Raw genomic sequence first — 144,179 nt, forward strand, 5'->3', positions numbered from 1 at the left:
GTTAGAGACCTTGTGCTCCTCCATCTTCCATTTGAGGATGCCCCACAGATGCTCAATAGGATTTAGATCGGGAGACATGCTTCACCTTTACCCTCAGCTTCTTTAGCAAGACAGTGGTCGTCTTGGAGGTGTGTTTGGGGTTGTTATCATGTTGGAATACTGCCCTGCGGCCCAGTCTCCGAAGGGAGGGGACCATGCTCTGCTTCAGTATGTCACAGTACGTTGGCATTCATGGTTCCCTCAATGAACTGCACCTCCCCAGTGTCGGCAGCACTCATGTAGCCCCAGACCATGACACTCCCACCACCATGCTTGACTGTAGGTAAGACACACTTGTCTTTGTACTCCTCACCTGGTTGTCGCCACATACGCTTGACACCATATGAACCAAATGAGTTTATCTTGGTCTCATCAGACTAGGGGACATGGTCCGCTTGTCTTCAGCAAACTGTTTGCAGGTTTTCTTGTGCATCATCTTTAGAAGAGGCTTCCTACTGGGACGACAGCCATGCAGACCAATTTGATGCAGTGTGCGGCATATGGTCTGAGCCTTGACAGGCTGACCCTCCCAACCCTTCAACCTCTGCAGCAATGCTGGCAGCACTCATACATCTATTTCCCAAAGACAACCTCCGGATATGACGCTGAGCATGTGCACTCAACTTCTTTGATCGACCATGGCGAGGCCTGTTCTGAGTAGAACCTGTCCTGTTAACCGCTGTATGGTCTTGGCCACCGTGCTGCAGCTCAGTTTCAGGGTCTTGGCAATCTTCATATAGCCTAGGCCATCTTTATGTAGAGCAACAATTCTTTCTTTTCAGATCCTCGGATTGTTCTTTGGCATGAGGTGCCATGTTGAACTTCCAGTGACCAGTATGAGAGAGTAGGAGCAATAACACCAAATTTAACACACCTGCTCCCCATTAACACCTGAGACCTTGTAACACTAACAAATCACATGACACCGGGGAGGGAAAATGGCTAATTGGACCCAATTTGGACATTTTCACTTAGGGGTGTACTCACTTTTGTTGCCAGCGGTTTAGACATTAATAGCTGTGTGTTGAGTTTTTTTGAAGGGACAGCAAATTTACACTGTTATACAAGCTGTACACTCACTACTTTACATTGTAGCAAAGTGTAATTTCTTTAGTGTTGTCACATATAAAGATAATAAAATATTTACAAAAATGTGAGGGGTGTATGACTTTTGTGAGATGCTGTATATATAATTATACACATACACACACAGTTAGGTCCATATATATTTGGACACAGGCACAATTTTCTTTTTTTATTCAGGTATTTACCAAAACATATTCAAGCTATAGTTATTATTATTAAAGTTATCATTGTAAGCCTTCAAAAATTAAACAAATCCATCAGAGAAATAGCAGCAACATTTGGAGTGGCCAAATCAACAGTTTGGTAGATTATGAGGAAAGAAGAACGCACTGGTGAGCTCAGCAACATAAAAAGGCATGGACATCTATGGAAGGCAACAGTGGTGGATGATCACAGGATCCTCTCTATGGCAAAGAAAAACCCATTTACAACATCCAGACAAGTAAAGGACACTCTCCAGGAGGTGGGCGGATTTTTGTCAAAGTCTTCACCACAAGGTGCAAACCATTCATAGGCCTGAAGAATAGAAAAGCCAGATTAGACTTTGCTAAAAAAACATCTAAAAAAAGTCAGACCAGTTCTGGAAAAACATTCTTTGGAAGGATGAAACTAAGATTATTCTGTACCAGAATGACAGGAAGAAAAAGGTGTGGAGAAGGCTTAAAACAGCTCATGATCCAAAGCATACCATGTCATCTGTTAAACATGACATGGGCATGCATGGTGTCCAGTAGTACTGGGTCATTGGTGTTTATTGATGATGTGACAGAAGAGAGAAGCACCCGGATGAATACTGCAATGTTTAGAGATATACTGTCATCCCAGATTCAGCCAAATGTAGCAAAGTTGATTGGACGGCGCTTCACAGTACAGATGGACAAAGATCCAAAAACACACTGCAAAATCAACCCAGGAGCTTCTGAAGAAGTGTAATATTCCACAATGGCCGAGTCAGTCACCTGATCACAACCCAATTGAGAATGCATTTCACTTGCTGAGGGCAAAACTAAAGGCAGAAAGACCCACAAAAAAAGAACACCTGAAGACAACTGCAGTTAGAGCCTGGCAAAGCATCAGAAAGGAGGAAACTTTGGTAACGTCCATGGGTTCCAGACTTCAGGCAGTCATTGCCAGTAAAGGATTCTCAGCAAAATATTAAAAATGACATTTTAATGATTATATTTATTTGTCCAATTACATTTGATCCCTTTGAAAATGGGGGGGGGGGGGGGGGCTGTGTATAAAAATGGTTGCAGTTCCTTAAATTTATGCTTGATTTTTATGTTCAACTCTTGAATTAAAGCAGAAAGTCTGCACTTCAAATACATTTGGATGGTTTCATTTTAATTTTATTCTGTTGGCATACAGAGCCAAAAGTATGAAATTTGTGCCTGTCTCCAAATAGATATGGACCTAAGTGTGTGTGTGTATGTATATATATATATATATATATATATATATATATATATATATATATATATATATATATATAGACACACATACATATTTTTTTTTTTTAAGGCTAACACCATGTCTGACTTAAAAACAGCTTTTGTTGACAGCAGTTTAAAAGAAGTGACTACAGTTCCAGGAAAGAGAAACGAAAGTAACTGCCCTTCGGGAGCGTGTTCCAGGGGAATTCCAAATACCAGCCTCAGCTGTTTTATCTTTAACTCCAAATGTAATTAACTGCCTGTGAAACAAAACTCCCATAGATTTGCATGTACAGATAAAGAAATCACCACTATACACATTAAAAAGCTCACTTAAGGGATGTCTCGTCCCTCCTGCTGCATTATGCCATGTTAAACATGCATGTAAAATTAATACAAATTCTGGCCACTAGAGTAGGAATCCCTTTTAAATGCAGTTTGATTAATTTAAAGCACTGGCGTTGCCCAAAATGCTCACACATCAGTAAGGCCCCTTAAAGCACTGCCTTTACCCAAAATGCTCGCACATCCGTAAGGCCCCTTAACCCCTTGCCGACCGCCACACGACTATATACTGCGGCGGTTAGCCCCTCCTGGGCAAAATGACATATTGGTACGTAACTCGCCAGCGAGCCTCTAGGGGAAGAGCGCGTGCCGCCGGGGGCGCGCTCCCGCCCCCGCTCGTTCCCTGACGTCCCCGCGCGAGTGACCGGCGGCTCCTATGTCCCCCTGTCACTCGCGATCTCCCGCTGGAGAGGGAGAAAGGCAGACGGCTGATGTAAACTGCTCTGTAGGATCGTATGTCTCTGTGGTTACATCACAAGCTACGCCCCCCACAGTAGGAATCACGCCCCTAGGGATACATTTAACCCACTGATCACCAAGTTAACCCTTTCCCTGCCAGTGTTATTTTTACAGTAACAGTGCATATATATATAGCACTGATTACTGTAGTAATGTCACTGGTACCCCCAAAAGTGTCACAAATGTCAGTCAAGGGTCCGATCTGTCTGCCGCAATGTCGCAGTCCCTCAAAAAAAAAATCACAGATCGCCGCCATTACTAGTTTAAAAAAAAAAACAATAAGGCTCTGGCAACCTTGGGTTGACCATTTCCTCCCATCTGATTTTGACTCCTCTCTTTTAATGCCATGATATTCCTCCTTATACTTTGCTAAGCTACTTATGTAGCGCCAGCTGTCTACCCCCCGGCAACACCCCTCTCCCCATTCCCCCCCCCACCCCCTCTCTTCCTCCCTCCCTCTCTCTTGGAGCTCTCCTTCTCCCACTTCCCTTTCCTCTTCTGTATGTGTTCTAATGTGTTTACTAATACGTCCTAGACGTGATGACTCTCAACAGCACGGTTAAGCCTTAAGAGCCGGTTCACACTGGGGCGACCTGTCAGGCGACCTGGTCGCCGTAGGTCGCCTGCCATAGAGAAGCTGTGGACCCGTTCTAATAGGAGCGACACAAGTCACTTCGACTTAGAAAAAGGGTCCGGAGCTTCTTTGGGGCGACCCGGAGCGACCTGCATAGACTTCAATGTTATGAAGTCCGTGCCGGCCGCTCCGAGGTCGCCCCGGCAAGTCGGATCGCTGTAATGTGAACCGGCTCTTAAACTCACCGCAAATCCTGTCTCCTCTTCTTTTCAATCCGTATGCGTTAACCCTGTTTATACCAGCATGGTTGTTGGCTTCACTTCTGTTGCTCTGTTTTCTCTATGTTTTTTAAATATATGATTCTCTGAGTCAATTATCTCTACATAATAGCGAGTGGGAGGTCGCACCGCCCCACGCAGGCACAGCATGTTCCCTTTCAGCCGCACCTCCTCTCATCATTAATTGTGGCTTACCTCTGAAGCCACCTACATGCACTGTTTGGTTTTACCTCTATGGCACTTTGTAACACTACGTTATTGTACACTTTGCTGTATTTATTCTTTTGTTCATTGTTCTTTGGAAGCTTTTTCTCTTCACCTGTAAACCATAATAAAATATTTGAACAAGAAAAAAAAAAACAATAAAAATTACATAAATCTTTCCCGTAGTTAGTAAACGCAATTACTTTTGCGCAAACCAATCAAAATACGCTTTCTGCGATTTTTTTTTACCAAAAATATGTACCAGAAAACTAATTGGCCTAAAATGTTAAAAATTTTGATTTTTACATTTTTTTGGGGGGGAATTTCATATAAAAAAAAATGTGAAAAATATTATTTTTTCAAAATTGTCGTTCTTTTTTTGTTTATAGCGCAAAAAGTAAAAATCACACAGATGATCAAATACCTGGTCCTGGTCTTTGAGCAGCCAAATCCTCCGGGGCTCAAGCGGTTAAAGCACTGCCTTTACCCAAAATACTTGCACATCCATAAGGCCCCTTCAACCATAACTTTACAAGTTTGCATAAATATATTTCAATCTGCCACATTTTAATTGTTCAGAAAAGCTCCACCTGTTATCATAAAATGTAGCCCCTGGGCTCCAGTCTATAGCCTGGGGGGAGATGATGTCATTTGTCTACTGCAGGCAAGAAGCATTTCCTTAGTCTCCTTCCCCCAGTGATCAGACTGCAACATTGTAACTTTTAAGCAAGTCACAAGGTTAGAAGCTGCAGCAGAAGCTGATCTGTGCCAAACATTAGGGCTCCATTCACACCTGAGCGATCCAAATTGCGGGCGGAATCGGGGGGGGGGGGGAGGGGGGGCTGAACCCTGAGCAGTCTCATATACAGGTCCCTCTCAAAAAATTAGCACATTGTGATAAAGTTCATTATTTTCTGTAATGTACTGATAAACATTAGACTTTCATATATTTTAGATTCATGAAGTAGTGCAAGCCTTTTATTGTTTTAATATTGATGATTTTGGCATACAGCTCATGAAAAACCAAAATTCCTATCTCAAAAAATTAGCATATCATGAAAAGGTTCTCTAAACGAGCTATTAACCTAATCATCTGAATCAACGAATTAACTCTAAACACCTGCAAAAGATTCCTGAGGCTTTTAAAAACTCCCAGCCTGGTTCATTACTCAAAACCGCAATTATGGGTAAGACTGCCGACCTGACTGCTGTCCAGAAGGCCATCATTGACACCCTCAAGCAAGATGGTAAGACACAGAAAGAAATTTCTGAACGAATAGGCTGTTCCCAGAGTGCTGTATCAAGGCACCTCAGTGGGAGGTCTGTGGGAAGGAAAAAGTGTGGCAGAAAACGCTGCACAACAAGAAGAGGTGATTGGACCCTGAGGAAGATTGTGGAGAAGGACCGATTCCAGACCTTGGGGGACCTGCGGAAGCAGTGGACTGAGTCTGGAGTAGAAACATCTAGAGCCACTGTGTACAGGCGTGTGTAGGAAATGGGCTACAGGTGCCGCATTCCCCAGGTCAAGCCACTTTTGAACCAGAAACAGCGGCAGAAGCGCCTGACCTGGGCTACAGAGAAGCAGCACTGGACTGTTGCTAAGTGGTCCAAAGTACTTTTTTCAGATGAAAGCAAATTTTGCATGTCATTCGGAAATCAAGGTGCCAGAGTCTGGAGGAAGACTGGGGAGAGGGAAATGCCAAAATGCCTGAAGTCCAGTGTCAAGTACCCACAGTCAGTGATGGTCTGGGGTGCCATGTCAGCTGCTGGTGTTGGTCCACTGTGTTTTATCAAGGGCAGGGTTAATGCAGCTAGCTATCAGGAGATTTTGGAGCACTTCATGCTTCCATCTGCTGAAAAGCTTTATGGAGATGAAGATTTCATTTTTCAGCACGACCTGGCACCTGCTCACAGTGCCAAAACCAAATGGTTTACTGACCATGGTATTACTGTGCTCAATTGGCCTGCCAACTCTCCTGACCTGAACCCCATAGAGAATCTGTGGGATGTTGTGAAGAGAAAGTTGAGAGACGCAAGACCCAACACTCTGGATGAGCTCAAGGCCGCTATCGAAGCATCCTGGGCCTCCATAACACCTCAGCAGTGCCACAGGCTGATTGCCTCCATGCCACGCCGCATTGAAGCAGTCATTTCTGCAAAAGGATTCCCGACCAAGTGTTGAGTGCATAACTGAACATAATTATTTGAAGGTTGACTTTTTTTGTATTAAAACACTTTTTTTTTATTGGTCGGATGAAATATGCTACTTTTTGAGATTGGAATTTTGGTTTTTCATGAGCTGTATGCCAAAATCATCAATATTAAAACAGTAAAAGGCTTGCACTACTTCAGTTGTGTGTAATGAATCTAAAATATATGAAAGTCTAGTGTTTATCAGTACATTACAGAAAATAATGAACTTTATCACAATATGCTAATTTTTTTAAGAGGGACCTGTATATATATATATATATATATATATATATATATATATATATGTGAACAGTTTACTGTGCCAAGAGTGCGTTCCCAGCACAGTAACTGAAGTGTTATGGAAGGCTCCCAAATTCATACTTGTGATTGGAAGCTTTTCATCGTGTAACCGCTGTGGCAGCCAATCAGAGCGGTCACATGATCAGAATGCTCACTTCCACCTCCTGGCATTTCGGTCCACTTAAACGGCCAGGGGGCGGTGGTGGGAAGGTGTTAAAGCTGAATTCCAGATTTAAAAAAAATACCTTTGTAGTGGGACCCCTGGAACTGCAAGGGTTCTTTTTATTTGAAACCTGAAGTACAGCTTTAAACTTTTTTTGTCAGGTAAATAGAAGATATTGCATATGAATATTATGAAATCTTTTATCCAGCCAGCAGGTGAAGCTCTCAGCTCCTTTCACGTCACTTTATGTTTTCAAATAAAAAGCTTGTCATTCAGGGCTTGTGTCTGTCAGTAAAGCTTGCCATACACTAGCCGAAAAATCGTTCAAACTCATTTTCAAAAAACTAAAAATCGGCTGTGAAAACAGACGATCCTGCCAACATGTAATGACCGAATTTCGAAGGATAAATCGTTCAATGGACGTTTTTCGTTCAGTTTGTCACATATGCCTAGAGCAAACAGTTTGGCAGAGAAACACATTAACCTTTCAATTTATCGTTAGTTCGGCAGAATTTTCAAAATTGTTCATTCGATTATTCAGTTCTGAAAAGTTAAAAACGATTTTCTAATTGTGCCCATTAACTGGACGAAAAACGAACGATCGGACCAAATGACAGATTTCCGAACAATTTTTCGGCTAGCATTTGGCCAGCATAAGGCTCTGTTCACATCTAGGCGTTTTTGGGTGATTTTCTGCTCTAAGCTTTAGATCTAAAAACGTCCAACAAGACAAATCCCATTCATTTCAATGGCCCCTGTTCACATCTGAGCGTTCTGTCACCTTAATCAAAACGTTTGTCATTCAAAAAAGTGCATGAGTTTCTTTTTTGGCAAATTACAGACACTCCCACCATCATGCTTGACTGTAGGCAAGACACACTTGTCTTTGTACTCCTCATCTGGTTGCCGCCACACACTTGACAACCAATAAGTCTACTTTGGTCTCACCAGACCACAGGACATGGTTCCAGTAATCCATGTCCTTAGTCTGCTTGACTTCAGCAAACTTTGGGATTTCTTCTGCATCATCTTTAGAAGAGGCTTGCTTCCTACTGGGACGACAGCCATGCAGTGTGCGGCATATGGGCCGAGCACTGAAAGGCTGACCCCCCACCCCTTCAACCTCTGCAGCAACGCTGGCAACCCTCATACGCAGTGGCGGCTGGTGCTCAAAATTTTTGGGGGGATGCAAAAAGAAAAATGTAATAGGCATTGCTTTGCGGCAAAAAATTGCATGACTTTGAGGTCACAAAAGTGTGAAAGGGGCCTTCAGAAATCAAAGTACAGTGTGCCCCCTTCAATGCAGTGACCACAGCGTGCCCCCTTCAATGCAGAGTGACCACAGCGTGCCCCCTTCAATGCAGAGTGACCACAGCGTGCCCCCTTCAATGTAGAGTGACCACAGCGTGCCCCCTTCAATGTCGAGTGACCACAGAGTGCCCCCTTCAATGTAGAGTGACCACAGCGTGCCCCCTTCAATGTAGAGTGACCACAGCGTGCACCCTTCAATGTAGAGTGACCACAGCGTGCCCCCTTCAATGTAGTGACCACAGCATGCCCCCTTCAATGTAGAGTGACCACAGCGTGCCCCCTTCAATGTAGTGACCACAGCGTGTCCCCCTTCAATGTAGAGTGACCACAGCGTGCCCCTTTCAATGTAGAGTGACCACAGCGTGCCCCCTTCAATGTAGAGTGACCACAGCGTGCCCCCTTCAATGTAGTGACCACAGCATGCCCCCTTCAATGTAGAGTGACCACAGCGTGCCCCCTTCAATGTAGTGACCACAGCATGCCCCCTTCAATGTAGAGTGACCACAGCGTGCCCCCTTCAATGTAGAGTGACCACAGTATGCCCCCTTCAATGTAGAGTGACCACAGCGTGCCATCAATGCAGAGTGACCACAGCGTGCCCCATCAATGCAGAGTGACCACAGAGTGCCCCCTTCAATGTAGAGTGACCACAGAATGCCCCCTTCAATGTAGAGTGACCACAGCGTGCCCCCTTCAATGTAGAGTGACCACAGCATGCACCCTTCAATGTAGAGTGACCACAGCGTGCCCCCTTCAATGTAGTGACCACAGCATGCCCTCTTCAATGTAGAGTGTCCACAGCGTGCCCCCTTCAATGTAGTAACCACAGCATGCCCCTTCAATGTAGAGTGACCACAGCATGCCCCCTTCAATGTAGTGACCACAGCATGCCCTCTTCAATGTAGAGTGTCCACAGCGTGCCCCCTTCAATGTAGTAACCACAGCATGCCCCCTTCAATGTAGTAACCACAGCATGCCCCCTTCAATGTAGAGTGACCACAGCGTGCCATCAATGCAGAGTGACCACAGCGTGCCCCATCAATGCAGAGTGACCACAGCGTGCCCCCATCAATGCAGAGTGAACAGCGTGCAGAGAGACAAGTGCACTTACCTGATGCAGCGGCGGCTTCTCCTCAGTCCTCCGTGTCTCCCGAGTCCTCCTTTCGGCCAATCAGGAAACGAGTCTCGGACACGCTTTCTGATTGGCCAGGAGGAGGATCCGTGTGACAATAGCGAATATTAATTCGCTATTGTCACACAATTGGTGGGCTCAGGGCGCACTGCTCTGCACCCCCGGTCCACCCTTTTCTGAAGCCTATTAGAGCCTCTGGCTCTAATCACGTGATTCAGAAGAAAAAAAAAACCCATTGAACTCCATGCGTCCGGCGCCCCACATGTAGATTAGGGAGCCGGACGCATGGATAGGTGGGGCGGCGCCCCTGCGCCCCCAACACACCGGCCGCCACTGCTCATACGTTTATTTCCCAAAGGCAACCTCTAGATATGACGCTGAGCACATGCACTTAACTGGTTTGGTTGACCATGGTGAGGCCTGTTAAACTGCTGAATGGTCCTGGCCACCGTGCTGCAGCTCAGTTTCAGGGTCTTGGCAATCTTCTTATAGCCTAGACCATCTTTATGCAGAGCAACAATTCTTTTTTTCAGATCCTCAGAGAGCTCTTTGCCATGAGGTGCCATGTTGAACTTCCAGTGACCAGTATGAGAGAGCGATGACACCAAATTTACCACACCTGCTCCCCATTCACATCTGAGACCTTGTAACACTAACAAGTCACATGACACCAGGGAGGGAAAATGGCTAAATGAGCCTAATTAGGACATATTCACTTAGGGGTGTACTCACTTTCTTTGCCCACGGTTTAGACATTAATGGCTGTGTTGAGTTATTTTGAGGGGACAGCAAATTTACACTGTTATACAAGCTGTACACTCACTACTTTACATTGTAGCAAAATGTAATTTCTTCAGTGTTGTCACATGAAAAGATATAATAAAATATTTACAAAAATGTGAGGGGTGTACCGTATTTATTCGAGTATAACGCGCACACGTGTATAACGTGCACCCCTAATTTTTGAATAAAAATCTGTATAAAATTTTGTTTCACACCAAGCATTGTAATTGACAAAAAAACGTTGTTGAACACGTGTGGCCATGATAAAAATCATTTATTGACAACGTAAACACTGAATTACGGTACACAAAACACTGAATCGTACAAAAGCAATGCTTACCGTAACGTGTGGGCGAGGCGAGGAAATGAATCGGCGACCATACAGCGGATAATAAGAATTCTCACCCCCAGTTCGGGCCGCCCACTGTACGCGACGAGGGGACGGTTTTTTTTTCTTCGCCCTCGCATACAGTGAGCGGCTGCAGCCCGGAAAAGGCGCAGTGCGAACTCACAATTCGCCTGCGCCCTCAATGGACCGGCCGCCACTGCCACCCCACCCCAACCCTTGTTTATAATGCGCACCCAAACTTTGATTTCTTTTTTTGGTAGAAAATTTTGCGCGTTATACTCGAATAAATACGGTACTCACTTTTGTAAGATACTGGTAAGGGAATCACTATACAAGGTTAGTGCAGTGTGCTTTAAAAAAAAAAAAAAATTGCAGCTCTTAACCTCCCTGGGTGGTATGATTATGTCAGGAATTTTGTACCAAAAGCGGTACAATTTTTTGCATGGAAATTTGGTGTATGATGTATTGTAGGCCTACAATTCTTAGTAATTACTTACTTAAACCTGACCAAATAAGACTCTAGTAGACATCCTAGATGTGGTAAAGTTTGAAACACAAAATCATGAATTATAATCTAATAAATAATATAATTTTTTCAATAATGTAATAAAAGATAATGAATTTTGTCAAACAAAGAAAATTCAATAAAATGCTGAATGTGATATATTTTGAAACATGGGACAAAGTCCGACGTCACAATCAGGACAATGGAACCTGGTTTCTTTTCGGTCTTTCTTTACATTGCCATCTCTCTTTGAGCAGCAAACTATGTACATTCTGGTAGGTGCTGCCTTTTTTGCGGTTGGCGGGATGTAGTCTACAAAGTGACGACCAGTCAGGCGTTCTGGGTTGCCAACGTCAACAGCACGACGTCCAGGTCTGTTTACAACTACTGATGGCATCTGGTGGTTGACAAAAATCCGATCAGCCATCTTCCAGATAAACTCAGAATGAATAAGAGGCTTGTCACTCTTTGCAGGATATTTGCATTCCAAAGGCATTGTTCCAGAAGATGTCTGAATATTTTCTTATAATATTTTTTTGCTGTTTGCACATAGCCGGATAAAAGGTCATTGCCTATGTTTACAACAGCCGACCGTCCTCCTCTCTCAGCGGGGAACGAAGGCGGGTGTCAGGCGGCAATCGGAGCTAACAAGCCAAGAGCGCACCGGCGACGGTGTGCGCTCACCCCCCAGCCTCCTGTCCTGAGAGCGAGTGACATACACCTACGTCACTTTGCCCAGGAGCGGCTGGGTGCCACAGTATATCTGGGGTGGGTGGTCGTAAAGTGGTTAAAGGGATTGTAAAGGTCAGGTTTTTTTTTTTAAATATTAATGTATTTTATGCATTAAGATAAAAAAAACTTCTGTGTGCAGCAGCCCCCCTAATATTTACCGGAGCCCATCTTTATCCAGCGATGGTGCTGGAGTGTCTAAGCGGCCAGGGAGTCCCGTCCTCATTGGCTGAGACAGCAGTGTGGCGTGATGTCAATCAAAATCATTCAGCCAATCAGGAGTGATAGGGGGCGGGGCCGTGTCACGGCTCTGTGTCTGAATGGGCACAGGGAGCTGCGACTCGGCTCTGGTGGCCCCATAGCAAGCTGCTTGCTGTGGGGGCACTCAACAGGAGGGAGGGGCCAGGAGAGCCAACGAGGGACCTGAGAAGAGGAAGATTCAGGCCACTCTGTGAAAAACCAACTGCAAAAAGCAGGCAAGTATATATAGAAACATAGAAACATAGAATGTGTCGGCAGATAAGAACCATTTGGCCCATCTAGTCTGCCCAATATATAAAAAAAAAACAAAAAAACAAAACATGAGACTTTACAATCACTTTACCAAGCAAAACTTCACTTTAAACCCAAGAACAAAAATGTAAAATATTGCAGCTTATCTGATCCAGTTTTTAGATGTAATAGCTATACTAGTTTTGTTTTTATTAGGGTTTTTCTATTTTCTTCACCGGATGATTCTGCCAGTAACACACCTCCTGTCCTAAGGCCACAATGCTCACTAACAGTACTGCAATCCACAGAAAGAGCTGGGAGCACTTTAACTTATAGCTGTGCAGCACAGGAAGTTCCATCTCACTAAGGTATAGAACACAGGAAGTTACAGCTTGCAGAATTTCTGGCAGGATCAATAAAAATGCTTTATACTAATAAAATATAACAAAACAATGAATAGTATATTTAACAGACCAAAGAAGAAGAAAATTACAGAAGATCATTGTTAGGCTTTACAGTATAGAAAAAACACTAAGGGCTCATACGCTGGCTTTCAGCAGCAAGAATCAGTGGATTCTTGCGATTGGAATGACAGGTACATATAAATTGATGTGGCTGCTCAGCCTATATAAGCTAATGACAGGCTGAATTCCCATATAGCTGCACACCACATGGATTAACTTAGGTTAGGGATAGATGTCTGTGACTAGACACAGTCCTTAACCACAGGTAACCGCTTGGTGTACGGCTAAAAGTGCGAACAGCGGTGGCCGCTGTCAGCTTGTTAAACGTTTATATAGGCTGAGTAGCCTCCACTATTTGCATTCACCTGTCATTCTAGTTGAAAGTGTCTAATGATTCTTGCCACTGGAATCCAGTGTATGCAGCTAAATGGCTGTGCGTAGGCGGCTTTAAAAAACAGTGTAGTCCAAAACTGCCAAACTGAGGAATGAAAATTATGAGTTTAACATTGAAGCAAGGTGTGATAAATTGATTGAACAATGACAAATAAAAATATAGCAATATTATCTTATAAACAGGAATCCTTCAGGATAAATGCACTCAGCTACCACATAGAACAAGAGCTTACAACTTCTCTTTTTGGTTGGTCTTGTATTTGTATACAACTCCTCTCCACATATAGTACAGCGTGAAGGGGCTCTGTGAAAGTGGCAGTGAAGGTATAGAGGTGTCTGATCGGGTCACACAGCTCATAAAAGGACAGCTCTCCAGCTTCATAATCCAGGTACACCCTGAACCTCTTAATGGAAATTCCAGATAGAGGTTCCAGACAAAGGTCATGAGATACGATATAATCACTATAAAACCTCATCAAACACCAGGACTTGTTATTAAATCCAATCAGCGAAAAAAGTCCTGACCTGTCCATGCTGGGATAGCACATTCCTATTCCCCACTCATGTTCTTTTTGGATCTCCACCTCCCAGTAATGTCGCCCTGAGGAAAATGTCCTAGTGCTGAACACCTGAGGAAGAAGCTGGAATCTGTTTGGGAATTCTGGGCCAAACCGCTTTTTACGGGTCCAGGATACAGTTTTCATGTCATCTGATATGCACAGATATTTACATGCTGTGTTTACATCAAGTAATAGGTTGGCACGTTCCGGTGTACAAAAGCAAAGATCTACAACTTTCTTTAGATCAGTCCAATCTTTGTGTAAAAGTCTTTCGATCAGAGCCTGATCTATATAGCTTCGATCAGGGTGATGATAACCGACTTTCTGCAACATCTCTCTGTCCTTTTCCCACTCCAAAGCAACTGTGTCTGATTTTTTGACTGACGTTTGTGCGTGAGTTGGCGGATCGGTCATGTCACACTGCTTTTCGAACTGTTGCCCCTTCCTGTACAGTTTGTCATGCTTTATCTCCAGGTATTGGATCACCTCAATGAATGGGCGTACAGCCTGCTCTTCTTGTCTGGCGATTTCCCTCTGGATTTTATTCTCCAGATCTCCCAATTGTCTCCTGATGTCTTTAAACACAGTAGTCAATCTCTCCGTTTTAGTAGCTACGCTTTTCCTTAATCTTCCAAGGTCATCTTGAAGAACCTTTATTAACTCTTCATTTGCCGTGCTAAACTCCAGTAGGGCATTATACATTTTTTTTCTTTCTGAGGCTATAGCCAATGGGTTCATGTGATATATTCCGTGTTTCTTATTCAACATACATGGACAATCCTTATCAAAATAAAAGAGCTTCTCCTCATAGACGGCGCATTTGTTGCTCTCCATGGAAAGGGTTGAGCTGCTTATATGTTCTGGCAACTTGCGTCGAACGCTCAAGTGTTTATCAGCTTCCCGGGGCAGACAAGACTCAGCAGCAGGTCTGGGGGACTGGATACAAACAGCGGGGCTGATAGCCATTTCGGATGGTGCTGGGGAAGAGCACAAACAATCCACTATTTTACGCAGGTTTATGTTCCTCTGTAGAGCAGGACGGGGCTGAAATTCCTGTCTGCACTCAGGGCAGAAACAAACTCCTTGTCTCTCTTGTGTATCCAGCACACAAGCTATACAGACTCGGCAGAAACTGTGTCCACATTTCAGCATAACGGGATCTGAAAATATCTCCAGACATATAGAACATTTAAGCTCAGAGATCAGATCAACAGAGGCCATTGCTGCCTGGAAGTTAAACTCCATTCGAAGACACACCCAGGTAGCAATTTGTATGCTGAAGCAAATATACCTAATATGGTAATGTAGTCACACCATTTAAGATGTAGCCTACTGTAAAAAATATTTATATTTATTACAACACCGTGTCCACACATATATACAAACTGTAAACTATTCTTTTTTTGGATGGAATTTTGATTCAGTTGGATTTTTGTTGCTGTATGATATCCAATCACTTTCTTTTCAGTTAACCTTGTGCCTTTACAGTTATGTAACACTGGGACTTTGATAACGTAATAAGAATCAGGAATTAAAGGTCCACCATATGTGCAACACTACTCAGCTGAAAAAGATCTCTCTGACATATTTTAAGGGGTCATCCTCTTCATCAGATAGAGTCTCGGCCAGGTTGGTGTTTAACAACTTTTTAGGAGGCGATGGTGTCAATTTTGGGCTGCAGGTTCCTTCTGAAGAAGTCTGAGGTTTCTGGTCTTCGTCTTTGCAGGACTCCGCCTTATCCCCTTCTAAAGCAGTTTCCGCTTCACTGCCCTGCTCCTTTTTACTCTAAAGTAGAAACAAAATTACAGTTGGCATAAGAGCAGTCTGGAATTTAATTCCTACCTTTCTATCAAAGTTAGATGAATTAATCAAAAATGGAGCTGTCAGAATCTGAAGCAGCAGTGTACAGCAACCCATCAGCAAGTGGAAGTAAAAGCTACATACTACTCTGCTTCTCCCTCCTCCTATCTATGATGTATACTGCTGGCAAAAAAAAAAGGTGTGTAAATACCTTTTTTTTTTTTTCAATCCGCTCCAGTCCGATCACATGATGCAGAAGCTCTGGCTACCCTGTCATGGAGAGGCTGCTGTAGGGGAGAGGAGGGATTGTTGACATTGGAGGAGCAATGGAAACTGGTTTGTGATATCTGGCTCTCTAAGACAGGAGAGTTGGAACTTCTGCACCACATGACTCCGGACCAGATTAAAACAAGGTATTTACACACATCTTTTTTTTTTTACCAACAGTATACAGAAAAGGTATTAGGAGAGGGGGGAGCAGCATTTTTAACCACTTAAGGACTGGAAGGTTTTACCCCTCTAATGACCAGGCCATTTTTTGCGATACGGCACTGTGTAAGTTTAACTAACAATCGTGCGGTCGTGCAACACTATACTCAAGTAAAATTTATGTCCTTTTTTTCCCCACAAGTGGTATTTGATTTTAGTGGTATTTGATCACCTCTGCTTTTTTTAAAATTTTTGCACCATAAACAAAAAAAAAAAAAAAAAAAAAAAAAGCGACTTTTTGCTATAAAACAATAAAAAAAAAAAACAAATGTTTTCATCATTTTAGGCCCATATGTAATGTATTCGGATACATATTTTTGGTAACAAAAAATCCCAATAAGTGTATATTGATTGGTTTGCGCAAAAGTTATCTTGTCTGCAAACTAGGGGAAAGATTTATGTCCTTTTAATTTTTTTTTTTTTTACTAGTAATGACGGCGATCAGTGATTTTTAGCAGGACTGCGACATTGCGGCGGACAGATTGGACACTTAACTGACATTTTTTAAACTTTTGGGGGGACCAGTGACATTACAGTAATCAGTGCCAAAAATTTGCACTGTTACGGTACTGACACTGGCAGGGGTTAACACCAGGGGTGATCGAAGGGTAAAATGTGTGCCTAGAGGGTGCTTTCTAAAAGTGTGCGAGATGGGCTCACTGGATGAACACAGAGACCTGTGTTCCTAAATAGGAGGAACACAGGATCCCTGTATTCATCACTCACAGACAGCGGTTTGCCGTGTTTTCATCGGCAGACCGCCGTTATGTCTCCACGGGGAGCGATCAGGGTGCCCGACGGACATGGCGGCTGCCGGACCCACTGATTGGCTCCTCCTCTAGACAATCGACGGTGGCACAGGCGCACCCACACTAAGTGCCGGGTCACACTAGTGCAATGCCAGACATCGCATGTGATTTGCACCGCATTGCTGTGTAGATCACATGCGATGTCTGTGCAATGCGATTTTAACAAAATGTATGGCGCATTGCATTTGGACCAAAATGTTGCCGGACCTTTTTTGGTTCGCACTGGAATTCCTGCACCATTTCACAGTTCACACTGCGATCTGCGAACCCATTTTGGGGTGTCATTAACTTTACATTGACAGCCCAGCAATTTTCAGATCTCAGTGTGAACCACTGTGCGATTCTGGTGTGATGCGGGAACCTGCAATGATTCGCAGGGATTCCCGCACTGCACCGGGACTAACTGCTACACGAAGCGAAGTACATGCGATGATTTTACGGTAAGTCAAAAATCCCATTTTCTCTTTCATTCATTGACGGACACAGCTCCTGTCATTCTTGACCATTGGGACGTCCAAAAGCAGTGGGGTGGGAACATGAGGGGTGGGAAACAGCAAAAAAATTCCCAAGCATAAACATTAGCCAACCAAGCAACAGGGGCTCAACCAAAACAACTGGAGCCCACCTGAAAAAACAATACACCCTCAAAAAGGATCAGGTCCTCTTAAACAGCAGCTTGCAAAACCTTGCAGGCAAAGGAAGCATCCTAGATGCCAACACATCCACTTTATAAAACTTTGTAAAAGTGTGCACCGACAACCAGGTAGCTGCCTTGCAAACCTGCGTCACCGACGCTTGATGACGGAAGTAGAGTGCGCCGTGATGGGAAAAGGAAAAACCTGACCCCTGATGGAATAGGCCTGAACCGCCGTCTGTCTAATTCATCTGCAAATGAACGCAGAGGAAGCGGACAACTCTTTACGAGGTCCATCCGTGAGCACAAATAGAGTTTGACTTCCTGAAAGACTCGGTAGCTGCCAAGTACATCCTATCTGCCCAGACCATATCCAAGGCATGTAAGGCAACTTCCTTAGGATGTTTAGGCCTGGGACACAGGGAAGGCAAAACAATGTCTTCATTCAAATGAAAGTCAGAGATCACCTTAGGAAGGAATGACGGACAGGGGCGAAGCACCACCTTATCCTTGTGAATCACCAGATAAGGTGAACAACAGGATAACGCCGCCAGTTCCGACACCAAAAAGGCCACCTTCTGGGACAGCGTAAGCAGGGGAATCTCCTGAATATTTTTAAAGGGAGGCCTCTAGAGCTGAAAGCACCAAATTGAGATCCCAAGGCGGCAACGGAGTCAGCACTGGAAGGACCAAATGTCAGACACCCTGAAGAAAGGTACGCACCACGGTGTGTGTGGCCAAAGATCATTGGAAAAAGACCGCTAAAGCCGACACCTGGCTCTTGATGGTACTCCAGGTCAACTTCTGTTCAACCTCCCGTTGAAAGAAGGTTAAGATCCGGGCCACCGGGAAGGAGTGAGGATGCACCCCAAAAGACTCACAATACGCAATGTACGTCTTCGAGGAAGATCTATCATCGTACGTGGAAGTAGATTTCCTAGGTTTTAACAACAAAGGAATCACAGACTCAGACAAACCTCTATCCTTTAGCTGTCAAAGCCAGCGACTGTAAAGCAGGATGGAAGATTGGTCCTTGGGATAGCAGATCCTCCCTGAGAGGAAGCTTCCAAGGAACATCGGCGACCAGCCACACCAGATCGGCGTACCAAGCCCGGTGAGGACAGTCAGGGGCCACTAAGATGACCGGAATCTCTTCTGCCTGCCTAGGAGTCTGGGCAGAAGCTTGGGAGGAGGGAAGGCGTAAATCAGTATATCAGCGCGTCTGTGGCGTCTGCCAGTGGATCTCTTGACCAAGCCACAAATCTCTGCACCTTTCTATTACGCCGAGACAGCAACAGATCCACCTTGGGAGTGCCCCACCGGAGACACAGCTGATGAAACATCTTGGATGAAGGGACCACTCCCCGTGGCCCAACGCCTGTCGACTGAGATAGTCCGCCTGCCAATTTTCCACCTCAGGGATGTCTACGGCAGAGAGGGCAGGAATGAACCATTCTGCCCACCTTAGAATACCGGCTACCTCCAGAGCCACCAGGGCACTTCTTGTGCCCACTTGGTGATTGACATAAGCCACAGCCGTGGCATTGTCCGATTGAATGCGCACTGGGCATCCCTGAAGACGATCCATCTAATGTTCCAGGCACAGTCTGGTCGCTCAGAGTTCCAGGACATTGATCAGCAGTCTGGACTCTTCCAGCGCCCAGATCCCTTGAGCAGAATGCTTGCCGAGGACACCTCCCCAGCCGGACAGGCTGGTATCCGTGGTGACTACTGTCCAATACAAGGGGAGGAAGGATTTTCTCAGCCGAAGTGCCGGAGAGTGAAGCCACCATATCAGGGACTCTTTTGTTCCCCGACTCAACCGGATCTGATTGTCCAGAGACTGCGGAATCTTGTCAGAATCTCCCTTTGCAGGGAACACATATGAAACTATGCAAACGGAACCGCCTCGAAAGGTAGATACCATCAGGCCCAGCACCCGCATGCAAGTCCAGAGGGATGACCATCTGTTGGACAGCAGGAGACGAATTGCAGCCTGTAATTTCTGGGGTTTTTGTCTGGCTACAGCCGAGTCCAGAGTCAGGCCTAAATAGTCCAGCTTTGTGGACGGACCAGGGCAGACCTCTGAAAATCCAGAATCCAGCCCAACTCCTGCAGATTTCTGATTGTGATCTCCAGGTTCTCCATCAGAGCAGAAGGAGACTCCGCTCGCAGAAGGAGATTGTCCCAGTAGCCCAGTACTGCGATTCCTTGTTGACGTAGCAAGGCTAGCAGCGGAGCCAAAAATTATATGAAGACCCGAGGAGCAGAGGCGAGACCAAAGGGTAACGCCACAAACTGATAATGCTCCTCTCCCACAGCAAAGCGGAGAAACCGCTGGTGTGACTGGCACATATTGGAATGTGAAGATAGGCATCCTTGATATCTATAGAGACGAGGAAATCCTCCCGTACGCAGGGATGCCACCACCGTTCGAATGGACTCCATTCTGAATTTCTGTACCTGCACAAAGCAGTTTAGCACCTTGAGGTGCAGGATTGGATGCACTTTGCCTTCCTTCCTGGGGACTGTGAACAGGTTTGAGTAAAAACCCTCAAAACGTTCCGAATTCAGAACTGGAACAATCACCCCTTGAAGTGGAGGAATCATTCTCACTATCAGAGGATTCTAGGCGCGTGGTCGCAGGCCCAGAAGGGTGACCCATGTACGCGATGGCCAAACCAGATTCAGGATCTGATGAGACAGATGAGGCAGGGGAAGGCGGGGGGCGTTTTTGCTAGCCCGTCTCACGCAAGCTGTCTCCATCCAGTACACAAGGGACTCCAGGACCGCCGTCAGTGCATAGATGATTGGTTGGGACCCTGATGAGATCAGGTAGGGAAATGTGCTCCAAAGACTCCATAAGTCACTAGGGGGACCTTACAAAAAAGTGTAACGCACTGCTAAGGGAAGACCCCCACCGCACTGGCAGCACCACCCGGTCACCAAGCACAAGGCACATAGCGATCCTCGGCAGAGAGGGAGAGAACCCCACCAGACTCACTACCCACTGACACAGGCACCTGCAACCACCAGGAGAATCTGCACTACACGTGCGGCGATCAGAAAGATAAAATGATCCAAAATTAGGAAGATGAAATAATGATAGAATGAGACAACACCAGGGGATAAGGAGGGGCTCCCACCGCCGAAAATCGCAGCCCACAGGGCTCCGCTGTCATGGCTGCCATTTTCAAAGCAAACCTCAAGAAAATGGCCGCCGGACTATACAAACATGGCCGCCCTGTAAAGGAATACACAGGCTACAACAAAATGAGGACGCACGAGGTATACAGGGACCCAGGCCTTAGGAGCCCCCACCAAGCACAACCCAACCCCCCCCGCACAGTCGATCGCCCCGGCGGCGCAAACCCCCCCCCCCATCGCCAGTTAGTGCCCTGCCCCCATCCCAGGCCAATGACTAGACCACCCAAACAGCCCCGGTGTAAGTGTGGGGGGGGGGGACGCAGGCTGAGGGACCCGAAAAAACAGGGGGGGGGGGGGGGGAACACGGGGGTTCGACCATCCCAAGGAGGGTTCCACGTCCACCCCAAAACCCTCCACGGGCAGAGGGGGGGGGGGGGCAGCTACTCACCATAGCAGGAACCAGCTGGGCACTGCTCCAGACAGATCCTCCTCTCCATTGAAATGGGGGGCTGTTGGCCAGGAGGAACCACAGCCATGGCCTCGTATGCGACCTCACGAGACGTTTAACTCGCAGGGCCACCCCCCGTCCAATGGGGCTATGTTGCGGCCGACCTAGCGCAGAGCTGAGGCCTGTGCACGCTCGCTGGCCAGACTGGGGTAACCACTAGATCTAGATTATCCAGCCCTTCGCCCAGGCACTTGATAGTAGATCTCACTGGAAAAATGCAGGAGGAAGACATTTTCTAACTAAAAAACTATTGCCAGGACCAAAGATCACAGCAAGGAACTAGGTACTTACTCCTGACTAGGCAGGAAAAATAAAACTGAGTGAATGGAGAGGGAGAATATCCCCTGGGACTGCCCATGGGTGTAGCCAGAAGTTTTTTTCTGCCTAGTGTCCTACTCCTGTAGGGGGCAGTATAACCCAATGGTCAAGAATGACAGGCGCTGTGTCTGTCAGTGAAAGAAAGAGAAACTCAATTTTTTTTAAAGAATGGGGAAATATGCAAGTGCCTTTTGTCCTGTGCTGCTGCAATGCTTTCATTTCAAAAGAGAGGTCTGGCATCTGCTTCTTTATTCAATTTTCTACAGGGGCAATTTGTTAATTTCCAGCATAAAATTCATATTGTGAAAAATGTGCAAACAATTTAACTTAAATTATATATTTTCTGAAAGCAGGGGCAGTCGCAATTTCTTTATTTCGTACAATAATTGCGCCAACTTTTAATCAAATGCATTTTATTTTTATTTTTTAGGAAAAAAATAAACTAAAATGAATTTGAGTGCAAACACAATTTAATACCCAATTTTTATACAAATATAAAAAGGTAGGGGGTTACTTTAAAAGTAGAACTATAGGCAAATCTTTTTTTTTATTATTTTGGATGGAGTAAGGGAGGCTTATAACCCCAGTCATTTTTTTTTCAGCATCTGTGTCCCATTGAAGAGATTTCAGTAGTTATAATTTAAGTTAATAGATAAACAAGTCAAAACTTAAAATTGCATGCACCCATAAAATGGCGAAAACCTATGGCACCCAAAGTTGTCCATAGGCAACAATAAAGCTTTCGTTTTTTAAATTAAAATGATAAAAATGCTATACTTACCTGCTCTGTGTAATGGTTCTGAACAGAGAAGCCCTGATCAAGCCCTGATCCTCTTCTGGGGTCCCCCGCCGGCGCTCCAGACACCTCCCCCCCCCCACCCCCACCCAGTGCCCCCATGGAAAGCTGCATTTCATGGGGGCACCTGTGCATACTCGCTCCCAAGCTACCCTGTCTGTGTGTATTGACACAGAGCAGGTGGCTCGAGACAGCATTTGATTGACAGTCAGCAGCAGGAGAAATGGATCCCAATGCTATCAATCTACAGCTAGAGCCACTGCTCTTATGCACAACTAAAGAGGAAGAGGGATTGCAAGGATTTTAAACTTTGTAGCAGATTCCTACATTTTTTTATCTAAAGAAATTAATCTAATGGGTGGGGATTTATTAATAATAATCAGCTGCTGTACCTGCAGGGTTCTAATGAGGAAAGTGGGAGGTTCTTCATCCCTTTGGATGTGATTTTCCTTTGGTAGTATCCCACCAAAAATTACATTTTTGCTGCAGAGAATCCTAAAAATCTGATTTGTATCTTAGTGCAGACTTAAGGGAAAATAAGTCAGCCAGTCACACAAGCAGGAAATTACATCTTCAGGGGATGTACTGCACACCATATATGTACAGAACGCCTCCAAGTAGTCATATTGAATTTTGCAGAAAATGACAGCGCTGCAGATTGAAAAGGAAATGTAAAACACATTCAATCACAATATGATTTGATTTGCAATTGTATAATGTTTTTTTTAATTTGCTATTTTTTTTAGTTTGTCTCTCTGGAAACAGGTAAAACATCACTGGTCACAGAGCCTTTGATAAACCCTGCATTAGCTGTAGGTACATTCAGCCACACAGTAAGACGACCAGGTAAATGGTTCTGTATAAGTCTTTAGATCTGCAACAGAAGAGTCTTTTAGACCCCGTTCACACTGGGGCGACTTGTCAGGCCGTGGGTCGCCTGCCATAGATTAGCACAGGACACGTTCCAATAGGAGCGACACAAGTCTCTTCGACTTAGAAAAAGGGTCCTGTACTACTTTGGGGCGACCTGGAGCGACCTGCATTAACTTCAATGATATGAAGTCCATGCATGCCGCTCCGAGGTCGCGGGGCGTGCTGTGCACCACGACTTCACAGGGCGCCCCGGCAAATCGGGTCGCGCCTATGTGAACCGACTCTCAGGCTATTTGCTTCATTCGTATGTTACTTTTTTTTTTACAAATAGTTACCTTGTTTATGATCTCAAGTGCGTAGTCAACCAATTCTTTTTCATTCATACAGTAAACTGTTGACTTCCTGGGAGATCTGAACATGTAAAACAAAAAGAAAATGTACCTATACAAGAACACATCCTTGAGTGACCCTGTCACCAAACTCATTTCAACAATTTTCCCATAAGATTATATGTGCATTAAACAGATTTTATGCATGTTATCTAGATGTACAAATCTCCCTTGTGTTGACATCCAAATGTTTTGAGACTGCAGCTGGGCGCTGCCATCTTGGATGTTACGCAGCAGCCCCAGCTATGGCTTACCACTTAAGAACCGGTCTTTTTCTGGCACTTTGTTTGCATGTAACAATTTTTTTTTCTAGAAAACTACTTAGAAGAACCTCCAAATATTATATACACTGCTCAAAAAAAATGTAAGGAACACTTTTTAATCAGAGTATAGCATCAAGTCAATTAAACTCCAGGGATATTGATCTGGTCAGTTAAGTAGCAGAGGGGGTTGTTATCAGTTTCAGCTGCTTTGGTGTTAATAAAGTTACCAGCAGGTGCACTAGATGGACAACAATGAGAAATCATACAAAACAGAAATGGTTTTACAGGTGGAGGCCACTGACATTTTTTTCCTGCTTTTCACTAGTTTTGCATTTGGCTAGGATCAGTGTCACTACTGGAGCGATACCTGGACCCTATAAAGGTTGCACAGGCAGGCCAACTCCTCCACGATGGCACATCAATACGTGCCATCGCCAGAAGGATTGCTGTGTCTCCCACTACAGTCTCAAGAGCATGGAGGAGATTCCAGGAGACAGGCAGTTACTCTAGAAGAGCTGGACAGTGCCAAAGAAGGTCCTTAACTCATTAGCAGGACAGGTATCTGCTCCTTTGTGCAAGGAGGAGCACTGCCAGAGCCCTACAAAATTACCTCCAGTAGGCCACTCGTGTCTGACCAAACAATCAGAAATAGACTTCATGTTGGTGGCCTGAGGGCCCAAGGTCCTCTAGTGGGCCCTGTGCTCACTGCCCAGGACCATGGAGCTCAATTGGCATTTGCTATTGAACACCAGAATTGGCAGGTCTGCCACTGGCACCCTTTGCTTTTCACAGATGAGAGCAGGCTCACCCTGAGCACATGTGACAGACATGAAAGGGTCTGGAGAAGCCGTAGAGAACGTTATGCTGCCTGTAACATTGTTCAGCATGAATGGTTGGGTGGTGGGTCAGTGACGGTCTGGGGAGGCTTTACTGTCATTAGATATGAAAATAGGGTTAATACCAGCGCTATGGAGTTTCAGTACCTTAATTGTACTAGGATAAATATTGTGATGTAAGCTGCCACCAACCTACCTCTGAGGTAGTAAAAATGAAAAAGTGCAAAATTGTTGGGATCAGCGCTATCACTTTGAATATTTCAGTGGTAAAGTGTATACTGTGCGCATTAATAAAAGATAAGCTGCATAAAATCATACGTTTTTATGAAGTGCATATGGTGCATATAGTGCGTTTGCCCTTTTAAATACAAAGTGCTGCGTGCTGGTTAAAAACTTCAGTAAAAGTGCATGGGCTGTGTTTAGTGTACCATGTCATATATCACATATAGTACAAAAAATTTGTGCCGTACTATGTTAATATAATTACCAAAAAGTGCTGCTGTGCATAAATCAAAATGATTCAAAGAAATAATGTGCCAAGTGTAAACAGCGCAAAAAATTGGTATAACCAACCTACTGGGGTGGTCAGTGCAATAAAAATAGAAATAAATATTCAAAAGTATATATAAATCTCCAATGGTGGTTACAACCCAGTGACATAAAATAATAATGTTAAATAAGGTACATAAATAGTGCTAGTTAATAGTCCAAAATCTTGTATAATACATGGAATAAATGAAATAAATAAATAAATATCAATAGTCCCAATTGGCTCAGCAAGTGGCCAGTGAAAATATCTAACATCAATCAAATAAAGTGCTCAGGTGCTGGAAAGGCAAACACACGCTGCAGTGGTGTGATGCTAAAGTGACTCCTCTCCCCAAGAGTGATTCCACTTACCAGACGGTGTGGACCCCTAGACCTTACGGCGTGAGGGTCACACAAGCAGAGTCCGGTATAAGATCCGGGCACCACAGGGAGGACCTGGGCCTCCAGAGAACCTAGGAGATTCAAATTGGTTGCCAACTTGGTTCCAGGGATAGCTGCCCGGATCTTATACCGGACTCTGCTTGTGTGACCCTCACACCGTACGGTCTAGGGGTCCACACCGTACGGTAAGTGGAATCACTCTTGGGGAGAGGAGTCACTTTAGCATCACACCACTGCAGCATGTGTTTGCCTTTCCAGCACCTGAGCACTTTATTTGATTGATGTTAGATATTTTCACTGGCCACTTGCTGAGCCAATTGGGACTATTGATATGTATTTATTTATTTCATTTATTCCATGTATTATACAAGATTTTGGACTATTAACTAGCACTATTTATGTACCTTATTTAACATTATTATTTTATGTCACTGGGTTGTAACCACCATTGGAGATTTATATATACTTTTGAATATTTATTTCTATTTTTATTGCACTGACCACCCCATTAGGTTGGTTATACCAATTTTTTGCGCTGTTTACACTTGGCACAATATATCACATATACATATAAAGTGCTGAGTGCTGATATTTGCAATAAACCACGTGATTGATTATGTGCCTTTAAATAATGAATATGGCGCCTGTGGATCACCACAAATTGCACCGCTGCTTACCGCACATGTAAGGCAGATGACTCAGCCACTCTTCGGTCACTGAAACACAAGAGAAGCCTCCATTGCGTAGTATATGTTGGTTATATTAGAGCAAGTTAGCATCCACTCACATTTAGGGAGTTCACTTTCAGCATAAGGTGTTCGCCGAGTTGCTTCCGCGTTACCGGATGTGACGTACTGACGTAACAAACCACGCCCTACGCGTTTCATCATACGTCATCTGGAGCGTTTTTAACCAGCACGCAGCACTTTGTATTTAAAAGGGCAAACGCCCTATATACACTTTATAAAAACGTATGATTTTATGCAGCTTATCTTTTATTAATGCGCACAGTATAGAATCTCAACTTCCCCTTTAAAGTGGCTGTTAAGCCCCTTTATACCATCCTGTCTGGTCTGTTTAATAATCAATAATTGGAGGGAGCAAGCCGCGTTGCTATTGGTCCTGGATCACACTGCAGGCGACCGCGACTCTTTTTGGGCATATCGCTGTAAACATACAGGTTGCTTGTAAGTGTTTTCTTGTCATTCTATTAATAAATATCGTGGGTAATGCACCATCAGTCCCTTCCTTTTGTCTACTGTGGTCCTCCTGCTGGCACCTCTACCCGTGGAAGCCCATAAAGATCTTGGGAAGCTGCATCCGTCCATCCCTCTGGATTTTTCATCTAGTGTGGCCGTTTGTTTGGATTCCCTGGTTCCACAGCATATGCTGCGTTTTCTCTCCTATGTGGTAAGGGTCCATTCATTTCACTGGGTGTCACTTCCATACAGTTATTGCACTATATCATGCTCCATTGGTTTTTTGTTTGGTAAGAGGTTAATTCACCTATCACTTCACAAGAGTTCGTTCAGCACTTATTTGTTTGGGAACACCCTTTTTTCCAGATGGAATAGACTCTTCTTCAATCAATTTTGTTATTCACTGACAATTTTGTTTGTTTGATTATTTAGTAATTAGCGCACTATTGTAATTTTCAGTTACATATTTTCACATTAATAATCATGTGTGCCCCTGTGTTCGTGTTTTAAAAAAATAAGCCATTCTTTACCAACTTTTATAGCGCCGTCACGTGACCTGTCGGTTCTATTCTTTCCCCATCTGACATCTACCTGCCGCGGGCCAAGTATTCCTTGCTGATGTCAGTCGGGAGGGGAGGGGGAGAGGAGGAGGGTCACGTGAGCGGCGATTGGCGCTCTGAAAACTTTTTAGAAAACACAGACACAGGGGCACACAGGATTATTAAACAGACTGTAGACTTTAAATGAAACTACAGCAGCAGGAGAGGAGGGGGGCACTGACACAGGAGCAGACAGGCAGGGAGGGAGGGGGGAGGTAGGAAAGAGGAGGACAGGAGAGCTGCGGATGATGGAGACATGTAAACTGACCACGGTGCCAGGGCTCAGCAGCCATGGTATACCGTGGTCAGTTTACAGAGGGGAGGACATAGCCAGGCAGGATCAGCCAGATATTTTAGGTGACAGAAGGGGCCAAATTACACAGCACAAGCACTGTGCTGTATAACATGCTTTAAGGGAACAGGATCAGTTTTTTTTTTTTTTGGGTTAACAAATGCTTTAAAAATAAATGCTGCCGTTTGCCCTTTAAAAAACAATACTCAAAATAAGTATAATGACTAAGCCCCTCCCCTTCATGACATTGTTGAAAAGGGGCAGAGCATGGGGGACCTTAAAATGATGCCCCCCCCCCCCCCCGAAAAAAGTTCTGCGGACGCCCATGATCAGGACAAAATCCTTGGATCCAATGTAAGACCCTACGCTGGTGCTGTGGGTCCTGGGTTCATCCCGGTGCATATCAATGGCCAGCTTCATGTGGAGAGCGTATGCAACCAATTCCTAGAGGATTAAGGAATTGATACCACTGAACGGCCCCCATGCTCGCCTGACCTAATTCCAAAAGAACACCTCTGGGACATTATGTTTCGGTCCATCCAACGCCACAAGGTTGCACCTCAGTCTGTTCAGGAGCTCAGTGATGCCCTGGTCAAGATCTGGGAGGAAATTCCCCAGGACACCAGCCGTCATCTCCTTAGGAGCATACTCCGACGTTGTCAGGCATGCATGCAAGCATGTGGGGGCCATACAAACTACTGAGTACCATTTTGAGTTGCTGCAATGAAATTTCAGTAAAATGGACTAGCATGCTGCCTCATTTTTTCACTTTAGTTTTCAGGGTATCAGCCCTCTGTAGGTTGATAATTTTCATTTCCATCAAAGGATGTGGGATCCTTTAGTTCCTGACACATTACCCAGTCCATATCAGTATAGATATCCAACATGAGATTTTTCCCCATTGAGATCTGATGTGTTTTCAAAGAGTTCCTTTATTTTTTTTTTGAGAAGTGTATACAGTATATTTTTAAAGCAGAGGCCTTAGAGAATAAATTGGTGAGTCTTGCAAATTTTTATGTCACACAGTATTTGCCAAAAAGAACTAAAAAAATCTGCCAAAGACCACTCTTAGTATGAACTAAATGGTTGAACTAAAATAGTCCAACCAGCCAAATATCTACTGCTGACTCAGCTTCTTATATATAAAAGATAGTGATGTCCCCACTGCTACCTGAAGAGCTGGCTATACTAGTTTCACAACGGCACTTCAGGTGCAATCAGAAGCTTTGATATTACAGCAGCAGTCTGTCAACTCGCAGCAAAATGCCAGAACAGTATGCCCCAAAATTGCTTAGGACATAGTGTATACAGTGCAACAGAGTGCAGGGGACAGGACTATGTAATGCATAGAACAGCTTGCAGATTTCAGTGGGCAGAGGTCAGTGTCCCCTTATGGTGGTGGCTGGCAGTGAGTGCCTCTTTAAATGCTGGTGGTCAATAATACAAGCCTCCCTAAATGGCGGTGATTAGTGGTGAGTGACCTATAACTGTTAATGGTCAGTGGTGTTTTTGCCTCTATAACACTGATCACCAGTGTGCCCCTATATGCTCAATCTGCTCCCCTGCTGTCTGTCCTCTTAAAGGTCTGTTTGCCGCCTTTGTATTTAGTAAACCCTCCTTTCATTGGTGGTCAGTGAGAGAAGATACTTACAAAGTAAGAGGCAATAAGCGGCAGAGGCAGAAGGGGAGGGCTGTGTTTACTTTTTTTGTTTACACCTGTAAACGCAGTGATTGGTTTACATCAATGACAAGGCACAAAGCTACTCTGCCAGGCTCTGTGCATTTTGCTTGTTATCTATGTCTAATGACAGCTTGATCACTGGAATTCAAAGAGTCCATTGGCTGTCCATATTTTCTACTAAGTCTGATAACCTACCATTTATTTATTTTTTCTTTAACAATGCCGTGATTATAAGGTGGTGAAACTACGTGGTGATTGGTCAAGAAAGTAACCAGTTAAGTCTTACCTGTACTTCTTTCTCTTCAAATTTCTTGAAAATGGTTTCTTTGTATCTACTTTGTCCTCCGTCATCCACTGTGGTAGGACCCTCTTTTTTGCCTTGGGCTCATCACATTCCATTACACTAGGTCATTCACAAACAACGATATTCAATTATTTGAATTAATAAAGATGTAAACCCTAACTGGATGACATTTTGTTTGTTAAAGCAGTGTATATCATATACCATACATACAGTTTTCACCTTTTTTAAAAAAAAAAAAAAGAAAAGTTTTATTTATATTATCTCCTTCATGTTTCAAACTTTCCCTAATGCCAATCCCTTAAAAATGTTTCTTTTTACCAATTTAACAGTCGCACTCTGACATAATCGCCGTACAATGCAGGACCAGTAGTGCTGCATTGTAAGATCACCAAAAGCTTACCCTCAACCCAGGCATTGGAGAGAACAGGAGAGCACTAGCTGCCAGGGGGACAAGGGGGTGAAGTATTACAGCTTATTCATCATCCCCTACGCTTAAAAGTACAATTAACTCAAAATTTTTAAAAACCGCTGACAGGTAGGGTTTTTATGACAAGAGACCCTACTGGTCTCTTCTGTCCTAAATGCTTCTCCCAGCCTGTCTACAGTAATGTACACTAAGTTGGGCATGCACAGCTTAGAGTACATTTGCGGCATCGCTCTGTGCCGCGATGAAGCGATTCCTGCGCGCATGTGTGGGAGTGATGTCATTGTGGCTCAGCCGTTCAATCAGCTGGAGTGAACCTGGAAGGAAGACCAGGAGAAGATGGAAGCACCCGGGACCAGATGGAGCGCTTCATTTGACAGGTACCGTATATACTCGAGTATAAGCCGACCCGAATATAAATAAAACATTTGTGCCGCCTCACTGCTGGATAGGGATAAATTCAGGCGTGTTCGGGATCATAGTCCCAACCCACCTGAGTAATCCTGCCAGGAAGCCGACACTGCTCACCCCCAACAGACAGTGAGGCATTTTCCGGCTCGCAGCTGCCTATGATTGGCGGTGCAAAGTGAGGGCTTCCTGGCAGGATTGCTCATGTGGGTTGGGACTACGATCCTAACACGCCTGAGCCCATCACTATTGCTGGATTCCCTAGGAAGATAGAGATAGCCAGCTAGGCAGATTCCACATAAGGCCCCTTTCACACATGAGAGTCCATCGGCGGACTCCGTTTTTCTCAGCGGGGATCAATCCGCCAATCCCCCACTGAGCAGGCGGATGGCAGCTCTGTCTCCGCGCTGTGTGCGGAGACAGAGCTGTCAGGTCCCCGCTGTTCTCTATGGAGAAATCGGATGAGAATGGACCGCCTGTCTGTTCTCATCCGATCGACGGATTGGAAAATAGGGTTTCCATCCATCCAGATTTGACAGGCCGGATCGGATGTCAGCGGACATGTCTCCGCTGACATCCGATGCTCCATAGAGATGCATGGGGCATCCGTTCAGAAGATCCACCTGAAAAACGGACAGGCGGATCTGAACGGTCCGCTAGTGTGAAAGGGGCCTTAAAGTGAAAAATCAATGCAAGCTAGGTTCACACCTGTGACGGTCGGGAATGAATCGCGTGCGTTCTCTACACAAAAGGTGCTGCTCTTTAGCACCCCTACACATCGGCAAACGCAGCATGCTTTCGCACACACCAAAGTTCACAAGCCTCCAATTTAATAAAAAAAAAAAAAAGTCTGGGACTTCTTTCACTACATTTCTTGCGGGTACAGCAGCACATTTAAATGTGTTCAACCCTATGCCTCGTACACACGATCAGATAATCAGATGACTTATCGTTCACATTTTGTTGCATGATATTCATTGAATTCAACAATGCGTACTAAATTTATGATTTTTTTTTTCCGTACGATTCTGGAAAAGCTTTCTGGTTGCGTAGCTACGTATCGGATAGTGAAAACCAAAAACAAATGGCAGCCAGGCTTTTTCTAGGTTATTTTCGTGTTTCTGATCATGTGTGGTCTTTGTCTATCAATTTTTAGTGAAAGCATACTGTACTGATTAACTACTTGCCGACCGCGTGCAGGCAAAGTGACGTATGGGTACGTCACTCGCCTGCGAGCCAATAGGGGGCGAGCGTGCGCCGCCGGAGGCGCCCTCCCGCCCCGCTCGTTCACTGTTATCCCCGCGCGTGTGACCGGTGGACCCGATGTCCGCCGGTCACTCGCGATCGTCCGTTACAGAGATAGAAAGGCAGGCGGCTAATGTAAACAAAGCCGCCTGTCATTCTCCCTTGTGTAAGTGCAGAGATCATACGGTCCTGCTATGTAGGATCGTATATCTCTGTAGTTACACAACAAGCCACATCCCTTCACAGTTAGAAGCACGCCCCTAGGGACACACTTAACCCCTCCTTCTCCAATAAAGTTAACCCCTTCCCTGCCAGTGTCATTTTTACAGTAACAGTGCATATGTATAGCACTGATTACTGTAGTAATGTCACTGGTACCCCCAAAAGTGTCAAAAATGTCAGTCAAGGGTCCGATCTGACCGCTGCAATGTTGCAATCCCGCAAAAAAAAAAAAAAAATATAGCAGATCACCGCCATTACTCGTTAAAAAAAACAAAACAATAAAAATGACACCAAATCTTTCCCATAGTTAGGAAACGCAATAACTTTTGCGCAAACCAATCAAAATACGCTTATTGCAATTTTTTTTACCAAACATATGTCGCAGAAAACAAAATTGGCCTAAAATGTTAAAAATTGTGATTTTTACATTTTTTTATGGGGAATTTCATATAAAAAAAAATGTGAAAAATATTGGTATTTTTGCAAAATTGACGCTCTTTTTTTGTTTATAGCGCATGATCAAAAAAAAATAAAAAATCGCACAGGTGATCAAATACCACCAAAAGAAAACTCTGTTTATGGGAAAAAAAAGGACGTCAAATTCGTTTAGGTACAGTGTCGCACGACCACGCAATTGTCCGTTAAAGTCACGCAGTGCCGAATCGCAAAATAGGGCCTGGTCAGGAAGGGGGTAAAATCTTTCAGGGCTTAAGTGGTTAAACGACTGTCGTTCGCTAGGCTATCGTGCTAGAAAAGTTTTCGTCCCTTTTGATTTTGTTGGAGGAAATATCGTGCTGTGGAAAGCTGTGTTCTAATGATCAGATTATCGTGCGCTCAATTCAAAAGTGTTTATTTTTCCTATGATTATCTTATCGTGTGTACGAGGCATTAGGGTGGTCAGAACATTAGCAGCACCCTGGAAAAGGTGACAGTGAGATAATTGCTAGCAGGCAGCTCAGCAATAGAATTGCCCTTGCAGCCCTGGGGTAAAGTCACAGCAACATCGGCCATAGGGTGTTCCAATCTTAAAGATCTCTTGGTAAGCAATAAGTCCACCTCATACAAAGCATTAACCCCTTCGTTGTTTTATCAATTCACCACCCACTGATCGGCTTCCCAACCAGCTCAGCCCATGTGCCTCCCTCACCTGCACACAGCCACTTCCGCGTTCCAACCATTCTGCACTGCCACGCCCATTTCCTGCCCTGGGAGTGGATTCTGGGAAGGCAATCTGTAAAGCTAAAGTAAAGGTCAACGTGCAACTAACCAATTTGACAGCAGGTGGCGCTGTTTGCTGAACGGTAATAGATAGAATTGCAGATTGCAGGAAACTGAAGAATCTTTGCACTGACTCAGAAATGCTCTGTGTCTTTTTCACTTATGGCAAATGTTCCCAATTTTATTTCTCCATCTATACAACTCTCCCAGTGAATAATGAAAAAGATAGGCGTTCTGCACTATTCATATTTTCCATTCTACTATGGGTACACCTGAGTTTCTGTCCATTGGATATCATTGCTGCATGTTGGTGGGAAGGCAGCCCAGAATTCAAAGGAAACATTTTAGAGCTCATTCACGAAATATATTCAGCACAGAATGCAGTTTCTTGCTTGCTGGCAGAACTAGAAGAAGTACGTGCCTAAAGTACTCATGTTTAGGGTACAATTCTAATTTCATTTCAGTGACAGATTACAAATGTACGCGTTTATGTGCTTATATGCATGCAGCTGTGAGTATGGGCTCATCTATTACTATAGCACTGTGTTCAGATGCCCACAAAACCATACGCTGTACACATCTAAACGCAGAAGTTTTTCTGCCCATGTGACTGAGCCCTTAACCACCTCAATACAGGGCCCTTTTACCCCCTTCCTGCCCAGGCAAATTTTCAGCATTCAGCGCTGTCACACTTTGAATGACAATTGCACAGTCATACAACATTGTACCTAAACTACATTTTTATCATTTTTTTTTAGACAGATAGAGCTTTCTTTTGGTGGTATTTAATCATAACTGAGTTTTTTATTTTTTTTTTTCTAAACAAATGAAAAAAGACTGAAAAGTTTGAAAAAAAAGTTTTGTTACGATTATAAAATGTTGTAAATGAGTATTCTTTCTCCTTCACTGATATATGCACTGATGAGGAGACACTAATATGAAGCACTGATGGGCAGCAAGGATGAGGAGGCTCTGACAGGCAACAGTGATGGGCATTACTGCTGGGACTGCACTGATTATCATTGCACTGATAATAACTGATCAGTGCAGAATTCCCCCGTCAGGAAAGGCGTTTATCAGGTCTCCTCTACTTATACGCTGTCAATGTGAGTAGAGGAATGACGATAACCGACACTTCCTAGTTACACTGTGATCAGCTGTGATTGGACACAGCTGATCACATGGTAAAGAGCCTAGGACTAGGTCCTAGGCCAGGGGTCAGGAACCTTTTTGGCTGAGAGAGCCACGAACACCACATATTTTCAAATGTAATTCCGGGAGAGTCATACACTATATTTCAGGGGTCAGGAACCTTTATTTAAGTAAGTAATGCAGTGACAAATTGCAAAAAATGGCCTGGTCATTAAGGGGGTAAAACCTTCCAGGGCTGAAGTGGTTAAAGGAGCTGAAATATTAAAATTCACTTCCCCTCTTCACACCAGTGCGAATTTGCAGGGCACGACAATGGAAAGGAGAAATAACCTTAGTGCAAACAGAAAGTTGACATTTTGGCACATAGTGGCTTCACATCCATGTCTGGGGAAATGTTATTAAAAAATTCCACTGTATATATGGCTGCAGGCTTCAGTGAGGGTATTGGAAGCCTCTGTAAACTGTGAATACAAGATAAAAAAAAGAAGGTGCAGGCTAGCCTATAATTTTTTGCTTTCTCTGCTTCCCTGTCTCAACTTAGTGATTAAAAAGACTATTTCTGAAAGAGTATTTGCAATTACTTGAGAAAGGGGAAGCGCAGAACGCAAAATATTTACACAGACGAGTCTGACTGACCTGTCGCTTCAGGACCTCCCTCGGCTCTACGCTGAGCCCTGGCTGCGGCCTGGAGAAGAGGGAGGTGACCGGTGGTGGGTGGAGTACATTTAGGAGCGGAGGAGGAATTTGACCATTGCCCTTGCTCTCCCACGATGACATCACTGGTTGATAGACGCCAAGCGGCATACTAGCAACCAGTGTGGCCACAGCGCGCAGGCATGGACTCGACTCGGGGCTAATAATGATATACTCATAGCAGGAGACCCTATTTGTCTGCGAGCCAGATGCAGCCATCAAGCGAGCCATAGGTTCCCGACCCCTGTCCTAGGCTCTTTACTGTGATCAGATATGCGGTGTGTCGCTCCAGCGTTCACCATGCTGCACACCATGTGCTGAAGGACGTCATATGACATCTAGTCAGAATGGGAAAGCCACCACCCTGCCATAATTTTGCTATAGGGTGGGCAGAATGTGGCTAAACTGAATTCCAGTTGTGTAATTTTTTTTTTTTTTTTTTTTTTTAAGCATAGTTACCTATGGGATCCACGGGGTAGACATGTATACCGAAAAAAATTGGATTTTTGTCTTGCCCTAAAATCCTTTTCTCTTTCGTTCATTGACGGACACAACTCCAGTATCTTAACCTTTGGCTTATGCTGCACTCTACAGCAGTGGTCCTCAACCCTGGTCCGCGGGGCCCACTAACAGGCCAGGTTTGCAAGATAACTAAATTACATCACAGGTGATCTCATTTGCTGCTCAGTGATTGCAGTATTCTAGTCTGCATCTCCCCAAGGTAATACTTAAAATCTGGCCTGTTAGTGGGCCCCGAGGACCGGAGTTGAGGACCACTGCTCTACAGGATCAGGGCACTAGGCAAGAAAAAGCTTTACCACGCCTATGCTGCAGTTCCAGGGGATATACTCCCGACACTCTGCTATAGGTATTCAGTTTTGTTGCAAGCAATGTCAGAAGAAAAATAACCCAACTCAATAGAGGGGTGGGTGCTGTATCTGTCAAAGAACATCAGAGAAAAGTTTTTTACGGTAAGACAAAAATCCAATGTTCTCTTTTTCATTCATTGGCAGACACAGCTCCAAAATGGTCTTAACCATCGGGACATCCCAAAGCAGTGTTAAATATGAGGGGTGGGAAATAAAACAGCAGAAAAAAATTCCCAAAAGGCTAAAACCTAGCCAACCAGGTAACATGGAGCTCAACCAGGAACAACTGGAGCTCACCTGAAAACAATACACCCTCAAAGTGGACCAGGTCCTCTCAAGCAGGGGCCTGCAAAACCTTGCAGCCAAAAGCAGCATCCACAGATGCCAGTACATCCACTTTAAAAAAATTAGTGAAAGTGTGCACAGATGACCAGATGGCCACCTTGCACACCTGTATCACTGACGATTAATGGTGAAAAGCCCAAGAGTCACTAAGCGCCCGCGTAGAAAGCACCTTAACAGGGAACAGAGTAACCAGACCCTTGCTGGAATAGGCCTGCACCACCATCTGTCTTGTCCATCTGGAAATGGTCATGGCAGACACGACCAACCCTTTGCGAGGTCCATCCGTAAGGACAAACAGTAAGGCTGATTTTCTAAACCACTCAGTGGCCTTAAGGTACACCCTGAGCGCCCACCCCACATCCAGCAGAGAGTGCAAGGCATTCCCCCTAGGATGTTTAGATTTAGGACACAGGGAAGGCAACACAATTTCTTCATTCAGATGCAAACCAGAAACAACCTTAGGAAGGAAAGACCGACAAGGGCAAAGCACCACTTTATCTTTGTGAGCCACCAGGTAAGGTGAATGACAAGACAACGCCGCCAGCTCCGACACCTTGCGTGCAGAAAGTAATAGCCACCAAGAAGGCTACCTTCCAGGACAATGTAAGCAATGTAAGCAGAGGAAGCTCACAAATATTTTTTTAAGGCGGTTACAGGAGAAATGACAGCACCAAATTGAGATCCCACGGAGGCAACGGAGACTGTACTGGAGGGAGCCAAGTGGCAAAGCCCCTGAATAAAAGGTGCTAACCAAAGAATGCATAGCCAAAAGGACAGTAAAAGAAGACCGCCAAGGCTAAAACCGGTTCCCAAGGCCAGGCGCTGCTCAACACCTCGTTGGAAGAATGTCAAAATCCGAGCCATTGAAAGGGAACGGGGATGACCCCAAAAAGACTCACACCACGCAATGTACGTCTTCCAGGTGCAATGGTAAATCTTCCTAGAGGTAGATTTTCTAGCCTTTAACAGCATGGGTATCACCAATTCAGACAACCCCCTCTCCTTCAGCACCTGGCTTTCAATAGCCAGACCATTAAAGCCTGCGACTCTAAAGGGCCAAAAGATCTTCTCTGAGAGGAAGTCTCCAAGCGGCATCGGCTAGGCCAGTCTGGAGCCACTTGGATGACCGGATCCCTTCTGCCTTGATCCTTCGCTGAAGACTCGGCAGAAATTTTTAGCAGGGGAATGATGTATATCAGATGATACTGGTCCCAAGGAGCCACCAGTGCATCTGTGGTACTGGCCAGAGGATCCAGAGATCTTGCCTCAATTCTATGTACCTTCCTGTTGAGACGAGAGGCCAACAGGTCCACCTCAGCAGTTCCCCACCAGGGACCCCGCTAAACCTTAGAATGCCGGCTACCTCCCGAGCCGCCAGGACACTTCTTGTGCCCTCTTGGTGATTGACATATGCCACAGCTGTAGCATTGTCCCATTAAATCCTTACTGGGCACCCCTAAAGGCGATTTGTCCAGTACAGGGATAGTCTTGACTCCTTCAGAGTCCAGACCCCTTGAGCACATCCGTGCCCAAAATGCCCCCCCGGACAGGCTGGCAACTGTGAAGACCACTGTCCAGTACAGGGTAAGGGTGGAATTGCCCTGTCGAAGTGTCAGAGAGCGAAGCAACCATATCAGGGACCTTCTCGTATCCCAGCTAAACAGGATCAGATTGTCTAGAGACTGGATTCTTGTTCCACTTGGCAAGAATCTCTCTTTGCAGAGGTCTTGAATGGAACTGTGCACACGGAACCACCTAAAAAAAGGTAGACACCATCAGGCACAGCACCTGCATGCAAGTCCTGAAAGATGACCGACTGCTGGTCAACAGGAGCCAAATCACATCATGCAGCTTTTGGAGTTTTTTCCCCTAGAAGAAACACCCTGGCTGAAGCAGAGTCCAGAGTCAGACCCAGATCGTTCAACTTGGTGGACAAGATCAGATCAGATTGCAGGAGTTCGGTTGGAAATTGAACTTCCAAAAAAGAGTCCATACAGGTATTTCCAGGTTGTCCTTTAGAGCAGTCAGAGACTCTGCTCGCAGAAGAGCGTCCAGGTACCCAGTACCGCAATCCCCCGCTCCCGCTACAATGCCCACACTTTTGTGAATACCTGAGGAGCTAAGGCAAGACCAAAGGTACTGCCATGAATTAAAAATGCTGCTCGCCCACAGCAAAGCCGAGGAAATGCTGATGACCGACATATCGGAATTTGAAGGTAAGCGTCCTTTCATGTGGGGTGCCACTACCACACAAATGAACTCTATTCGGAACTTCTGTACCCGCACAAAAGCGGGTACAGAAGCGGCTTCAGTCAGGGTGTTTCTTCTAGGGGAAAAACCGCCACAGCGGTTCAAAGCCCTGAGGTCCAGGATTGGACATACCTTGCCTTCCTTCCTGGGAACTGTAAACATGTTTGACTAGAAACCTTGAAAACGTTCCAATTTTTAAACTGGAACAATCACCGCTTGTAGTAGAAAGTCTTGCACCGCCTTGAAGAGACCCCCACATGCGATCCGGGGACAAACGTAGGTTGGAAGGAAAGAACCGCACTGGAGGATAAGACCAAAACTCGATCTTGTAGCCAGACCGAATCAGCTCGTGGACCCCCCTGTCTCCAATCAGGGAGGTCCATGGGTCCGGAAAGAAGCGAAGACGTCCCCCCAACCTCAGACACGGGGAAGGGCGCCCCTTCAGGCAGAAGAGGTCTTATCTGCAGGTCTGAAAGAACCTGCTTTTGGCTTATCAGATCAGGTATAAAGTCTTGACAGACTTGGATCCTTTGTCTTGAGATCCTGAGAGAAGAAAAGGCCACATAAGAGCCGAGAAAAAATGGCCCACATCTGCGACAAGACTCCTTGCCCCTGGCAGCCCGTGGAAGAAGAGTACTCTCCCGCCCCCCCCCCCCCCCGTAAGATCCTTAATGATGTCATCCATATCATGTGTCGAAGGATCACTGCTGTCATGGACAGCCTAGAAACTAAGGGAGCCGCATCCAAAGAGGCATCACAGACAAGCTGCAACCCCTGGACCAACTGATCTGCACGCTCCGCAAGGGCCGGGGGAAGCTGTTCCCCCTCCAGGTCCTGTCGCAAAAGCTTTGCCCACTCCATTAAAGTTTGGGACACCAATGCTATGGTGAACACCGGCCTAAGGACCAAACCAGCCACAGTACATGTGGCTGACCAAAGTCTCGGTTCTCCTGTCAAAGGGTTCTTTAAAAGCTGGAGACTCCACCGGATTAGAGTGGATTGATTCAGCCTGGAACCTGAGAATCCACCACAGGTGGGACTATCTACTTTTTTTTTATTTTTATAACACGGACTCTTCAAAAGGGATACTGTCTAGAAAAATGCTTAAGCACCGACCTATTGCGTTTAGGTCACAGACTTGTGACAATTTTGTCAAAATAAGCGGGAAAAGGGAATACCTTTGCTGCTTTTGGGGAGCTGTGGGCACCAAAGGGGACCGGCGTCTCAGACGCAGCAGCAGCTGCATCCTCACATAGGTTCCGTTGAGTAGACCACAAAGCCACGGCCTGAATTTTAGGCCGGATCCAGCCGCGTGAGGCACGTACCCGCGGCTGCTAAACTATCCCTGCTCAACCCTCCGTTGCGCCCGATCAGCATCAGCTGCTCGGCCAGCAGCAACCACAGCCAACCCCCCATAGGAGCATGTGGCAAAGGCAGCTCACAATCGCACCCGGGAAAGGGGGGGGGGGGGGGGGGGAGGAAGGAATACTACTTTCCACACACCAAAGAACCTGGCAGACCACCGCACCATTCCACACCTTTGGAATGGGGGTGCTGTGGGCCTGAGGCACACTGCAACTAAGGCCAGGACAAGGTTGTATGCTCCCTTGTGAGACGTTTAACTCACAGGCCGGCCCCCGTCCAGAGGGCTATGTTAGGGTCGACCAATCGCGGAGCTGAGGCCTGCGCGCCCTCGCTGGCTGGACTGGGGAGACCTTAAGGATCTAGAAAATCCAGTCGGTCGCCCCAGCCAGCAGTTAATTGTAGTTCTCACAGAAACAGAAAATAATAAAGGAGGAACAAATTTCATTTAGTAAAGAAAGAATGCTAGGACCAGAGATCCCAGCAAGGAACTAGGTCCTTACTCCCGACTAGGGAGAAAAAAATGTAATGCCTATAGTAGAGTGTGGGAGTATATTCCCTGGGACTGCCCCATAGACATTGTAAAGCTTTTTCCTGCCTTGTGTCCTACTCCTGTAGGGGGCAGCATAACCCAATGGTTAAGAAAACTCTGGAGTGGTGTCCATCAATGAACAAAAGAGAAAATTTGTTTTGTTTAGTTTATTTTTTTCATTTATTGGATCATTCATTCGTAACTTCAGCTGCATTCGTATTCATTCTGTTCCATTTGTTTAGATGCAGAATTCGTAACTTCGGATGCATTTATATTTGTAATGTTTCATTAGTTTAGATACAGTATTCATTACTTCGGGTTCAGAAATAGAGTAAGATGAATTAGAAGAGATTAAATAATTTATCTCGCACGCTGTGTCACAAGAGATTCACAAATCCAACAGTGCCACTGCCCACCACACTCTGTCTGGACTCAGGATGGAATGCAGTCTGACACAAAAAAACACACAAGGGAATAAGGGACAAACTCATTGGCCAGAGATAACACACTAACACTGCCAATCCATAAATCGAATGAATCCGAATACATCCAAAAGAAATACAGATGCATTAATCAATTATGCTTTATATTCAGTGATAACAAACAGTCAGAAAGTCAAAAGTAGGAAAAATGAAATTATCTGAATGCAATTGATTTGTTAAACTGGTAGGTTGAATAGTTTTTCGTTCCTTCAGATTTTCGTTCTAACAATTCATTTTTGTACGCATTCATCAACAGTCTTTCGTTCATTCCGATTCTCCCGATTAAACAAATATGGCTAATTTCGACCCAAAACAAATTAGTAACAAAACAAAATTGCACATGTCTACCACATGGAAACTGGAAATCACTGTAGTGGTCTCTGCTACAGGTATTATGGCTTAGAGGGTTATCTACCATTGGCACAACATTTGTGATACACAAGGGCCCACTGTGCCCCCACACATTACACACCAATGGAGAAATGCCATTCTGTCCTCTGTTGCAGCTGCGAGTGACAATCTCTGCTAAAGCAAAGACAACGATCCCACTAGTGCTTGTGATGGAAGAAGAGATCTAGAGCCAGTCTAATGCTGGGAGGTGGGGGACTGTGACTAACCACTGCTAAGGCCAGTTACAATCCTACTGGCTCTTCCTAGCAGACCCAAGGAAAGGAGAAAGAGCCCAGAATAGATAGAAGGAACCAACACATGGTGGCAAGCTGTTCAGGGGAGGGCTGTGTGGGTTAGTGTGTCAATTCTCAACTGACCCCTGAGCTCTACATCATCTACTGCCGATCTCTGAACTCAGCATCACTTACTCCTGACCCCTAAACTTTGCCTCACTTACTACTGATCTCTGAATCGCTTACTACTGATCCGATTCACTTACTAATGACCCCTGAGTCACTAACTCCTGAACTCTGCATCAGCTACTGAAGATCTCAGAGCCACTTACTACTGGCCCCTGAACTCCGAGTCACTTACTCCTGACTCCTTAACTCTGTGTCATCTACTACTGATCTCTGAATTCTGCATCACTTACTACTGACCCCTGTGTCATCTACTCCAGATCTCTGCACCACTTACTACTGAACCTAGGCTTCACTTTTTACTGAACCCCTACATTCTGTGTCTCTTTAAGCCACAGCGCAATTAAAATTGTACCCAAATTCTGCCGCAGCATACTGTGCACGCCACACTTTCTCAAACTGGATTGTCCAACATATTATCTCGCACACAGGCCCACTGCTGTCTGCCGGTGTTCCGTGAGAATTACCTACCCCGTGAGAATTACCTACCCCTCGTCACTTCCGGCCAGGAATAGCTGAGCAGCGCAGCAGTGCGCATGCTCACAGGGCCGGATACCTAAAGGGACAACAGAGGAGCAGACTAGTGCGCATGCGCACTAGTATGGAAATAGCACAGAGTACCGTTGAAAAAACCTACCCACGCGGCGGTTAAATAAAACAGCGGGGCTGCAATACGAGTCATCTCCGCTCGTGTGCCTGTCACTTCCCTGATCTCGGCAAGTAAATATAAAAGCGGCTGGCGTCTCCGTGATTTATGTTTACATACACCCGCCGCCGCTTTTATATTTAGTTGCCGAGATCAGGGAAGTGACAGGCACACGAGCGGAGATGATTCGTATTGCAGCCCCGCTGTTTTAATGTAAGCGCTGCATTACATACAGTGCCGTGAACCGGAAGTGACGAGGGGTAGGTTTTTCTCACGGGTAGGTAATTCTCACGGAACACCGGGTCCCATGCCCTGCTGCATATTGAACACTGGGGTCACATGGGAGATACCGAGCATTGGAGGCCTATTTTAAGGCAACACAAAAGTGTGACAAGTTGACCACTTCATGTACTCCCTTTAAGTGCCGGTTCACACTAGTGCGGCTGCGGCGATCGCATGTAATGTCGGAGCGCACTGCTCCTTCATTACATGCGATCGGCTGTGCGGTGCGAGTTTAGCCATACACTTTGTATGGCTAAATTCGCACCGCACCCGCAGCAAAGACGCACAGGACCCTTTTTTGCAGCCGCATCAGCTTGCACAGTGGTTCACACTTGTGCAATCCGATCCTGTGCGAACTGTAAGATCGCACTGCGATATGCGATCAAACTGGGGGTGTCGTTAAGATTACATTGACACCCCCAGCGTATCGTATATGGCAGTGTGAACTGCCAGTGGTGCGTTTGCGATGCGGGAACAGGCTGCGAATTCGCAGCCTTCCCGCATCGCATAAGTGTGAACCGGGGCTTACTGTCACTTTTGCTGGACAGTTTGACCTGTTAAAAAAACAGTGGAAAATTCATCTACTGGCAGGATCAACAGATAATGAAATTGAATAATGACGGTGAAAGGAAAAAACAAAGACTGCAGTGTTATTGCTAGTGATCGCATAATATATGTAATTTTTTTTTTAAAGTTTTCCCCTTGTTCCTCCCTCTTAAACTTACATGTATGCTTTTGACGTGATGCAAAGAAAAGAGGGGATTGAACACAGGACCCCAGCGCTGCAGCATAACAATGCTAAAAACTAAGCCACTTTGCTGCCCCAAGAAAGGATCAGACACATATGTACTGGCTAGGAATCTGCCAAGTTTAATGTTAGAACATGTTACAATTAGATGATGTAAATGCTGAAAAATTCCAGCTCATGGTGTGGAAAAAAATAAAAGGAAAATGTTAAATAAAACACTTTTGTAGAGTATCTTTAAAAAAACAAAGTAGCAAATAAAACTCTATAAATATATTGCAGATCATGAAGGTGGAAGAAAGTAGCTTCAGCAAAAGCTGTGGAACTAAAAGGCCCAGCACGCTAGGCATTTTTTGAAGAATCAGACCAAAATACATGATGGCTCCATCCATGTATAATGGTCACCGTCCAAAAAGCAGAACACCACTGCCTGGATAGTATGAACACTAGCTAACACTCCTTTATATCTTCTGTGCAGCAAATCTGGCATTTCTTTTCTATATTGTCAGAGGAAGAAAAGCACCATTTCAGTTACTTGATTGTACTTAGAGGGGCTCTCCACTTTAAATAATGGAGGGAAAGAGATGGAAGAGACACCCCTTCTTTCTGCTCCACACAATAGCAACAGTTGAATCCTTGTGTAGGCTGGAATATATATCTACTCAAGACTGACAGTGACAATATATGGGCCCAGACTGTATCCACCAGATCCCATGCGTCTTGTTGGACATAGAGGAAGGGTATTTCTCCATAGAAGCTAGTGTGCCGTTAAAGTGCATACAAAGTTAAATCTTTGTTCATTATTAAATTGTGGAAGCACCCATCAGATTAGTATTCTCTCTATGTCCACTATGGAGAGATTCACCCTCTTTGTCCAGGTAACCACTCATTACAGACACCAAAAGTTCTAAATATTTACAGTTGTCACCATAACAGAGATGCAGAGGAAATCTTCCAATGGGGACTCCTGTTCCTTTGACATAAGAAGAAATAATAATTATATGCAATAGTAATGGTTAAATTATAATATTAAGTGCTTTTATGCTAATGTTAGGTTTTTTAAAAAACAGGGTTACTTGCTAGAAGTTAATTTGAGATGATTTAGTTGATCGTCCCTGGCAAATGTACAAGATTTGAGCCTAAAAAGGGCATCCCTTGCCTAACACTTGCCCCGTACACACGATCAGATTATCGAACGAACGATCTGTCGTCCGTTTTTTGTTGCATGCTAGTCTCATGTGGAAAGCGAAGAGGTTATTTTCATACGAAATTTCCCCTACGACAGAATTATACTTCAGAAGTGATGTCATGTGTTAAATTGTTTTGTATGTGTTCTTTCGTTTCTGAGCATGCCTAGTCTTGCTCTTAAGATTTTTTGCAGACGAAAACTGTACTAATTAAGCGAAAATCGGACGTTGTGTTGATGTACGATAAAAAATTCATAGCCTGCACATCCAGTTTTGTCGTCCGAAAATCCGTAATCGGCTGTCGAAAGCACTATACTAACGATCCGAAAATCGGCAGATCGTTCGTCGGATGAAATTTCCCTTCCGATTTTCTTATCGTGTGTACGAGCCTTTACTCCAGGCTTTACTTAACCTCAAATAGTTGGTTTGGTCCAAACTGCTCCAAACAATCTATTTCTTCACCAATATATGTGCCCAATGTCAGCACCGTATACACAGTTTGTAGCATCACCTACATACAGTATTACAGGATTGTGTTCCAGCAGTACTGGGACTTCCGGTTTCTGGAACTATTTAAAGATAAATGAAGCCCATCATTAGGTTTACATTTTTTTTCAACTTTTCTAATCTTTGCTTTGTAACTTTCCTAAAGAAACGTTTCAAACATTTCACCGTGAGCAAAGGATTGTTATTTACCATGTCAGTTATGTGTCCCAGTAAGCAGGTTTCATTTTCTGTTCTGTAAACCCAACAGGAAGTTAGAGCAAATCAAAGGCTAAGATGGAGATTTACAATCACTTCATGTTGGGACTTAAGGGCAGGAAGTAAAAGTTCCTTAACAGAAAACGACCAGCAAAAAAAAAAAAAAAAACAAAACATCTGATAGGACTTTTCACCATTTTTTCCATGTTAAAAACGTTAAAAAAAAAAAACAAAAAAACTTGGGATTTTAGTTCTACTTGAGTTTTTTTTACGGTCAAGAATGCTTATTATCACCCCCGGGGAGGTTTTATGTAGGTGGAATCTTGCCCCAGTGCTGTAGGTGATACTTCTAGAAAATAGCTACAATGATGAACCCTTTAACTAGAGGAGTCACAATGATTTTTGTAGAAGAGGATTTGTTAAAGCGGTAGTATCCCGCTTTTTGACACTTTTACCTACAGGTAAGCCTATAATAAGGCTTACCTGTAGGTACAAATAATATCTCCTAAACCGGCACGGTTTAGGAGATATTTACAGTGCATGCAGCCGCTCGCGCGAGCGGCGCATGCGCTCTGAAGGTCCGCGGGGACCTTCAATTAAGTTGCCGGGAGCTTGCCGGAAAAATCACTCCCGCGCGCATGCGCGGGAGTGACGTCATCGTGGCTCCGGCCAATCATCGCGTCGGAGCCGTCTCTTCCGGCCAATCAGCGCGCCGGAGCCGCCGAACCCGGAAGAGACGACGAGGAATCATGGCAGCGCCCGCAGCGATGTCCGGGGGTCCGTGTCGGGCTTCGTTTTAAGGTAAGTTACACATAATGGGCTAGTATGCGATGCATACTAGCTCATTATGCCTTTGTCTTGCAGGTTTTTTTTTTTTTTATATGGTTTACAACCGCTTTAATGGCTCATGCTTGTTGCAAAATTTGCATATCATGGCTCTATACACTCCTTCATTCAGTAAGGCTCATGGAATGTCTTTAGGCAGCGATATTAGTTCTTTTATTTAGTAGATGGTGCAGAGACAGTAGCCTGTGTTGCTGTATGGAGAGGTCAATGTCTAGCTTAAAATGAAACTCCTTATAAAAAATCCTCCATCATTTGTATTACTTACCTAAAACATACAAAACGGTTACATAACAGTCAGTAAAGGAGTAAAGGCAAAACGCACCTAGGAAAAACAGCTTTTACAAGCACTTTACTTAAAGCCTAAGACCAGGTTTTATTTTCAGGTTAAAAAATTAATTTGGGCCAATCTGGCCCAAATGAATTATTTCCACATCGAAGTGATGCAGTCACTGTCAGCACTGTATCCTAGTACTGTAGCATCAGCTGTGTTCTGGCAGCAGTACAGGGACTTCCCATCTGCTGCCAGAATATAATTCAGCTGGGCTACTTCACAACCATTCACAGAAAACCTTTTTTTTTTTTTTTTTTTTTTTTTTAATGAACGAATACAAGGCTTCTTATAAATGGTTGAGATGAAAATCATGTCATCCACGTATCACTCCACCTCAGCCAATCAGAGAAAGCCTTGCATTCATTGATAAAGATTCAAAGCTTGTGAATTGTTAAAAAGCACTAGATTTTGTTCCAGCAGCAGACAGGAAGTCCTTGTACTGCTGCCAGGACAAAGCATTGCATGCTGTATGTAAATTGATGCTAAAACAGTATGATATAGCATCAGAATTTAGTTATGGAAAAAGTTTGCTTGGCCCAAATATCCTCTCGGTGAAAAAAAATCTGCTTTCCCCCTCCAGTGCTCTGTATCAGCAGAATTGAGTAATGGCCACACCCCTCAGCAAAAGTGTCCTCATACTGAGGAAGCGAGGAGGCACATCAGACCAGGACTGCTACTGACTGCTTACACTGGATCTTCACTGCATCTGAGCACCACAATCAAAAAAACTATATTAAATTCATTTTTAGTATTCAAAGCAAACTCCCCCATCCATCCATGTCTCTATGCTTCATTTTGTTGAAAAATCACATTGAAAAACACCCCATTAGTGTTTCTGACCGTGGCCGTCTAGAGTAAGGGCAGATGATTCATGTACCATATAACTGCCCTTAGCTCCAATATGCATGCAGGAGAGTGTGCTTTGCTGAGAAAAGCCCTCCTCCTCTCTTCCCCTCCTGATGATTTCTGGGATGTACGACATTTGCCTAGGCAAGAAACCAGGAAGTACTCGAAGAAATGTAAAAAAAAAAAAAGTTTAAAACAAGTAAATACGATACACTTTCCTATCTATTTACTAATGCTAGCACCATAAGGATAGGATTAAAAATAGCCAATGTTGATTGGGAGAGTGAAGCTCCACTTTAATACTGAGGGCACTGGGTCTATGTGTGGTGCTCAATGGACTGCCAGTCATAATTTATATACCTACACAACTGGGGTAACAAAGAACTGAAAGGTCGGACTAAGAAAATAATGGCTGCGAGTACAATGTGACATATGGAAAGCTTGCAAGGAAAAAAAAAAAAAAAAACAAGTCCGCTACAGCATGTTTAATAATTTTTACCCTCCAGGTCCCTCCTTTTAAAGCAAGACCATCATTTGCATGTGTACCATAAAATGCTAAAATTAAGCAAGATTGTCTTCATTTATGTGCTGGTCGCTGTATACAACTTTCCATCCTCCAGAGCTCAAGTACCCTCCCACATCCACTGACCAATGTGTCCCTCATGAGGTCATTGAGGTGCCCACTTTAAAGGACATGGGCACAAGATGCCAATGCCTCTAGCACCCGAACACATATTTTAAAGTACAAGTTCAAACACTACATCAAAGGAAACCCATATGGAAAGAAATACAGATCAGCTATCCTTGATGTCACCTGAAACGTGCTGGATGCCTGCTTGTCAAACTGACTTTTGTACAAGTATGCAGATCAGTTGTTGTGACCTCACTCTGATTTTGATCATACTTGCTTTGAACCCGTGACCTAGTACTGTAACCAAAGAAAGTTAGGTAAGTAGCATTTTCTTAAACACAGCAATGGTAGTCTACATAGATCTTGCAGTAGGGGCTTTTTTACAAGCACTTCTCTTCCAAACACAGGAGTGCAAGAAACTTCAGGATCGCAATTGATGTCAGAGAAGCAAAAGGGTGATCCTGGTTGGCCACCACTGATTATTTCACATTGGTCTTAGTCTTGCTCAAAAGAGGACTATCTATCCCCTGCAAAGTCATAATATTAAAGTGCCTTTAGAGGCTGTAGCAGAACTGGTGGAGCCCCTGCTGATTACTGAAAGCACTGGGGCAGAACGGGGCAGGAATTAGAAGTCCTGTTTTTATGTGAAGCAGACTATTACATTTGTCAGATTTGTTGGCTCTTCATTAATCATACCCCAATAAAGGATGTTTCTTCATATACACCTCCACTTTAAAAAAAAAAAAAAAAAAATACAGGTCACCTTTTTATAGGTTAACTATCTCCAACAGTCATTTCAGTACTAGGTACACAACGCTGACCTGAATAATCGACAAGTTGTCTTACATAGCGCATTGCTGTGGAGACCTTTTACTGAAAGATTCCTGGCTCTGCCCTCCTCCTGCAGCAGAAGTCACATGCCTACCACTGCATCTTCCATAGTGGAAATAAATTCAGAAAGCTGGGGGATGAGGAACTCTTTTCATAATGCTGCGTAGGGGCAGAGCTAGGAGCCCACTGCAGAGCTAAAAGAAACTAGTTCAGCCTTCTTCCAAGACTGAAATACTATATTCACAAAGGTGGTTTTATCCAAGAAACTATCCACTAACCAACGAGCCACCGATTTGGGGAGCTTTATCATGTCAATAGGTTCCTAAATAAGACACTGTGTGAACTGGTAGTCTGAAACCTGCTGAGGTTAGCTAAAATGCGAGTTGTGTTAGACCTGAACATAGAAAAACGTAAAAAAAAAAAAAAAAAAAAAAAACAGTTTTTTTGCACCGACAGCAACCATCATTTTGTCCCTTCCATATTACTATTGCAAAAGGGAAGAATTAAAGAGTTGCTACAGGGAACAAGTACAGTTCTTCTTTCAGAAGCTTTGAATCACAAAGTCCAATAATACTGGTGAATTTCTACCCATGCTGGAATGTACGATGGCCAGATCTGTGCTGCTACATTTATTGTGACAAGAGATTTCCACACATCTGAAGTTCCTGCTCCATAAGCTAGGATGGCGGCTAAGATTAAACAATCCACCCCGGTATAAAATACAAAAGAGATCTTAGATGGTGAGTTAGGATTTTTGGGCCAGTAAAGTGGTCAGTCTGATTTTCCCATCCATTGAGGCTGTTAGGCAAGTGCCACATTCAACCGCTGTACTCCAGTCCACCGTGACGACAGGAGCCCTGTGTCCACCCAGAGACAAGCAGTTCTCTAATGTACTACCATCACTGTTAAGCTGCAAAGGAAGGAAAATAAATTACAAGAATTAGTTTCCGATTTACCTGCTCAGATTTCATTTTCATTATAGTGGACAATTTAACGTTACAAATTGCCAGCATGAAAACAAATTCGGACATTTTACAATATACTGTAACAATATACATTTTCAGAAAAGCTCCTTTTTATCATCTTTTATCACTAAAAAATTCATCATTCACCTCCAGTAGAGTAACTTTGCCTAGGCTGCAATTATGTCCTCAGTGTGTCCCAGGCAGGCAAGAAGGATTTCCTCATACTCCTTTTCCCCAATAATCAGAATGCAACATTGTAACTTTGTAGCAAGACACAAGGACAGAGACTGTAGCAGGAGCGAATGCTCCAAGGGCCAATTATCTGCGTGCTCCAGTTGTCTATTAGGACACGCAGCTGCATAGACAGAGCTGCTTTAGGACACAGGCATTCAGGCACCTGAACACAGATATTATTGGTGCTCTGTCTGTGCAGCTGCATATCCCAATAGACAACAATTGGACACTGGAATGAGGATGCACACAACACCTATGCAGGTCCTACACATGGAGCCCAATAAGTGTTAGATAACTGGATTTTTTACTTACCGTAAAATCTTAAGTTCATTGACGGACGCATATCAGTAGGGTAATACTGCCCCACACAGGAGTAGGACACTAGGCAGAACAAAAGTTTTGGCTACGCCTATGGGCAGTCCCGGAGGGTACACCCTCTCTCTTCCTGAATAGGATGCCAGTTTTGTATCAAAGCAATGTCAGAAAAGTAACAACCTAACTCAAAATAGAGGGGTGGGTACTGCGTCCGTCAATGAACTTAAGCGAAAAGGATTTTACGGTAAGTCAGAAATCCAGTTTTCTCTATCGTTCATTGACGGACGCAGTTCTCTTTGATTCATATCAGTCCCAAAGCAGTGTCTTAAAATGAGGGGTGGGAACAGCAGAAAAGAACAAGTCCCCAAGGCCAAACATAGCCGACCAGGCAACATAGGACTCATCAGCACAAAATATGAGGCCCACCTGAAAACAACAGTAAATACCCTCAAGGAAGGTCAAAAGCCCTCCAAACAGAGGCCAGCAAAAAAATTTGCGGCCGAAAAGAGGCATCTGCAGATGCCAGCATATCCACCTTATAAAACGTGGTAAAGGTGTGAACAGACCACCAGGTAGCAGACTTGCAACCTGGAGCACAGATGCCCACAAGGCAAGAAAGCACTAGGCGCCCGAGTAAAACACTTTCTAAGTGTTCAGGAAAAAGGGGAGGGAGGATTCCAGCTCAAGACTCCCTGGTCAGCTAGCTCAGCCGGATCCGAAAGTCCAGAGAGTTTGGATTCTAGTCCCATTCTAGAAGGATTGCCTTCCGGGGTATCCCCGAGAGGGATTGAGCGAAAGGGACCGTCTCGAAAGATGGCACCATCAGTCCCAGAACTCGCATACAGGTCCGAAGTGACAACCATGTGTGGGAAAAGAACCGCAGTCTGAAGTTCCAAGTGACTTTTCCCCAGAGGGAGAAAACACCCTGACTGAGGGCGAGTCCAAAGTCAGGCCCAGATAGTCCAATCTCATGGAAGGGACCATGGATGACTTCTGAACGTTCAGAACCCAGCTGAACGCCTCCAGAGTACTCGTGGTAACTTCCAAATCCGTTTGTCAGCACCGTAGGAGACTCCACACGGAGAAGCAGATCGCCCAGGAACCCCGGACAGATACGCCTTGCTGCCGCAACAGCGCCAGGACCGAAGACCCTAGTAGCATAAGCGAGACCCAAGGGCAACACCACAAACTGATAAGAGATCCTTCCCCATGGCAAAAAAAAAAAAAAAATGGAAAACCCGTGTGTTTCCCCGAACATAACAGGATGTGAAGGTAGGCAGCTTGATGGCTATGGAGGCCAGGAATCCCCCTGATGCAGGGAAGCCACCGACGTGCGAACCAGTACCAACTTGAATTTTTGATTTGCACGGAACCATCAAGGGACCAGTTGGTCCAGCTTGTTGAACCAGAGCGCCAGTAAGCGATCCGGGGACAGGCGTACATTGGAAGGGGAAAAAACCTTACCGGAAATAAACGGATCGGGACTCGATATTGCAACTGGACCACATGACCTCCTGAACCCAGCAGCCTGGGATCCGGGCCAGCCGCAGGTCCTCGACCGGCAAGGACCTCCCCCCCACCACCTAGATGGGCGAGGAAGCATCTTCAGGCCAAGTAGGCCTAGTCCGCAGGTCTGGAAAAAAAAAAAAAAAAATATCATGTTCTCCAGACCAGGGTTGTTGGAACCACACGCGAAAGTCTGGAAGGAATTCGCCACATCGACCGCCCCAGAGGGATGAAGAAACTGTTTGCGAGCCGAAAGGGAAGAACCCCCGACTGCGAAATCCAGGGCAGCACCAAACAGGCGATCCCCCTAAACAGGGAGATCCATTAAGACCGTCGTAGAAGTTTGATCTGAAGACTAACACTACGGTCAATTAGACGCTAGATAACCACCGCCGAAAAGGACAAGGTGACCCATACAAGGGAGCCTCGACCAGCGCGGCATCGCAAACAAATTGCAGCCCCTGCGCCAGCTGGTCCAACAGCTCCCCCAGGGCAAAAGGGACATGCCCCACACCAAGTCACGGCGGTGGAACTCCACCCATCAGGCAGAATCTGCGTGGCAAGGGAAAACAAATGCTGTTCACAGTGCAGAATACACCAGGGTATACAGATCGCAGGCCAGAGCCCACGCCATCCTATCCCCCCCAAGTCCTTACAGGATTCCTCCACTGGAACAACGGTAGTCCCATTCAGCTAGAGACCGTATGTCAACCAAAGGCGGAACAGTCCTCTGTACCAGAGACTCCCCAAAAGGGCAACGTCTAACGGCCGATTAGACACCCCAGGGGAACATCTCAGGACAGCCCCCGCCTACATGAGCAGCCAGAAAAAAAGAGCAGCTCCAGATGGCACGTGAGCCACCTGCCCCCCAGGCGCAGCCGCCGCTGTGACCCCCAAATCGCAGGGTGTCACGCACCAAAACAGCCAGTGCATCCACCAGTGCCTGTCGTGGCAGGGGAGGTAGAAAGGTCATCTTCATCATCCGAGGAGACAGGGTGCCAGGTAACAGACCCGGCAGGGAGGCCCCACGTCTGCGGCGGCTGAGCCAGACTCAGACATCAGATGAGGGAGGGGTAGGCGGAGAAACGTCTCAACGCACCTACCACCTTCACCTGGGCCCCAATGCTTCCCGAACTGCCAAAAAGGCATCAACGGACAGTGGAGATCCGGAGCCCTGCGGCCTTCGTGAGGGGGTCAGGTGGGAACAAATGGCCTGCAGGGTCCATACTGAACCTGAGGAACCCGCCAGCCAAAAAAAAAAAAAAAGACAAAATGAAATTTTTTTTTAAAGTGGCCCCACAGCGCCCCCGGAGGTCAGACGCGCACTAACCGACCCCCACAGAGAGGGAGAAATCAACTACCCTCATGAAACACCGTCATCCAGGCACTCCCACCAGCCTCCACAGCAAAAAAATCTACCGCAAAATGGCCGAAAACGGGTGTACCAAGATGGCTGCTCCCATAGAAGCAGACAGAGGCTACAACAAAATGGTGGCCCCGCAAATTGCGGTAATCGGGGCCCACAGTGGGACCCCCAAATGCCCATCCAAAGCAGAAAACCCCACCAAGGGCCCCCCTTCAGGATCGGTCGAGCGCAGCGGACAGCGCACTCCCCCAACCCCCCATGCGACCTGCACACTAGGCCCCTGCCTCAGGTAGCCCCAAACAGTCCCCCACGTGGGGGGGGGGGGGTAAGGGGGGGTGGAGAGGAGGGGGGGTCACAACAGGACAGAGGGAGCCCAGGAGTGTGAGGGTCTGACCATCCCAGAGAGAGGGTCCGTGTCCACCCCAAAGTCCGCTGGGGGGGTTTACTCACCATACCGGGAACACAGGCGGGCGCCATCTTATGACTGGACCCCACGCCACAGAAGGGGGGCTGTCAGCCAAATAGGAACGCTGCGAAATCAACATAGACCCTGTCGTGTGCGTCCTGGCGAGACGTTTAACTTGCGGGGCCAGTCCCCATCCAGTGGGACCATGTGGCGGCTGATCCAGCGTGGAGCTAAGGCCTGCACATGCTCGATGGCCAGACTGGGGTGACCACTGGATATGGGGGTCCAGTCTGTCGCCCAGCATAATTGCTAGAAGATCCAACAGGAAAAACGATCCGGAGAAAAAAAAACTAGCCAAAAACAATCTACATAAAAAAAAATTACTTCTATGTGAGGACCAAATATCCCAGCAAGGAACTAGGTCCTTACTCCTGACTAGGTAGATTAAAAACTGGCATCTTATGCAGGAAGAGAGAGTGTGTACCCTCCGGAACTGCCCATAGGCGTAGCCAGAACTTTTTTCTGCCTAGTGTACTACTCCTGTAGGGGGCAGTATTACCCTACTGATCTGAATCAGAGAGAACTGCGTCCGTCAATGAACGATAGAGAAATAGTATTTATCAGAACTGCACAGGAACCAGGCTGTACACATTTGCATAGTGTATCTAAAGCCAAGTATAAAAGTTTGGCTTCAGCCATAATTTAATTCCTTCCTTTGAATTCATGTTCATGCATCTAATACTGTCTGAAGGGCAAAAAAACTTTGTTCTTTTCAGTGTTTTAAAGCTGAACTCCAATTGCTCACCCTGATTCACTGCACACTGTAAACTTTTCACAATGTGCACTAGAAGCTGCAGCAAGACAGACAGTCCACCGCATTTCCGTATTTCCTGGATGGAGAATATCCAGCATCATCTAGCTCTCTTTCAGCTTGACTGTACCTGGCAAGTCCTTTTTTAATTGGATTTCAATTCTTTCAATCATGAGGGCTCAGCGTCACTTGTACATGCAAATAGTTCCTCCAGGAATGCCCATTTCTCCAGACTGACAATCACCACTCAATGCATTTTGATAATTCAGCATACGGAGACAGGGTGCTGTGATGTTTTTAGAGGTACAGCACCCATGTAGCCCCTCCCACTAGGTATGATCAGCACACAATCCATAGAAAAACAGTTGTGCATCACCGAGACTAAAAAAGTCAAGTAATGCCCTCTGCACATCCATTAAAATGCATGTGCTTCTACCTTGGAGGCTCTCAAAATTTAGAGTTAGGACTGCAGATAATACTGGGGTAGCATAAAGGGGCTCTGTAGCTAACGCATGCATTTGCAAATGTGTGCAAACTAAACCCCTGTTTTTAAACGCATACTGTTAGACCGCATAATTCGGTTGGTCCGGAATTTACTTTGGTGTGCAGAGGCTAGTTTATAGGTGTGGGCTTTGGCCATTTGTTTGTACTGATTGCAAAATGGGGTAAAGGAAAAAGTTTTATTAAAAAAATATCACTCGTATGTTTATGGGGAAGGAGGTGGGAGAACTAGAGAAAACAAAATATAGGCAGAATAAAACTTCAGCTTTAAACATTGTAGGATGAATACATTTTGAGCCAATACTGACAAATAAAGCACCAGAAAGTCACAAAAGAAATAACGTAAAAAAGGGAACCACCTTATAGATAACTCCTCCATTGCTAGAGCAGGTGAGCATGTAATTGCCTTCGGAGTCAAAAGCGAAAAGCCTGCCCCTGGGAAACTGGACTTGCTTGTAGCCACTATAACCGGAGAGCATAAAGGGGCCGGTGGCATCCGACGGCAGTGAATATTCTGAAACTTTCTGACCACTCTTGTGAATATTCCACTGGATGAACTGAAAGGCAAAGGGGGATTGGGGAAAATATAAAACAGAGGCACAGGCAGTATGGCCACACATTATGTATTATCATGTACCATACAGCTCACAGTCTCCACTCCAATTGCTCACCTTCCCGTCTTCTCCGATGCTGTATACGGCATTCTCATCATAGCTGAAGTCAACGGAATAAACTTCCCCATGATGGGCCTTCCAGCTCATGGCGCACTGATGCTGCTGCATGTCTATGGGAAGAAAGATAATTACAGTAACTTTGCAAAACAAAGTCCACCAGAACTATTAAGGCTCAATCAGATATATTCAATGCATTGCAATGCGTTGACGAGCGCAGGTTAACAAATGCTATTTTGTGTGTTACAAGAGTTGCAGTATATCTGTATTCCAGACTGCACCTGCCATCACACCCACCGATTGCAAGCATAAAAAAAAACTATAAAAAACCCTACCTAAATGCCCCTATTGCTCACCTATGTCCACGGTCACGTGACATTTTGCTCCCAAGTCTATACTTTTCTTCCGCATACAGAAGGAGTGGACACCCCCTATTATCTGCTCAGCAGCAGGGATCTCTCAGGATCCAAAATAGAGGCTGCAGGCAATGAGGTGATTGGTCGATGCTGGCACCCACAGAAGAAGCCGTTAAGGAACTTGGACTGCAGACTTCACAAAGTAGGCTTTAAGGCAGCACACTCAATGATTTCAACACACCAGAATTCAGTGAAAATTGTATCTGCACAATTTTTTTTGATGCAGTGCATTCCAGCACATTGTAGGGAGTTACCACCTATTGTGGATTACTGCAGCACAGCTGCGTTGGATTTGTGCTTTGTGGTGTCATTCATTCAAACTGTGGAACATATGTTGCTGTACAATATAGTAATATGCTTAAAATGTATGTTTTACTGCTAAGCAACAGTGTTAATAGGTCCTTACAGTAATGGGCATGGTCTTTGAAAGCTGAGATACTTTTGTCATCACCCCATGTTTGCATATACATTTTTATTGAGAATCCACCAGAGGGCAGCAATGATAAATATTACAGTAGAGTGTACTGCTCATGGAAAACTCACAGGCCAGCGACATACGTAACTCATAAGTAAAAAAAACTCCCACAATGCAATGAGGATGCAGAAAAATTAAACCCACCTCCTCTCCAAGAGGATATAAGTTGCGGGTGCAATTACATATTCACGCATCTTTTTCTTTGTTGTAGATAAAAGAAATCTCCCATCCTGTCCCAACACGATGTGAACTTGCTCCAACAGGGTGAAATCTTCCCCTACTCTGCCCAACATTTAAGAAAATGTCTGGGCTTGAGTTATGCTTTAAGGGTATGTGCTTTATTTTTGGGATAGAGAAAGGGAGGTTAGATCCTCTGTCAGGTTTCACTGTTGTCTGTGTCCCCCCAATTGGGAAAAAGAGCAAACAGCAGCCAGATCACCAAAACACAAAGTAGCCTACAAACCAGGACATTTATTTCACCAGTGCATCCGCAGCAAACTCGCACATGAGGCACTTTTGAGCCACCTCAGAATCGGATCGCACAGTGGTTCACACTTGTGCGATCCGATTCTGTGCGAACTTGCAGATCGCACTGCGATATGCGATCAAACGGGGGGGGGGGGTGTCGTTAACATTTAATTGACACCCCCTGCGTATCGCATATGGCAGTGTGAACTGCCAGATGTGCGGATGCGATATCCCGCTGCATATTCGCAGCGTTCCCGCATCGCACAAATGTGAACCGAGCCTAAAAGGCGAAGAAGGCTAAGCTCACGGTTAAAAAAAATAAAAAATAAAAATAAATAAATGCACATGTTTTTTCCAGGAAATAACATGTGCATTTATTTATTTTTAGAAGAGCCTGCAAAACCCTGCACTGGTGATCATGTTGGCCCTAGGGATCCTGCAATTGCACCAAGTTACATCCTAGATACATGGTTCAAAAGGTGAACTCAGCCTTTACACATAATTATAAAGGGTTTAGGATAAATAATTAAAAATCACTGAAAAAATCCACAAAAAGCTGCTGCCTGAGGAAGGAGGCCTCTTTGTTCCTCCCCTCACCAACCTGCCCCCTGGTAGGCCTTTGAACTACATAGATGCTGGTAAGTCTAAATGAGATTGTACAATTAGACTAGACTAACGTATGTGGACAGCTTTAGGCTTAGAAATTCTTTACAACATACCAAACAATCTGATAACGCCATCTGCAGCCCCAGTCACAAGTAAGTTGCCATTGTGATTGAATGATGTGCAGTTCACAGCGATGGGTGCAGGATCCAAGGAGAACTGAAGCTGGAGAGATAATGGAATACATATACTTAGTGTCTGGACTTTTCTGAGATTTGCATTTGCACCTAGTAAAATTTGGCACTGCGGCACAAACTAAAGCCAGATTCTCACTAACCTGTGAATTGCACGTCAAATTAGGTCTACTCTGCTGTGTATTCTGGTGAGGCCTGAGATGTTGCCAATCATAGCTAGGTCTTGGAAAAACTTTAATCCTTTATATCTTAGTGACTATAAACAGAATCACGCAGGCAATGGTTCATGCCAAGTTTCAGGCAACCCTACATGATAGAATCCACAAACCTCAGAAAGTTTGGCAGCTGTGGATTGATAACGTCTTGCCTTCTGATTTTGATACAACCTTACTGGAGCCTTGAGTTACAAGGACCTCTCGTTTTTCGTCCTAATAACTATTGTGGACATTACAAAACCCTAAGGAACACAACCTACCCGACCCCTTCCCTTTGATTCCCCTTCCTGGTACTTCTGATTCCTCTAGGGAACTATCTAGGGAACTATCTGCCCCTCCATAATCCTGAGCTATGGCTGGGAAGGAGCATCTAGCACTCCCCTCTTGGACAGTTGTCAGCTTGTATTGATGCTTTTTCTTCTATTTTAACCAATAAATGCTTGCTTGCACTATGACCCTTCTTTATGCTACAACTTTTGTACGCAATATTTTTTATCACATGATCATTGGGTGATCTCTCTTTGAGAGGAGACAGTTTAAGAGCCGGTTCACACTACCACGACCAGAAAGTCGCCCCGTGACTTGAAGAGACTTGTTAAAGAGACTTGTTAAAGAGACTTGGAAAAGAGACTTGGAAAAGAGACTTGGAAAAGAGACTTGGAAAAGAGACTTGGAAAAGAGACTTGGAAAAGAGACTTGGAAAAGAGACTTGGAAAAGAGACTTGGAAAAGAGACTTGGAAAAGAGACTTGGAAAAGAGACTTGGAAAAGAGACTTGGAAAAGAGACTTGGAAGAGAGACTTGGAAAAGAGACTTATGCACTACTTTGAAGAGACAGGCGACTTTGTCTTTGGGGAATGCCTGGCTAATCTCTTTCTTCTTCCTGGAAAGTCTAACAAGTCGTGTCAATTAAGATAAGGAGGCAACTCCCATTGAAGTATATGGGACAGTCGGATCACAGGTCGCCTCAAAGTAGTACAGGACCCTTTTCTGAAGTCGGAGCAACTTCAGTAGTGCCAATTAAGACGGCACTGATTGATTAACATTGCTTTTGTTATGTCAAGCTACCTGGGGCAACACAAGTTGCCTCACAAGTCGCGCTAGTGTGAATGGGCTCTTAACCTACAATTGTTTATTCTATTTATGCGTTATTTCCAAGTTACAAATAAAATATCTAAACAAGAAGAGGGGCCCAAAATCAAAGGCCCTATGAGTAATGTATACTTGTGTGAGTCTATCGGAAGGCTTTCGGGAAACCAGAGTACAGGTTTCCAGAGCGTCACTCCATTCGTCGTCATCCATGTCACCAGTGTCTCCAACCCAAGTTTCCCTAATGCTGTAAGCCAGTCGAGAAGTGGCTCCGGCAATAAGGAAATCGTACAGGATAGAGATATGTTTGCGTGACTCCTGGCCCCTAAGGACTTCGATGTCTATGGAGGGTAGTGGGCAAATACGGTTGTGAAATTGTGAGCGGAGGGCGTGTCTAAGTTTGTAAATATCTAAACAGCATGTGTTGGGGCAACTTTTCCAGAATTTATTAATATTTGCACACATGATTTTTTTTTTTAATTAATTCTTCACTTGACTGAGTGTTTTGTTATGAATTCATGCACTTTATATGGATAGAGCAACATTGAGATTGAATACTTAGAATTACAACCCCAAAACACATTCTGCTTCTCCTTCAGAGTATGGCGATACCACATGTAAGACTTTTTCAATGTCTACCCACTTAGAGAGGACTAATATCCAAGGAAGCGCATTCAAGAGTTCCAGGGGCATACAATTATGCTTTTAATTTCTTGACTACCCATCATATTTTTGGAGGCCATGGAGCAACAGAACAGTGGAAACACCCATAAAATTACCTAATTTTGGAAAGCAAATACCCCAAGATATTTTTAGGAGGCATGATAAGTCTTGAATTTTTTTTGCCACAAGTTTTTGAAAAATGCAGAAAGAAAATGACTTTTCTTTTTTTTTTGGCAATTTCTCACACACAAAGACTGGCATACTTTGAACTACACCCCAAAATACATTCTAATACCCCATATACCACATATTTACTGGTACTTGGGTGCCCACAAAAATGCCATGTTCACTGGCCTGGTGTCTCGCAGGAATGCAGTCAGTGGAATTGGCAGATGGGTCTGTTCAGGCAGCAGGCAGACATGGCCAGGGTTAGTACAGGCAGAGGCAACACTGCACTGGTGTGGGGGTGATCAGGGACAATATGACTACTGTAATGGTGTTCAGGGACACTGCGAGGGGTCTGCAGTGGTCAAGAACACCGATTGGTGCAGTGTTGATTAGGGATACTGACTGGCACCACGTGTCTGGTAACATCAGAATAATTTATAATATAAATCATAAAATAAAATGCAGATGCAGCCTCCTTACATAAAGAGCCATCACATACCTCACATGGACATTGTCTTCATAAAAACACATACATCACATAAAAAATACATACTGCATATTTAATTTTAAAGTGTTTATTACCCCAATATTTTATATTCCAGATAGGCGTTTGCTGTCCCATTTACTTGTATGAGAAATTATCCAGTTCTCTTTGTATTGCTTCCTTTGTGTGAAATCCCTAGTGCTCCTGCCAGACCCCTCTGCTTTCCTATTAAAAATTGACCAAACTAAGCAGAAGAACTGTGGTCAGTTCTCTAGCTGTGCTGGGAGCCCAGTGTACTCTCCTCCAATGATCAGATTTGCCCTGACAGCCCCCCCCCTGCACAGCTATTAACTGGGAAGCTCAGTGTACTGCTGCTTCTCCTCTCACCAGCTCCTATTCAGCTGAGAACAGAGGGAATGTGATCACTTATAAAAACAAAATTATAAATACCTTTTATATATCTATACACAAACCTTTTGCCTTTTGATTTTTTAAACTAAATGGGTTGCTGTAAAAAGGTAATCGTTTACAATCACTTTAACCCTAAAAAGCCTCTAGCATTCAAAAAACGCACAGACTGCCGAAGGAAACTGTTTTGCAGCCTGGTAGTATGAGAGGAAATACTTCAAAATCGCAAATCCAGAGGGCAACAACTTAAACAAGGCATTCACAGGATGGGAGCTGTCCTTCAGGATAATAGCAGCTTTCCCCTAGTTCGTCGATGCTCGGTAAATACGGCCCTTTAATAATCTACTGCACTGTTTATCACCCTCTGTATGGCATTTCTGTCATAGAACGTGCACATCCCTTGCCACAGCAGCCTTATAAAAGCTGAGGAGGACCCACTTTGAAAAGCCTGCCTTTCATAGCTTCCTCAAGAAGTACAATCTCTAATGCGCTTTGCCCACCAGACACCAGTGCCCTGCTAATGACAAATCCTCCCTAATTATTGCTCAAGAAACAGAACTCCTGTAACCTCCGAACCTCCATCCCATCATTTACATCTGGTTCATTGCTGGTCTCTCTCGGTCTCCTAAAGTCTACAATTTCCTTTGACATATTCCCATTTAGCTCTAAATTATTATCTCTGCACCAACCCACTAGGTTTCCTATTCCCTGCTAATATGCAGCCTCGTCCCCATCCCTTACTGTCCCAACTAACGAGGTGTATCTGCAAATGTTAGATAAATGTTCACCTCCAAGCGGGAGGCACAATCATAAGTATATATAGTAAACAAAAAGGGGTTTAGCACACATCCCTGTGACACCCCTGTACTGCCGAGATAGAATGGCTGACAGCACTGACATACAGTGATATCAGGGCAGCTAGCCTATGTACATGATCACCACCACAGTGGTACGATGTCACCATGGTGATACTGCATTTGCTCTGGCGACCGTGTAAAAAAATAAACAAAAAAATAAATCAATGTTTTTTATTTTTACAATATTTTTTTTTTTTACATAGTGTCAGAGCAGAGTCACCATAGTGACACTGTTCTATGAGGGGTGATGTACATATATACGTGATTTTGTATTTCCAGGTAGGGGGCATGCGAGCGTGCCCGTCAATCCAGGTGTGCTGCTATTCGCTACAGCACAAGCCGATCAGCGGGTCCCTAGCAATGATTTATGGCCGGAACCAGCTGATCAGCTGAAAGAATGACAGAAAAGAGCCCTGTGTAGGTAAACCACACATGGTTCGGTTCTTTACTGACAGCAGCGATGTGCAGTTTTTTTTTTACTCCCAGACATTATATTAAGTGACACAGGATGGCAAATAGCACTTTAGGACAGAAGATTCAGACTCTTCAAAAGAGCTTACAACACACATGTGGCCCAGTCCAAAAAGGAATGACAAAATGCCTTCCATCAGAATCCTGCAAAGCAGGCAATGAAGTTTCAGGGAGGAAAGGCCTAGATCAGGAAGTACGGATCCCAAAGAGACATCATAGCATCCACTACCTCCAATTCAAGGATTCCTGCTTGTACTTGCAGAGAAACCTGCACATTTTGTTGTTGAATGTGGAGGCCAGAAGTCCACATCCAACAACCCCCGCCCACCTGCGACACAGGTGCTGGAACACCTCCAGGTGTAGGGACAACTCCTGAGTCCAGGCGCTGCCTGCCAACTGTATACAGTAAAACCTTGGATTGCGAGCATAATTCGTTCCGGAAACATGCTTGTAATCCGAAGCACTCTTATATCAAAGCGAATTTCCCCATAAGATATAATGGAAACTCAGATGATTCGTTCCACAACCATTTATTCATAAATCCTTCAATTTATAGTTCATATAAAAAGATTATAGCATTGCGAGAGGTTGTGTAACCATAAAATGTCCATCCACAAATTGCTGCTTCCACAAGGGGATTGGAATCAAAATCCAGCAGAAGCTACAGGGTATCAAAGAGAAGAGAGGCGCCTCTAAGTGTAGCAATATGGTTCCATTTAATGAAGGTACAGCATTTAGCAACTCACATGGTTGATGAATAAAACAGGCACATCTAAGTATGCAGGCATCTGGGGTAAAGCTGTCCACATAGACCATCTTCTGCACCGCCGGCTGCTAGTCTGTAATCCTGACCCGGAAGACCACCCTGCAGTAAAGCGATCTGAAAGCGAGGGGCAGCATGGAAAGGATGACGTAGATGATGGTGCGGAAGATGGTCCTATGTGGACAGCTTTACCCCTGATCCCTGCATCCTTAGATGTGCCTGTTCCAATCATCAACCACGTGAGTTGCTAAATGTTGTACCTTCATTAAATGGAACCATATTGCTACACTTAGAGGCGCCTCTCTTCTCTTTTATACTCAGCTGTGACTTGAGGCTACTTGTATATCAAGACATTGCTTGTATATCAAGTCAAAATGTATTTGAAAATGTTGCTTGTCTAGCAAAGTGCTCTTAAACCAAGTTACTCTCAAACCAAGGTTTTACTGTACCTGGAATGTACACGGCTGACAAAGATAAACATGAAGCTCTATGCAGGACAGGGTCTACTCTACTTCTCTTCCTGCAGCAACATTTCTAGTTCCTCTAAGATTGTTGCTATATGCCTCTGGTCCATAGCCGCAGAAACAGAACCTTAAGATTGAGAGACTTCTCAGACAACCAAGTCCTTCAACGGGGCTGCAAAAGAAACATTCATTCCTCCTCCTAGAACACTAGCAGTTTTTGCCAGTGTCCAATTTTGCTGTAGGCAGCGTTCTAACCCCAATAGGAGCTACCTCCTGCGTCTCTTAATGAACGAGAAATATCTATCTCTGCAAATTCAATTGGGCTTTCACCTTTCTGAACAGGTCTAAGTGATAGCCTTACCTGTTGTTTCATGGTTTTTGTGTCCCACAGTAGTAACCTCCCTGGCACTTGGTTGGTCCCATTCTCCCCTAAACCAGGGACTGATGGTTCTATTTGAGTGGGTGAACATGCTGCTGCTGCTGAACATACAAAGGAAGTCCCGCTGGGGTTGCATGCCAGAGATAGTATCCTGAGAAGGCAAATATTAAACATTTCTGTTTGAGAATGATTCCAATAAAACCACATCAACCTTTACATACACAAATATTCGGCGCTCTACAAATCTGTGTACGGATGGTGCGAAGGTACTCACCGTCACTGGGAGAGAAAGACAGGTACTTAATGGACACTGAGAATATGATAATGTGTATTGTATTTCAGCAGCTCGAGGACGGCCGTCTGCTAGTTATTTGGCTAAGGTTGATTGAATCATTGTCATCTGTTAGTTGCTGAGTGGAAATAGTATACTGTTTGTGTTGGTTGTTATTTAGATATGTTAATATTTCTGTATACAATTTCATCTGCATATGATAATGTAATTAGGCAACCCCTGACCTGATGGGGTAATTTGATCAGGAGGGGAGGTCCATGCTGTACATAAATTCTGTGTGACTGTTCAATAAAGGAGAAGATTCCAAAACTTGTACAACCTAAGTTGTCGGCTAGCTTTGTATGGGGGCGGCTGGAAAATCTGATATCTATGTTCATGACTGGGAGGAAGCCATATACTGACGGAAGTCTACAAGTAGTGTGGGTCGCGGTTCCATTACAGATGGTAACACGGTAACACTGCAACACCATGTACATCAGTGATGTCATTCCCTCCGTCAATGGGCTGCTAGAACCCAGCACTGTAACAAGGCAGAAGATCATTTGTTCCATTATACCTTGAAGCACTTAGTGTCTTTCATGGCTAGGGCAGTGGAAAAAGTGTCAGGGAAAAGCTGGTAAGGGGAGTATAAGTGGGTCAGGAAAGAAGGGGTGGGCTTATGCAAAGAGATCACAATTTTGTCCCCCATTATCAAATAAACCAAAAGTATAGAGCAAAGAATGTTCTGTTACAAAAGAGAATACAAATAGCACTAACCTCGGCATATCATCAACAATACTGATCTCACACAAGTTTTTCTTTGCTTCCGTATCATACAGGCGGACAGTACCAACCTCACTGCCCAGTAAAAGCTGCATCGGAGGAAGACCAGAAGAAAAAAAAAAAAAGAAGAAGAAAAAAGAAAAGAGGAACACATGAAATTCATATTCAAGTAACGTGACCCAACACTACAGCATTGGTACAATTTTACATAAATATAGGCACCACATTGGCCCTACGCCAATCCAGTGACGTGAATACAGTAAGGCACTTTTTTTAAATAAAAATAAACATGCCCCCCAATCCTTACCCGAGCCCCATCTGATCCAGCGATGTTCACTATAGCCTCAGCTGTATGGGGAGAGAGCAGGGGGAGGGCCAAGCCATGACGGTGTCTTATGGTAGCATAGAGCAGCAGCTTAGGAGCAAGAACGCAGCTGGGCCCCCAGGGCAAGGGACTTTTTCTGGGGGCGCTGCTTGAGGGAGAGGAGCCAGGAGTGCAAGAAGGGAACCACAAAAAAAAAAAAAAAAGGGATCGGAGCTGACCACTGCACAGAGCCGATAAGTATAACATGTTTGTTATTTGAAAAAAAAAAAAAACACAAGCTTTAATGTCACTTTAAACTCTTGTGCACCTACCAGTCTGTCTCTCTTTGTCGCCCACTCCAGAGACAGCAGAGCAGATTTGGAGATGGCAGATGCCTTGGTCTGCATGATGCCATCAATGGACCACACTTTAATCACGCCATCAACATCCAAACTGGCTACCCTCCTTCCCGAGCAATCCACCCTGTGAGAAAAAAAGTACAGGAACGGTTTGTTTTAGTGAAAACCTCATGCTGCTAAATACAAGTTAATCCAAGTAATTTATGACCAACCATCCATCACAAACCAATAAGTGTATGTAGACTAAGAATGTAAGTGTCTCAAAAACTGCTACAGTCAAGCAGCCACAGTTAAAAGGCTTATTCTCATTGGATGCATAGTCACATACCTTCCTTCATTTTCCAATGTAAACCAAATGAATGGCCATGAGAAAAGGGGTCAATTACATTAGGATATATTATCACTAATGTACTATACACTAATGTACTATACTATATTTAAGTAATCTGAGTGTCGTAAAGCAATTATGCAACCCAATGCACAAAGATGCAATACTCACCTCCTCTCAGGCACTGTCCCCCTGCAGTAATTCCTGCAGTTTTTTGGTTTGAATGATACTAAGTGCATAGGGACAAAACGGTGCATGCAATGATGAATGGATATCTTGTGGGTGCAAGGTGTCATGAGCTTGTCTCCTGAACGGGGGACATCACAGCACCTTGCAATCACACACAATGTTGAGGAAAGCATCTGCATCAAGACCACTCACTGCTAGATGAGACAAAGAGAACCCTGTGCGTTGCATGACTGACCTGAAGACATCTCAAAAAGGTAATATAAAAGCAAACAAACCATAGATGCTGGGTGATGGGGGCGAGGGCTAGGGGGGGGGGGGGGAGGAGCACAGAATTGGGCTTTAGATCAAGATTGTGGGATCCTATAAATGGTGTAAATCTCTGCTGATTTTCCCTGACAACGTCAAAAGGGACGTACATAATATTTAGCATACATAATGCTACAAAAACCTGCCAGGAGCTTCAAAAATACAATAGGAGTGGTCATAAATGGCAAACATGCTAGAACTATCAAAAGACTGGAGACATGTTTCAGGGGACAGTCAAAGCTGGGAAACATAAAAAAGACTGCTAGAGATTTCTGCTATTCTAGTGCTTGCACATTTGTGCTCCCTATAGCCCCCCATGAAACTACTTGGACACATTTTATTTCTCTAAGCAAAATCCATCAAAAAAGTAGAACTCACAAAAAAGGAAATGAGAATAGACAGCGCAGAAAAAAATAAGATTGTGTCAAATAAGCCAAACCATTTAACTATTAGAACCCAATCTAAAAATTTCCCTTCACCGGTAAGGGAAACCCAAACTGATGACTTCAGGGGCCCAGGGGTCGCAAAAATAGGTGCCAAAAGGCCTCAGGTTAGGCACAGGGGTCTAGCCCATTAATATCTAGTCCACATAATTGTAGGTGACACTACTACTTTCTTTAAAAAGAAAACATGTTGTCAACTATTCACATCAAATGCTGTATTTCAGCAGTGTATTGAACTCTTTGGCCAGCATTCAGCTCTTGACACACTCTTGTGCTGTAGTATGACATGTCGGGGACTTAGTGGGTACCTGCAATGCATGATGGACGAGTGGTGTTCTCCATATTCATCCTGGCTCAGCACAATGAAGGGTTGCTCAGATTTCTCTCCTCTTGCACCGTTTCCTCCGACACCCCTCAACAATGCCTCTACCTGGTCTTGCTGGGTTTCAGGGCGAAGCTCCGGTTCTGGCTCTGAAATTTCAGGCTTCTTCTCTGTGCTTTGCTGTAAGAATTACAGATACAATTTAACTCCCCTATGCAGTGATGTATGGACAACCAGTGCTTATACAAACTTTCCTGTTATGATGGGGAGGGTAGTGGCAACAACCATTGAGCGCAACGGGGACAAAGGACACACACTCCTGAAGTGTTGGATACCGAAGAGCCTTTGGGCAGTGGTTTTAGTTCAGTATACCAGCAATTGTAGGTATTTTTTTTTTTTTTTTACTTCCTCAGGCACAGCTTTTATTGTGACTTTTAAGGCCTGTGTGGGTTTGCTTTTGCTTGCTTTAAGCAGGTTTTGTATCCCAAACCTTTAAAGCGGTTGTAAAAAAAACCTGCAAGACAAAGGCATAATGAGCTAGTATGCATCGCATACTAGCTCATTATGTATTACTTACCTTAGAACGAAGCCCCGAAACGGACACCCGGACACCGCTGTGGGAGCTGACATGATCCCTCTGCGTCTCTTCCGGGTTCGGCGGCTCCGGCGCTGTGATTGGCCGGAGCCGCGATGACGTCACTCCCGCGCATGCGCGCGGGAGTCATTTTCTGGCAAGGGAAGCTGAAGGTTCGCCAGGCCTTCAGAGCGCATGCGCGCTCGAGTGAGCGGCTGCATGCAGTGCAAATATCTCCTAAACCGTGCCGGTATAGGAGATATTAATTGTACCTACAGGTAACTACAAGTAAGCCTTATTATAGGCTTACCTGTAGTTAAAAGTGTCAAAAAGCGGTATACTACCGCTTTAAGAATGTAAAACCCACTTGAAAACGGTCCAATACAGGCCAGAGGGCGGTCAAATGTACCTGTCAATTAATTTCGAATGAGCTCAGAAGTGTCTCAAATTGATGTTAAATCGACAAAACCAAAAAATCCATTGGCCCAAATTTTGGCTACAGGGACAATTTAAAGTGGAGTTCCACCCTAAAATACAACTTTGCGCCATCTTCTTCCTCTGTCACCTGTAAAACAATTGGATAATCGAACATTTTTTTTTCTTTACTTACCTTGTTTTAGAAGAAAATATACTCACCTTACTTCCTGTTCCTCTCTCTTCGGCCGTGGCCTGCGCCATCACTTCCTGCTTGCATTGATTCCCGGGAGCTGAGCGTCATCGCTCCCAGGGATCAATGCGCCTGCAACGGCCCCACGTGCACTGGCATGCCCAGAAGCTGTGCAGGAATGACGTGCCTGCACCGGACATGACGAGCGGGGCCGGTGCAGGGCATTCTGGGACGAAGAGGACACAGAAGAGGATGCCATAGAGGACGCGCTGGCTTCAGCTGCCCACACCTGAGATGGCAGCGCTGGAGAAGAACTTTTCAAGGTAAGTATTTCTTCTTAAAAGGTAAGTGCGACCTGGGACAGTTCAGAGGCTATCCATTGTGGAATGCACTAGCCCTGACTGTCCCAGGGGTATTTTTATATTAAAAAAAAAAAAAAAAAAAAAAAAAAAAAAAAAAACTTTGAGGGTGGAACTCCGCTTTAAAATAGTCTTATGTGTAAAGCTCAGAGTGCACCTGCAATAAAGACGAGGTGCTTTATTTATACATTTTCAGATAAATATGGAAGATGTGCAACACAGAAAAGTGTCCCCGAAAGTTTGGCTACAATCCAATTTCCAGCAAGCTTACCTGAAGACACCCTTATAACTCTTTACTCCCGCCCGCCGTCATTTTACTATATGCCGGGCGGGATCCCATCTCGTTCTGGGATGACGTCATAAAAGAAGAAAGCTCTATTTGTGTGAAAAAAAAAAAAAATGATAAAAATTTTATTTGGGTACAGTGTTGAATGACCGCGCAATTGTCATTCAAAAAGTGTGACTGCGCTGAAAGCTGAAGAGGGTAAAAAAATGCCCTGTATTAAAGCAGTTAAAAGACCCCGTTAAAACTCACAATAGTCTGTTTCCTAAATCAGTAGGCCAGATTTTTTTTCTCAGTCAAACTTTAGCTTATGTTCAGCCAGTCTAAACGTTATTTTTTATTAAATGTAGCCATGTATGTTCATATCTGGAAGCAGTCATTTTGTCAGCAGTCACAATATGGTTGGAATATCCGCCATTAAAACGAGTTAGGTAAAGACAACCTCTGCTCACCTGAGACAGTGTCTTAGAGAGGAGCTCTTTCCTCTCCTGCAGCCGTCGCTGTCTCTGTTGCAATACGGTTGGATCTTTGGGGCTGGGCACACCAAGAGCACTCTGCACGCTCTTCACCTCCTTGGGTAGGCTAAGCACCTCCTTAGTTTTCTGAGCCTTGAAGTAAGAAAAGCATCATTATTGAATACTGATCAGATGATATAGTAACAGATTCCTTCCCTTTTCTTCTAGAAATGTCTTCAGATTCCCATTTGACCATACAGGGGTTAGCTAGACTAGGGGCAAATTTGGTCCCCATCGCCACATCTCTTCAAAATGTAGTAGCCCCCTCCCGGGAACAAAAATAATTCCTTGACATGCTCAAGTATGGAAGATTATATAGAACAATCCAAGATTCTACTGAAGAGATTCCTTGTTAAGTGTTGTAGTAGAGAGAAGTTAGAAAAAAACAGAGAAAGTCATCAGGGACTACCTGGAAGGAGCCAAGAAAAAGTACCAAAATTAAAAAAACTATTACATTAGGAAAATACTTTTTACTTTGTGAATATAAAACAAATTGAAGAGATTGTTGGGAATTTTTGGCCCATCATAAAAAAGGATAGGATTTTGGGAATCACTCATTCTAGAAATACCTCGATTTATATATAGGAGGGAACCAAATTTAAAGTGAAGACTGGTAAAGCATGTCATGCTTCAACCTTGTAAAAAATCTGCACAAATATTTTATCTTAACAGTTTTTCCCCATGCAGGAAGTGTAACATGTGTAAAACCATTGGGATACAAACTAAGAATTGTGGAACTTAAAACTGAAAAGTACAGGGAAGACCTACCACATTATGAGTTTTATCAGTTGTAGTATTCCTTTTGTTACCCATTTGCTGGAGTGCCCATGCGGCCTTTAGTATGTAGGTCGGACTACCAGAAAATTGCAGGTGAGACTTCGTGAACACATCCAAAAAACATAAGGGCCTAAAGAGTCACAATCTTTCCAAGCATTTTAGTGTATGCCATAATAGAAACATGTCTAAACTGAATTTTTGTGGCATAGATACAGTGAACAAACACTGGAGAGGACCGCACAAAAAAAAAAAAAAAAAAAAAATCTAAAAAATTTCCCAAAATTATTTCCCAAAATTTGACTCTAGCTATAGGAGTTAAACTCTAACCCTTTTAATTCTTTCTTTTTTGGAAAAAACTTATGTGAGGAGGTTTCAAGGACTGAAGAATTTGATGACGACAGAAATTGGAGTGATACATGATATACAGTTTGTGGCTTTGTGAACAATATAGACAAAGTGGAGTGAACAAGGCACGAGACCCTATTGGTTTTGAACAAATGCTGTCACGTGCACGTGAACACAATATTAGAGAATACGTTCTATGGTTAAAAAGTGGTACAACATATGGGTTTCTCATTTTGGGGACACACGTGAGGATGTATGAACGCAAGCAATAAGGAAGACCCGAAGATATAGTGGAGCTAAAGCTTTGCTGGAGCCATTTATTTTGATATGAATCTGGTAAGAGGTTTGGAACACTGAACATATAAAAAGGAAGCACAGCGCTGTTGGATGATTTGAGAGACTGATTTCGAGGAGTGACTTCTATATTTATATAGTGCCGGATTTTTGTAAGATCTTACCATAAAATCTTTTTCTCTGATGTCCATCGACAGACACAGCCTCATCTCTATGAACTGTGTGGGTTATGCTGCCACCTACAGGAGTAGTCTAGGCAGTACGTTAGTACAAAACTTTTAACATATACACGCCCACAGGGCTGTCCCTCCAGGCATAACCCCCACTGCCATAGCCCAGCACATCAGTTTAGTTGCAAGCAGTGAAGACAAACAATTCCCATTCAGGAGCAGGTGCTGTGTCTGGCGATGGACATCAGAGAAAAAGATTTTTACGTTAAGATCTTACAAAAATCCTATTTTCTCTATCGTCCATCGACAGACGCAGCCTCATCTCCATGAGCTGTGTGGGATGTCCCAAAAGCAGTATAGGCATGAGGGGTAGGAAAAACACAACCAGACAGTAACGTCAACTCCAAAAGGCTAAACCTAGCCAACCGGGCAACATGGAGCTCAACCAAACAACAGGAGCTCACCCAGGTAAAAGACCCCTAAGAGAACAAAAAAAAAATTCTCTTCTGAAACAGCAGCCTGCAAAACCTTGCAGCCATAAGAGGCATTCGAAGATGCCAACAAATCCACCTTGTAAAATTTGATAAAGCTGCGCATAGACGACCAAGTCGCTGCCTTACAAACTTGTACAACAGAGGCCCGACGGCGAAAAGCCCAAGAGGCACTCAGCATTCTAGTAGAATGCGCCATCATCACAGGGAAAGGAGGAACCTGATCCTTGAGTGAATAAGCCTGAACAACCGTCTGCCTGATCCATATGGAAATGGTAACAGCCGACGCAGCCAAACCTTTGCGAGGACCGTCCGGAAGGACAAAGAGTCCGACTACCTGAAGGATTCAGTAACCATCAGATAAACCCTTATCGCCCGAACCACTTTCAGAGAGTGCAAGGCAACTTCTATGGGATGCTTAGGACAAAAAGGCAACACAATGTCCTCACTCAGGTGAAAATCAGACACCACCTTGGGAAGAAAAGACGGATTAGGGAGGGGCACCACTTTATCCCTGTGGACCACCAAATAAGGCGGACAGGACAGCGCCGCCAACTCAAGAGACTGCGAGCAGAAGTGATAGCCACTAGGAAGGCAACCTTCTGTGACAAAGAAAGCAGAGAAATCGCCCTAATATTCTCAAAAGGAGGCTTTTGAAGAACAGACAAAACCAGATTAAGATCCCACGGCGGTAACGGGGATCTCTGTGGAGGAGCCAGATGACGCACCCCCTGAATCAAAGTGGGAATCAAACTATTAGTAGCCAACGGACGTTGGAAGTAAATAGCCAAGGCTGACACCTCGCCCTTGATAGTGCCAAACACCAAGCGCTGCTCAACCCCTTTTTGTAAAAAGGCCAAAACCCTAGCTATAGAGAACAAGCAAGGGTGCAGCTGCAGCGATTCACACCATGAAATGCACTCTTTCCAAATTCGATGATAGATCTTCCTAGATGTCGACTTCCTGGCCTTCAAAGGGGTAGGAATCACCAAATCAGAGAGACCACTATCCCTCAACACCTTGCTTTCAACAGCCAAGCTGTTAAAGCCAGCGACCGTGAAGCAGGATGGAAGATCGGTCCTTGAGATAGTAGATCTTCCCGCCGAGGAAGACACCATGGAAGATCCACGAAAATTTTTAGTTCAGTTTTGTGTACCAGGACCGCTGAGGCCAGTCTGGTGTCACCAGAATGACCGGAATGCCTTCCATCACCACCCAGCGAAGAAACCTCGGCATGAAAACGAGTGGAAGGCAGGCATAGATCAGGCGATACAAGGAGCCACCAGAGCTTCTGAACAACTGACATCTCAGGCAATCCACCTGCCAAATCTCCACACCTGGGATGTGGACTGCGGAGAGAGCCAGAACATTTGTGTTCCGCTCACACTCGGCCACCTCCTTGGCTGCCAGGGCACTCCTGGTGCCCCCTTGATGATTGATGTTAGCCACGGCCGTGGCATTGTCCGACTGAACCCGAACCAGAGAGCCACGTAGCCGACTCGTCCAGTGAAGCAGGCAGAGCTTGATCGCTCTCAGCTCCAGATTATTGATAAGCAAGGAAGACTCTTCCGTTGTCAAAGTCCCCTGGGCACAGAGCTTCCCCAGCACTCCACCCCAGCCTGACAGGCTGGCGTCCATGGTGACCACCATCCAAAACACTGGCAGGAAGGACTTGCCTTGGCACAGGACAGGTGACTGGAGCCACCAAGAGAGCCGACTTTGTTAGATAGTTCAACCGAATCTTCAGGTCCAATGACCGAGGATCTCCGTTTCATTTTGACAGAATCTCTTTCTGCAACAGTCTCGTGTGAGACTGAGCAAACGGGACCACTTCGAAGGTCAAGACCATCAGACCCAGGGCCCTCATGCAAGCTCGCAATGAGGGCTGATTGGTCTCCATCAGCAACTGGACTGCCCTATGCAACTTTTGAAGCTTGTCCAAGGGAAGGAAGACCCTCGTCAGAGCAGAGTCGAGGATCAGCCCCAGATAAGTGACCCGCACGGACGGTGTCAGGGCAGAATTGTTGAAATTGATCGTCCACCCGAATTCTTGAAGGGTCCGAATGGTGATGAAGACGGAGACGTTGTCCAGCAGATCCAAATGGGAGACTGCTCGCAACAGGAGATCGTCCAGATATTCCACAATTAAGATACCTCGTCGACGCAACAAAGCCAGCACAGGGGCTAGGACCTTGGTAAACACTCTAGGAGCCGAGGCGAGACCAAAGGGTAATGCCAAAAATTAAAAGTGCTCCTCTGCCATCGCAAAGCGGAGGAATCGCTGAGGTCACTCGAATATGGGGACATGGAGATGCGCATCTTTGAGATCGGAAGCCAGAAAATCCCTGATTCAAAGATGCCACAAACGACCGAATGGACTCCATTCGAAACTTCTGCACCCGCACAAAGCGGTTCAGAGCCTTGAGGTCCAGGATTGGACGCACTTTGCCCTCCTTTCTGGGCACTGTGAACAGGTTTGAATAGAAACATTGAGAGCGTTCCTATGGAGGAACCGGCACAATCACCCCTTGAGCCAGGAGATCTCGCACAGCCTCCCGCAGATCCTTCAAACGCTCCGGAGACAGGTGAAGATTTGACTGAAAGAACCTGTCCCCTGGCCGGGACCAGAATTCGATCTTGTACCTGGATCAAATCAGTTTGTGAACCCAATCGTCCTGAATGAAGAAGTCCAGGGTTCCTGAAAGAAGCACAGACGTCCCCCCACCCCTGAGATGGGTGAGGGCGCCCCTTAATGCTGAAGAGGACTTGACAGCAGCACTGGACTGACCGGCCTTGGGCTTGCCCCAATGCTTCTTAGCTCCCCCAGAAGTTCTGAACGGCTTACCTTTTTCTTGTGCCCCGGAGGCACGAAAAAAACGTTTATGCCAGAAAAGGAGGGACCCCGCTTAGTACGAGGTGTCTTACCCTTGGAGAATTGAGGAAGAAGAGTACTCTTCCCGCCATTCAGGCCCTTGATCAACTCATCCAATAAATCGCCAAAAAAACGTTCTCCCAGAAAGGGGAGATCAGCTAGGGCTTGGGAAAGTCATTGCCATTACCTGGAAGACCAGAAAAACATCTTCTGTGCTGCAACTAGCTGAAGTAAAATTGCGTTGATGTAACGTCTGTGTCTTGTTGGAGAGTTAAGCTGCCTGTGGATGGTGCCAAGCTAGCCAGTGACAATACTGTCCGGATAGACTGGATCCAAAGAGGTATGTCAATGCAACATTTAAAGTGGAAAGTTTAAAGTAGAATCAATTTTAAAGTGGAAATTAAATTTATTTAGTAAATATAAACTGCTAAATCCCTTTTCTCATCAGCAGTATATAGCAGACTTGTGACTTTTTACTCTCGCCTATGAGACTGCAGGACCCCTGACCCTCTGTCTGGACAGAGCTGATTACATGCACCCTACCAAGAAAAAAAAAAAAAACTCTCTAGCAATACACAACACTGAGCGAGCATGTGCAGAGTTCCCCCAAGGCTCTGTGCCATCAAGGAGATGGATTGGGGACCGTAGAATTAGGGGAGGATTAGAGAAGAGAGGATCAAACAGCCTTTTTAAACAATGCTCAGGATTAAACCGTTAGGTTCCGTAGCGAGTACAACAAGCATGCTTTACTGCATATACAGATTGATTTTACTGTTATGGGTTTAGTAACACTTTAACCACTTCCCATCCAAACATTCCTGTATGTCCTTGGACAGGAAGGGTGATATTGCAGTCATCGCTGCAGCAATGATCGAGGTATCATTCTTTAGAGCCAGCGATTCTGTACAAAGTAAAAAAGAGCAAAAACAAAATGCAGATTTTTAAGTGTATGAGAGAAATATCAGAATTAGCCCAGATTTGAGGTGGTTAAAACAGAACACTAACCACTAAATGTTATCGTAAATGTTTACTACTGGTGACTGTAGGTTACCTTAGCCTGCTCCCTAGTTCTTGCAGAAAAAAAATAACTACCCACGAGTCCATCAAAAACATTACGGTTCTCAAACGGCTGGCCCAGCAGTATTTAGATCTGCAATCTTACCTGATTGTTTGCTGGCTCCTTCTTGAGTGGCAAAGCAGTGGAACTCTGCGTTGGTGAGGATATGGAAGCAGGCAGAGGCCTGGAAGGGACAGCTTTTTTACTCTGCGGGAGCAAGGAAGAGAGGAATCCAGAGGACTTTTGTGACTGGACCGTTGATCCAGCATGCCTTTGACTTGATACCATGTTACTATGAAAGATAAAAAAAATAGACCAAACCCTTTATGAAGCATATGCGGCTTCCTGCGATTAATATGCTAGTCATGTAGAACTGGTGTCTAGGGTTTATTTCCTTGCATAGATGCTTTTTTTATAGTTTGTATAGTACTTTTTCAGGAGGACTTCAGTTTCCTTTCCTGATCAAAACAAGCAAGCAGGTAAACTTAAAGTGGTTGTAAACTATCACATTGGAAAACAACCTATTAAGTTTGAAATAGAAATGAAAGGCAAAACGTGTATAGATCGGTAAAAAAAAAAAAAAAATAATATTATATATATATATATATATATATATATATATATATATATATATATATATATATATATATATATATATATATATATATATATATATGTCTTCCCCCCCCCCTTTTTTTATTTTTATAAGTGTTCACCTTCCCTCTGTTCTCAGCTGCATAGAAACTGGGGGAGGAGAAGCAACAAGACACGGAGCTTCCCAGTGGAAAGCTGTGCAGGGATGGTGTGTCAAGACAAGTCCCCCGGCATAGCTCCCTACATAGCTAGAGAATTGACCACGGTGTGTTCGGTTTAGTGTGGTCAGTTTTTAAAAAGGAATGCAGAGGGACTGGCAGGAACACAAGGGATTTCACATAAAGGAAGCATACAAAGAACAGGATACATTTTCATAGAAGTACATGGTACAGCAGGGCAAATATCAGGAATATAAAATGTTGGGGTAACAAATGCTTTAAATCTAAACTAGGTCTTGTTTTTGTGTGTGTTCTTGCATCTACTGAGGTCAGTGCCCTATGTACACTGTTAGGCACAGAAGAATTACTTAATACTAAACTAGATGAATAGGCTTAACCTTTAAATAAACCTGGATCTCATCAGTACTTCACTTACAGTTCAGAGTCCCCCAGCCGATCCATGTTGGAGACATAATGAGGCAGCTTGTGATGCACTATCGGGCCATCGTCCTCTTCTTTTCTCAGTCTGTGAGCCTCCGCCTGAAGAGCAAAGATCTAAAAAACAAACAGAAACCGAATTCAAAAACACACAATTCCTTTTTTATACAGTCAATTAAAAGAAAACTTCCCAAAATTCACAAAAAGCATCCTTCCTTGTTAGCTGTCATTTCCTTTGAGATGGGTTGCCTGGGACACAGAAATCTCCAGTCAAAAGAGTAATCAAAAAGGTCCTGGTCCACAAGAGTCTGCAGAAGTAATGAGCTTGTTACCATTTGCTTCAGTTAGCTGTAAGCCATCACGCAAAAGTCATTCTGTGAAGTGTGCTTGAGTGGCTGGAGTGGAGGCATCAGACTCTTTAGCCCTACCACACTCCATAAGTTCTCAGTTTTGCAGCAAGCAATGCAGAGTAACACAGTATTGGAATGGAGAGTGTCCTGTACTGTATTCCAATACATGGAATTTACAGGCAAGTAAAAATTCCTTTTATCTTAATCATACAGTACAGGACACAGGGTTTTATATTTATAGACCCTGGAACATTCACTTGCAATAAGGGCAGGCAACAACTAGACAAAGAGAACTGTGCCAGCAGGCCCAACAATGACAAGGGTCAACATATACAGCTTCGAGAACCTTGCATTCAAAAGCTGCATCTGCAAAATACTGGATGTTCACCTGGTAGAACTCTGAAAAGGTATGAACAGAGGAAGAACAGGTGGTGGCCTTACAAAGCTGGGTAACAGGCTTGATGTTAGAATGCCTAGAAAACCCCCAAAAATCTGGTGTAGTGGGCACATAATGGTGCAGAGGAAGCCTTGTCATTTAAAAAGTGTAAGCTCTGGCGATGAGTTATCTTATCCATCCAATGTTGGTAAGTTTTAAAGCAAGATGTCACGTGCAAGGTTTTGAAGGTAGGACAAATAGTCCTTCCTGATAGTGACCTCAAATTACAGGATCTAACTGTTTGTCCCCCCTTACTGCCCCTAAACACACAGATCACCTTTCCAGTGCTGTCCCTGGCTACAACTTCACTCGCCTCACGTCTGGCTTTTAACTCCTGTGAGGAGTAAGCAGGGCATGACATACCACTGCTGTGTATGTCACACAAAGCTTGGCAAAGGACCCAACAGGAACACACATGCACAAGTGCCTCCTTAGCACCCAGCTTGCTAAAGAAGACAACTGAAGTAGGGGAGGAGCCTACAATGCCAGCAGGGACCGATAGAAGGAGGAGGAAATCAACAATTCTGTGCAATATTATAGCACAAAGCAGGTAGCAGTTACTTTTTTTTCTCACAAGGAAGCACAGGGGTGATGCAAGGGAGGATTGATCCGAGATACACCCTGAAGGCTAGTATAAGAGTGTCTGGAGTCCCCTATCTCTGACATTCCAGGTTGAAGATGTCGGGATAAAGGGCCTATTCTCCTTGGTCCAGGTGGTGAATGCTAAGTTAATTTGTTTTCCAATTGTCCACTCATGAGATGAGAACAGAGATCGATGGACAGTTTCTCTGTCCAGAAGATATTCTGGCTTGCTTCCTTCAAGGCTGCATGACACCTGGTCCCCCCTGGCAACTGGTGTAGGCGACAGCGATGGCAGTGTCTGACTACACTTTGATTGGGCGTTTCAGACAAAGGGAGGTCCAGTGGTGAGAAGCCATCCTTATCTCTTTGAGCTCAAAGATGTGGATGGGGAGCTTGACTTCCTCTGGTGACTAAGTTTCCTAAACTGTGAGGGATTGGAACACTTCTACTGAGTCAAAGAGACTGGCATTGGTTATTACTTTCCAGTGATATGGGAGAAACAACTTACTCCTTGTCAAGGCTGGGTAAAAATCCACCCAGCTAGGGAATTTCTTCCCTGGCTGGATAGGAGCATAGAAAGGTTAAAGAGACGGAGCATACTTCTTCCATTCCAACAAGATTTTGTGTTGAAGAGGTCTTGAATGAAATCTGGGTTAATCAAACAAGGTTCAAAAGGAGGACATCATGAAGCCTAGAACTCTCATGGGAGAATCTCAGAGAGGGGCATCTCTAATCTCAAGTCTTAAAGAGTGACGTCTGTCAGAAAACGCAATTTGTTTTCTGGAAGGAAGACTTTTGCTTGGGCTGTGCTCAGAATTAGGCCCAAGTATTCCAAACTAAGAGAAGTTTGGAGAGCAGATTTTTGAAAGTGGATTACCTAACCAAAAGCCTAAAGCATCCAACTGGTCCTGTGGACATATGCAGATAGCTGAAAAGGTAGACAAATCCTTCAGGACTAGATAGTCTAGATAACCCGTGACCTGGGTGCCCTGAGTTCTTAAAAAGGCAAGAAGAGGTGCAAGGAGCTTTGTGAAAATCCTGGGAACAGAGGAAAGGCCAAAAGGCAGTGCAACAAACTAGAAATACTAATAAGTGCAGAAAGCACTGATGGGGTTTAGGTGGAGGATAAATGGGAATATGCAGACCGGCATACGATAGGATGAATAACCCTGTTGGGTTGTTGTAATCTGTGAGCAGATTTGAATAGAATCCTTTGAACCTTCCCTGTAGAGGTACTGGTACAACTACTCCCTGGGAAAAGAGACAATTTAGATTGTCCAGCAAATCTGACTGTCCTTGGGTAGATTTTAGTTAGCTTAAAAAAAGGAAACGGGGAGGAGGCATAGTTTGGAACTATTTTGTATTCTTTCGAAACTGTGACTGGGAAAGGTGCAGGCACATTAACCCTTCTGCAGCAGGAACCATTAGCATTTCCTGAACTAATGCAAAGCTTTCTCTGATTAGATGAGGTGGGTTGGTGATGTCATGTTCTTCACCTCTTACAATCTGAGAATGCTTTGCCTTCATTCAGAAAATGCAAAGCATTCTCTGAATGGTGCCTGTGCAGAGTAGCCAATTTCCTGCTTTCAGCAAGTAGAGGTGCAGCCACTTGGCACAGGACCCGGAAGCAAGTGGAGAGGATTGAAGTAGTGATGACTACTTTAATAATTTGCAGTTTCCTGGGGTATCAGCCAGGTATGATATATGCACAATTACATCTGCTCAAGCTGGACCAATGTAATTAGGTATAATAGTCCCATGCACTGAATTATTCTGTCACTCAGCAAGCCAAGCAAATAAGGTAGCTGCTGGTGTCCCATACCCATCAGATTGCCCCCAGAGTATTCAGAGACAGGTAAAGCGCTAAGGCCTCTTAGCTCTCAGTGGCTCTAGGCCTGGAAAGCACTCTGTGGCTACCTTGGTACCAGCTCCTTATGTGGAACCCAGTGCCAGTCCAGCAGGATCTGGACTTGGCATTCCAAAAACCAGGCTTAGGATGGTCAAGCCAGATCCAATCAAAAACACCAACTCTAACAGAGAATGTCTTGATTGAAAAATAAAAAAAAAGGGATGCTAGCAAAATTAGGTTCGACTTCTCAACAGAGCTAGAGAAAAGTCATCCTTTCCCCCAGGACATTAGCAAAAAACTGAAATATGCTGGTAGGAGGGGTTATGCTGGGCTTGCCTACATTTTTACACAAGAAGTATAACTCAAAAGGTTAAAGACTTCCTGTCTCTCTCGATGAACTCTAAGAAAAGATTTTACAGCAAAATACAAATAAATGGATTTTTGTAAAATCTTACCGTAAAATCCTTTTCTCTTAGCTCATTGACAGACGTAGTCCTCGGTGATACACCACCTTCGGGTTATGTTGCCTCCACAGGAGCAGGACTAGACAGGAAATTAAAAAGCTCTGGCCACACCCCAGGGGCAGTCCCAGAGGGTATATCCTCTCTCTCTCTGCCTCAGCAAATCAGTTATATGAAAAAGCAGTCTTTAGAGATTTTAACCCAACTCAAAAAAACAGAGGGGCGGGGACTACGTCTGTCAATGAGCTAAGAGAAAAGGATTTTACGGTAAGATTTTACAAAAATCCATTTTTCTCTAGCGCTCATTGACAGACGTAGTCCTCGGTGATACACCACCTTCGGGAAGGCCCAACCGGTGCCAACTAGAAGTTTACAATGCTCATCCTTAATGATGAGACTCAACAAAAAAAAGAGAAAACAAATTTTTTTTTTTTTTTTTCAAACAGAAAAAAACCCTCGAGGTAGACCACCGGTCTCCTCAAATTGCGGCCTGCAAAACCTTGCGGCCAAATGAGGCATCCGCCGATGCCATCACATCAATTTTATAGAATTTTGTAAAGGTATGTACTGACGACCAGGTGGCCGCCTTACATACCTGGACCACTGACGCCTGATGGCGAAAGGCCCAGGAAGTACTGAGCGCTCGAGTGGAGTGCGCCCTAACAGGGAACGGAGGACTCTGACCCTTAATAGAATAAGCCTGTACCACCGTTTGTCTAATCCATTTGGCAATGGTCGCGGCAGATGCAGGCAAACCCTTTCTGGGGCCATCCGTGATCACAAAAGTGAATCCGTCTTACGGAATGATTCCGTAGCTTTCAGGTATACCCTGATTGCCCGAACCACATCTAAGGAATGCAACGCATGTTCCCGATGATGCTTGGGCTGAGGACACAAGGAAGGTAGTAAAATATCTTCATTCAGATGAAAATCTGAAACCACCTTGGGAAGAAAAGATGGCTTAGGATGAAGTACTACCTTATCCCTATGAATCACTAGGTATGGGGACTGGCATGATAATGCAGCCAGTTCTGACACCCTGCGAGCAGAAGTAATAGCCACCAAGAAGGCCACTTTCTGGGATAAAGTAAGCAAGGGAATCTCCCTGATGTTTTCAAAAGGAGGTTTCTGTAGAACCGACAAAACCAAATTAAGATCCCAAGGCGGTAAGGGCGCGCGGACTGGAGGAGCCAGGTGCCGCACCCCCTGGATGAAATTCCGCACCAAGGATTTGGTAGCTAAAGGCTTCTGAAAGAAGATTGCTAATGCTGAAACTTGACCCTTGATGGTGCTCAAGGCTAGCTTCTGCTCAACCCCTTGTTGCAAAAAGGCCAATATTCGAGACACCGAATAGGTACGTGGAGGAAATCCTAAAGATTCACACCACGCAATATAAGTTTTCCATGTGTGATAATAGACTTTGCTGGAAGTCGCTTTCCTTGCTTTAATAAGGGTAGGAATGACTGAAGCTGACAAACCTCTGTCCTTCAGTACTTGGGTCTCAATGGCCAGGCCATTAAACCCAGCGACTGTAAAGCATGATGGTAAATTGGTCCTTGAGACCACAGACACTCCCTGAGACGAAGTTCCCACGGAACGTCTACGACTAACATGTCCAAGTCGGCCAGGCCGGCTTGAGGAGGCCAGCCTAGAATTTCTAGGACCACTGGCGCTGATTGGATCTGAACCAGGCGTCCCTAGAGGTATCTGGCCCCGACCATCCGAGAAAGTCTGGTCGTTTTCTGTTCCCACACATTTATCAGATACCTGATAGTTATCAGGAAAGGTGATCTTTTCTGGTTGAACCTCAGGGACCGAAGTCACCCGGACTAGAGGCTACTTGGCCTATCTGGTCAACCAGATCCGATTCCTGTGAGGTATCGGGACTAATCTTAGGAAAAGGTAAAGGAAAAGATCTATTCAGGGAACGGTAATTACCGCTTCCTGTAGTACTTAAATGTTGGAAGGGAAGAATCGCACCGGTAGTAGTGGTTGATGCTCGATCTAATGTCCTGAATACCGGTGAAAACGTCCCCCCACCCTGAAAACGGGTGGGGGCGCACCTTCAGGCTGTGTACTCCTTTGCTTCGGGTTTGGCTGGGTTGGTCCTTTGCTTGTCCGACCAGCCCTTCTTGAACCCTCCTGGAGGAGTCTTGCCTTTCCTGCTAGTACCAGCCGGGCGCCCTTTATGGGCGGTAAAGAAAGGTCCTCGCTTGTTGCGAGGTCCCTTAGCTTTAGCAGCCTGTGGCAAAAAAGTGCTCTTGCCCCCAGTGGCATCCTTAATGATTTCATCTAGGTTGGCCCCAAATAGACGATTCCCCTGAAAGGGGAGATTTGTCAAGGTCCTCTTGGAACCTAGGTCAGCTGACCAGCATTTTAACCACAGCACACGTCTGAGGATCACCGCTGTCTTAGATGCATGCCCTAATAAGGGAGTAGTGTCCAAGGCTGCGTCACAGATAAACTGTAGCCCTTGTATAATCTGTTCCATCAAATCAGATGTCTCCTGGGGAATATCTTTTCCCCTAAGATCTTGGCGTACCATTTTCGCCCATTCCGTAAGTGTCTGGGAAACTAGACCAATAACAATTACTGGTCTAAAAGCTGACCCTATCAGAGAGAAGATGGTGCGGGACTCTGCTTCCATCTTTCGATCCACCGGATCCTTAAAGGACGAAGTGTCCTCCACTGGAATAACCGTGGCTTTATTCAGCCTGGAAATAGGCGGATCCACGACTGGTGGTACCGTCCATTTCTTAATGATGGATTCCTCAAACGGATAGCGTCTAGCAATACGCTTGGAAATAGTAAAGGTACGTTTAGAATGCTCCCATTCTCCTTTAATCTGATTACCGAAACATTTAGGTACAGGAAAAGCCTTCATCGTCTTGATGGGCTTATTAGTACCAAAAGGAATCTCTGTTTCAGTTGCCTCTGCCGGTAAAGCCTCAAGTTTTAAGGTTTCCTGCACTGCCACAACTAGTGCGTCCACCAATGCTTCTTCCTGAATATTAGCAGGAGAAGAAGCGTCCTCCTCACTGTCTGAGGGGGCTTTACCTGGGATAACAGCCCTTGCAGAGGAACCTGCAACTGCCGTGACCACCTCTGAATCTGAGTCAGAGGTGTCAGATGGTATAGGGGTAGGCGGGGGTCGCTTCCTTGACCCCCGTCCCTGACAGGCCGCCTCCACCCGAGCCACCATAGACTCCAAAATTGCTGTAAATGACACTATACTCTGTGCACCGGCGGGTCCCGTGGCCCCCTCGAGGGAAACAGGTGGGGGAATATGTGTGGCAGGGTCCATGATAACTCCAGTTACTTCCTGGATAATATAATTCAAAAATAAAACTTTTTCTTTTTTTTTTTTTTTCGACCCCCAGCGCCACAAAAGCCCCTTAGTGTTACCTGCTAGGGATCCCTATCGATCGAGAGAGAGAGAGATAGACCCCCAGGCTCACCACTTGATGCTCAGAGTTTAACTGCAACAGGTTACAGCGCTGTCTTAACAAACAGGAAGTCTTTTGGCTGGCTGCCCAGGAAGAAAAGGAGGTGGCTCCGCCCCTCTGTACGCCTTCCGGCGCCTCCCCCAAGCTCCACGAGGTTTTTGGATCACCTCAAACATGGCCGCCCCCATGCTGGAGACACGAGGCTACGCCAAAATGGCGGCTCGTGCGATCCAGCAAAAAAAATGGCGGCGGCCCGTACTGAATAGCGGTGTGCTGCAGGGCACACAACACTCTCACTGCATGGGGATATGGCGTGGTTGGCGGTACCGGCCCTGACGGACCGCATGGCCGTTCGGGAGGCCTGCTAATAGCTGGAGATCTGATTAGGAAGGCAGTCTACATGTCCGTGGCTTCTGACTGGTAGGTAGTTTATTCTTAACCCATAAGATTCCCAGAATGCCACAGATTACATCTTTAAAACATGTATACAATTAGATTGTTAGCTCCCAAACCAAGCCTCCTGGCTTTTTGCACACATAAAATCACACTCAAAGTAGGAGGATCTGTGTCATGTTGTAGGATAGAAAGGGACTCTATCTTACCATACAGAGAAGGGGCCCGCGTTCACCACAAAACCCGTCAGGGGGAAAGGGGGAACATACTACTCACCATACCGGAACCAGGCGGGCACCAACTCCTGACAGTACCCCTCTCCACCGGGGCGGGAGGGCTGTCGACCGATACGGACGCCGTGACTCATGGTCTTTGGCGTTTCAGCGAGATGTTTAACTCGCGTGGACAGTCCTTTAATGGGACTTTGTCGCGGCCGACCCAGCGCGGAGCTATGGCCTGCACGCGCTCGTAGGCTGAACTGGGGTGACCACCGGATCTCAACATCCAGCCCGTCGCCCAGTTCAGCTTTCTTGCTTGAAGATCTCACAGGAACACTGGAGAAAAAAGCTGTCTAAAAAAATCCTTTAAGAAAAAATTCTTGCCAGGACCCAAGATCCCAGCAAGGTATCTAGGTCCTTACTCCCAACTAGACAGAAAATAACTGATTTGCTGAGGCAGAGAGAGAGAGGATATACCCTCTGGGACTGCCCCTGGGGTGTGGCCAGAGCTTTTTAATTTCCTGTCTAGTCCTGCTCCTGTGGAGGCAACATAACCCGAAGGTGGTGTATCACCGAGGACTACGTCTGTCAATGAGCGCTAGAGAAATTCCTATTATTGGTAATGAACAATAGCACAAATTGCTTCGGAATAAAAATACTGTATATAAAAACGCAGAAACCTTCACAAATGCTTAAAACTGTCTGTTTGAGAGTAAAGAAAAAGAAAAAAGTGGATGCATAAAAAAGGTAATGGAAAAACAGCAATTTTTATAGATAGTCATTATTAGAAAGAATGATATTATTACTTCATCAGCTGTATAAGGACGTATTGCTTCCTTTTAGTACTTTGTGCGATATCAGGTCCCTAATAGGCTCTTTTATCAATACCTTCAATTACATCATGCCCTGCAGAGCCAATCTGTTCCTTTCCTATTAGGCTGGTTTCACACAGATGGTCCGATCACATTTGCCTGTCAGTTTTTCAGGTGGACCTGATGGGACCAGCCATTGTGCTTTATGTCAGTGGACGCCCGCTGGCATCCAATCTGATCCTGTCCACCAAATACAGATAGATAGGGGATCCATTCCCCATTCATCCGACGGTTTTTAACCTACATTGTTAGACAGGTTTATTCCGTTGGTTGGCAGACTGGTGGGTGAGTATATCAAACTAGGGGCTGGCTGTTTTCCATGCACCTCTTTTAGTCCCCTTTTTCTTCAGTTTTTTCATATACAAGGATGGAGACGCAAAGCATCACCTGCTTGTGCCTCATTTAAAGTCCCAAACTGCCTATATTTTTCCATGTAATCAGGGATTGAGATGCTGTGTCTTACAGGCTGGTGCCTCATTTAAAGTCCCATTTTGTCTTTACTACATCTACCAAAGGGATTGAGGTGCGTGCTTCTCAGCTAGTCATTTTTATTTTGCACCCTATTGCTATTTAACAGCCAATTACAGCTATGATACATTTAGACCAGTCATAGATGGGAGCCAGTTGGGGGAGGATCGGGCCACCTCCAGGCCCACCTGTTTCCCATCTATCCATTAGCAACCATGTGCTTCCACTGTGGAGACACTCAAATTTATTAGTGTTAGGACTGCAAGTTACACAGGGTGCCGTGAAGGGGCCTTGCAGCTTACACATGTGTTTGCAAATGCGTGTCAACTAAACCTCTGTTTTTAACCTACATTGTTAGACAGGTTTATTAGGTTGGTTGGCAGACTGGTGGGTGAGTATATGAAACTAGGGGCAGGCTGTTTTCCATGCACCTCTTTTAGTCCCCTTTTTCTTCAGTTTTTTTTCATCCGACGGATCAGATGACAGCCGGAAGAAAACAGGGCAGGCAGTCTATTTCCATCTGACAGCCCCAGAGAACAGCAGGGCTGTGTCTGTGTCTGCTCTGCATGTACTAACACCACAGGTACTCTTATTCACAGGCTGTGGCAATGCCCCAAACTTCACCGTTATTGGACATCCATTTTCCATATACTTAACAGTATCTGCTCTACACAGGTACAGTACAGCTGGACCCAAAAATAGCTATATTGGGTATTATTCCGGAGGATACACTTCCTGCAGAAGCTAGTTTGCTTTGAACTAGGGTCTTGTTTATAGCCCGTAAAATACTTCAGTATTGTCTCATGGCTATATCACCCATGCCCCCTGTTGTCTCTCAGGGGTAGGATGCAGTTTATTTGAACCTACTTAGAGAGGGTTGTTGCAAGAAGTATCATAAGACGTGGTCTCCATGGCTGTCCTCTGCTGAATCAACCCACACCTCCCCACTTGTAGATACAGATTTAAAGGGATAGGACGTTGCTCTACCTGTACTATAAGATACGTGGACCTTATATTTGTACTGGTACCTATATATTAATATTTGGTTCCCCATATGTGCATTAGTTCTTTAGTGGTGGGTTTCAGAATCTATCTCGCTTTGATATGTTTATCTGCTTTAATACTTTGTACTACACTGGACTGCACAATGTCCTCTTTTATACACTGGATGTATATCCTTTGTTATTTATCTTGTTATTTCTCTTGATTTTTATTTTTCTCTGATTGTGTGAAAAAAAACTGTGCTTGCTTTGAAAGTAAACCATGAAAAAATCTTTTTCAGTAAAAAAATACCCGATTTAGAAAAAAAAACAAAAAAAAAAAGAGTGTTGGCACCAGAAAAGGCAGCACAAGTGAATGAAAACGAGAGCAAAATTGAGAGCACATAAAAGCAAGTAAGATAGAAGACAATTTTTTTTATATTTATTTTGTAACTTCTATGAGTGACTTGTGAGAATAATTTTGGGGAAAAACCCAAATTTAGACAGACTTCTACATCAATAAGGTTTTGCTGTGAAGTGTTTTCAAGACTGGTGCCAACTAGACACCTGACACAAGGAATCCACTTAGTGAAATATTTCTAGATAAGTAAAGACTTAATTCCAATGTTTCAAGCATATACTGACCTTCTGCCTCAGTGCCTCATTCTCCTCCTGGATGTGTAGAATTCTCTGACACTCCATGTCAAAGCTGAGAATAGTTGGGACAGGTGCAGGCACAGTTAAGAAAAGTAAAATACAAGAATGAAGGGTTAGAAAGTCAGGAAAGTACAAGGCCTCTTTCACACGGTCGCACCACCCGACAGAGTCCGTTCTGCTCAGCGGGGGGATTGATCCGCCGATCCACGATGAGCAGGCGGATGACAGTGCGGAGACGGAGCTGTCAGATCCCCGCTGTCCTCTATGGGGAGATCGGATGAGAACGAACTGCCTGTCCATTCTCATCCGATCTGATCCTCCAGATGGATGAAAAATAGGGCTTCCATCCGTCCGAATTTCACAGACAGGATCGGAGAGCAGCAGGTGTCAGCGGACATGTCACCGCTGACATCCGCTGCCCCATAGGGATGCATGGAGCATCCGATCAGGTCCGCCTGAAAAACTGACAGGCAGATCGGATCGCCAGTGTGAAAGGGGCCTAAGAGGTTTAAGTTTTGGCTACTGATTATGCAAATTAGTGGGGGAGCTGCACACAGGTGGGTTTTATATTAATGATTAACCACTTTAATGAGTTATAAAGAGTGCTCTATGCAAACAGAGAAAAAAAAAAAAAATGAAATGTTTTACCTGCCAAAAGATATGCATTTCTATTTGACACACCATATTGCCAGGAGGGTAACATCACTATTCACTAATGAATCTTTAGGTGTGATTTTATTTTCCCCGATTACTGGACAGTCAACCCTGGTGATTTAAAGTTGGGTTCGCAGTCCAGTGCGTTTCGGTTTACCGGTTCAGGTGTGAGTCAGGGGCAAATTTTTCCCTGAATTCACACCTGAATCTGACCCAAAAACACATAGCAAGGAAGGGTTAAAACCAGAGTTAGATCTTTATCACGGTCTGTGTGCTTGTTTAAAAGCTTCTCCTTGTTTTCAGTACCATCAACAATACGGTCACAGAGGTACAATGTGAGGGCAAATCTCTCCAAACTGAACGGAATTCCCCCTCTAAGGCCCCTTTCAGACAGGCGATCCAATCAGGTCCGCCTGTCAGTTTTTCATGCGGACCTGATCTGATGGGTCCATTGAACCCTATGGACAAGCAAGATGTAAAACGGACTCTGTTTACACCCACCTACCTCCAAGTCCGATCCGGTCTGCTGAAAGAAATAAAATAAAAAGGGAATCTGTCTTCCTCCGTTTAAGCAGATTAGATCAGAGCAGATCAGAGGGCAGTCGGGTGTAAACAGACAGCAGAGTGTTTACAACCAGCCGCCCATAGAGCAGAGGATCCGCTCACAGATATAGGAACAGAACTCGCTCCATCTAAAAAGGGACATTTATCACCATTACAGGTGTCCCTATTGGAAAACCTGGATTACCTGTATCTATATTCTGTCTTAGGGACAATGGTCTCCAGGACAAAAAGGGGGTAAACCGCCCCAGTGGAAACACAGAATAATAAAACACCACCCCAGATAAAAAAAAAAAAAAAAAAAAAAAAAGAAGTTACGATAGAGTTCCACTTTAAATCATGAAATGTAACCTCTCATGACTTATCTTGCTTGTTAATTTCCTGACAAAAGGATATGCATGCACTGGAAGAGGACGCTCAGAAAATTGTGCAGCGATACAGTGAAGGTGTCCGCCCACTGCCGGGAAAAGTATGTGGAGAAGGTCGGATTGGCATCCGGTGCTGGAAGAAAAGGAAGAGCGAACCATTCTTTCCACTCAGCCTGGTTTTGCAGCTCTGGCGCTTGTTTTTGGAAGAACTCTTGTGCCTTGTCTGCCCGACTGTTCTGCAATGCAACCATAGCACAGAAATACAGTTACAGCGGTGCTTTATAGGATAAACATCACCATTACAGTCTGTTACTATGACTAACAAAAGTGTGCCTATTCCAGAACATGCAAGGTTAGGGATATTACAAATAATGCTCGAGTGTCTACCTGCTTGTTCTAAGTTGCATTCTAGAAAAGTGTGGTCCCAGGTACATATGTAAACAAGACTGCAAGAAAAAAAATTGAATGCTGCTTTTGGCACTGCAAAAAATCACTGACAGGGCCATCTGACTTCAGTTCTGAAGGCAGCAAAAGCCTGGTTTTTGCCTAATGCTGAACCCTACCCTTCCTGTTAGTCTTGCGGTTATAGAGGCTCTGCTCCTGTACTGGGATTTCCTACTTCAATTTCACTGAGTTTCTCAGTGTGCACTAGAAGATGCCTCAAATTAGATAGAGCCCACCACTTTTCCTGGCTTGAGAACATCCAGCATCATTTAGCTCTTTTCCTCTCAGTCTTGACTGTCCCTGGCCCATCCCTTTCATTTCACTGTATTTCAGTCATTAAGGCTCAGCATCAGATGTGGAAGTTAACTGTGATAATCTGCATGCAAATGCAGCATGCCTAGAAAATGCCTACTCCTCCTGATGTACCTCCTCCTATTGCAGCAAATTTTTATAGGTACAACTCATCCCAAGAACCAGCCAACTGCTTGTATCAGAGGGCTCTGGAAAGAGGTACTTAGTCTGTTCTGCCTCAGACAAAGCTAAAAGTGGTTGTAAACCTAAAAGGTTTTTTTAGCCTAATGCATTTTCTGCATTAGGGTAAAAGACCTTTTCGTGTCAGTTCCCCAAGCCCTCCTGAGATACTTACCTGAGCCCAGTATCAATCCAGCCCTGTGCCTGCCTGCAGCCGTGCTGCTCTTCTCTCCCCTCTTCTCACAGGAGGCTAGGCAGGAGCCATTGGCTAATCTTTTGAGAAGACAGTGGGGGTGGGCCAGAGCCACAGTGTGTGTGTCAATAGACAGTGCGGCTCCGGATCAATCCCGCACGAGTGCCCCAAAAGCAAGCGGGTTGCTATGGGAGAGCTCAAAGGAGGAGGAGGAGCACTGTCGGGGAGGAGGAGCACTGTCGGGGAAACACAGAGAATAGAGTCTGCTCAGTGCAAAGCCATTGCACACAGCAGGTAAGTATACCATGTTCACACCTTTATAATCACTTTAAACACTTTCTGATTATGCTCTCTATTGGCCCATTAGTTGACCCCAGTGGGCCAGTAGAAAACCATTGGAAGTAAAAGTGGGGGCAAGATTGCACATTACCAGCATTAGTTTGAGTTTTGTCCAATCGCAACATTCTGGTATTAGAACTGAGCAGGTACACTGAGGGCGAGTTTTACCAAAACTGGAGAGTGCAAAATCTGGTGCAGCTGTGGCTAGAAACTTTAAAATTTGCTGCCCTCTCAAAATAACTCAACACAGCCATTAATGTCTAAACAGCTGGCAACAAAAGTGAGTAAACCCCTAAGTGAAAATGTTTAAATTGGGCCCAAAGTGTCAATATTTTGTGTGGCCAACATTATTTACCAGCACTGCCTTAAACCTCTTGGGCATGGAAGAGTTCACCAGAGCTTCACAGGTTGCCACTTGAGTCCTCTTCCTTTCCTCCATGACGACATTACGGAGCTGGTGGATGTTAGAGACCTTTTGCTCCTCCGCCTATCGTTTGAGGATGCCCCACAGATGCTCAACAGGGTTTAGGTCTGGGAACATGCTTGGCCAGTCCATCACCTTTACCCTCAGCTTCTTTAGCAAGGCAGTGGCCATCTTGGAGGTGTGTTTGGAGTCATTATGTTGGAATACTGCCCTGCGGCCCAGTCTCCGAAGGGAGGGGATCATGCTCTGCTTCAGTATGTCACAGTACATGTTGGCATTCATGGTTCCCTCAATGAACTGTAGCTCCCTAGTGTCGGCAGCACTCATGCAGCCCCAGACCATGACACTCCCACCACCATACTTGACCTTTGGACACAAGACACACTTGTCTTTGTACTCCTCACCCGGTTGTCGCCACACACACTTGGACACCATCTAAACCAAATATGTTTTTATTTTCGTACATCACGGGACACAGAGCCATGAATCATAACATATGGGTTATATAGCCACCTACAGGTGATAGACACTGGCAACCAATCAGAAAAGGATGTCCCCCTATATAACCCTCCCACACAGGAAGTACCTCCATTTTTTCGCCAGTGTCTAAAAATAATGGTCAAGGTGGAGATTCTCTCCTCATATTCTTCAAAGAAGAAAGAAAGATTATTATGCTTTATACCAGAGGAGGGGGGGGGGGGACTTGAGTCACATGACTTAAGTCACCAGTTTGAGGACTTGCTTAACTAAAATTAATAAAAGACTCGACTTTGACTTGGTAATCATGAGTTGAGACTTGACTTTGACTTGAGACATATGACTCGAAATTACTTTACATTTTTAAGTTATTAAATATTTGCATTTTCTCAAGATCTGTTAAAGCAAAATGAATGTGCCTGTTATGTTTCTAACACCACAGTCACTTAAAACACCTCAGTGTGTTCTGATTTTTAGGACACTGGCTGTTTAACAATGGAAATACTTAACATGTTTTTAGTGACTGTGGTGTTGAAACATGACTGAACGAAGGATTTTGAGCTGTTTGGGCATTCAAAGTGTTTCTTGCCAAGAAAAAAGCACTAAGCAGTTTTGTTAATGTAGAAACCTTTCCTGACCACTGACTTAACTGATTTAAAAAGGTGAAAATTGGGGTAGATCAGTATTTTGACTTGATTTGTGACTTGACCAAAATAAACTTAACTTGACTTGCTTGACTTCTAGCAGGGACTCGACTTGACTTGCTTTTCGCCACAGTAACTTGGGACTTGCTTGAGACTTGAAGGTTAAGACTTGAGACTTGCTTGTGACTTGCAATGTGTGACTTACTCCCATGTCTGCTATATGCCCTAATCAAAGATCACTGAATCTAAGGGGTTAGCGATCAGATCCATCTAAAAATGTCAGTAAACTAAAAAGATGGTACCTGAGCAGTTACGAGGTTTTGCCTGTAATGTTGTCCTTTTTAGGCGCTGGACCCTGGCATCCGGATCCTTGGTAATACCAAACCCCAAAGGCGCTCCATGCAGGGTGCTCTACAGGTCCAAGGCTGTGGCCCCTCTAAAACAAGGGGACCCAGTCCATGAAGGTCGGCAAGACAAAGCTCACCGTGATGGGAGAAGATTAGATTCCGGTCTCAAAACAGAATCCTGCAGCAGGACTGTAAATCCAAACTTAAAATATTTACACATACAGCAAATGTAAATATTTTATGCACTGTTCCCTTTAAAATATAACAGACTGCGTGTCATGTGAGTATCTGCATGAGACAATGGATGTTAGGCTAAGCAAATACATCATGTTAAAAGCTCTGGTTTTCCCTCAGAGATTAAATGTGCCAATTGTGATAGTATGAGCTTGTGCAGTTGTGGAATTGATGCAAAGATCGTTTAAACATTATTTCTATGCTTATTTGTTTACACACTGTTTTCACCCTGGGCTGTTCACCTGAAAGGTATCAGCTGTCACAAACACAAGCCTCCAGGGTAAGATTGCTGGCATGACTGCAGCATCTCAAGGAGGGAGGAAACAGGAGATCCCCCTTTGGCTTATATCAACCATCAAGGAGGCACAAAGTCAGTCAGCCCAGAAAGAGGTGGATATCATCCTGTCCTGGGCAGAGAAGTTTGTGCCATGCCTGACAGCAGTTTTTTTTTTTTACCAGGAATAGAGAACTGGCAGGCAGATTTTCTGAGTCGTCAACAGATGTCTCCAGGGGAATGGTTCTTACATCCCAAGATTTTTCAATCAATCTGTCTACACTGGGGGGTCCCAGACATATCTGTTGGCATCCAGGTTCAAAAACAAGTTAAAGAGATTTGTGTCCAAAACCAGGGATCCACTTGCAGTCGGAGTGGATGCTTTGGTGACTCCATGGAAGGAGTATTCCCCAATTTAGGTCTTTCCTCCGATGCAGCTGATACCGCGTCTGTTGCGCAGGATTCTGCTAGAGGGAAACCAGCAATCCTGGTAGCTTCGGCGTGGCCGAGGAGTGTTTGGTAGGCACAAATCCTAAGGTCGGCAGCGACAATGCCTTGGGCCCTTCCACGGCGTCTGGACCTACTCTCAAGGTCCGATATTCCACCCTTCTGTAGTCTCTAACTTTGACAGCTTGGCTATTGAAGCCTCAATCTTGAAGGAGCAGGGGGTATCTGGTCTGCAGTTTACACCCTGACCAATGCTAGGAACCTAGTCTCTAGAAACATTTATTACAGTGTCTGGAAATCCTACATTAATGGAAATGGCATCCCCGCAAATTTATCATCGGGATAATTCTAGCTTTCCTTCAAGCAGGGGTAGATATGAAATTAACCTTGAGCACTATTAAGGGGCAAATTTCAGCCTTATCCGTTTTCTTCCAAGAACCGATAGCTTCCCATTCGTTGGTTCAGACTGTCGTCCGGGGAATGTTACGTTTGCTTTCACCTGTGAAGCCACCATTATGTCCTTGGGATTTAAATTTGGTGCTGGCAGTTTTACAAAAACAGCCAGGCAGGGGCAGGTTCCCCTGGTTCTTCTGACCAAGAAACTGGTCTTTTTGATTGCGATAATTTCGGCTAGAAGGGTATTGGAACTAGCAGCTCTTTCTTGTAAAGAGACATTCTTGGTTTTTCATCAAGACACAGTGATTTTACGTCTACACCAAGGTTTTTTGCCCAAGGTGGTGTCCGCCTTTCATTTGAATCAGGACATTATACTACCTTCCTTTTTTCCAGATCCTCACTCAGAGGAGGAAAAGTTATTCCATTCTCTTGATGTAATGCGTGCACTTAAGTTTTACTTGGAAATATCAGCTCACATTCATAGGACTCCTCTCGTTTGTGCTGCCAGAAGGCCCCAGGAAAGGGTTGGCAGCATCTAAGACTACGATTTCTCATTGGATTCGCCAGGTTATTACCCAGTTGTATGATTTAGAAGGGAAGGCACCACCTTTTCCTGCAAGGGCACATTCTACCAGAGGAGTAGGTGCCTCTTGGGCACTTCGCCATCAAGCCTCTATGGCTCAGATTTGCAAGGCCGCGATCTGGTCGTTGGTGCATACGTTCACTCGTTTCTTTAGAGTGGATGTTGGGACCCAGGAGGAATCTGCATTTGGCCGCAGTGTTTTGCAGGCAGCGGTGTAGTCCTTTTTGGGTTCTGATGGCGGTATTTTTGGGTGTCCCCATTGCTTTGGGACATCCCATATGTTATGATTTATGGCTATGTGTCCCGTGATGTACGAAAAGAAAAATTGATTAATACAGATTTACCTGTAAAATCTATTTATTGAAGTACATCACAGGACACAGAGGTCCTTCCCCTCTTTTATGGGGCCTTTATTGCTTGCTACAAAACTGAGGTACTTACTGTGTGGGAGGGGTTATATAGGGGTACATCCTTTCTGATTTGGTTGCCAGTGTCCTTCACCTGTAGGTGGCTATATAACCCATAGGTTATGATTTATGGCTCCGTGTCCCATGATGTACTTCATGAAATGGATTTTACAGGTAAGTATGTAATAAAAACCCATTTATCTTGGTCTCATCAGACCACAGGACATGGTTCCAGTAATCCATGTCCTTAGTCTGCTTGCCTTCAGCAAATTGTTTGCGGGCTTTCTTGTGCACCATCTTTAGAAGAGGCTTCCTTCTGGGACGACAGCCTTGCAGACCAATTTAATGTAGTGTGTGGTGTATGGTCCAAGCACTGACAGGCTGACCTCCCACCCCTTCAACCTCTGCAGCAATATTGGCAGCACTCATATGTCTATTTCCCAAAGGCAACCTCTGCATATGATGCCGAGCATGTGCACTCAACTTCTTTGGTCGACCATGGCGAGTCCTGTTCTGAGTGGAACCTGTCCTGTTAAACCGCAGTATGGTCTTGGCTACCGTGCTGCAGCGCAGTTTCAGGTTCTTGGCAATCTTCCTATAGCCTAGGCCATCTTTATGTAGAGCAACAATTCTTTTTTTCAGATCCTCAGAGAGTTCTTTGTTATGAGGTGCCATGTTAAACTTCCAGTGACCAGTATGAGAGAGGGAGTGAGCCAATACCAAATTTAACAACCTGCTCCCGATTCACACCTGGGACCTTTTAACATTAACGAGTTACATGACACCGGGGAGGGAAAATGGCTAATTGGGCCTAATTTGGACATTTTCTCTTAGGGGTGTACTCACTTTTGTTGCCAGCGGTTTACACATTAATGGCTGTTTGTTGAGTTATTTTGAGGGGACAGCAAATTTACATTGTTATACAAGCTGTACACTCACTACTTTACATTGTAGCAAAGTGTAATTTCTTCAGTGTTGTCACATGAAAAGCTATAATAAAATATTTACAAAAATGTGAGGGGTGTACTCACTTTTGTGAAATACAGTAAGATTACAGCAGCAGGTCAGGGATTTCAACTAAAAGAGGCATCAGCACAAGTGTTGCACCTCGACTGCAAGTTATGCGCGTTGTGCTAATTTTTCTTTTTTTATTTCAAGTGCTTCACACTTATTTTATATATGCAAGCAGTGTAAATATCGGATTTTGACCTGGTATCGGCCTGTTACAGTCCCTGTTCAGCAGGGCTGGAGCATGAGAGGAAGAAGCAGCACAAGGATCCAGTTGGTTTATGTACTGACAAGAAGCATACTGATGAGAGCAGAGTGACAGATGAGCTCATCACTGTGCTGCTACTCCTTTCACTGACCATTCACAGGCTGGGGGTGGGTTGTGCACAACCTGTGCCAAGAGGAAGTGGACTGAATGATGCTGGCCTTTAGACTGAGGCCATCTAGCAGAAGAAATCAAGTACAATGGAGAAAAATTCCAGACTGAGGGTGATTATTGCAGCAAAAACTGATTTATTTTCTCTTTTAATGAGCCATTTTTATACCTTGATATTTTAGCTAAGTTTTGGTTTAACCCAATGCATACATTTACCATTTAAGGCATGTCCTGACAAACCACTGCACAAAAAAAAAAAAAAAAAAATGAAGGATTGAAGACAAAACCAGACAAAGATTTCCTTCTACATCAATACAACAGACTTTATGCCATAATCGGGGAGATTGTTGCACAATGATTTCAAAAATTGTAATGTGCAATCTTATCCAATTGCTAGTTACCTTATCTCAACAATCATATTGTAATTGCTCTGTCATATGCAGAAAATATAAAAGGTCTACCTGTATTGTGCAGACAAGGTAATAGCGGAATAGGCTTGTCTTCAGCTTGTTGACAGTTGGCCGATACACATCCTCCAATCTGCTGAAAAGGCGTCGCTCCAGATATCCCCAGTATTCCAGAAGCCCATTAAGGTCATAACTCTGGATAAACTGCAGCAGCTGCTCCACAATCCTGTCCACCTACAGCAAGAAAATAGCAGATGTTGGGAACACAAAGAACACTGCAAAACTATTGTTTTTTTAATGCCAAAAAAGAAAAACACACCTCTAAAAACATTAGCTGTAGAAATGAAAGTAGTTATAAACCCCTAACAGACAAAAAGAGCATAGTGTGAAGACTAAGGCCAGCCATATACGATCTGAACCATGTATGGGCAAGCTGAATGTACCCAAGTTGATTGATCGATCAACTTTGGCATAACCAGCCTGCTGGATTTTACATGTTTACACTGATGTAATGAGGGAATCGAGCAAATTTATTTCCTGCAACCCATGGTTTGCAGAAGAAATTTGCTCCGTGTATAGCCTGCCTAAGCGTATTGGGTGTGTAAACATTGTTTAAAGGAAGACCATTAGCAACGCCGATAAAGTAAGACGAAATATGCTTATGGTTCTCAAAAAGATTCCCAGCTGAGGAGGACACCAAGGAAACTGTCACAAAATATAGACTGCATATGGCCTGGATGGCACCTGCAATAGCTAAGAGACAGCAAGGAGGCGCCAATCTAAGTGCAGCAGAATGGAGATTGGCACCCCCTGCTGTCTCTCCTAGCTATTTGCAGCTGCCATCCTGGGCGTCGTCCCCATCTAGGAATCTGAGAACCATGATAAGCATAATTCGTCTTACCTTATGTGAGTTGCTAATGGTCTTCCTTTAATAAATGTTTACACACCCACTACTTACGCTACACACTTTTCTCTTTTTGTCTGCTTGCTGCCAAGAGATCGCGCCAGTCTCTCAGAAGTGCTGTGTTAAGTGTGCTGGATTGAATTTTTCAGCGGCTCCTAAAGCCATAGGATTTATCCTGAGGATTTGGACTATAATTTACTTTCCTTTCTTGTAGTTTGTCCCAGCCCAGGATGCACCCATCATGCCATATTGACAATTTGTATTAACGTAAACCCTAAATGCTTAAGTTTAATTTAGACTGGCTGTCATGGGTTACTGACCTATTATATAAGCCACAAGTTTGAATTCTATAGCTTGAAAACCAAATAATGCAGTATGGATTCCCAAGTTTTTAATTTTTTCATTTTAATATATTACCAATTATCTTCTCCTACATCTCCATACTAATCTCCTTCGGCCATTATTTGCCTACATGCACTCAAATGAATGTAGGCTGCACATCATTAATCAGTACCGGGGAAGGGGGGCATGTGACAAGGCAACAGCACAGGAACACAATAAGTAGACAGAGGTCACACCATAACAGGAAGTGCCCGAAAAAAAAGAACCTCCATGGCAGCATAAACCGGTTATAATTTGTGAACACTGCATATTTAAAATAATTTGAGTCAACTTTCAAAATTAAATTACCATGTTAAAGCCTACATTCACTTTTCTTCAGGCTGGCTGCTATGGGTTACTGACCCTTGTTCTGCATGTTTTATTTCTACAGCTTTGTTTAATATAAACCAGTACATAGTAGAGTTGCACAATTCTGGATAAAATGAGAATCACGATTATTTTGCTAAGAATAAAGATTGCAATTCTCTCATGAATCTCAGCATAACATCTTTCACATTATACAAAAATATTGGGCTAACTTTACTGTTTAGTTTTTTTTTTTTCCCAAAAAATTAAGTTTGAAAGACTTCTGCACAAATACGGTGTGACAAACAAATACGGTGTGACATAAAAGATTGCAATGATCGCCATTTTATTCTCTAGGGTCTCTGCTAAAAAAAATATATATATTATAATATTTGGGGGTTCTAGCAAAAAATACAAGTGTCAGAAAAAGGCTAAAGGCCCGTACACACGTACCGATCGTCGGCATACAAACGTCGGTGGACGAAGGATCTGCCGATTGTACGCGTGTTAGTATGGTGCCTCCGACAGATGTCTGCGCACAATCCGCGGACAAAAGTCTTTCGTGCAAACATGAAAATATTTGTATGCCGACACCAGAACGGACGATTGTTCGCCTGTCAGTACACAATTCGGCCGACAGACCGCAGATTTGCAAGACTGGGCATGCTCAGAAAATAGAAAACACAGGGAAAGTTAACCATTACATGACATCACTTCTGCAGTCGGCGGACAAAATTCTTGTGCTGTCCTTGTGCTGTCTTTGCACTTTTCAGCAGACACCGACATCCCGGGGAGAAAAGAGGAACATTTGTAAGCCGACCATCGGTACGTGTGTACGGGGCTTTAGACTCAAAGAGGTTAAAACTAACCTCACTTACAGATGGAAGTTCATTCCTTTGGTCTAAACTTTAACCACTTCCCCCTGGGTGGACGTCATATGACGTCATAAACTTTGCGGGGGTATACCGGGATGATGCCTCTAGCTAGAGGCATCATCCCGGTACTATGGTTTAAAGCCGACGGTCGGCTTTCCGTCGGTACCGATCGATGCGGCTCGGGAGCCGCTCGATCGTTACCCGGGGGGGCGGGAGGGGACGCCCCCCCCCCTCCCGCCGCGTCCGCCAGCTGGATGGAGTCCCGATGAATGCCGGAAATCGGGTCTCCGATGACGTAACCCGGAGGCGGCGTCCATGACGTCACTTCCGGGTTAGTGTGCTGCAAAACGGCGGCAAATTTAAAAAACGGCTGTATGCAAAAACGCTGTTTTCGGCGTTTTGCATACAGGGAAGTCTAGTGGAGGGGTCTAGGGTCTTTTAGACCCTCGATCCCTCCATAAAGTGTACCTGTCACCGCATATTGCTGTCACAAGGGATGTTTACATTGCTTGTGACAGCAATAAAAGTGACCATTTTTTTTTTTTTTTAAAAATTGTAATAAAGTTAAAAAAAGAAATAAAATAAATGGGAAAAAAAAAATAAAAATTTAGCCGCAACATGTAGGGTATCTATTTACTCGGCGTGACATCATCTTTCACAATATACAAAAAAAAATGGGCTAACTTTACTGTTTAGTATTTTTTAAATGCAGTGAAATTTAATTTTTCCCAAAAAAATGGCGTTTAAAGACTGCTGCGCAAATACCGCGTGACAAAAAATATTGCAATGACCGCCATTTTATTCTCCAGAGTCTTTGCTAAAAAAATATATATAATGTTTGGGGGTTCTAAGTAGTTTTCTAGGAAAAAATACTGATTTTAACTTGTAAACAAAAAGTGTCCGAAATAGGCCTGTTGGTGAAGTGGTTAAAAGAAGGAAATTATACATTGTAAAACACTGCATTTATAGTTACTGTATCTAGCAGCCTTAAAGCAGTAGTATATTCCGCTATTTGACTTTTACCAACAGGTAGGCCTATAATAAGGCTTAGCTGTAGGTACAATTAATATCTCCTAAACCTGCACGGTTTAGGAGATATTTAACCTGCATGCAGCCGCTAACATCTGCGGCGCATGCGCTCTGAAGGTCCGGCGGACCTTCAGAGCTCCTTGCCGGAAAGTGAAACTCGCGGGAGTGACGTCATCGCGGCTCCGGCCACTCACAGCGCCAGAGCCGCCGAACCAGGAAGAGATGCCGAGGGAGCATGTCAGCTCCCTCAGCGTTGTCCAGACGACCGTGCTTTGTTCTAAAGCAGTGGTCCATAACTCCGGTCCCCAGGGCCCACTAACAGGCCAGATTTTAAGTATTACCTTGAGGAGATGCAGACTAGAGTACTGCAATCACTGAGCAGCAAATGATATCACCTGGGATATATTTCAGTTATCTTGCAAATCTGGCCTGTTAGTGGGCCCTGTAGGCCATGGTTGAGGGCCACTGTTCTAAAGTAAGTATTTCATAATGAGCTAGTATGCGATGCATACCAGCTCATTATGCCTTTGTCCTGCAGGGTTTGTTTTTTCATGAGTATACAACCGCTTTAACAATGTTAATAAACATTTGCTGGAGGCTCTTTTTTTACAGCTGTGAGTGAGCAGAGAACAGCTCTGTAAGGCTCCATTCACACCTGGGCGTTTTTGAGTGTTTTTCAGCTCCAAAAACGCTCAAAATAAAAAGTTTCAAAACGCCCAACAAGTAAAACCCCATTCATTTAAATGGCCCCTGTTCACATCTGAGCATTTTGCAAAACGCCTGTAGCTGAAAAAAGTACATGAGCTTCTTTTTGGGCCGATTACCAGCGTTTTTGATAGATGTCAATGAAAAACGCCTGAAAAACACGCCTGAAAATCGCGGTAAAAATCGCGGTAAAAAACGCTACGCTCAAGTGTGAATGCAGCCTTAAAATTGAGGTTATGCCGTTTTAAGATCGTGAGGGGGTGGGGGGGTGAATCGAGATTGCGATTATTTAACGATTAATTGTGCTACTCTAGTACACAAGACAGTTTAAACAGAAAAAGATATTTGGTATAGTCATTATCACATCTAATTATAATTATAGAACTGGAAAGTGAGGTGCCACAGACATATAAATTTAACAACCATTTTCAGTGTATTGATTATTATTTTCTAGTTAGAATTGAAGCGCATAGTTACTGTGCAAAGTATCGACCCAGCTAAAGTGGATCTAAACTTGAACAAAACTAGAATATATTTCTGTTTTTATATTCATCTGATGATTAAGCTAGTAAGTTTTTCAAAAGAACAGGCTGTCCTGCAGATGTAGCAGTTACAGGGTTGAAGCAAACCATTTACCACCGACAGGTGTGCTTACAATGGATAGCTTTTAAGGAAAAAACTGTTGCTGTAACTGCTGATAAAGTGTTAGCTGAAGTTCACCTACAATTTGTTTAGTGTATCTAAATCGGTTAGTGTATCTAAATCCCCTGAGAGTGGCAATGCTGCTGCCTAAAGGGGTCTCTTTGCTTCTTCATCCAGAGTGAAGGCACCCTAATACAGAAAGTGTGTTACTTGTCAGATCACCAGGAAAAAACATAGGGGAAAAACGAATGCAGCCAACACATCTAAGTATTGGTTAGCAGCAATATATAAAATTTTTCGTTTTGGGCTTAATCCCGCTTTTACTGTAAAGACAGAGCTGGCACTACATAGTCACATGCCTGGCCTGCGGAAGGATAGAGCTGTGGAAATTTCATGCTGGACACCCCTATACTTTTTATTTCAGCCTGTCATGCCCACCATTCCTATTCCAGGGTATCCAAAATTAGCACATATGAAGGTACAGAATGTCCAATGTTTAGTGACACTTTACTGACTATGGTCATGGAAGGGTTAAGCAACCATTACAGTAGCATATTATTAGCAAAGCGGCTTGTTCTGAGCTAGAAGTGCCACATTCTTACTTACCCGAAAACCTTTCTCCTTGTCAGATTTAATATCTGCTTCAAAGAGTTTCAGGGTGCTGGTAAACCCTCGGAAGGTCAGGTACTCTCTCACCAGGTCATCCGTACGCTCCACGGCTGACGTCATCCCAGGGGCTGTACAGGTTAATCCGGAAACTACAAAAAAAAAGGAAAAAAAAAAAAAAAACTTGTTCATGGTCCATGCATTGGATTTTTTTTTCCAATATTAACTGCAATTATGTTCACTTGCCACTCATTATAGTGGCTCTGTCATATCTGAATATGGACCACATTCCTACAGAGTATTTGGAAAGAAGTTACTTTTTTTTTTTACTTCTATCCTGGGTCAATTCACACAACGCATGCGTTTTTGTTCCTTGGAGGTGCATTGGGACAGCCTATTCACATTAAACATGCTGGCAGTGCACCTCAACTCGTGTGAAAACATGTAACCGTACCATTTGTTCCCTTTACTGTGCACAGATGGTTCAATCTTTGTGGTGCTCTGTCTGGGTGTAATAAAGAGAAGTATGGTTTTACTTTTTTTTTTTTTCTTTTAGAATTATACTTACCTAGGTGGATGCAGCATCGGTCCAATGCTGCATCTGTCCCCCGGCGCTTCTACACTGAGAACCGAGCAATTGAACACCGTTGATCGCTCGGTTCTGACAGTCAACCGCTCTCGGTTCTGCCCCCTCCTAGCTCATTGGAGCACTGAGCTGTGGAGGGGCAGGCAGAGGCTGGCTCAGTCTCTCAGGGGCTCGCTGAGAGGCTGAGCCAGGTGTCGGTCCAGGTTGTTATGACCCGGTGCCTGGAACGACATCTGAGGTAAGAGAGCGGACTTCAGACTGTTCTCTGCTGAAAACAGGTCACAGGAACAATCTGCACTCCTGTAATCCATAGGAGATGTACAGCCAAATAGAGCTTTAGCTGTACATCTCCTTTAAACAAAAAAAAAAAAAAAAAAAGCCTGCAAAACAAAGGCATAATGAGCTAGTATGCATCGCATATTAGCTCATTATGTATTACTTACCTTAGAACGAAGCCCCGACACGGACCCCCGGACATCGCTGCGGGTGCTGCCATGATCCCTCTGCGTCTCTTCCGGGTTCGGCGGCTCCGGCGCTGTGATTGGCCGGAGCCGCGATGACGTCACTCCCACGCATGCGTGCGGGAGTGATTTTCCGGCAAGCTCCCGGCAAGGGAAGCTGAAGGTCCGCCGGACCTTCAGAGCACATGCGCCGCTCTCGTGAGTGGCTGCATGCACTGCAAATATCTCCTAAACCGTGCATGTTTAAGAGATATTAATTGTACCTACAGGTAAGCCTTATTATAGGCTTACCTGTAGGTAAAAGTAAAAAAAAGCATGATACTACCGCTTTAAGTGTGCAGTCAAAAGAAATGGCACTGTAATGCACATTGATCCATGTGTAAAATGTGCATTGGTGTAAAAATATGCATTTTTTTTATTTTCTTTTTCTCCCAAAACTTTTAAATAGGCTCCTATTAGAGATTAAAGTACCGGGGGGGGGGGACCGTTTTTTCCATAAACATCTTTTTTATATTAATGGAAAAAAAAAAGGGCATGGCATATGTTCTAAATAATAGATCTATGACATGTATTCAAACTTCAAGGCTCATAAAAAATCAAGGAACACTGAAAACACATCAGATCTCAACAGGGAAAAACATCATGCTGGATATTTATACTGATATGGACTGGGTAATGTGTTAGGAATAAAAAGGATGCCACAATCGTTTGGTGGAAATGAAAATCATCAACCTACAGAGGTCTGAATTCAAAGACACCCCGAAAATCAAAGTGAAAAAACTATATCATAATCAACGGAGACATCGTCGGAGGAGGACCGGAGGGGAGAAGAGCCGAAGAGCCAAGGGGAGAAGAGCAGAGGGGAGAAGAGCAGAAGAGCAGAGGGGAGAAGAGCAGAAGAGCAGAGGGGAGAAGAGCAGAAGAGCAGAGGGGAGAAGAGCAGAAGAGCAGAGGGGAGAAGAGCAGAAGAGCAGAGGGGAGAAGAGCAGAAGAGCAGAGGGGAGAAGAGCAGAAGAGCAGAGGGGAGAAGAGAAGAAGAAGACCGGATGAAGATTTTTAATAAACTTTTCAAAACATCTCCTGTCGTTATTTACATACACTGCCTTTTATGGGGTGAATGGGTAGGGGTACAATGTACCCCATACCCATTCACATAGGGAGGGGGTCCAGGATCTGGGGGCCCCTTGTTAAAGGGGGCTTCCAGATTCCGATAGGCCCAATGCTCACAGACCCACACAACCACCACCCAGGGTTGTCGGGAAGAGGCCCTTGTCATCAACACGGAGACAAGGTGCTTTGGGGGTGGGGGGTGCAGAGCCTCCCCTGCCCCAAAGCACCCACACCCCCCATGTTGAGGGCGTGTTGCCTGGTATGGTCCAGGGGGGGGGGTGGGGCAGCTCGCTGGTCCCTTCCCCTTTCTTGGCCTGCATGCTCGCATAAGGGTCTGGTATGGACTTTGGAGGGACCCCATGCCGTTTTTTTCCCATTTTGGCGTGGATTTCCCCCTCAAGATTCTCAGAGAGCAAGTCGCACTGCAAGTCAGATCAGGATGATCGCCTTCCTGCCAGAAAGAGACATCAGAATTGTCGCTGTCGTCACTTTCCATAGCTTATGACGAATTTTCCCACTAATCGCTATTGCTCAGTTCTTCAAGTAACTCCATTTCGCTGTCGCTGTTTTCTAGTTGTCTAAAAGCGCTTTTGCGCAAAAAAAACAAAAAAAAAAACACGCTTTTTGGATGCCATGGTCGTTCTCAATTTTCCAGGCACAAAGAACTGGAAAAGCACAGGCAGGGCACTGAAAAAATTACCAGGTGAAATCCTGTGGTGAAATGCCATGATACAGGGTGAGCGCCGGTTCACACTACCGCGACGCTACTTCCCGGGGCGACCTCGGAGCGGCCGCCACGGACTTCATAACATTGAAGTCTATGCCGGTCTCCTCCTGGTCGCCCCAAAGAAGCTCCGGACCCTTTTTCTAGGTCGGAGCGACTTGTGTCGCTCCTATTAGAACGGGTCCGCAGCTTCCCTATGGGAGGCAACCTGCGGCGACCGGTGAGGCGACCAGGTCGTCTCACAGGTCGCCCTAGTGTGAACCGAGGCTAATTCGTTAGGATCACAACTTTGTATCATGTCATTTTGTGTATTTACATTTTTGAATTTGCCGCCGGTTCCACCCCACTGCGTCACAACGCTCGCAGGGAGGGCACTGAAAGGCATGTTTCGGCAATCGGCCGTGCACAGAGCGGGGAGAGACTGTGAGGACGACGGCGGGGGAAATCACAGGGAAGGTGAGTAACATTCTGGGGTAATCCCGAGTGTGGCTCGGGGGTTACCGCTTTTGGTACTGAAAATTAACCCCGAGCCACACTCGGGAAACCAGCTAGGGAGCTTAAGGGGGCAAATCCTTCCGGTCCAGAACTGTCATGAAGTGGCCTAGTCGGTCTCCAGACCCTAATCCTATAGAAAATTTATGGAGGGAGCTGAAATATCGAGTTGCCAAGTGACAGCCAAAAAAACATTAAGGATTTAGAGAAGATCTGTAAAGAAGAATGGACTAAAATCCCTCCTGAGATGTGTGCAAATCTGGTATCCAACTACAACGGTTTACCTCTGTGCTTCCCAACAAGGGTTTCTCCACCAAGTACTAAAGCTGGCCATACACTAGCCGAAAAATTGTTCCAACTCATTTTCGAAAAAAAGAAAAATCGGCCATGAAAGCAGATGATCGTGCCATCATGTAATGACCGAATTCCCAACTATAAATCGCTCAATGGCCTTTTTTGGTTCCGTTTGTCACTTATGCCTAGTGCAAAAAGTTTGGCCGAGAAACACATTAACCTTTCAATTTATCTATCGTTCGTTCGGCAGAATTTTCCAAACTGTTCCTTCGATTTATCGGCTCTGAAAAGTTAAAAACGATTTTCTATTTGTGCCTATTAACTGGATGAAAAAGCTGTGATCGGACCAAATGACAGATTTTCGAACAATTTTTCGGCTAGTGTATGGCCAGCATAAGTCATGTTTTGCTTGGGGATCAAATACTTATTTTACTCACTGAACTGAAACTGTTTTTTTATGGATTTTTGTTTTTATCATTTAAAATACACCTATGATAAAAACGATAGACCCTTCATTTCTTTGGAAGTGGAAACTTACAAAATCTGTATTTATATTGTCTGTAGGTAAATTAACGTCACTTGCTTAATTTTTTATTTCCCCCCCAAATAAAAAAAAAAAAAAAACACACCTTCAATACCAATATTGCTAGCTGTAGATCAGTATATAGAGAGTTAACTGAGAATGTACACACTGACGGGCCAGGACCTCATGTAGATCACATTTTTATAATATAAATTATACACACCCCATCACATACATACAGATAGAAGCAGACCTACACAGCCTTTTATCTTTAGGATCTCTATACAGCACACTCTCCACTAATCTACATAGGAAATCCGCATTTTGAACCCCAGGGACACTCTGTCATTACAGAACCCCATTATCCAATCCTGTAAAGCTGCTGTGTTTCCATCCTGACATCCCCTCTCCTCCTCGCACCCCACAAAACCCCCATCCCCGGTACCTGATCCGTGCACCGTCCCCCCAACTCTCCGCACACACTCCCCAGGGTGCTGTCAGTGTGCAGTGCGGGCTGCTGAGGTCACATGACACACGGACGACGCGCCAGTCACGAGGGGATGTGAAAGTCCCCTATTAGATAGACGGCGGCGCAGAGCGCAGTGCGCGCGCGGAGAAGATAGAGCCTTCTCATATCCGCCATCTTGATCTCAAAAAGAGGCTGCCAGTGTCGCGCTGCTGAGTTTCTTCCTAGTTCCTAGAGCCGATCAGTGCTGTTGTTTACAACACCCTGCTCAGTGCTCCTATTGTTGTTAAATGAATATGTTTTGCTATTTTTAATATTAGCAGTCATTTCAGTTTTTCGGGGAAACTTTTTTTTTTTTTTTTTTTTTTTTTTTTTTAGTTGAAGTTAAATTTACTACTTCTGAAGGTGAAACACGTTTTGTTGAAGCAAAATGAATCACCAGGTCAACCAAAGGGCATCAAATGTTCATTGTGCAGAAGCCACACACAAAGCCAAAAATGGAACATAGCAGGAAAGCAGAAACATTCATTAGAAAAAAATAAATATGTTGCAGAATGCAGATAATGATGTCTTACATGACATGCTCAGATACAGTCAGGGCAGCCATCAGAAATTTTGGGGCCCCTTAAACAGATTACCCCTCCAGGCCTGACCACCAACATTCCGCAGGGCCCGCCCTTTGGCCATCTCTCTGAATTCGCCCACTGGCCATCCCACTGAATCCTTCAATGCACCCACTACTATTTTAACACTCTTACAACTTAATATATGAAAATGAACCCAAGCCAGCAAAGAGACATCCCCATATACAGTATTTAGCAAAGAGACATCTCAATCCAGTAAAGAGACGGCCTCATATATTCAGCAAAGAGACATCTCAATCCAGTAAAGAGACAGCCTCATATATTCAGCAAAGACACATCCCAATCCAGTAAAGAGACGGCCTCATATATTCAGCAAAGACACATCCCAATCCGGCAAAGAGACAGCCTCATTTATTCAGCAAAGACGCATCCCAATCCAGTAAAGAGACGGCCTCATATATTCAGCAAAGACACATCCCAATCCAGTAAGGAGACGGCCTCATATATTCAGCAAAGACACATCCCAATCCAGTAAAGAAACGGCCTCATATTTTCAGCAAAGAGACAGCACAATTTAGCAAAGAGACATCCCTTCAGCTGCATTGGCTTACTCGGCAGTCGCCCTGCTTTAGGAATTGCTAGTTACTATAGCAGCAACAACTCAGTCTCCTTGGTTGGGGTCTCGGCGGCTGGGCCCCTCGGAATGCCTGGGCCCCTCAAAAAGGAAAAGGGGGGGACATGTGTATGGGCTGTCCCCCCCTGATGGCTGCCCTGGATACAGTGGTCTGGATAATCATCTAACTCAACCTTCTCCATTGGGTCTTCCTTAACTGTACATCCTCCTTCACTGGGCCTCCAACCCATTGGCCTCCCCCACTATACACCCCCCTCCAATGGGTCTCCGCAATGGGTCTCCCCCTCCTGTGGTCCTCCATATACTGTACATGTACACCCATCTTCACTGAGCCTACGACCCCCTCCAGTGGTCCTCCATTTACTGTACACCCATCTCCACTGGGCCTACAACCCCCTCCAGTGGTCCTCCATATACTGTACACCCATCTCCACTGGGCCTACAACCCCCTCCAGTGGTCCTCCATACACTGTACACCCATCTCCACTGAGCCTACGACCCCCTCCAGTGGTCCTCCATATACTGTACATGTACACCCATCTCCACTGGGCCTACGACCCCCTCCAGTGGTCCTCCATATACTGTACACCCATCTCCACTGGGCCTACAACCCCCTCCAGTGGTCCTCCATATACTGTACACCCATCTCCACTGGGCCTACAACCCCCTCCAGTGGTCCTCCATATACTGTACACCCATCTCCACTGGGCCTACAACCCCCTCCAGTGGTCCTCCATATACTGTACACCCATCTCAACTGAGCCTACGACCCCCTCCAGTGGTCCTCCATATACTGTACATGTACACCCATCTTCACTGACCCTACGACCCCCTCCAGTGGTCCTCCATATACTGTACACCCATCTCCACTGAGCCTACGACCCCCTCCAGTGGTCCTCCATTTACTGTACACCCATCTCCACTGGGCCTACAACCCCCTTCAGTGGTCCTCCATATACTGTACACCCATCTCCACTGGGCCTACAACCCCCTCCAGTGGTCCTCCATATACTGTACACCCATCTCCACTGGGCCTACAACCCCCTCCAGTGGTCCTCCATATACTGTACACCCATCTCCACTGAGCCTACGACCCCCTCCAGTGGTCCTCCATATACTGTACATGTACACCCATCTTCACTGAGCCTACGACCCCCTCCAGTGGTCCTCCATATACTGTACACCCATCTCCACTGAGCCTACGACCCCCTCCAGTGGTCCTCCATATACTGTACACCCATCTCCACTGGGCCTACGACCCCCTCCAGTGGTCCTCCATATACTGTACATCCATCTCCACTGGGCCTACGACCCCCTCCAGTGGTCCTCCATATACTGTACACCCATCTCCACTGGGCCTACGACCCCCTCCAGTGGTCCTCCATATACTGTACACCCATCTCCACTGAGCCTACAACCCCCTCCAGTGGTCCTCCATATACTGTACACCCATCTCCACTGAGCCTACAACCCCCTCCAGTGGTCCTCCATATACTGTACACCCATCTCCACTGAGCCTACGACCCCCTCCAGTGGTCCTCCATATACTGTACATGTACACCCATCTTCACTGAGCCTACGACCCCCTCCAGTGGTCCTCCATATACTGTACACCCATCTCCACTGAGCCTACGACCCCCTCCAGTGGTCCTCCATTTACTGTACACCCATCTCCACTGGGCCTACGACCCCCTCCAGTGGTCCTCCATACACTGTACACCCATCTCCACTGAGCCTACGACCCCCTCCAGTGGTCCTCCATATACTGTACACCCATCTCCACTGAGCCTACGACCCCCTCCAGTGGTCCTCCATATACTGTACATCCATCTCCACTGGGCCTACGACCCCCTCCAGTGGTCCTCCATATACTGTACACCCATCTCCACTGGGCCTACGACCCCCTCCAGTGGTCCTCCATATACTGTACACCCATCTCCACTGAGCCTACGACCCCCTCCAGTGGTCCTCCATATACTGTACACCCATCTCCGCTGGGCCTACAACCCCCTCCAGTGGTCCTCCATATACTGTACACCCATCTCCGCTGGGCCTACAACCCCCTCCAGTGGTCCTCCATATACTGTACACCCATCTCCACTGGGCCTACAACCCCCTCCAGTGGTCCTCCATATACTGTACACCCATCTCCACTGGGCCTACAACCCCCTCCAGTGGTCCTCCATATACTGTACACCCATCTCCACTGAGCCTACGACCCCCTCCAGTGGTCCTCCATATACTGTACACCCATCTCCACTGAGCCTACGACCCCCTCCAGTGGTCCTCCATTTACTGTACACCCATCTCCACTGGGCCTACGACCCCCTCCAGTGGTCCTCCATATACTGTACACCCATCTCCACTGGGCCTACGACCCCCTCCAGTGGTCCTCCATATACTGTACATCCATCTCCACTGGGCCTATGACCCCCTCCAGTGGTCCTCCATATACTGTACACCCATCTCCACTGGGCCTACGACCCCCTCCAGTGGTCCTCCATATACTGTACACCCATCTCCACTGAGCCTACAACCCCTTCCAGTGGTCCTCCATATACTGTACACCCATCTCCACTGAGCCTACAACCCCCTCCAGTGGTCCTCCATATACTGTACACCCATCTCCACTGAGCCTACGACCCCCTCCAGTGGTCCTCCATATACTGTACATGTACACCCATCTTCACTGAGCCTACGACCCCCTCCAGTGGTCCTCCATATACTGTACACCCATCTCCACTGAGCCTACGACCCCCTCCAGTGGTCCTCCATTTACTGTACACCCATCTCCACTGGGCCTACGACCCCCTCCAGTGGTCCTCCATACACTGTACACCCATCTCCACTGAGCCTACGACCCCCTCCAGTGGTCCTCCATATACTGTACACCCATCTCCACTGAGCCTACGACCCCCTCCAGTGGTCCTCCATATACTGTACATCCATCTCCACTGGGCCTACGACCCCCTCCAGTGGTCCTCCATATACTGTACACCCATCTCCACTGGGCCTACGACCCCCTCCAGTGGTCCTCCATATACTGTACACCCATCTCCACTGAGCCTACGACCCCCTCCAGTGGTCCTCCATATACTGTACACCCATCTCCGCTGGGCCTACAACCCCCTCCAGTGGTCCTCCATATACTGTACACCCATCTCCGCTGGGCCTACAACCCCCTCCAGTGGTCCTCCATATACTGTACACCCATCTCCACTGGGCCTACAACCCCCTCCAGTGGTCCTCCATATACTGTACACCCATCTCCACTGGGCCTACAACCCCCTCCAGTGGTCCTCCATATACTGTACACCCATCTCCACTGAGCCTACGACCCCCTCCAGTGGTCCTCCATATACTGTACACCCATCTCCACTGAGCCTACAACCCCCTCCAGTGGTCCTCCATATACTGTACACCCATCTCCACTGAGCCTACGACCCCCTCCAGTGGTCCTCCATATACTGTACATGTACACCCATCTTCACTGAGCCTACGACCCCCTCCAGTGGTCCTCCATATACTGTACACCCATCTCCACTGAGCCTACGACCCCCTCCAGTGGTCCTCCATTTACTGTACACCCATCTCCACTGGGCCTACGACCCCCTCCAGTGGTCCTCCATACACTGTACACCCATCTCCACTGAGCCTACGACCCCCTCCAGTGGTCCTCCATATACTGTACACCCATCTCCACTGAGCCTACGACCCCCTCCAGTGGTCCTCCATATACTGTATGTAGCGGGGTTAAACATGCCTAAAGACACTGTTTGATATGTGGGAAGGAACTAGGCTCCCTCTAGTGGTAGCTGCATGGAATTTCCCGGGCTGTGACTTCCTTTTCACAAGATGAAGAAACTACATCTCCCAGGCTGCTTTGCAAGATCCAGGAACTAGGCTCCCTCTAGTGGTAGCTGCATGGAATTTCCCGGGCTGTGACTTCCTTTTCACAAGATGAAGAAACTACATCTCCCAGGCTGCTTTGCAAGATCCAGGGTGCACGGCTGCACCGCACGGCACTATGGGGGAGGTTATTTAAAGGAGAGAGAAGCGCGCGAAGGGGGGCCTTTCTGCGCTGGACTCTGAGGAACCAGCGAGCGAGAGTGAAGGACTGACACTGGATATTGGGCCAGAGCCTTTTAGCCTGGAGGGACGACGTGGAACCGTCCCATCTCAAGCACGAGGCACATTCCTGGAGGTCATACTGCTGTTTGCCGAGACCGGAAGTCATCCGCCAGAAGGACCCCGCGCGGCTGGCATATAGCCAAAGGACTGAGACCGCAGTGGAAGCGCGCGAAGGAGAAACTTCTGTTGGTGAGAGGGCACATGCCCAATAACTGACTTTATCTGCTGAAGAGACAGTTTTATCTACAGATAGCGGTAGCGCAGCAGGAGGTGATAAAACCCCGGGGTTTATCACCATACTCTCTCAGGAGACTCATAGACAAACAATAAGGTCTGTAAAGGAGTTGCCAGAGGCTTATCTCTCTCGCAGAAGTTATTGCTCAGTTACGCAGACACCCTGCGGTGACAACTAACAGCTCGTTGTTTTCTCTCTCTTGATCTTTATTCCTAATCTGGATTACAAATGAGCTCTATTCAATAACCTTGCTAGCGAAGATCAACAAGAAAGAAGAGAACTCTGGGGGAGGGACTCAGATAGGCCCACCTACCTGGTACTGTGTCTAGCCTTAATGCAGGAGGAGTGTGGGGGTATTCTTTTACCTTTTTAAAGCTGTTTTAAATAACCTTTTATGGACTTGTATTGTATTGTATTGTATCTCCCCTATTCAATTTGATATATAGTAAACTAAGTTTGGTTAATTACAATCTTGTGCGTTGTTCCATTGTGTCACCCAGAAGGACTACTATTCAAGAAGGTAACAAGGTATTGTTGCATAGTGAAGTATTGTATTCCAACCTGTGTATCTATTTGATAGTCCAGTCCTATTCTGGGTCAGTTGTGCCTGAGGAGGGATCGAGCCAATTTGATTGGGTTGTTAGGCAGGGTGTAGACCCAATAATATAATCAGCAGCTCCTGCGGGGGTGGTGCTACACGTGGGGGCTCGTCCGGGATTTCTACAGTCCTGCAACACAACCCTCTCAGCCCCAGAATCCCCTCCCACGCAGAAATGGATCCTGTCGCTGCTGCTGAGTGGTGCAAGGAAGAGAATGTCATAGTGGAAAATGGCCTGGTGGTTGAAATCAAGGGAGAAGCCTGGACTGAAGAAAAGCTCCTCCCTGTTTTAAGGGCACTATCCACAGACAGGAAATTCTGGGTGATTGACATAAAAACTGACACCACTGCCCCACACACGTATGCACTGTGTGAGTGGAGGAAAGGGGTCCCTGATTATTTCAATGGAAACAGTGTAAAAACTATTGACCAAACAGAACTTTTCCTGATACATCCAGGAGTTCCTACTGCGGGTCCCTCATCCACCACCCCTGGGGTATCCAGCCAAGAAAAAGGTGTCCAAGAAGGGCATCCTGAGTCATCACCTTTGTCGACTTTTAGCTCAGAACTGTGTGCTGTTCTTGGGGAGATTGTGGCAAAATGTAGTAGGGACTCCTCGAGCTATTTGATGACTGGATATAGGAAGCTCCGGACATTCTCTGGGAAACAGCCTGTGCCTTCAGCAGAAGATGGGTTCGAAGAGTGGTTAGATACCGCCACTCAGGCTTTGGAGGAATGGGAGGTACCAGAACAGCACAAGAAGCAGAGAATCACAGAGAGTTTAAGGGGACCTGCATTAGAGGCTGTACGTAATCTAAAGCTTAGCAAGAAGAACTGCACTGCACAGGATTATTTGGACATTCTGCAAGATGTGTTTGGTCGGACGGAGAACGCGGCTGAACTTCTCTACCAGTTGGACCACTGTTATCAAGAAGAGGGGGAGAAGTTGTCCGAATTCATTAAACGTCTGGATAGGATTATCCACCAGATTCTGTTAAAGAAAGGAATAGACCACCGGAAAATAGATGAGACTCGTGCACGACAGGTTCTGAAAGGGGCTCAACCTTTAGATCCCATTGCCATACTGTTACGAACTCGTCGAGATGGCGGCATTCTAGAATACCCCGATCTGATTCGAATGGTCAGAGAGGAAGAGGTTATGTTGGACAACAAGAAGAAAAGTCGGCAGTTTGACTCAACTGCCCGGGTTGGAGTGATAAGTGTGGAAGAGGGTGACTCTCAAGTTGAACTCCTAAAGACCCAAGTGTCTCAGTTGATAGAAATGGTGTCCATCCTGACTGGTCAGGTATCCACTCTACCCAAGGGGAGTATATCGGAGAGGCCAGATGAACCTGTTAGTCTCAGAACAGATCCAGAGCCACGGCCTGCAAGATTGTTAACTTGTTTCAACTGCGGGGGAGTTGGGCATGTTAGAAGGGTATGTCCCAGCTCAGGAAATGCTGCCGCGAAACCTCGCGAGCCAGCGGGAAACTTCAGAGGACACCGGTGAAGGAGTCAACCGGGTGTCCGCCAGTCTTAAGGGACTCCAGAAGTGGTGCAGGATCAGGGAAACTGAGTCAGGGGGTCAGACCCAAATATAATACCCCCAGTTCTAGACTCCGGGTTACTGAGGGAAGGAAAGTCAATGCACGCCGGGTTCAGCGGGGGCCCAGATCAAGGAAGAAAAAGGAGAAGAGGGCCAGGGTACAGAGAACTGAATCAGACAACCAGGCTACATCAAGAGAATTCCCAACTAACTTGGTCGGGCCCTCCCCAGTGGTCTCGGTTCAGGTGGAAGGAATTTACACAAGAGCCCTCCTTGACACAGGGGCCCAGGTGACTCTTTTGTATAGAGACTTCTATGATAAATATCTTACCCATCTACCTTTGCAGAAGTTGGAAGATCTGGAGATATGGGGTATTGGGACCCAAAGTTTTCCCTATGACGGGTATCTGCCAATCAAGTTGACCTTTGATCCATCAGTGGCTGGTGAAGCGGAAACCTTCGACACCTTAGCGGTGGTCTGTCCTCGTCCACCAGGGGCCAACAAAAGCTCTCTCATCGTAGGAACAAACACTGACCTGGTAAGGCGCCTTCTGATACAACTGGTCCAGGGACAAGATGCTCAGGCGCCAAGGATCCATCCCATGCTACGACAGGCCTACCAACGATTAGTGTTGGAGCAAGAGACCCCCGCAGAAGGAGTTGGACGACTCTGGAAGCTGGATAGAGCAGAAAAGGTCTTACAGCCAGGAGAGGTGGCCTGTTTTAAGGCTTCTGTTAAACTCACATGGCAACAGCCGGGTCCCTTCATTATCTTTGAATCAGGTCAAAAGGAGAGACAGAGAGGGATAGAAGTGATCCCTGAGGTGATCCCTTTGAAGGTGTTACAGGAAAACCGTGGAAGGGTTTTAGTGAGTGTCAGAAACACCTCTATTACACCAGTGAAGGTACCGGCCAGAGTGCTCCTGGGCCAAGTCAACCCGGCTACCCCAGTTGCCCCCATTGATTTCAAAGAAAAGGAACAGGGTGAAGCGGTTATAGAGGAGCTTTGCTCTGGAAACGCTGCCCTCCCGCCGGAATGGGTGAAGAGGGCCAAGGCACAACTTGCTCGATGTAGGGAAATATTCTCTAAGGACGAGTTTGACGTGGGATGTGCCAGGAGCGCTACTCATAAGATCCGCCTGAGTGAGGACAAGCCTTTCAGGGAGAGAGTCCGGCGAGTCCCCTTAGGTGACTTAGAAGATCTACGTCAACAGCTGGCAGAGCTCAAAAAGATCGGGATTATCCGAGAATCCAGGAGCCCGTATGTTTCCCCGATAGTGGTAGTCCGGAAGAAAAATGGATCTTTGAGGCTTTGTATCGACTACCGAACGCTGAACAGAAGAACCATCCCAGACCAGTATACCACTCCTCGAATCGAAGATGCCCTACAGAGTCTGTCAGGGGCGAAGTGGTTCAGTGTGATGGACTTAAAGAGTGGGTATTATCAGATCCCCATGCACCCTGAAGATCGGGAGAAAACAGCCTTCATCACCCCTGTGGGGTTCTTTGAGTTCAATCGCATGCCTCAGGGGTTGTCCGGGGCCCCTGCTACCTTCCAAAGGCTGATGGAGAGGACCGTTGGAGATATGAATTTGATAGAGGTACTGGTATACTTGGATGATGTTATCGTGTTTGGCAGAACTTTAGAAGAACATGAGGAGAGGTTGGAAAAGGTCTTGAAGAGGCTACATGAAGAAGGTCTGAAACTTTCTCCTGAGAAGTGCCAATTCTATCAGTCCTCGGTCCATTACCTGGGCCATATCGTGTCTGAAGAAGGGGTGGCCACTGACCCGGACAAGCTGGATGCTGTTGCTTCCTGGCCGAGACCCACAAATGTGACCGAACTCCGGTCATTTTTGGGCTTTTGCTCCTATTACAGGAGGTTTGTGGAGGGGTTCGCCCAGATTGCCCGACCCCTAAATGAGCTCCTGAAGAATGAAGAAGATGATGTCCCTGAGTTGGTAAAGCCGGCGAAGTCCACCATGGGCCCCCGGAAGGCTAAGGAATCCATCCAGGATCAGTGGACCCCGGAATGCGAAGGGGCCTTTGTCCAGCTGAAGGAAACCCTAACCACTGCCCCTGTGTTGGCCTATGCGGACCCCACAAAACCATATGAACTGCATGTTGATGCCAGCCGAGATGGGCTGGGGGGGGTACTTTATCAGGAGCATGAGGGTCATCTGCGACCTGTTGCCTATGTGAGCAGAAGCCTACTGCCTGCTGAAAGGAATTATCCTACTCACAAACTTGAATTCTTGGCCTTGAAGTGGGCAGTGGTTGACAAATTGAAAGACTACCTGTACGGAGCTGAATTCATTGTCAAGACAGATAATAATCCCCTCACCTATCTGTTGACTACGGCCAAGCTGGATGCAACAGGACATCGATGGTTGGCTGCCCTCTCTAGCTTCAATTTTGGCCTGAAGTATCGGCCAGGAATCGGAAATAGGGATGCAGATGCCCTATCCAGAAGGTTGCATGTTCCACAGGAACCTGCGGAAGAATGGACCCATTTGGCTCCAGAAGGGGTGCGTGCCCTATATCAGGGAACTGAATTTCGATCCCGAGGAGGGTCAAGAGCAGAAGAGATTGGGGTTTCGGCTATCGGAGTACCCAAATGCTACTGCCAGGTGACCCAGGTTGAAGGGGAGGGTTTGCCCCGGCTGTCCAAAAGGGACTTGCGGAAGGAGCAGTTGGAAGACCCTTTGGGAAAACTTCTTTTGGAAGCCTTGGAGATCCAGAGCCCTGAGTTGCTTCTAACTGACTCCCCTCAGGGGGCCCGTCTGTTACATAGAGAGTGGACCCGGTTACAGATCAGAGAAGGAGTGGCCTACCGGAGAGGTCCATCTGAAGATCTGGAGGAGAAGTGGCAACTGTTCTTACCAGCTAAATACAGAGAGGGAGTTCTGGCCGCTCTTCATGATAATCATGGCCATCTGGGGCCCGAAAGAACCTTTCAGCTTGTCAGGGACAGGTTCTACTGGCCTTGTATGAGGGCCGAAGTTGAAGGATACTGTCATTCTTGTGTCCGGTGTATACAGAGGAAGACTCTGCCACGTCAAGCAGCCCCAATGGGCCATCTACAAAGTCAGGGACCCATGGAGCTGGTGTGCATTGATTTCCTTTGCTTAGAGCCTGATCTGAGTGGCCAGGGGAATGTCCTTGTGGTAACAGACCATTTTACCAGATATGCTCAAGCATTCCCAACAAGGGATCAGAAGGCCTCAACGGTAGCCAAAGTTCTTGTAGAGAAGTTCTTTGTACATTATGGGTTACCACAACGCCTCCATTCTGATCAGGGAAGGGACTTTGAAAGCAGACTGATCAAGAGACTGTTAGATATGTTAGGCATTCAAAAGACTAGAACCACTCCCTACCATCCACAGGGGGATGCCCAGCCTGAACGATTTAACAGGACTCTTTTGGATATGTTGGGGACTTTGAGCTCAGAGAAGAAACAGCATTGGGGCAAGCACGTAGCTGCCATTGTGCATGCCTACAACAGCACTGTCAGTGATGCTACTGGATATTCCCCTTATCGGCTGATGTTTGGAAGGGAGGCTCGGTTGCCAGTGGATTTGGCCTTTGGCATTTCGCCTGATCATACCTCTTCAGCATCGCATAGAGGATATGTGGACCGACTGCGGAAGAGTCTGAAAGCGGCCTATGACAAGGCTCAGGCCACATCTGATCAACGTGGACTGCGGAATAAAAAAAATTTCGACCTAAAAGTTCGGATCCATGACCTGCAACCAGGGGACAGGGTTTTGTTGAGAAACTTGGGTGTCCCAGGAAAACACAAGTTGGCAGACCGCTGGAAGTCCCAACCTTATGTTATCTGCAAGCAACTGCCAAACCTTCCTGTGTACCAAATTCGGCCTGAAGGAAGTGTGGGTCCATTGAAGGCTTGGCATCGGAACCATTTGCTGCCTCTCTCTGAAGCGGTTCGTATGCCCCCTGTGGAAGACGTGTCAGAGGCCCCTTCGACTTCTCGCCGGTCCAGACCAGTTACCAGATCTCAGACGACGCTCCCAGATGAGGGAGAGGGAAGTTCTCCATCTGAAGATTTGGAAGATGAAGAGGAGGTACCCGACTGGTTGTGGTCATCTCAGTTGCCAGAACCCACACCTGCCTCCCTGTCTTCATCTGACTTGGCTGATAGAGGAGTCCTTCGGGCAGAAGCCCCTGAATTCATACCCTTTCATATGCTTCCAGAAGAAGCAGCTGAGGATGAAGATCCTGAGGAGGAGGTTGCACCCTTCTCTGAAGAAGAACTGACCTCTCTTGAACCATCAGGTTCCTCTGTGTTGGAACATGAGGAGGGGGACATTGAAGAATCCTCAGAAGTGCCTGATCCTAGCACCTCTGAGAGCATGCCTCCACGGGAACAGAGGGAAAGGAGAGTCATTCACCCACCTAAGAGACTGACCTATGATCAATTGGGTGAATGTTCGGAAGAAGCTGTTTTTACCTCCAAAAGATCTCCTGACCAGCCTAGTTCCTCCACTGTAGATTTGGTGGGGGACAACCCTAGCTCACCCCCAGGCACAACTGTACAAGCCACCCAAGTTTTGGGGGGTCTGTGAGAGATCATGAGAACAAAGTATTGAAGTAGAAAACGTTTGCATTTAAGTTTGTACATAAGGATATTGGGTTTGGCCATTATAATAAGCACAGTTTTTGATGTTCACAATTTGGTTTACTTTGTGAGTTAATGTTTGCGCACATTTTGTTGCTCTGACCTCACTATATGTTTTTTTCTCTTTCTCACCTTTTGATGTTTTTTTTTCAACACAAACTTTAAGATGTAAGTGTTTAAGAAATTGCAAAGGCACATGTGCTTTTTAAAGGAGCACTATATAAAAGCACTAGAAATCAGCACTATATTAACACTGTAGAAATCACTTATTTGCTTATTAATTGCACTTTATCGTTTTACTGTTGCACTGCTATTAGAATACAAAATTGGATGTATTCAGATTGACTTATTTCAGCAAAATGTTAATGTTTTTGTTGTATAATGCCAACCTATGCACTAGGGTACATACTGTTGACCTCTTTGGGGACCAAAGTTTCTCAAGTGGGGGGAGTGTGTAGCGGGGTTAAACATGCCTAAAGACACTGTTTGATATGTGGGAAGGAACTAGGCTCCCTCTAGTGGTAGCTGCATGGAATTTCCCGGGCTGTGACTTCCTTTTCACAAGATGAAGAAACTACATCTCCCAGGCTGCTTTGCAAGATCCAGGAACTAGGCTCCCTCTAGTGGTAGCTGCATGGAATTTCCCGGGCTGTGACTTCCTTTTCACAAGATGAAGAAACTACATCTCCCAGGCTGCTTTGCAAGATCCAGGGTGCACGGCTGCACCGCACGGCACTATGGGGGAGGTTATTTAAAGGAGAGAGAAGCGCGCGAAGGGGGGCCTTTCTGCGCTGGACTCTGAGGAACCAGCGAGCGAGAGTGAAGGACTGACACTGGATATTGGGCCAGAGCCTTTTAGCCTGGAGGGACGACGTGGAACCGTCCCATCTCAAGCACGAGGCACATTCCTGGAGGTCATACTGCTGTTTGCCGAGACCGGAAGTCATCCGCCAGAAGGACCCCGCGCGGCTGGCATATAGCCAAAGGACTGAGACCGCAGTGGAAGCGCGCGAAGGAGAAACTTCTGTTGGTGAGAGGGCACATGCCCAATAACTGACTTTATCTGCTGAAGAGACAGTTTTATCTACAGATAGCGGTAGCGCAGCAGGAGGTGATAAAACCCCGGGGTTTATCACCATACTCTCTCAGGAGACTCATAGACAAACAATAAGGTCTGTAAAGGAGTTGCCAGAGGCTTATCTCTCTCGCAGAAGTTATTGCTCAGTTACGCAGACACCCTGCGGTGACAACTAACAGCTCGTTGTTTTCTCTCTCTTGATCTTTATTCCTAATCTGGATTACAAATGAGCTCTATTCAATAACCTTGCTAGCGAAGATCAACAAGAAAGAAGAGAACTCTGGGGGAGGGACTCAGATAGGCCCACCTACCTGGTACTGTGTCTAGCCTTAATGCAGGAGGAGTGTGGGGGTATTCTTTTACCTTTTTAAAGCTGTTTTAAATAACCTTTTATGGACTTGTATTGTATTGTATTGTATCTCCCCTATTCAATTTGATATATAGTAAACTAAGTTTGGTTAATTACAATCTTGTGCGTTGTTCCATTGTGTCACCCAGAAGGACTACTATTCAAGAAGGTAACAAGGTATTGTTGCATAGTGAAGTATTGTATTCCAACCTGTGTATCTATTTGATAGTCCAGTCCTATTCTGGGTCAGTTGTGCCTGAGGAGGGATCGAGCCAATTTGATTGGGTTGTTAGGCAGGGTGTAGACCCAATAATATAATCAGCAGCTCCTGCGGGGGTGGTGCTACATGTACATCCATCTCCACTGGGCCTACGACCCCCTCCAGTGGTCCTCCATATACTGTACACCCATCTCCACTGGGCCTACGACCCCCTCCAGTGGTCCTCCATATACTGTACACCCATCTCCACTGAGCCTACGACCCCCTCCAGTGGTCCTCCATATACTGTACACCCATCTCCACTGGGCCTACGACCCCCTCCAGTGGTCCTCCATATACTGTACACCCATCTCCACTGGGCCTACGACCCCCTCCAGTGGTCCTCCATATACTGTACACCCATCTCCACTGAGCCTACGACCCCCTCCAGTGGTCCTCCATATACTGTACACCCATCTCCGCTGGGCCTACAACCCCCTCCAGTGGTCCTCCATATACTGTACACCCATCTCCACTGGGCCTACAACCCCCTCCAGTGGTCCTCCATATACTGTACACCCATCTCCACTGGGCCTACAACCCCCTCCAGTGGTCCTCCATATACTGTACACCCATCTCCACTGGGCCTACAACCCCCTCCAGTGGTCCTCCATATACTGTACACCCATCTCCACTGAGCCTACGACCCCCTCCAGTGGTCCTCCATATACTGTACATGTACACCCATCTTCACTGAGCCTACGACCCCCTCCAGTGGTCCTCCATATACTGTACACCCATCTCCACTGAGCCTACGACCCCCTCCAGTGGTCCTCCATTTACTGTACACCCATCTCCACTGGGCCTACAACCCCCTTCAGTGGTCCTCCATATACTGTACACCCATCTCCACTGGGCCTACAACCCCCTCCAGTGGTCCTCCATATACTGTACACCCATCTCCACTGGGCCTACAACCCCCTCCAGTGGTCCTCCATATACTGTACACCCATCTCCACTGAGCCTACGACCCCCTCCAGTGGTCCTCCATATACTGTACATGTACACCCATCTTCACTGAGCCTACGACCCCCTCCAGTGGTCCTCCATATACTGTACACCCATCTCCACTGAGCCTACGACCCCCTCCAGTGGTCCTCCATTTACTGTACACCCATCTCCACTGGGCCTACGACCCCCTCCAGTGGTCCTCCATATACTGTACACCCATCTCCACTGGGCCTACGACCCCCTCCAGTGGTCCTCCATATACTGTACATCCATCTCCACTGGGCCTACGACCCCCTCCAGTGGTCCTCCATATACTGTACACCCATCTCCACTGGGCCTACGACCCCCTCCAGTGGTCCTCCATATACTGTACACCCATCTCCACTGAGCCTACAACCCCCTCCAGTGGTCCTCCATATACTGTACACCCATCTCCACTGAGCCTACAACCCCCTCCAGTGGTCCTCCATATACTGTACACCCATCTCCACTGAGCCTACGACCCCCTCCAGTGGTCCTCCATATACTGTACATGTACACCCATCTTCACTGAGCCTACGACCCCCTCCAGTGGTCCTCCATATACTGTACACCCATCTCCACTGAGCCTACGACCCCCTCCAGTGGTCCTCCATTTACTGTACACCCATCTCCACTGGGCCTACGACCCCCTCCAGTGGTCCTCCATACACTGTACACCCATCTCCACTGAGCCTACGACCCCCTCCAGTGGTCCTCCATATACTGTACACCCATCTCCACTGAGCCTACGACCCCCTCCAGTGGTCCTCCATATACTGTACATCCATCTCCACTGGGCCTACGACCCCCTCCAGTGGTCCTCCATATACTGTACACCCATCTCCACTGGGCCTACGACCCCCTCCAGTGGTCCTCCATATACTGTACACCCATCTCCACTGAGCCTACGACCCCCTCCAGTGGTCCTCCATATACTGTACACCCATCTCCGCTGGGCCTACAACCCCCTCCAGTGGTCCTCCATATACTGTACACCCATCTCCACTGGGCCTACAACCCCCTCCAGTGGTCCTCCATATACTGTACACCCATCTCCACTGAGCCTACGACCCCCTCCAGTGGTCCTCCATATACTGTACACCCATCTCCACTGGGCCTACAACCCCCTCCAGTGGTCCTCCATACACTGTACACCCATCTCCACTGAGCCTAAAACCCCCTCCAGTGGTCCTCCATATACTGTACATGTACACCCATCTCCACTGGGCCTATGAGACCCTCCAGTGGTCCTCCACATACTGTACACCCATCTCCACTGGGCCTACGACCCCCTCCAGTGGTCCTCCATATACTGTACACCCATCTCCACTGGGCCTACAACCCCCTCCAGTGGTCCTCCATACACTGTACACCCATCTCCACTGAGCCTAAAACCCCCTCCAGTGGTCCTCCATATACTGTACATGTACACCCATCTCCACTGGGCCTATGAGACCCTCCAGTGGTCCTCCACATACTGTACACCCATCTCCACTGGGCCTATGAGACCCTCCAGTGGTCCTCCACATACTGTGTACACACATCTCCACTGGGCATCTCTCTACTGTAAACCCCCCTCCTGTGGTCTTCCATATACAATACACCCATCTCTGCTGAGCCTCTCTGTACTGTACACCCTCTGCCACTGGGCCTCCCTCTACTGTGCACCCCCCTTACTGGGCCTACATATAGTGTACTTCCTTTACTGTACAATCTTCTCTACTTGACTTTCCTTTGCTGTACACCCTCCTTCACTGGGCCTCTATCTACTGTACACCGTCCTCCTCTGGGCTTTCCTTTACCATAAACTCTCCTTCGCTGGCCTCCATCTACTGTAACCCTCCTACACTGGGCTCCTATCTAATGGTAACCCCCCTTCACTGGGCTCCCATCTACTGTAACCCTCCTTTACTGGGCTCCCATCTACTGTACACCCTCCTCCACTGGGCTCCCATCTACTGTAACCCTCCTCCACTGTGCTCCCATCTACTGTAACCCTCCTCCACTGGGCTCCCATCTACTGTAACCCTCCTCCACTGGGCTCCCATCTACTGTAACCCTCCTCCACTGGGCTCCCATCTACTGTAACCCTGCTTCCTTGGGCTCCCATCTACTGTAACCCTCCTCCATTGGGCTTCCATCTATTGTAACCCTCCTCCACTGGGCTCCCATCTACTGTAACCCTCCTTTACTGGGCTCCCATCTACTGTAACCCTCCTCCACTGGGCTCCCATCTACTGTACACCCTCCCTTTACTATCTACCTAACTCTGCTGGGCCTCCATATACTGTACGCCCTTTACTGAAAACTCTCCTCCACTGGGCCTTCTTTTTACCCTACACCCCATCCAACGGGCCTCCCTTTACACCCACAGTTTACTTGTCACCTTCCTCCATTGGCCTCCCTCTATTGTACACCTCAACTTCTTTTCACTTTGCATTTTTATTTGCTCTAAATTGCTTTATCCTGCAAAGCTGCCATGTCTACTGGGGGAATGCATGTCCTGTTTTATGGAACCTATTTCCCTCATTGAACAGGGACCACACTGCACATGTGGCTGCTGCAATCCCAACTTCTACACCCCAACAGAAGCACATCTTTCCAACCACAGAAAATAATCTATGATGACTATTATGGACATGTATGGTGATCATCACTACCATTTACCCCGTACTGGAAGTTTATTGTGTTATATAGGTAACCGTTATCCTCTACACAGTACCCCCGCACAGTAACCCCGCACCACGACATTCTCCCGCCAATACTTTATCAGAAGCTTCAGAATCCCACAAGGATACAGTGTTCCAATTTTCCCCGGCCCCTATTGGCCGGGCTGCGCGCTCTGCCCCGTCGCCTCTCGGCTTGCGCGGGGATTCCATTGGCCGGCCTGTTGCTCCCCGGAGCCGGAGATTGCTGTGATTGGCAGGTGCGGGAGACGTCACCGCAGGGAGAAGTTCTGCGGGGAAAAGTAGTGTGTGGAGTTTATACTGTGAGTGCCGGAGGAATAGGGGGGCAGGTAAGTGCTCCTAGTATTATATTTGTATTTAGTATATGCTCGGAATGGAATAAATGTATTTATTGTCATGTGTGCAATGTTCTCTATTATGGGTGTGCTTTGCCTAGTGTGTGTAAGTGGCTTCCGAATATGTAAAAATAATATATATTACATGTAACAAATTGTATATATATATATATACACACACACATGTATATGCTTTATACTATATATATATATATATATATATATATATATATATATAATAGAATGCATATATATATATATATATATAGAGTATAAAGCATATACATATATGTATATATATATATACACACATATACACATACATACACACAGGTGCATCTTATAAAATTAGAATATTATCAAAAAGTGAATTTATTGCAGTAATTCAATTAAAAAAAGTGAAACTCATATTTTATATAGATTTGTTATATATTTCAAGCATTTCTTTCTTTTAATTTTGATGATTATGGCTTACACAGCTAGTGAAAACCCAAAATTCGGTATCTCAGAAAATTAGAATATTACATAAGACCAATTAAAAAAAAAAAAGGATCTTCTTCCCTTTTTTTTATTGGTCTTATGTAATATTCTAATTTTCTGAGATACTGAATTTTGGGTTTTCACTAGCTGTGTAAGCCATAATCATCAAAATTAAAAGAAAGAAATGCTTGAAATATATCTCTGTGTATAACAAATCTATATGAAACATATGAGTTTCACTTTTTGAATTGAATTACTTAAATAAATTAACTTTTTGGTGATATTCTAATTTTCTGAGATGTACATGGCTTCATATATACTGTATATAATGATATACAGATATATTATGTCTGAGCGATGTATATATAGATATGTATACCAGTGGTGGTCAACCTGTTTGTTTTAGGGAAGCTTCAGTGTGCCTGCTGACATGACCTAAGAACTGCGCATAATGTACAATGTGTGTAAAGCAGTCGTCTCCAAGATGCAGCCCTTTGCTTGCCTCTTGGGGCATTATTTATTTCACTGACACCAACAATGGAGCATTGTTATGCCCACTGGGACCAACAATGGGGCAGTATGTAGCCCACTGACACCAATAACGGGCACTTTTCCTGCCACTGACACCAATATTGGGGCCATATTCCTGCCACTGATACCAATAGTGGGGCACCATTTCTGCCACTGATACCAAGGATGGGGTATTATTTCTTACACTGACACAAATAATGTGGACTATTCCTGCCACTGACGCCAATAATGAGGCACTATTCCTGCCACTGACACCAATGATGGGGCACAATTCCTCCCACTGGCGCCAATGATGGGGTATAATTCCTCCCACTGACACCAATAACGGGGCACTATCCCTCTCACTGACACCAATAATAGGGTACAATTATTCCCACTGACGCCAATGATGAGGCACCATTCCTCCCAATGACATCAATGATGGGGCACTATTTCTTTCACTGACACCAATAATGGGGCACTATTCCTGCAACTGACACCAATGAATGGGGCACAATTCCTCCCACCGACACCAATGATGAGGCACCATTCCTCCCAATGACAACAATGATGGGGCACTATTTCTTCCACTGACACCAATGATGGGGCACTATTTCTTCCACTGACGCCAATGATGGGGCACAATTCCTCCCACTGGCACCAATGATGGGGTATAATTCCTCCCACTGACACCAATGATGGGGCACCATTCTTACCACTGACACCAATAACGGGGCACTATCCCTCTCACTGACACCAATAATAGGGTACAATTATTCCCACTGACACCGATAATGAGGCACCATTCCTCCCAATGACACCAATGATGGGGCACTATTCCTCCCACTGACACCAATGATGGGGCACTATTCCTCCCACTGACACCAATGATGGGGCACTATTTCTTCCACTGATACCAATAATGGGGCACTATTCCTCCCACTGATACCAATGATGGGGCATTATTCCTCCCACTGACACCAATGATGAGGCACCATTCCTCCCAATGACACCAATGATGGGGCACTATTCCTCCCACTGGCACCAATGATGGGGTATAATTCCTCCCACTGACACCAATGGTGGGGCACTATTCCTCCCACTGACACCAATGATGAGGCACCATTCCTCCCAATGACACCAATGATGGGGCACTATTTCTTCCACTGATACCAATAATGGGGCACTATTCCTCCCACTGACACCAACGATAGGGTACAATTTCTCCCATTGACCCCAATATTGGGACACTATTCTTGCCACTGACACCAATGATGGGGCACTATTCCTTTCACTGACACCAATGATGGGGCACTATTCCTGACACCAATGATGGGGCACTATTCCTGACACCAATGATGGGGCACTATTCCTGGCAATCACACCAATGATGGGGCACTATTCCTCCCACTGACACCAATGATGGGGCACTATTCCTGACACCAATGATGGGGCACTTATCCTGCCAATCACACCAATAATGGGGTGCTATTCCTCCCACTGACACCCATGATGGGGCACTATTCCTCCCACTGATAACAATGACGGGATACTATTCCTCCCACTGATACCAATGATGCGGCACTATTCCTCCCACTGACACCAATGATGCGGCACTATTCCTCCCACTGATAACAATAATGGGGTGCTATTCCTCCCACTGACACCAATGATGGGGCACTATTCCTCCCACTGATAACAATGACGGGATACTATTCCTCCCACTGATACCAATGATGCGGCACTATTCCTCCCACTGACACCAATGATGCGGCACTATTCCTCCCACTGATAACAATGATGGGGTACTATTCCTCCCACTGACACCAATGATGGGGTACTATTCCTCCCCTAATAAATGGGGGCATGTTTACTCCTACTGATGTCGGGACGTTTTCTACTTCCCCTGACCACACTCTGCCTCCCACCTAAAGTCTGAGAGACAGTAAACTTGGCCCATTGTTTAGAAAGTTTGATGACTCTTGATGTATTGCAACAGAAAATGATCAGTGGCTGGACATACTACAGTAGTTGGAGCCTGAAGGCATTCTATTCTGTAGGATAGCACCTACACACTCCATCCAAAGCAAATAAAACAAAAATTGGCTTCAGATGGATTATAGAATCAAGCTTATGAAGGGTTAATTGCAATGTCATCAATGCACTTCGGGATCATTATTATGTAAGAATTTATATGTATTAATGATGATTTGGGTTTGTTAGGTGCACTATTGGGTTAAGTACAAATGATAGACCCATTTATTGACCACATAGTGTCTTCATATGAGATAGGAATAAGGTGAGCTGTGGTAAAAGCCTATATTAGGGTCCAGGACTAAAATATAGTTGGGGGATCTCATTATAATGGGAGGATTATATACATTCCTCTTTGATCACTAGTTTTGTCAGCATTGTGAGTTCCTTGCTCTGGAGATCTTTGTTGGGTGAAGCCAGGCTAGTGGAAGTGTAGAGTTCAGGGTTAGGCCCCATTTACACTTGCGAATGGGGCCAATACCAAATTACATGTAGGAGACCCAGTAGGGGTTCCTGGCGATTAACTGCATACAGGAGCCCCATTGAAAGCATTGAAAAGCAATAGGAGGCTGACAGCTCCAACAGCTAACCATGGCTGCTCACATGTAATTGCTATTGGAGCGATTACCTGCAGTGATCAGTCCTGGATGGAGAGGCAGACCATGAGCTGTCAGCCTCCTATTGCTCTCAAGCTAATCGCAGCTAATTTACGGAAACGGCTTCCCGCATGCAATTGGGAACGCTCCCATTTGCAAGGGTAAAATCTGCATTTATATGTCTTTAGGGGGCACTGCTAATTGCATATAAATGTAGGCAATGATTTTACCTGCCTATAGGTGTAGTCATTTTAGTTGCCTTTAGAGAAAATAGAATTTTGAAATGTCCAGGATTTGATTAGACCCTCAAAAAGCATGTAAATGAATCTCAACACTGCTAAACCCACTTTAATGTAGGAACTTCTAAACACAGGATCTGTGCGGCATAAAAGTTGCTTGTAGTTCCCTGCATCTAGAAAAGGGAAAAAGTAGGAGAGCCAGTGTCTATATATAGCCTTATGCCTCGTACACATGCAACGATTGTCGGCCGACCGATCGTCCGTCTTTTGTCCAGTGTTGTGTTGTTTGAAATGTGCCTGGACTGCACACAAATGTTCTCGGCCAACAAAAAACAACTTCAGAAGTGATGTCATGTGCTGGTTTACTTTCCGTGTGTTTTTTCTTTTCTGAGCATGCCCAGTCTTGCTCATCTGATTTTTGTCTGCCGAAATCTGTACTGACTGATGGAAAATCGGCCGTTGTGTTGACGGCCAACAAATATTTTATAGCCTGCACACCAGATTTTATTCGGCCGAAAAGTCGGAGTCGGTTGTCGAAAGCATCATACTAACAAGCCAAAAATCGTTCGATCGGATGTTGGCCGAAAATTCCCGGCCAATAATCGATGCGTGTGTACGAGGCATTAGTAGTAGGACACGTCAATGGGCACTCCAGTCAAAACTCTGCGTTTTGAATTCAAACACACCTAATAGGACATGATATGCCTACTGAAACACAGCGCAATACAGTACAGTTTGATTGCGGTCTCTGAACTACCATGTGTCCTGCTCAAAGAAAGTAAATGGGATTTTGCTGACCTACATTTGAAAAGGAGAAACTAGCCGGGACAATGCAGGGATTTTAAGGTGCTTAGCAATAAAAATATACCATGTATGATCAAAAATGTATATAAAAAACTTAAATATAAAACATCAACAATTTATTAGTACATAGAATATATTCTATGTACTAATGTACTTACTAAGGTAAAGCTATTCTATCTACTAATAAATTGTTGATGTTTTATATTTAAGTATTTTATATACATTTTTGAGCATACATGGTATATTTATTGCTAGGCACCTTAAAATCCCCACATTGTCCCGGCCAGTTTCTCCAGTTGGAGAACGGATGGAGGCCCTCTTTTGTTTAGTTTATTTGGCTTCCAAATGCAGGAAAACAACACTGATCAACATAAGCCCTAAGGCCCCATGCACACAGGGGCGATCCGACTTGGGGGGGCGACCTCCAAGGTCGCGGTGCGAGCAGCGCGCCGCGACCTCGGAGCGGCCGCCACGGACTTCATAACATTAGTTACATAGTTACATAGTTAGTAAGGTTGAAAAAAGACATCAGTCCATCCAGTTCAACCTATGCATCCAGTTCAACCTATGAATGCGTGTGTGTGTTTGCTTTTAATCGTACATTGTATACCCCTGTATGTTGTGGTCTTTAAGGTGTCCATCTAATAGTTTTTTGAAACTATCGATGCTCCCTGCTGATACGACTGCTTGTGGAAGAGAATTCCACATCCTTACTGCTCTTACAGTGAAGAACCCCTTACGCACTTTAAGGTTAAACCGCCTTTCCTCTAGTTTTAGTGAGTGGCCACGTGTATTATTGTACCTCCTTTCTCTGAATAGTTTGTTCCTTATGCTCGGGTCACCAGTACAGTATTTGTACATTGATATCATATCCCCCCTCAATCGTCTTTTCTCCAGAGAGAAAAGGTTCAGTGCTTGTAGTCTTTCCTCATAGCTGATGTCCTCCATTCCCCTAATTATTTTTGTTGCCCTTCTCTGGACTTTCTCCAGTTCCAGCACATCCTTCCTGAGGACCGGTGCCCAGAACTGGACAGCATACTCCAGATGTGGCCGGACCAGAGTCTTGTAGAGTGGGAGAATAATCTCTTTATTTCTGGAGTGAATCCCCTTTTTTATACATCCCAGTATTCTGTTGGCTTTGCTTGCGGCGGCTTGGCATTGCATGCCACTGCCAAGCTTGTTGTCTACCAGTACCCCCAAGTCCTTTTCCATCCTAGACTCACCCAGAGGTTCCCCCCCTAGTGAGTAGCTTGCTTTCTGGTTTCTGGCACCCAGGTGCATTACTTTACATTTTTCAACATTAAACCTCATCTGCCATGTAGTTGCCCACCCCGTTATTTTGTTCAGGTCTGCTTGCAAGGTTTCCACATCCTGCATAGAAGATATTGGCATGCCTAATTTAGTATCATCTGCAAATACTGAGATTGTACTAGATATCCCCTCCTCTAGATCATTTATGAATAAATTAAACAGGATTGGTCCCAGGACAGAACCCTGGGGGACCCCACTTTCCACACCCGCCCAATCCGAGTACTCCCCATTAATCACCACCCTCTGTACTCTCCCCTGGAGCCAGTTCTCTATCCAGGTACTCACCTTATGGTCCATACCTACCTTCCTTAGTTTGTACAGTAATCGTTTGTGGGGAACGGTGTCAAAGGCCTTTGCAAAGTCCAGATACACCACATCCACAGGCTTACCTTTATCTAGGTGGCTGCTCACTTCATCGTAGAAGGTTAATAGATTGGTTTGGCACGAAAGATTTTTCATGAATCCATGCTGATTACTACTTATAATACCGTTTTCATTACTAAAGTCTTGTATGTGGTCCCTTAACATCCCCTCCAAAATTTTGCAGACTACTGATGTTAGGCTGACCGGCCTATAGTTACCCGGGATATATCTCGGCCCCTTCTTAAATATTGGTACCACGTTGGCTTTTTTCCAATCAGCTGGCACCATACCCGTCTGTAAACTATCCTTAAAGATCAAGAATAATGGTCTGGCAATCACCTGGCTGAGCTCATTAAGAACCCTCGGGTGCAAGCCATCCGGTCCCGGGGATTTATTTATGTTAAGTTTCTCTAGTTTAGCTCTAAGTCTATCTTCTGTTAACCATGGCGGCACTTTCTGAGGTGTATTATTGGCCTTACAAGCTGGGTTTGTGTAGCCCCCCGATTCTTTTGTGAAGACTGAAGAGAAGAAATTATTTAACACTTCCGCCTTTTCTCTGTCCTCAGTGGCCATATTTCCTTTATCATCTTTTACGGGGCCAATGTGTTCTGGCCTCGCTTTCTTACTGTTTATATACTTAAAGAACTTCTTAGGGTTCTTTTTACTCTCCTCCGCTATATGTCTCTCGTGTTCTATTTTAGCCGCCCTGATTTCGTCTTTACATTTCTTATTACACTCTTTGTAATGCTTAAATGCTGCCAATGACCCCTCAGTCTTGTATTTTTTGAAGGCCTTTTCTTTAGCACTAATATACATTTTTATGTTGGAGTTTAGCCATCCAGGGTTTATTTTTGCTCTTTTAAATTTATTTCCCTTTGGAATGCACTGGCCAACATTGAAGTCTATGACGGTCGCGCCGGGTCGCCCCAAAGAAGCTCCGGACCCTTTTTCTAAGTCGGAGCGACTTGTGTCGCTCCTATTAGAACGGGTCCGCAGCTTCAGGGGAGGACTGGGAGGGGGGGCAGGGTGGCAATCGCCCCCCAGGCTGCTCTGATGCCAGGTAAAAAGGCCACACTCAGGGCTGGATTAATGTAGGGGCCAGACACTATACAACTGCCGGTCCCGCTACACAATGTTATATTTGCAGAGCTGCAGCGGAGTGGTATGAATGTGCAAAATACGCTCCTGCACCCAGCCAGGCAGGTAGAGTCAGGCGGAGTGATCTCCGCCCAACAGGAGCTTCCTAGGCCCCGCCTGATGTGATGTCATGTATTTTTGTTAAACTCCCTTTGTTGCTATTAACCTTAAATTATGTTACCAGATTGCATCATGTTTGTTTTGCTTCATAACATCAATATCTGTTATAGAACCAGGTGGGCATGGATGGTGAGCTGATTCAATGGTTTAATGGGCCACTTGTCTGGACTTGGCCCCCAGGCCTAAGGCTGCCAGCCCTCCCCTGCGCAGCTTCCCTATGGAAGGCGACCTGTGAGGCGACCAGGTCGCCTCAACAGGTCGCCTTAGTGTGAACGGGGACTCACATTAATGTAAGGCAACATGGGAGGCAGGCAGGTTATAAAAGTGTATCCAAACATTAAAACAATAAATGTAATATATTAAAGTGGTTTTAAAAGCTGACGTTTTTTTTTTTTTTTTACCTTCATGCATTCTGTGCATTAAGGTAAAAAACCTTCCATGTGCTGCTTCCCCTACAGACCCCCCTAATATTCACCTGAGCCCCTCGACCCAGAGATGTGCATGAGAGCCTCGGTTGTTCCGGGGACTCCCTCCCTTCATTGGCTGAGACAAGGATTGGGCTGCTCTGTACAAATCACTGCACAGAGCAGGTAAGTATGACATACTTGTTTTTTTTTTTTTTTTAAAGCCCAACCTTTAATACCACTTTAAAGCTTGCTGGTCCTTGGATTTTGTTGCTGCATTAGATTTTTTTTCTTTTACCTTAACCCCTTAGAGCCTAAACCTTTTTCTGACATATGTTGCTTACAAGTTAAAATCAGTATTTTTTGCTAGAAAAATTACTTAGAACCCCAAAAGATTATATATATTTTATTAGCAGAGACCCTAGAGAATAAAATGGTGATCCTTGCAATATTTTATGTCACACTGTATTTGCGCAGCTGTCTTTCAAATGCAATTTTTTTGGGAAGAAATACGTTTTCATGAATTAATAAAACAAAACAGTAAAGTTAGCCCAGTTTTTTAAAATAATGTGAAATTTGAAGTTACGCCGAGTAAATCGATACCTAACTTGTCATGCTTTAAAATTGTGCACATTCGTGGAATGGCGACAAAATTTGGTACTTCAAAATCTCTGTAAGCAACGCTTTATAAAGTTTTAAAGATTACCTGTTTAGAGTTACAGAAAAGGTCTTGTGCTAGAACTATTGTTTTCGCTGTAACGATCGCGGCGATACCTCACATGTGTGGTTTGCATATGCGGGTGCAATTTGCATATGCGTTTGCTTCTGCGCTTTAAGTTTTTTTTTCCTTAATTATTTTATTTAATTTTTTTATTTTTACACTATCCATTTAAAAAAACTTTTTTGATCACTTTTATTGTTGTCACAAGGAATGTAAACAGGTGCTCTTTATGGACGGATCTGGGGGTCTAAAAGACCCCAAATCCTTCCTGTGCACTTCAAAGCATTTAACCACTTCCATACCAGGCCTATTTCGGACACTTTGTGTTTACAAGTTAAAACCAGTATTTTTTCCTAGAAAAAACCCCCAAACATTATATATATATATATATATATATATTTTTTTAGCAAAGACTCTTGAGAATAAAATGGCGGTCATTGCAATATTTTTTGTCACGCGGTATTTGCGCAGCGGTCTTTAAAACGCCATTTTTTTGGGAAAAATTACATTTCACTGCATTTAAAAAATACTAAACAGTAAAGTTAGCCCATTTTTTTTGTATATTGTGAAAGATGATGTCACGCCGAGTAAATAGATACCCAACATGTTACGGTTTAAAATTGTGCCCCCCTGTGGGATGTCGACAAACTACGGTCAATAGAGATCTCAATAGGCGACACTTTAAATTTATTTAACGGTTACCAGTTTAGAGTTGGAGTGTAGCTCTTTTTTTTTAATTATTGCTCACGCTCTGGCGATCGCGGCGATACCTCACATGTGTGGTTTGAACAGCGATTTCATTCGCGGCTCGACTTCCGTATATGTTTTTTTTGTGCGCGAGCTAACGGTGATCGGGGCGGCTACATTTTTTTTTTTTCCCATTTATTTTTTTAACTTTATTACAGTTTTTAAAAAAAAAAAATCTGATCACTTTTATTGCTGTCACAAGCAATGTAAACATCCCTTGTGACAGCAATATGCAGTGACAGGTACACTTTATGGAGGGATCGAGGGTCTAAAAGACCCTAGACCCCTCCACTACACTTCCCTGTATGCAAAACGCCGAAAACTGCGTTTTTGCATACAGCCGTTTTTCAAATTTGGCGCCGTTTTGCAGCACACTAACCCGGAAGTGACGTCATGGACGCCGCCTCCGGGTTACGTCATCGGAGACCCGGTCGATGCCGTTTCCGGCATTCATCGGGACTCCATCCAGCCGCGGACGCGCCGGCTGGGTGCTCGGGGCTCCCGGTGGGACGGGAGCCCCGGTAAGAGCCGCGGAAGGCGGCGGGAGGGGGGGACGTCCCCTCCCGCCCCCCCCCAGGTAACGATCGAGCGGCTCCCGAGCCGAATCGATCGGTAACGACGGAAAGCCGACCGTCGGCTTCAAACAACGGTACCGGGATGATGCCTCTAGCTAGAGGCATCATCCCGGTATACCCCCGCAAAGTTTACGACGTCATATGATGTCGTCCTAGGGGGAAGTGGTTAAAACGCCAAGTTTGGCTGTTTTAAATGCTGTCATTTTTAAAAAATCCTGGTGCCTTTAAGGCTCCAGTACCCGGAAGTGATGTCATGACATAGCTTCTGGGTTTTTAAATCGGTGACCAGATGAGAGCCGAATTCGGACGTGCCGGCTGGTCTTTCGGGTATTCCAGTGGCGCGGGAGGGGGGGACGTCCCCTACCACTCCTTGTAATGACAGCCAAAAGGCTGCTCAGCCGCACTGGTTGTCATTACAAGAAAGCCAACCGTCGACTCTAAACAACTGTACTGGGGTGATGCCTCTAGCTGCAGGCATCATTCTGGTACAACCCCTTCAAACCGAGGCCGCATATTTGCGTTCCATCGGCGCAAAGGTGTTAAAGTGGATGTAAACCCTCACATATACCCAGTGAAGTGAACAGCCTCAAATTATACAATGAGATGAAACAAATCCTCCTACGGGCTCTTTCACACGGGCGTTCTGTATGTCCGTAAATCACCCCATCCGTTTGCGGGTGATATATACGAACATAATGAATGTCTATGGGATTGCGGATGACCATCCACTGACATCCGATTTTCGTCCTTTCAGTTCTTGGAATGGAACAGAACCCTATTTTTGTTCTGTTCCATTCCAAGAAAAAAATGGAACGGATGCAAAATCGGATGTCAGCGGTATCATCCGCTGACATCCGCAGTCCCCATAGACTTACATTAGGTCCGCATATCATCCGCAAACGGATGGGATGATATGCAGACATACGGAGCGGATGACACAAGTGTCATCCGTGTCCGTGAAAAAAAAAAAGTGCCGGTCCGCTCTGGTCCGCAATACAGTCCGCTCCGTGTGAAAGAGCCCTACATAAGTTTCACTTGTATATGTGCTGTCTTCAGCTTTCTATACTGTTTAGAAAGTGCACGTCCTGTTAGAATTTTCTCTTACTGATTCACCTATGAGAGGGAAGTTTGGCCATACACTGTGAGACAGCTGATTGGAGGAAAGGCACACACCCCCTCTCCACATAAGCAGAAAAAGAAAGCTGTGCTGTAAATAGACAAGCTCTCTGATAATCTTTTTATAACACCCACCGACACAAAATTCAGCCTAGTTTTATCTCAGATGACAGAGAACTTGTCAGAAGTTATCATGCTGATAACAGAAGAACGGAGCAGGAAACGACCACAGGACTTAGGGCTTTGAAGAGAGCTAAGTAAACGCTACAGATAGATGTGCCCAGGTCAAATTTTATGAATCAGGTTTACATCCACTTTATTTAAACTGGTGATCCTGGGAAAAACAATTCCTGTCCCAGGGTGGTTACATTGACTTCACTGTATTTCTGGAGGGAGCCATGGTTGCCACACAGGATTGATTTTAAAGTGGACCCTCTCAGAAAAAGAAACGTTGCACACTACATTTTCCCCCCTCCACAAGGTAAAATTACTTTTTGGGGGGGGGGGGGCTATTAAGCTGGTTCCCTTTCCTCCATTTACACCTAGGTGGGAAAGATGTGTCCTGTTTCTGAAGCTTCCTGAGATATACACATCACATGTCCCAGGAGGCTTTGGCTTCCATACTGCGGCTGGTGGAGGGCATAGTTGGTGCGTGTCCACAAGGGGCCAGCTGCCTGAACCCAGAGATGTGAGAAAAGAAGATGGACATGAAGGACCTGCTATTTGGCAGCCTAGTGGCAAATTACAGCAGGACAACACAATTCACTGGGCAGATGAGTATGTGAATTGAGGGTAAAGAGAATGAAGAAATTACACGTGCTTTGATCTCTGAAGAGCGATCCATGTTCAGATCACTCTTCAGACAGCATTTGACAGGCGATAAGGAGGCACTGTATCGCCTCTTCACTGTTTTCTTTAACCCCTTAAACCGCAGCCATGTGCATTGCACTCTGCACTTGCAGAAGGTCCCCATTCACTTAAATGGGTCGCGCTGGGTGGTCGCTATGCCTGCTGAAAGTGTCCACAACCACTAGTGTGAATAAGCCCTAAAACAAGTTAGCACAGGGGAGTGAGGTTCCTCTTTAAACATGTCTGTCCTTCTTTATGTTGTGGTGAATCAATGGGACTGGCAGTTTACACAATAAAGTTAAGGATGTTTGTGCTTTCTTTTAGCTCACAGGAAGTGGCAAGGACACTGCATTTCTGGCAGGGTCAACAAGTATTTCTGTGCTTGCTGAAAATCTTCTTGGCCTGAAAAATGAAAATAAATGCAGCCACAACATTAAAGGACTTGTAAGATGCAATATACTACATTTTTGTTTGTGAGTTTGGATACACTTTAGAGCTGGGTTCACACTGATGCGAATTAGATGTGGGTTTCCCCGCATCCAATTCACAGGACAGGAGAGTGTGGCCGGCTCTCAATGGAGTCGGTGCACACAGCTCTGGGCAGCTGCGGAGCGCACTGGAAAAGGGTATTTTGCATCTTTGGCTCAGTTTTAGGTGCGAATACAGGCAAAAATTCAGGCCTGATTCGCACCTGAATCGGTGAACAGGGACGCACCGGACCCCAGGCTCAAACCCGCGTCTGCATCAGTGTGAATCCAGCCTTATGTCAGTCATTCCCAATCATTCTGGGTATCTAGTTTAGGAGATCAGATAATGTGACTATTAACAGCCCCTCCCAGATTTTGAAACAGACAATGATTCTAGATGACAAAAATGATTCTAGAGATCTTCAGTCTGGACTATCCGTGACCACCAATCAGAATTAGTCTGTCTTTTTTTTGGTGTTCATGTTTTCTAATAATGGCCACAATACCCAATGTTATAGTGTTCTCTTCTCTGTTATAGTGAACTTTCAGTCCACTGATGTGCTGATAGTTGCCCTGGAATAACCGGTGTTCATTGCAAAGATGAACAAAGTCCATACATACTCGCTGACGGCTTTGAAAGTCCATGTTGGTATTAATGCCTCTCAATTTAAAGACTAAAGCCTCGTACAAACGCAACGATTATCGGCCGACTGATCGTCCGTATTTTGTCCAGACTGGTGTTTTGTTGGTTGGAATGTGCCTAGACTGCCCACAAATTTTCTCGGCCAACAAAAATCTACTTCAGAAGTGATGTCATGTGCTGGTTTACTTTCCGTGTGTTTTTTCTTCTCTGAGCATGCCCAGTCTTGCTCATTAGATTTTTCCCTGTCGAAATCTGTACTGACTGACGGAAAATCGGCCGTTGTGTTGACAGCCAACAAAAATTTTATAGCCTGCACACCAGATGTTTTTTCGGCCGAAAAGTCGGAGTAGATTGTCGGAAGCATCATACTAACAAGCCGAAAATCGGCCGATCGGACATTGGCCGAAAATTCCCGGCCAATAATCGATGCGTGTGTACGGGGCTTGAGTCGACTTTTAAGACCATGCTACACCCATATTTAGTGCCATGCAGGCCCCCAAAAAATATGTGTTTAGGGATTCTTCTCCCCTGCAGCAGCCATCAGATTTGAAATCAGCCTTCTGTGTGGAGCTGTGTCTGCACATCCACGTCATTCATTCATAGAGATCTTTGTATAAACTATTAGTCCCGCCTGCCACCTTGGCAGACGGGCTTGTAGTTCTCAGTGGAACACGAGCACAGGGACTACCGCATTTGTAGTTTATTGATACTTCCTACAGCTCTCTAACTGAAAGTCCCAACCTTGGAAAATCTGTTGCAGGCTCATTTGCAAAATATAAGTAATTAAATGCACACTTTCTTTCTGCAGATATACAGTATGTGCATTTATAATTTATTTTTTGCAAAAGGTAGACTTAGCCTTTAAGGGCCCTTTTACACCTGTACAGTCCAATGCAGTGTGTGCTAGGTTCACACAGGCACTTTTCTGTAGATAGTTAGCTGCATTTAGAGGCTGCCAAATGCTGCCTCCGGAAACAGAAACACTCTGTGCTATGGCGGCATACAAATTGGCTGATTAGCTGCAGCCAGAACTCTGCAGAAGTGCCAACCCTGAATATACATTGTAATGTCTGTGTCCTGGGTCGGTTAGAAGCTCTATTCACATGAAACTGCCACTGACAGCTGCTGCCAGTGGTACACAGTGTGTGCAGGCAGCGTTTACAATCATCTACCAATTCTTGCCAGTGGCGGCTCCTGGGTGCTGCTGTTCAGCGGTGTGAATGTAGCCTCATTGCGTATGTTATTGTGAGGCAGCCCATTCATTTGACCTACAGTGGAACATGCACTTTTTTTTATTTTCAGCACAGCCCTGAGCAATGACACGCAGCCATCACTGGAGTGCATATAGACATAAACTGGCTGTAATGCCTCGTACACACGCAACGATTATCGGCCGACCGATCGTCCGTCTTTTGTCCAGTGTTGTTGTGTTGGTTGAAATGTGCCTAGACTGCACACAAATTTTCTCGGCCAACAAAAAACAACTTCAGAAGTGATGCCATGTGTTGGTTTACTTTCCATGTGTTTTTTCTTCTCTGAGCATGCCCAGTCTTGCTCATCAGATTTTTGTCTGCCGAAATCTGTACTGACTGACGGAAAATCAGCCGTTGTGTTGACGGCCAACAAAAATTTTATAGCCTGCACACCAGATTTTTTTCGGCCGAAAAGTCGGAGTCAGTTGTCGGAAGCATCATACTAACAAGCCGAAAATCGGCCGATCGGACGTTGGCCGAAAATTCCCGGCCAATAATCGATGCATGTGTACGAGGCTTTAACAGGCTGCATGAGATCAGCAGTGCTGAAATGTTTAGGATGAAAAAAGGAGAAAACAAGGGTTTTTTTGGCAATTCTTTATGATGCTGAGTGCTGAAGCAAATTAAATGCTATTGAGTTTGGGTTACATCTACTTTCTTTCTCCCTGATCCATAAAAATATCAGTTTTTGGGTGGACTGACCTTTTTTTAAATGATTAAAGAATACCCATTTTATTTACCACACTCTTGGATAAGTAAGTTATTTTTTTTAATCTAAAGAACATTTCTCTCCATTTAATGGGTTCTCAGGTTTTACATTAAAATTGAAACCTCCTTTTCTCTATTGCAGTTAAAAAGTGTATTTAATTCTCAGTTTTGAATATGCAGATTTAACTGACAGCAGTAATTGGTGATAACTGGGGCTTGTTAAACACCATTCACCCTAATGACCTGTATAAGGCAGAGTTGAGTCGACATCCCTGGAGCTTCTTGGCTGCAAAGCTTGAGTAGAGTTACGACTACTGACAAACAGGTAAAATGTTCTGCATGTAATATTATGTACATAGATGTCCATTGAAAATGGAAGTGTTTGAAAAGATATTTGTATAAGGTAACCTGAAAAAAAAATTAAAAGGGCTTTTTACATTCTAGAAGCCAGCAGTTAGGGCCTTCACTAATGCGACATTTCGGTTGTTCATCTCAAATTTTTTGGCTTTCTTATTATATCTAATCATGTCTGTAGTAGATGTTGGCAGAGCCTTAAGCCCTGTAAACACGATCAGAATATTGTACAAAAAATACCGCTTTCGATGGGATCATACAATAATCTGATGGGTAGTACATTGTTTTCGTCTGAAATTTTCTGAAGGGACAAACACAAAATTTTTTTTTTTTTTCTTACAAATCCAGATCATACGATTCATTCATTTACATATGTACAGTTTTCGTCTAAAAATACAATACAGATACAAATTACATCACTTCCGAATTTTTATTCTTTCGTACAAAATTTTTCATACTTGCAGACGCACCAGAAGCCATCAATGGACAGTGATGTTTGTCCAGTACTACAGACCATATTATTTTAGAGAAAGGGTTTTTTTTTTTTGGCTGGTTACAGAAGAATGGCACCCAACACACAAGTACAGTGTCAGCCAACACCGTTCCATGTTCCTGCATTGCCCAAAAGAAGTGCATATATATTTTGTGAATAAATAAGTGTCCTAAAATAGCAGAAAGAGTTGCGTTTTTTATTTCAGGTTCAACATTCAGGATTTTTTTATTGTAAATAAATCAGACATTTATCTAAACCACAGTTGTGTACTGAGCAGAAAGTCATGGTGGGTTCATATATGCTGCGGTCGCGGTTCACAGCATGGGGTCTGGTGAGTGCGTCCCTGTTCACCAATTCAGGTGCAAATTTTTGCCTGAATTCACACCTGAATCGGAACCAAAGACTCACAGGACCCTTTTTAAATGCGGACCACAGCCGCCCCAGAGCTATGTGAACCGGCTCCATTGAGAGTCGGTCATACTCTCCTGTCATACGAATCAATTTGCATATGTTTCAACCCATCCTAGAAATTTATTAAAGCTTCTGTGCCACTTTTCAGGAGTTTATCCCTCTTGTTAATGCATTGTGCCAAATTCACTAAGCATTTGCCACCCTTTTGATTTTGAAGGTGACACGTGCACCGAATTCAGGTAGTTGTTAAATGCGCTTCTTTACACTGTGGCAAAATAAATACACTAATTTCAAACTAAAATGCAGACACTTCGTATCTAAAAAAAAGTGGAACTTATTCAGACCATTTAGATTGCATAGGGTGCAGTATAAAACATAAACACCCTGTGCACTCTAATTTGCTTTAAATGCACACACAACGCTGTAACGTGCTTTACACAGGTGTGTTGCCTTTATTGCTTTTAGGTAAGATACAAAATGCATGGCACAGCAGTGCATCAACAAATATTACTTGCATTACTTCTAGCTGTTTTAATGCACAAGTGTTGATGGGCCCTGAAAGAATCACAGGTTCCACTTTATACACCATTTTATTCTGACGCAGCCCACCACAAAATGCTGTAGTGCATTTACATGCATTGTGGTATGCTGCAACTGGTGTGCAACGGAGGTGGTTTGGGTTAATGCACTGGGGTTCCACTAACAATGAATGGCTTCACAACAAACTAATATGCCTTAGTCCCCATTCACATTGACTGCGGCTTTAAAATCATGTGACCTTATCTGAAATTGCACATTTTCAAAGCCTCATGTCAGTGCGACTTGGAAAACATCTGTGCAGCTTCATGCTCAGATGTCTATGCAAGTTGCACCCGAAATTGGCAGAAATAGTGCAAGAACTACTTTTTTAGATTAGTGCAGCATCGCAAAGTTGGCATTGCACTGAATTGAACAGTGCGATTGCCAGCAATAGGGTGCAACTTGTCATGCTATTTGACATGTTGAATCACATGACAAATCGCTCCAATGTGAACAGGGGCTTAAGATGTGATAGAAAGTTGTGAATGGGCTCTAAAATGGTCACAAATAGGGAATAAGTCATAATAGCTTCTTACCTGTTTAGGAATTTGGTTACATTTTTGCAAAAACTCAGACAGCAAGAAAACACAGAGGAAACTTCACCGGTTTGTGGTAGTGGTACAACATGCAAGCAGGATGATAAATGCATTGTATCCTCCTCCCTTTTTTTTTTTTTTTATTAGCAACAATGGAAATTAGAATTTCTTAGAATTATGGTCTTAACCGGGGCTGCAATGTGCATGCAAGCGCAGTCTGCTATGTTGTTTATCATTATAATCGGCCTTACCAACACAGCTCAATAAAAGCATGTAATAGGGTCAGTGCAATATAGGTGAGTCAAACCCGCCTTAAGCCTAGGTTTACACTGGGGCGGTGGTTTTGAAATTGTGCGAGTTCAGCTGATTTAGCACGATTTCAAGCCGGCATTTCAGTCCGACTTCAGGGGCGATTCCACAGACATCTGTGCGGGTTCCTGCACAGATGTCTATTGAAATCGCTCCCAGCAGTTGCAGTGTGAGGCTCCATGTATACGGGACGTTGTTAAAAGTCCCTTTGAATGCTAGAATTTTTAGGACGTTTGAAACGTCCGTTCGGTCGCGTTTGTACCCACGTTTAGCAGGCGTTTGTGGGCGTTTGCGTTTAGAACCGTTCCTAGAGGTCAAAAAAATGATTTCCCTTTAAAATGGAAAAACGCGAACGCCAAGCGCGGGTCATCGCGTTCGGACGCGTTCGTTTTTTGCGTTTGAAATGCCGGGAAACACACGTTTGAACGCAAATAATTGCGTTCTAAAAAAAGTCCGTGAACGCAACTGCCCGCAAACGACCGCAAACGACCTGGTGTACATGGACAGATAAGATAAAATGTAGATGGGTTCAGGGGCTTCTAAAAAAAACGCCCAACTGCTCCTAAACGGCTATTTCCAGCGTCCCGTGTACATGGAGCCTTAATCAGTGCGGCGCGTGGGAATCAGTGCGGTGCGGATTCAGGAGGTGAATTTGCCGGCAATTTGCTTTGTTTTAACATGTTAAATTGGACCAATGTGAACGTGGGCTTAACCCACTTTCTAATATAAATGCAAGTGATTGAGAGAACAAAGGCAACTTACCACTAATGATCTTGCTTGACAGACAAATTTCAGTCATGTTCATTATTGAAATAAATGTAACTAATAATTGCTGTTAACCACTTTAAGACTGGAAGGATTTGCCCCCTTAATGACCAGGCCCTATTTTGCGTTTCGGCACTGCATTATTTTAACGGACAATTGCACGGTCGTGCGATGCTGTACCCAAATAAAATTGACGTCCTTTTTTTCCCACAAATAGAGCTTTCTTTTGGTGGTATTTGATCACCTGTGTGATTTTTTTTTTTTGATTTTTTTTTTTTGCGCTATAAACAAAATCGCGACAATTTTGAAAAAAAAAACAATATTTTTCACATTCTGCTATATGATATTCTCAAAAAAAAATGTAAAAATCAAAATTTTTTAACATTTTAGGCCAATTTGTTTTCTGCTTCAAATCGCAATAAGCGTATTTTGATTGGTTTGTGCAAAAGTTATTGCGGCTACTAACTACGGGAAAGATTTATGTCATTTTTATTGTGTTTTTTTTTTTCTTTTACTAGTAATGGCGGTGATCTGCGATTTTTTTTTTTTTTTTTTTTTTGCGGGACTGCGACATTGCGGCGCACAGATCGGACCCCTAACTGACATTTTTAAAACTTTTGGGGGTACCAGTGACATTACTACAGTAATCAGTGCTAAAAATATTCACTGTTACTGTAATAATGACACTGGCAGGGAGGGGTTAACAGAATAGGTGATCAAGGGGTTAAATGTGATTCTAACTGTTAGGGGGTGTGGCTTCTGAGATGACCATAGAGACATGTGATCCTATATAGAAGGATCGGAGCCGCCTGACACACGCATTGGCTTCCCTAGCTTTTCGTGTGCAACCGACGTAGATATACGTCTGTTTGCGCAGGAGAGCCACCCTGCCACAGTAAATAGGCAGCGGGTGGTCGGGAAGTGGTTAAAAAGTCATTAGTCAAAAATCGCAACCTAATCAAGCAATCTGATGGAAGAATATCAAATCTTCAGCTGTGTTTTTTGATTGAAAGTACTAAAATATATATTTAATTGTGATGGAAAAGTGAATTGAAATTAAGATCGATCAGATTTGCATGTGATTCTAGGAGCAATATACAGTAGGTACTGTAGCTATTGGTGCCTGAGTTTTGGGTGTTTCCACCCAGCTGGGGAGTTTAAGCTTTTCCTGTTAATATCTTTATAACATAAAAAAATATCAAACTCCATCAGGAATGGTGGGAGCCCCTCAAACTCCATCAGGAATGGTGGGAGCCCCTCAAACTCCATCAGGAATGGTGGGAGCCCCTCA

At 45.1% G+C, this 144,179-nt stretch overlaps 3 protein-coding genes across 3 annotated transcripts; all 3 read right to left on the reverse strand.

The window, feature by feature from the left end:
• Nucleotides 1–13,354: 13,354 nt before the first annotated feature.
• On the reverse strand, nt 13,355–15,020 carry LOC309553605 (tripartite motif-containing protein 60-like). The gene has a single exon (XM_082254887.1). The coding sequence runs from the start codon at nt 15,011–15,013 to the stop codon at nt 13,442–13,444; it is 1,572 nt and encodes a 523-aa protein (XP_082111013.1). The 5' UTR covers nt 15,014–15,020; the 3' UTR covers nt 13,355–13,441.
• A 230-nt stretch (nt 15,021–15,250) lies between these two features.
• On the reverse strand, nt 15,251–33,145 carry CYREN (cell cycle regulator of NHEJ). Its single transcript, XM_082255459.1, has 4 exons — nt 33,106–33,145; nt 29,642–29,758; nt 23,502–23,577; nt 15,251–15,577 (listed from the first exon to the last, which is right to left on the reverse strand). Exons 2-4 carry the CDS (start codon nt 29,752–29,754, stop codon nt 15,353–15,355), a joined length of 414 nt encoding a protein of 137 aa, XP_082111585.1. The 5' UTR covers nt 29,755–29,758; nt 33,106–33,145; the 3' UTR covers nt 15,251–15,352.
• A 16,004-nt stretch (nt 33,146–49,149) lies between these two features.
• Nucleotides 49,150–106,454, reverse strand: WDR91 (WD repeat domain 91). Its single transcript, XM_082257179.1, has 16 exons — nt 106,297–106,454; nt 101,662–101,813; nt 96,268–96,447; nt 88,771–88,978; nt 87,148–87,230; nt 76,446–76,564; nt 75,363–75,549; nt 69,189–69,344; nt 66,900–67,093; nt 65,299–65,449; nt 64,657–64,751; nt 63,591–63,759; nt 57,571–57,679; nt 55,493–55,605; nt 55,181–55,378; nt 49,150–49,627 (listed from the first exon to the last, which is right to left on the reverse strand). Exons 2-16 carry the CDS (start codon nt 101,782–101,784, stop codon nt 49,463–49,465), a joined length of 2,250 nt encoding a protein of 749 aa, XP_082113305.1. The 5' UTR covers nt 101,785–101,813; nt 106,297–106,454; the 3' UTR covers nt 49,150–49,462.
• Between the last annotated feature and the right edge of the window lie 37,725 nt (nt 106,455–144,179).

Source organism: Pelophylax lessonae (genome assembly GCF_965119305.1).
Source record: "Pelophylax lessonae genome assembly, chromosome: 4".
Lineage (NCBI taxonomy): Eukaryota > Metazoa > Chordata > Amphibia > Anura > Ranidae > Pelophylax > Pelophylax lessonae.

Coding starts and splice junctions, on each gene's coding strand:
- LOC309553605 (XM_082254887.1), bottom strand. CDS start 15,013: ATGGCCTCTGTTGATCTGATCTCTGAGCTTAAATGTTCTATATGTCTG.
- CYREN (XM_082255459.1), bottom strand. CDS start 29,754: ATGGAATGTGATGAGCCCAAGGCAAAAAAGAGGGTCCTACCACAGTGG. Junction 23,578..29,641: donor TTGAAGAGAAAGAAGTACAG/GTAAGACTTAAC, acceptor TTACATGTTCAG/ATCTCCCAGGAAGTCAACAG. Junction 15,578..23,501: donor CACTTGAGATCATAAACAAG/GTAACTATTTGT, acceptor TTTCTACTTTAG/AGTAAAAAGGAGCAGGGCAG.
- WDR91 (XM_082257179.1), bottom strand. CDS start 101,784: ATGACGTCAGCCGTGGAGCGTACGGATGACCTGGTGAGAGAGTACCTG. Junction 65,450..66,899: donor TCGTCCATCATGCATTGCAG/GTACCCACTAAG, acceptor TTTTTCTCACAG/GGTGGATTGCTCGGGAAGGA. Junction 55,606..57,570: donor TGGCGTTATCAGATTGTTTG/GTATGTTGTAAA, acceptor TTCTTCCCATAG/ACATGCAGCAGCATCAGTGC.